Source organism: Pelecanus crispus, chromosome 7, assembly GCF_030463565.1.
Source record: "Pelecanus crispus isolate bPelCri1 chromosome 7, bPelCri1.pri, whole genome shotgun sequence".
NCBI classification, from domain to species: domain Eukaryota; kingdom Metazoa; phylum Chordata; class Aves; order Pelecaniformes; family Pelecanidae; genus Pelecanus; species Pelecanus crispus.
The window spans coordinates 28,591,382-28,735,082 of record NC_134649.1 but is presented as its reverse complement, the minus strand read 5'-3'; the positions used below and the strand labels follow the sequence as shown (position 1 = coordinate 28,735,082).

The window sequence follows — 143,701 nt, the reverse complement described above, 5'->3', positions numbered from 1 at the left end:
AGTATAAATTGTCCTTACTCCCAATGTAGACCTTGAAAAGCTAAGTTGGTGCAAATTGTGCAACGAAGAGGCTGACAGAGGCAAATATTAGAATAAATCCTTCAGCTCATGCCTTCTACACCTGAAAATGTTTCCTACTACTTATTTCAGATAACCTCTGGGCCTATGGTCAATAGTAAGCATTATGCCCACCAGGAAGTTTGGAGAATTGGATCATTCAGCCTCAAGGTTTAAAATCCACAGATGAAATTGCTCTGAGATGAAGTCAGTGTGAGGCTAAAGTGAATAGCTTTGATCTTCACTAAGTTCGCAATGAGATCATTTCAGGTAACTTAGAAATGATTGCCCTAAAGCAAATGGAATATTGCATGTTAATGCTCAAGATTGCATGTTTCCTGCATGTTTCAAGACAGGCACATTGTGCTAGCTGAGCATTGGATTCTGACAGGAATTACATGCACACTAATTTGTGGGTGTTACAATTCAAAAGAAAATATTCTCTCTCTTCTTGTTTTAAGTTGTTTTCCACTGGACACTAGCCATCTGAAATTTTGCCATCTGTCACTTAGTGAGAGAACCTCTATTTATTCGCAGAGTTTATCTCCTCCTGTAGGAGGACATATCAAAGATTAACTGGCACTGAGAAGGACCACAGCTCCAACACTGAATTCCTATGATAGTAACACACAGCAAAACCTATTAATCCGAGCCTGCATTTCTTATACAATCCAGTTTTACATTGGCTTCACTGGAAATGAGTTCAAAATTGGTTTTAAATAAAGAAGAATTCTAGGGCATGTACTTATGTAAGTAATATTAAAAATTATTTGAAAAGGACAGTGGAAGAGATGCTAACAATGAAATTAAGTTAATGACTTTGTTACAGGAAAATCTTCTGTGTAACCAAGGAGCACATTAACTCAAAGAGCTTAATTCTTCTCTATTACAAGTGGTAATATTTTTGCAAGTGGCAGTTTAGCAGTGATGATGTTTAAGCCATTCAGTCCAACACAAACGTATACAATCCATATATTTTGAGAGTGGTAGTGCAATGGTAGTCATAATGGTCTAAGGATAAGAGAGAAGACAGTTTTGCAGGAACAGGTGTTATCCTTTATTAGGATGAAGGGACTGAATGCCCAAAAGCCTATACTTTTCTTTCAACTGTATAAGCTGCTCTAATAAAATATATTGTTCTCCCTACATCCTGTCTTCTCCTACATTTTGATAGTTATTCATCATGTTTTCCTCAAACCATGGAAAATGTTAATTTTTATGTGAATTACTAATCACAGAAATGTCCCAATTCTAAACGGTTACATCATGGTTAGGAAGTTTTGCCTGAAATACTTTTCTACAAGAATAGGTCTTAAGGGAAAAATGTTCATTTAATGGACAATTGCTATGTACTAATTTAGAACAAATGACTGTTATGAGGATACGAAAACATTTTCTCAAAAAATAGCGTTTTCTCTTGTGAATTATATTCAGAATTTTGATCTAGTTGTAAATACTTTCTGTTTCTATGGGACTTTATTTATTAAAAACAAAAAAAAAAAACCTTGCTAATGGGAGTTTATAAGTAGGTTGTAGTATTTTCAGACTCTCTAGAGTTTTGGTTAGAATGGCCTATGCCATAAATGAACAATTTGGGTTTTGATCTTCAGTGCTACTAAAAACATTTAACAGCTCAAAAATAGAAACAGTCAACTGGTATATGCCTTCCTTCGAAGAACTTCATTTTGCTTGTGTTTTACTGTGCTTCCTTAGTCATCTCTTCACTACACCATAACATCTTCAGAGCTGATGTGCTGAGTGGGATACTGGCACATTCCCACGGGTTTTAAAACTTCTGAGCTGTTATTCTGTCTTGTATTTTACACTGATCTGCTTTTTCCATAAAAAAACACTGGAGGTAAATCACGTCCAGAGAAATACACCTGATATACCTACACATATCCAGCAACTGTCTGCCCAATTTCCCTCACCATGTCAAGCATCAAGTAGTCATCAAAACGTTTCTTGTAGAAGCTCAAACGTCTCTTTAACAGGAAAAATTACCTTCTTCAGACAAAGTTCATTGGTGAGCGTTTCTATAGTAAATATTGCTGTGAGTGGCCTCAAATGAAAATTTAGATGAGAGAAAAACATTTCCAGCATCACCATGATTATAGCAAAGGCAGCTGAGACCATTTTAATTACTGTTTCCATAACAGCAATGAAAAACTGCTTATCCTACTAATGCAGGTAACTAACTGCCTTTCAGCACTGCATGAAAGGAAGCAGTTGAGTTGTGTGTTCCTAACATAATCTTTTCCTAACATAGATAGCCCTTTGGTAGTCTAAAATACTGAAGCCTAGAAAATGGACTTCCTGATAATTGTTGTCATGACTTGTATTACAAAGCTTTAGAAGTGCTACAGGCCTGCCCTACCCTGCCTTGCCCTTTTACTTTAGCATACACACTCTGGGTTTCCATTCACCACTGGTACAGTTAAGCCCTGGGGGATCAGGATTTAATATTTGATTTGCAATTGTAAACTCTGTCTTGAAGTTGAGTACATTTTAATGGGACTTTTTGCTTTTAAATAAGAGGTAATATCTCTCCCTTGAACAGATGTAACATCAACTTTGTAAACATAAGCAATACAAAGCTGCAGCTAGAGATTTATAGACAGAGGAAAACAAAAATGGGGGGGAAAAACCCCCAACAAACTAGCCTCCTGAATCAGCAGCTCAATCTACACCTGTCAAATGCTTCAGGTTTTCATATAGGTGTTGGAAAAAATTACGTGCCTCATCTTAAATCCCATTCCGACTGCCTTGCTTACCGTGGTTAAAAATCAGCTGCATAGGTGTGTCTCCAACTACATGAATACAGCAATATACTTTCACGCTTACCAGCACTAACTAGCCCTGAAAATGTTGATAATTGTGGGAAAAACAATTTCTGAATTTCTGATTTTTCATTTTGATATGCAGGATATAGATATGAAATTAGAGTGGCGAAGCAGCATGTGTTAAATATTGCTCACTGGCTTTAAGAAAACAATCAGTAGCCCATGACTGACCCCACAACAAAAGGAAGTATGGAAAAAATTCCAGAACTTCAGATGCAACAAGGCTGGTGAAGGGTCTGGAGCACAGGCCTTATGAGGAGCAGCTGAAGGAACTGGGATTGTTTAGCTTAGAGAAGAGGAGGCTGAGGGGAGACCTTATCGCTCTCTACAACTACCTGAAAGGAGGTTGTAGTGAGGTGCGTGTTGGTCTCTTCTCCCAAGAAACTAGCGATAGGACAAGAGGAAATGGGGTCAAGCTGCGCCAGGGGAGGTTTAGGTTGGAAATTAGGAAAAATTTCTTTACGGAAGGGGTGGTCAAGCATTGGAACAGGCTGCCCAGAGAGGTGGTGGAGTCCCCATCCCTGGCAGTGTTCAAAAAACGGGTGGATGTGGCACTTTGGGACATGGTTTAGTCTAGTCTACCCTTGATTGGTTTAGAGTGGACTTGGTAGTGTAGGTTAATGGTTGGACTGGATGATCTTAAAGGTTTTTTCCAACCTAAACGATTCTATGATTCTATGATATATGCATGTGTGCACATAAGCAAGGACATACATAACATTCATTTATAGTATAGCTGCTAACCAGAAACCATTACTAGTGATCTGTGGGTGGAAGAACTCCAGATAGTAAAAAATAACTGCTACTTGTTACCTTTTTGCTCATACGTTCTGAGAGTTGCCTCAAAATATATACCACTCATTTTCCAGTATAAAAAGAATATTTAGATATAAGTATTTTTGTTTCTGATCAACCTGCATTACCATCTGGCCTGTCTTTCATCGGTCTTCTTTTGCCACCCCCCTACTTTCAAGACATATAAATTCAGCTGGATTTCTCCTCAGTATGTGAGCTGTTGTTTGATATACATTTCCTCAAGTTTCAGTGTTGAGTTGGAGACGGGTATGAGCAACTGCAACTCAGGATATGGAGATAGTGTAGTTTCACTATGTCTGCTCGTTCATCAGACCTGGCAAATACATACTCTGTTTCAAAGACTATACAGAGTATCCCTGTTTATGGTACCCTAGTCTCTGGACCTTTGTGTTCTGTATAAAAGCTGCACACTTGCAAAGATATCAAATCTTCTTCCCAACATGCACAGTATGTAATCTTGGAAATGTATCCTAATCATACTTATTTGTATGCAAGGCACCTAAAGTTCCTAAACGAGATTAGAGAGTCCTGCTACACTTGGCCTTATAGACACCAGCACTGTTCCAAGTAACTTAACCAAGACAAGGCAGAAAAAGGGAGGGAGCAGTAAGTGAATTTTAGGCTGTTGTATTCAGGGTCCACAGACAAAAAACAACACTCCGCTTAGTACCCAGCCCAATTGCTTAGGCTGCCTCTTACAGGTTTTTACATTTGTATTTTGCAACAGCCAATTACCTTATGAGACTTCATGTTTGCAAGAAGTTTTAGTGTAACAGCATCTATACATTGATATGCTCCCAAAGCATGAATGGTTATTCATAGTCTCTTTCATGACACAGGTCTTTGTTTTTTGAGGTATCAAATCCTGTGGTAACTTATTGCAAGAACATAGTCTATGCTGTAGCTTATCTAGATCATATAGCGGGAATTCTCTGGGCAAGCCTTACTCAAGGCAGTAACTCTTAGATCTTCAGGGTTAAATTCTTCGGGACTTCTTTTAAATGCAAAATTAATTTACTTCAATAGGTATTTGCAAGCAGCTAAAATCAGTGCTCAACTCTCAGATGGGACAAGTTTCTAATTATGATTTTGCTAACTGAATATAACTTTCAGCTCTGCTTTAGCAAAGGGCATGCATGGTAAAGCAGAAAAAGAGCTTCAGCTGCAAATGAAAATAGCTCTTCTATTGAGACACATACTGTTTAAGGACTTTCTTTTTAATTATTAAGCTTCCTTATTGTGCTGGAAATGGGCAGCATTTTCATAACAGCATTGGCCAAGAGGAATATCCATTGCTCATTATATTATATGCTGTTACCCAACAAGGTTTTTTTAGTTCAGTGGAAACAACAAGGGAAAACTGTACTCTCTAGAGGCAGGGGAGGGAAGGAGAAATACGCAGCACCATTGGTTCTCACACTGGGAAGAGCTGGCAATGCAGGAGAAGATCTTGTCCTGCTTGCTGCAATGATGATTAAAGCATTCTGTTGTGTCAGCATATCCTCAGTTTGTTAGTGCTAACTCTCAGCTGGCCATATCCTGCCAGATTTGCAAGCAAAGCCTGCCAAGCCATCTCAACAAAAATGTAGCTTTAAATATTATAAATGATGCTGCATTTTGCTGTGGAAATGTTTCCTGAAAAGGCTGTTCCAAAACATCCTTTATTGTTGGGGGAGGGGAGCAAAAGGGGCCTGGGAGAGGGAGGAGGGAGGAAAAAGAGCTACTTTTAATAGACTTTTTTTTTTCCTTTTGAGGCCAGAGATTCATTTCACATCATTCTGTAAGACCAAATGGATATTTTTTTCCCAGTGACTATAAAACATTACAGTAATAATTTTGTATGTAAGTTTTGGCAACTAAGCTTGGGGTGGGAGGAAGGACAGAGGGCATCTTATTTTATAAAGGATTGCAGTGAGGGATTTTGCAATTGATCAGTCAGTAAAATCTTTTTGGTGGACATCTGCTTGCTGGCAAAGGAGATCTGTCTTCTTCCTGTTATATTAAATAAAAATCACAGCAAAGCAAAGGAGGTGGCTCTCATAGCAAGGGCAAGGTTTGGGTTCTAGACCAAAAAAAAAAAGGATTTAGGTCTCTATTTGATAACAGGATAGTATCACATACTGTTCAATGAAATCTCTCCAAATCAGCTGTTCTTGTGAAACTTTGGTTGCTAGGTTTCCTTCTTTTTATGTATATGACCCAGAACTGAAACCACGGGGGCTAATCTACATGCAGAGTTCCAAACATTTGTGCAGACACACAGACATTCAAAGCTGTTCAAATTCAAAATTCCAGTTGTGGCCCATTTGTATGGGGAGGTCCTTTTAGAAAGAACATTGTCTCACAAAATTCCTTCACAGTTCAGCCTCAAAACAGAATAAATCAAAAAGAATGGAATGATTAGAGTCATGCAATCGGAGTCTTATTATTAAGCTTGCACTTGCAGTCCAGTGAAAAAGGATACCGCGAATAACTATCAGAAACAGGGTTTTTTAAAATTATTAAAAATAAAACATATTAAATGCTTAGTAAACTAATATCTTTTTTATTTTGCAGCTGTTACTGAGAAAAAGTAAAATGTGCAAAGATAATGGAAAATTAAGTCACTGGGAGTTCTTTACCTTCATTTCTGGGTGAACTCTATAAGAAGTGATCATTGCATTTACCATTGTAATGCAAAAGTCCAGAGTCTGCTTGCAAGTATAACTCAAATCTGGTAAAATGTTGTTAAAGGCAATGGCATTATACCAAAATGAAATCATAGTGGATGAATTCATACTAAAAAATGGATTTTGAAAACATGATAGAGTTGCAAAGGTGGTATGTAGGAGTTATTTGGATAGTCTAAGTTCTGAAGAGGGTACTTTTTGCACCCAGCAATAAAAATTCTTGTACTCATAAAGTGGGTATTTTCTGATGTAAGCTGTTTTTGGATCTGCATAAGCATAACCTTTAATTTGCTCTTTGTAAAAGATTGTGAGGTGCTTATCTGCAAGGTACAATACCAGTGCAGTATATTTCTACCTTGTGCTACCATAATAAATTGTCATTACTGGAGATTATACAACTTAATACATATATTATGAGGGAAAAAACAATGGGCTGTAAAGTATCCACTTACGACGTTTATAGGTAATCTTTTACAGATGTTCTCTCTTCACTGCACTTCTGTTTGTACATAGTAAAGCTATATACGTTAACTAATACCAAGCCTGGAATGTAATTAACCAAGTTATATAGAGTTTGGCTGAAAACCTTCTGAATCCAAGGAAAAATCTCCAAATCTGGGTCAAGCCTACAATGTAGTAGCTGTTCGTGTTTAGAGAAAAATCACGTTTGTATTGTATATGACATGACCTAAATGCTCATGGTTTGGATTCTGGCAGCTCTCAATCAGACACGATTTCAAGTTTAGTGGCATGGACATGGGCTGTTCTATGCCAGTTGGCTTCAAGGCTTAAGTGTTGGGCACACTCAGTTCTCTAGTATAGTCACATCTTCAGTCTCATTTGGATGTTTCCTTATCTCACATCCCATTTTGCATTTCCATCCAGATCAGCTCTCCTGAGTATTGAAAAGGGTCTGCTAGCAAAGGAGAAGAGACAATACAAAAGAGCTCCAGGTATAATGCTTTCTAAAATATTCCTGTGTCTACTCAGTTCTACTATGTTTCTGTTCACAAAAGTGCTTCTGCCAGTGCACAGTCCCAGTGAAATCCCCTTCAAACCAGGACTACTTGTAGAATTGGCCTACAGAGAATGAAATGTAATAATGAGTTTCAGGCCCTTGACCATTACCATTCACTCTCCAGTAATGTATAAAGAAATACTTACTGTGCAAGTAGGACAGAGTAGGTTTGGAGAGCGAATCTCAATGCAAGTTGTGTCAGAAGTGTTCCTTAATATCCATGTTTCTTTTTGGTATTGTGTGGAATGCCTCCCAAATTGCACCACAGCCCATTGCAGACAGTCAGACTGCTTACAAATGGTACTCCCCACTATACTGTTAGAGCAAGAAGTTTGGGTACTGTCTGGGTATTGTTCATACCCAAAGTGAACAGGTTTCGATCCTAAATGGAAGACTGGGGACGCCTGTCCCAAATATGCAGAAAAGACATTTGCAAAGAACAGTAAATGCCAAGTATTTTTAAAAGGAAATTAGACATTAAAAATAGTGAAAACGGGCTGTCAGTGCCATTATCGCCCTCTTAGAAGTAATACAACCATGCTCAATAATAATGTGAATCTCTTGCCAGCACTCTGCCATCTCTGGGTTAAGCTGAAGCCTGGCTGATTTTCAGTGGCTGAGAAAATTCCTTCTGTACCAGCAAAAATCCCCTAACTTCCACTTGCAGGAACAGTAATACTCAGTTGTGGGCATTATTCAAACAAGAGGAAGAGAGGAGACTTTGTTGTACAACAGAGTGTGTCTGACTGGTTTTCCTAGTTCATATCTTTCCATAAAGAAGTAGCTGCACAAGGAGCTGATTCTGAGTGCAAACTACAGGACAGCTTGTGGCTGCTGCTGCACCCCAGATTCTTCCCATTGTCCCCAGTTCCTGTTCCCTGCATCCGGCCTGTGCCCTTGCTGGGTGTGAGCGTCTATCTTGCTCAGAGTTATGATAGTTTGGTTAGCAGCCAAGGGGCTGAGGATACAAATTATAATAGCATTTCCTTCCCCAGAAACCATTGTGCCAGGGGATGGGAGCTATGCAGACCCAGCTGTTCCTGCCTTCTGCAGCTATCCTGAGGTCAATGGCAACCTTAAGGCAATCTCGGGAAGGAGCATCTTGCCAATTCCACACGGCAGCAAACCTTCTCCCCAACAGCTGTGATGTGAGAGAACTAAGTGAGAACTTACAGGCAGTTTTCCTGCTGAGCATGAATGCATGATCAATATTTTTTTTAATTATTGCAGTGGGAGTAAAACCAGGAGTGCACTTCTGCAAAAGCAAATACAAATGTAATCCACAAAATGAGCTTCTAGTCTGCACTGGGACAAAAAATGGCCTCAAATTCAAAACAATTCAAACTGAGACAATTCAAAACTTCCATGACTATATCAAGAAACCCCTTGTGAAAACCCAGGTTCAGATTTACTCTTCTTGAGCCACAGTACTGGAATCTAGTTTTCCTTAGGTCTGGCAGGTATCTTAGCCATTGCAGTCAGTTTCTCTTCCAGTTTTTTTCTGATGCACCTCTTCTACTTTGCATAAATAAATAGGCATGGAAAGTTACAGTAGTCATCTGGAGGGCAGTGCAAGGACTTGAAACCTTTGTCCCTCACATTACAGGTGAGTGCTTTAACTCATTGGCCTTTCCTTGTCCCTTGTTTGATCTTTCTCTGATCTGCATTTAGTCAAATGAATACAAGGTCTGGTATTCAGAAGTGCTGAGCAACAAGCAACTGGGCTCTGAATACTTAAATACAGATTTAAGAGCCTAACTTTAGGCACTGGTTTTGAAATTCTTGTGCAATTCACATTGTGAGATAGCATAGGGACAGTAGTGTGTCTAGGAGACACAACAAACATTCTCCTTTACATTATAAACAGTCCTTAAATAAGTAGTAAATGGAGCTATTACCCAATCTGTTGTGGTGTTTGTTTTTTTTAAAAAAAGACATTCCAAAGTACCCTACAGATTTTTGGAAAAATGTCTTGTGCATATTTTTTTTCTTTTCAGTAAAATGACAACAACAACAAAATGAATGAGTCCCATGTTACAGATCAGACAACATTTCTTAACAGGGTTTTAAAGCTTGTTGTTACACAAATGCAATTCCCACTGCCAAGAGTAAGCTAATATATTCTTGGCACGCCTGGTAAGTCTTAAATCATGGACAGTGGGTACATTCTGCTTGACATCCAGAGGAACAAAATTTCACTTTGATAGCTGCATGGTAAAGAACTTCTTATTCAAAATAAAGCCTATTCCACTATGCTTAGACACACACGGCCTCCTCAAGCTCAGTAGGCATTTTGCATATGTTAGGACTGCAGGGCACAAGAATGTTGTCATATGATTATATCTTCTGATTTTCTTAGAAATTACCCCAGCTGTGTTTTAATGCTGCTGCTATAATTTGAAATGAGTAATTGCTCAATGGATTAAGAATCCAACATGTTTTATTGGGCATTTTAATATGTCTTTCAAATGTGGTTTCAAAGATAAAATCTCAGCCTCCAAATTGCACCTTTACTGAAGAAAACATGTTGCTCTACTCAGACCATTCTCAGCTCTGTTTTTACAACACTATGCATGACCAATCCAATGGAGAAGGTTAGTTTAGGAGTGGTCTTTCAGCAAATAGCTCTAACTGCTTTATAACAATCAGTATCAGCTAAATTTGTTTTACTGATGGGGGAAGCTGGAGCATAGGGGTTGCAGGTAAGCAATTAGCCCGAGATCACCCAGAAAGCCAGCTGCATACTAAGGCTCATTCTTAATCCTCCTACTACAGTAGCTTCTGCAGTATTCCTAAAAATGTTTCTTTTTCAGAAGAAAAATCCACTGGCCATCTTAGAAAACACCACCAGAAAGATTTTAATTTAAGAACAAGAAAGCGAAGCAAGGACTGTTCCTTTAAAAATTGATTTCCCTAATCGTGTGTTTGCTTGCAAGTGAGCAACTCTTTTTTTTTTTTTTTTTTTTTCCCCCCCTCCTAGTGGTTTTGTGTGCTACTTCCTCATGTCTCACAGAAGAGCAGCGGTTCCTGGATAACATGTGAAGAAGCACTACTCTAAATCACCTCAGGTCAGTGTAGCTGTTTAATAAACAGTAAACCAAAATGAAACTATCTAATGATATATTCTCTAACCAATGTAATGCATCCAGTTAATGGGCTAGAGCATATCACTGGAGCTGACTTTGATAGGACAGCTTTTTCCCTACTATACACTGGCTCTAAAATCAAGTGTTTCTTTTCTGTTGGTGCAGACTTATTAAAGCCACCCATGATGGGAAATATGCATTGGTGTTATAATATTAAAGTAGAAAACTACAGTTTGCAAGAAGCATTAGAGATGATAAAAGATTAAATAAAATTTTTTTTACATTTACATACATTAAAATAAAAATAACAGAAAGATAGAAATCACAGGGATCCAGTACTACCAAGGGAAGATGAGGAAATAACAGAAGACAGCGTAAAGATTAATTGTTCAATGTCTTCTTTGCTTAAGTCTTCACAGTAAAAGGTTAATTCCTACCAGATGCTTAGAATAATTAAAAATAGCAACAAACTGGAGTATAGAGAGTAGGAAAAGAATAGGTTAAATATGTTCAGCTGGGTTAGATACATTCAAATTAGCAAGCTGTAAGGAAATTTACCCTGGAGTATTTAAGGAAATAGCTGAAACAATCTGAACCATTACATGATTATCTTTAAGAACTCATGGATCATGGAGAAGTGAGGTCTCAAAGGACTTAAGAAGGGCAATTTTTTTTTTCTTTCTTCTTCTTAAAAGAAAAAGAAAGGACCAGGAGAATTACAAATTAGTCTAGCTTCAAATACCCAGTTGGTTACTGATTTGTTCAAGTAACTATCCATCTTAGAATAACCAGCCAATAGCAAGATAATAGGCAGTCCACATACTTTTGTCAAGAGTAGAATTATACTATGTTAATTTAATTTCCTTTTTTTTTGACAGAGTAATTGGCCTTGTGAATAAGGCGGAAGCAGTAGATATGCTATGACATGACTTTGCACAATTGAATGTAACATTCACATAAACAAGCTAGTGAAGCACTGAAAGGTGAAGCTGTTACGGGTGCAAAAAATGGATTAAAAAGTATTTCTCAATAGTGTGCTGTCAAACTGAGAAATCATACCAGCTGGGATGCACAAGAATTTTTCTGGGTACTCTCTGCTTTGAGGTTTTGCTTAATGACCAGCATAATAAAACATACAGTACACTTAGAACATTTCTAAATCACATCACAGAGACTTAAGCATTCTGGACCAACAGATTTTAATTCAACCTGATCTTGAGATATTGGAATAAGTGTCTGGAATCAATACAGTAAGGTTCAGCAAACATAGATGTGAAGCTTTACCTGTACAAGAAAAAACTCTAACATGCCATTACAAACTGTGGAATAATTGGCAATGTAACATTGCTGCATGACATGAGTATCTGGATAAAGCAAATCATGATCCCAATACACAACAGTATTATGTTGCTGTTGCTAAAAAAGGCAGGCACTACTTGGTAGCCAAAACATCTGTTTGGCTGACAACCGACTCTTACCATCACTGTCCATGATTGTTATATCCTTGCCTTGAGTTTGATGGCACAGTCCTAGGATGCCTGAAAAGGAGACGGGGAAGGAGAACTGGGAAATACAAAAAAAAGCACCTTATTTCATTTTTCATGTAGGACATGAATTTCTTTCTATAGGAAGACCCAGTTTGTTGGTGAGGAAAGCCATCCTCCCAAGCTAGTAGTAAACCAGCCCTTAATACATTCACTACAGTCTTTTCTTGATGGCATTTCAAATATATTTATGTCAACACTGGCTGACAATGTGTGCTTCAAATCCAGGGTATACTTTAGAGACAGCAGCACTCTTTCGAAAGACATTTTGAAACCAGATGATTGTATTAATCTGTCTCTCCCTCTCTAATAGACTTGCACTAACCAGTCTCTCGTGCATAGTCTACTGTTCCCACGAATTGCTGGAGAGTGAGGACTTGATGTTCCCCAGTTCAAGAAAAAGCCTCAGGAAATTGCAAAAAGTCCTAAAAAGCCACAGTTTGTTTTCATAACATTCTTTTCCTTTTAGAGAAGAAATAGATCTTTTTCACATTCTCTCTGATATTTCAGGAGTTAATGGACAGTAATGATCTAGAAACTGCAGAAGAAACTATGGCACAAGACCCAGGAAAGATAGCTTGGCTAATTATCAGGGCTTCGTTTATGTAGGAAAAAGGGATGTGTAAGTTACACTAAAGAGTCTCAGATTTTTTTTTTTTGGTCAGCATCTGTTTCTGAACGGATTTCTAGGTTCCCTCTAGATCCTCTCCTTCAGCTATTTTACTGTTTACAAGGCAAAAATGTATATGTATACTATGGCCTGATTTCATATTACCTAATTTAAGACTCTCTAGAAGCCAAGCATCCAAGTAGTCTCATTCTACAAAAGAGGGAGTTCAGCATGGCATTAATCTCCTGCAAATATCAATGTTTCAGGCTGTGATATGGCTTGCACTCTGGAGGTGCTGCTCCTTCTACAGGCTATGGATGTGAATTTTAGATGACTAGATAAAAATGAGACAAATTATAGCCTATAATACACTTCACAATAATGTGACACCCTATATCTTCTTTCCAGTCATATAAAGAAGGCTTCTTTCTCTTACATAATATATGAAATTATAAAGGAGTCTGCTACTATAACTAAATAATATCATATGTCCATGGAACCTAGCAAAGCTGATGTCATTCGTTCAGTTTTCTCTTTCTCTTTCCTCTTCTTCCTCTGGTCTCCTCTTTTCCTTCTCACCTTCACATTCATGACACTTGCAAAATAACCAGGACACAATTATTTTGTGTCAAGCAAAGGAAACCTGAGGCACAAGAAATTTTGGGTCTGTCTGAAAAAATCTAAAATTTTACTCTATTATACATCCCCTCCGCTTGATGTGATTGTATATACTTCTCCCCATGTTGGGATGTGGTTGACAAGACTGTTTCCAAGTCTTCAGGGTGCCCAAGTGCTGTAATGATTTCACTTCACTGAAGACAGTTGTCACTGTCTTTTCCTAGGGACCTTGGCACAGCCTTGCTGAAAGAGTTGAGAGATGTGCTTTACCAAATATACACTCGGTCCTGCACAGTGCTGAGCTCCTTTGTGGGGTGTCTGTGTCATTCATTTGCACTATACGCACAAGAAGATGTTAAAGGGCATTCAGTATTTTCAGAAAAAAAAAAATTGATTGCAGGATAAAGTTCTCAAAGACCATCCTAAGTCTGAATTTAGAACTCTCATCATGAATCAATTCAACTGGAAATCATTGTAAGAGGATCAGATTCAGTTTGTAATACAGGTGTGATCTGAGGATAATATTTCTCTTATTATTCAAGAAAAAAGGTTCAAATTTGCATTTCCAAAAATATGGTCCAGTCTTGCCTGGGAGCCCATTTCAAAATGCACCATGCATGTTACTGGGCCCCCTCCGAAAATATTGGGTGCTTACAACTGGCTGTTGAGGGTGACAGTTCTCTTTGTTTTCAGCTGTTGCATTTTTTATTAGAGGACAAGCAACAATACATTAAAAGCTTTCTTAATGTTTGTTTCTATTGGGCAATTGTATTTGCCAAGGGGATAATACGCAATCAGGGCTGGAAGAAGCAGCAATGCTTGCAAACTATGGGTGGGTGAGGTGAAAATTTTTAGTGGGTGCATCCAAGAACAGGAGAAGGGTCCACAAGGCAGACTTTTCATTTAAGTCTAGTCCAAGTATTCAAATGTGGGGAACTGCTCTTTTAGTAGAAAGTATAAAATGCCTTTAGGAGGTTGAATGGAGCAACAGGTATCACATGATCAGCTGCTGCTGCTAATGTAACTAGTGCTACCATGCTTATCCCTATAAATGAGCTACTTATTTACTACTTTCAAAGAGAGAAATGCTTATTCTATACATTTGTCCATACTGTTCTCATTAGCAAAGGTTTAGCCACTGAAAGAAACATCTTACTATGTAAATGTCCTCACCAATATCCTGTGATAACAGGAGCTGCAAGGTAACTGTGTTTCATCAAAGTGTTTCCTTTATTTAGCTTAAACGCGATGGGGTTTTTCCATTTCACTGGTAAGAGCATTTTCAGATCTGGAGGTGCCAACGAAGCCTGCAAAACCCCACGTTTGAGACAACAGACAGACTAACTGTATGCTTAACTACCTGTGTGAATGTGCATTCACAGATTTTCTCATAGAAGCAAGAGATTTTGCAGGAGCACAGGCTACACCTGCTATTGTACAACAGCATCTTGTTACACAAAATTCTGTACATTTGACCTCAAATAAACCTAATTCAGAAAAAGGGAAACTATACAGAAATGCTCCTCTACAGCAGTCACTCTTTCAGATACCTCTACCACCAACTTCTATTTTTTTCCCTTCACTCTATCAGGAATAGTTCAAGACTCTCAGCTCCTGCCTGGGAACAGGAGAATGGATTAGAAGATCTCTCAGCCCCTTCTAGTGCTATTCTTCTATTTCTCTGTTTCAAACTGTGATCTTCAGGTCCTTCTCCAACCCCTCCACCCCAGTTTCCTAAATGGCAACATCTAACCTTGATATCCCAAGTGCTTTTTACTGCTTCTTTGAATTCCTGTTCTTCAGAGCTGAGAACAACTTGATTATTCATTTTATCTGGAGTAAAAGTGGTCACCACATAAAATACAGTCTTGCCTCAAATCCTTTGTTTTACTGAGTTTTCTAAGTCATTTTTGTTTTAAAGTAACAGAAAATACAACAAAACCACACACTGGACTAGTGTAGCAGAGGCGGAAGGTTTCAACCTACTAATCACCATAGATTTCTTTGATTTAGATGATGGATTTCAACACTTAAAAGAAGAAAGAAAATACAACTATAAGAAAGAAATTGTTTTTCTGACTCGATGCTCTTGGAAATCTGTTCCTGAAGCAAATCAAAGAAATCAGTGTTTATCTATTTTTCAACATAGCTATTTTCCCTGTTATCAGCTGTCTGAAAAATGTGTGCAGTAACCTATAGCTGAAGTGAGCCTCCAATCTTACCGTCAGCTTTTGCAGTTGCTCCCAGAAAATATAATGATGTTTCATTATTGCTCCCACATTGCCCTGAGGTCTGTTATGGAATGTACTAAGACTACACACCGTTGGCCAAGGTATAATAGAAAGAAGCAGGTGGAAAAATAAAATACGATTTTAATTTCCTGCCATATACTAACCTTTTACTATACCCAAAGCAAAGAAGGATTATAAATAAGATCTTACTTTTTGTTTGTCACTTGATTGATGAACTGTTTAAGTAATTCTCACTAAATGTATTTAAAACATATTTTTCCCTGCCACAACGTGCTCTTGGATTTCTTCTCTGGGAACTTGTGTTTACAGAGCTTTGCAAAGCATAAGTGCTGTAGCTGAGTTAGCAAAATTCCTTGGCTTGCTTGTGTAGGATTGGGCATATAGACAAAATACTGGAGTGACAATCTGTAAGCAGAATACCACTGCTTCAATTTCTGCCAAATTGATAGCAGTGGTTCAGTGCCAGATGATAAAGAAATGACGAAATTATCAGCAAGAGAACTTTGTGACTTACAGACTGTACTGATGTCTGATTATTACTCCAGTTGGGGTATACAGAACTGGGTAAATGTGTAACTATAGCAGAATCAAACCAAACCACTTGGCGCTAGCCTGGAGAAGCTGGCCATCTAGAAGGAGTCGGTGACTGATTAACTGAAGAGCAAATGCCATGCTAAAGCAGATAGCACAGAGTGAATAGAATGGCCTCTTTCTATGTTTTTGACTGCACTGTGCAGCTCTGTATTTACTAAGGTCAGTCATGGTCCCATGCCTATTCTGAAATGAGCAATGCAGGAATGGGCATTATATAAAAAAAAAACAAACCAACAACCACCACCAAACAACTCTGCCCAAAAAACCCAAGCAAAAAAACCCCAAAAATCCCAACATGATGGTTGTTTCCAATAGGTGATCTACTGTGTGCACACTCCTGTCACCTACATGGCAACATACCTTCCTTCATCAGTAGTTCTACAGAAAACAAGGTGAACACTCAGAGCAAAATACTGCTTGGACCTTGTATCCTCACATGAGCATTTCATCTCTGGTTAACTGACTGACAATTAACTCAAAGTAGATAATCCCCTTATAAAGCCTAGCTTGAACAGTCCCCAAACACTTGTTCCAGATGACAAATGTGTAAACTTTTCTCCTTGTTCTGGCCCTGTTTGGCAGTAGGATATCAATCCCACACATATCTACTGTAAAGAATCTCAATCCGATTGCTTTTTTTACTTTGTTCAGAAGCGCAAGGTGCAGGCAGCTTTTCACAGGCACAACATTCTCTCTTCCCAGTCTCAGACAGAACGTATATTGTACCATTTCACAGATTGCTTCCCTAAGCTAAACTCATGACAGAGAATTGTTCTCCATCAAAACATGAGTGTTCTTAGGTCGGAAAACACTAGTGAAACAGAAGCACTTTTAATAAAAACAAACGCTGCTTTTATTCCCCGTTAGAAAATGTTCTGCTCCTTGAAGGACAGAGTATTCTGTGACAAATATTCTCATTCCTCTTTTATTTTTAATCCAAATTCCCAGCTGTAATTGGCCTCAGGTCACATGCTATTTGTTCTGCCTGAACATCCTCAGATGATAGCAGAAGTCATTGTGAGTCATTTTCTCAGAAAGAGAGGCTACATTGCATATTCTGTCTGTAAGCCAGTCAGAGTGGGGGAAAAAGCTCTCAAACGCAGCAACACAAGAGAATTCCCTTGATGCTTTCTGTGTACAGAGAGGCAATTTGCACACCTCCTTTCCCCACACATTAGTCAGTGAAGATTAATGGGGCAGTGGCCTTGCCTGGTTGCTCACCATGAGAGCTGTCCTGTCATCAGAGGAAGGGATAGCAGAGCCTGAGCTGACGTACAGGAGAGGCAACGTGCCAGCCATCAGTGAGAGAGTTGCAAATCACTTGTACCGAAGTGGTTTACGACAGATCTGTAAGCAGAATCACAGCGTGAAGAATTATTGCCATCCTTCTAAAATCTCAGCAGTATTCAGATAAACTGACTTTAAAAATACTGATCGAATAAGGCTTTGCACTCACATTTCTGACCAGCTCCCTGCAGCTACATGTCTTGACTTTTGACTGTTCATTTTCAATCTCAGTTGTTTCAGCAAGCAGCTAGATGACATCGAAACATCTTAAATGGGCTAAGCTGCTCTGTTCCCTGGAATTCTATTCCTGCCTCCTTGTCTTGGAGGCCTACTAATTTTCAGTGGCTGATCATTAAGTCTCACTTTGTTTTATGGCTGCCTCCAGACAGGAAAAGCCTCTCCAGTTACTGGAAAGTGAGTACCATTGAATTTATGGCTACACATCAATGTTCCATTCATGAAGATGAGAACGGTATCATTTACTTCATGAAATATTTGCTATTTTTCCTAATTTGACAAAATTATGACTCATTTTAAACTTTTTGTATCGTCCATACTGCCTCTGAGCCAGCACCCTTTCCTGCGATCAGTGCTCCAAGGTAGGAGAGCATGGGGTCCTTCGTGTTAAAGAATTTGTCTTCTGGCCCTTAGTCTGAGCCAGCACTGATAAGCAAGCTTTCTGAAATGATAGGGGAGGCATGGAGTACGTTTTCAGCCTAGTGCTGGGAACGGCTACACATGTACCGCCACAGCATACACACAGAGTTCTCATTTTCCTTTTGTGACTGGAAGCTGCATCTCTGTCAGAGAGATTCCAGGTATCTAATATACCAGATTTAATACCCTGCCCCTGCCCCACAATCACCCAGTAGCTTGGGATATTACATAGAAAGCATTTTTATTTTATTTTCACAAGTAGGAGCTCTATGAAATGTAATAGGTAGGAACAACAGCCTGTATCATCTGCTGCTTCTGTCACATTCCTCCAAGGTAATATTTGAAAAGAATGGCTGGATTCATGGAATCCTACTAGGGTTTAGTTTTATGCATTTATTTCCTCCTCTGTTTATACATAGGAGATAAATCAAATGCCAATGAAATCATTACTCTCTAGAGAATTAAGTCTGTTTACCTACAGAACAGTTAAATTCAGGCACCAAGACTGTAAGTACCTGTTTGTGAAGTCACTCATGGCCTCAGACACTAGCCTGGAAAGCCACTTCTAGGGGTGCATGTTAATTTAGCATTTATAACCACTCATTCCTTACCTCTGCTGAGATAATCGACAACAGGGCTCACTAATTGATGGGGTTCCTTTCTATAGGAACAGGACTAAAATGAATTTGTTTCCTGTAAAGTGCTATGCAATACATGCAGCTTCTGTCCATATTTCATTACTTTTGCAGTATTCAATAGTTTTGCTGATATATATGGAAGTTCTTTTGGTTTGTGTTCAATACAAAATATTTTTCAAGGAACATAACATTTGTATAAAGCAAAAATAATGCCTGCTTCACGATGCAAGGTTCATAGCATATTTTCTAACATTAGAATTAAGTTCTGGAGTTATTGTAATTTTACACAGTACTATTTCTGAAATCTTTTTTGTAAAGGAACATAGCCAATATTACATTCACTGGCTTACCAGACTCTCATGGGAACCACAGACATTTGCACTAGCACTGAATTTGGACCCTGAAATTTTGTATACTAGAAGCTGCAGATAATACCATAGCTGAGCTTTTGATGATTATAGATAATTATATATTGGCCAGATAATTTCTATAGCAATTTTTAAGCTTTCACAGGAGAAGAAATGGAAAAATTTCTTGTCTGAGCAAATGATATCTATTTGTATGCAACTGTGTTAAGGGTAACTTTGCATCCAAATTAGTAATACAGCTTGAACTATGAGGCAATGTGTGGGGATAGCAGGATGCTAACTGAGGGAGCAAAATGACAAATCTCTTTCCTTTACATTTTACCCAGCAGTTTAAATACAGAGAATGTAAGTTGTCTTATTCTTCTAAACAATACAGGCAAAGAAATTGCTGTATTCTGACTAGCCATAGAAGGGGATTATCTTTTGCAACTGGTCCATGTCAAGTAGTGTACCTAGAAATTAAAATTAATCTTTCGCAACCACTCATGTAAGACAAACCTATTTATTAACAATATACTGTGTCTTGTCACCACGTGGGTGACTCAGCATGGCATCACCTCATAGCATCAGTACGTAAAAAAAGGAAGCGATGGAGGCAAAAAAGAGATAGATGTCAGATGACACACTTCTGTAGAAACTTTTGCTTTTGGTCACACAAAATGTGTGGGTCAGCATGTGCATAAACATTTATGACAAAAGAATGCTTCTGGTATGCTAAATTTTTTCAGTGCCATAATTTATTCTGAAATATGATACAGAGTCTGTATTAATACAGAATCATGATGGATGAAGCTGAAGAGTTCACACAGGAAAATTTTAAAATATCCAATACTGTTTTAAAAGATGACTGAGTTTCAGAAGAGATTGTGAAATAATGAAATAATACCCAGGTTGTATCTTTTCTGCCTATGACAAAGTGGAAAAAAAGTTGTGGCAGAATGGTTCGTCCCTTTCTTTCTGTGCTCCTTTGGGAGAATGGGGCAAATACTGACAGCAGAGCATTCTGGGAAGGAGCAGAGGTGAGCAGGGGATCGTGTGCTCCTGCTACATCTATTGTCAGAAGATCTGGAAGCCCCAGTCTGTGTCATCTAGCAAGCTCTGACTTCTGCTGCAGCCTTTAATTCAAATTATTGGCGAATCCCGATCTCAGTAGCCAAAAAACCTCCAGGGACACTCTTGGAATAATCATCAGGCTGTAGAAAACTAAAGGATAATTCTTGGCAGCATGCTAATGTATTTTAAGAGAGCCTTTCCAATATGTAAGGTTTATTAAAGACAGTGAAATTGCTATATATTCCTCTTCCTTTAAATAATACCTCCACATCTCTTTATAACAACTCCTTTATTCCCACAATGATGAGGCTGTCACATAAATCACACACACACAACAAGTAGGATTAATTATAGCTCCAGAAATATGCTTGCCCACATTCCCACCCCTTCACAGCCCACAAACCCCTGCGGCAATTAAAATATGCAGATTATGGGTTGCTTCCCTAGGGTCACTGGAAAGCTAAGGACAGATGCTTGGAATCTTCTTGCTGTCAGTAATGCTGCTACTCTCTTAGACATTAGTACCAAATAAATAAATAAATAACTAAATAATCAAGGGCCAAGTTGGTTTTACTATATTTTGAAATCTCATGTTGATGCAACAGGACCTCGCAGTGCCGTAATAGGCCTGTGTTTGAAAAGGCAACAAAAGTTTCACCTCATCTCAGGACCAGACAAAGCCAGATGAAGTTCATGAATAGCAGACATTTGGCACAACTCCGAAATGGGAAGACCTGCTTGTTGTATGTTTGCCCTAGGTGCCCTTCACATGCTTTCAAAGTGATGGGAATGAAGTACATTGACCAAATATTCTATTTTAAGATGTTAGCATTCATAGGGGGAGGGATACAAGGTGGTGTGTTTGCAAATGCAACTGGAAATAATGGAACACAATTAAGGAAAAGAACTTTGGTTAAAAAATTGAGGAAAACTGAAAGACCATAATGGAAGAACATTTTTTCCATGGTAAGTTCCATTTCTTGGGATCTTAAGAACAAATTTACCCTAGTATTTAGGGTCAACCTTGAAGCTACCTTAATCTTCCTGAGATGCCTCTTTCTCACTTACATAAGAGTTTCTCAAAACTAGGGAAGACCCTAGTGGAGGAATAAGGAGTGGAGGAGCACAAATGTGGCAAACTGCAGGGAAGTCCTGACTTTTGTCCCTCTTCTTTCCCCCTTTTTTCTCTACCCATTTCTCTTCCTACTGAAAATTCTCTCCTTTCTGGCAGCCATGTGAAGAGTGAATCAATGTCTCTGAGCCAGGACGGGTAAAGGAGACCAAAGGCTGCAAGCTTAGACAATACACAGCATAGCCGGGACTGTCTGCCTGGGTCACATTATTACAGGGAAGAAGGGAACAAATTCCAAAAAGCCTGAGAAACACTGAATTGTTGATTGTCTCTTTATGACGAGGAGCTCTGCTAGGATTTATTTTACAGGTTATCATTCTTGCTTTATGGGAAGTTCAGCAATTTGGATCACAGAAATATGCAGTTGCTGCTGTGGACTTGCTAGCCTTGAAAGAAGTTTTAAAACATTGTATGAAGGCAGACTGGTAGATGACACCAATAGGGCTGGCTTTCAAACCCAAAATTCTGTACGATTCTCTCAATTTTAATAGAATAGAGGAATTTACCTTAGGATCATCAGAAAGTTTAAGCTGAGGACATACTTAATGTTACTGACCAGTACAGATCTAAAGATAGATTAAATAAAATGCTAGCAATTTTACTATAGAAAACAATTCTATGTGGGCTAACAGTCCATTTTACCCCTTTCACTTCTTTTTAGGGTTGTGAACGTTGTAGTACTGGTTTCATAAAATGAAGGTTCTGGCCACTCATGAAAAAAACCTCACAGAATTAATTGTATTAGCATTGTTCCTAGCCAGTTTAAATACTCATGCTACTGTGTCTGCCTTTATTTGCCATTGCAGTTGGTGAAGTGAAGCTTCCCTTCTTCCTGGAAGACTTGCTTTGTTTTATTGCCAATATGAACTGACTGCTGCTGAAAATTCTTCTCCCAAAAGTGGCTGCAAGCAGGTAGTAAACTACGAACTCCCTTGGCTTCCATAGAGTTATATGTCCTGATAACTTCACCAAAATATTGTATGCCACAGTCAGACCCAAACGACATTGGATCCTTTTGTTCAATGGCACTAGACAGATAGCAGTGGAGTATCTCTGAAGAAAGCTAGTACTTTGGCACATCCTTTTTGTTTTGGCTGTACAATGATAAGATATAGCAGACTCCCGCTTTTCTTATGAAATAAGTTGATATCCACTTCTCCTTTCTTCTCCTTAGCATCTGCTAATTCTGAACACATATTGCCTTGCAGAAATGTAATATAGATCACACCTCTTAACTGTTCTTTTCAAATAGCAGTTAGCAGCCTGAATTTAGGTATCCTGTGGTGCAAATAGAAGTTAGTATATCGTAGGTAGTAAAGTACATATATTTAAGTTATTTGTGTACATTGACATTATTTAATTTTGCAGCAATGTGACAGAGACTAAACAGTTGAGTTTGCCTTGAAATTCTGATATGTGGAAGAAACACTGGTGAGATTATCTACACGGATATTCTATGCAGAAGTCTAAATTACAATGACGAACTCCAGATCACTCCTAATCCTAAACCTCTTATTTAATAAATGAGAGGTAGAAATAAGCTGAATAACATTTAGCCTTTCAGCGGTTGTCATGCATGTGGTTATTTTGCACGCCTCTGAAAAGATTGCACACGTGTAAGTAGCAGAGAAGCAGGGCTGGCACTGGGGGTCTCAGAGCACGGATCCAAACCCCATCTCACTTTGTGTCACACAGTCTGAATGGGAGCCATTGTACTGCTGCATCCATGGCTTCAGAGCTGGCATCAAGGGGAGGATTTCTTCCCTCTGAAGCCTAATCTAACCTGTGTATTTCAGTTGTGTGTTGAGAAAGGGATTACCTCTTGAGAATGAGTTCAAACCCATGAAGTTTAGGTCTTTACTCAGCGTGCCACACATTTTTTTCCACAACCATGGTTATCATTCCAGCAAAGACAGTAGCTTTTGCAGAAATGCAACATTTTAAATTCTTTTTTCACACCTTTCTTTGAAGCAGGAAGAAAGGTCACACCGGAATACACGCCACCAGATTAGAAAGACCTGGGGTCTGATACAGTTTAGCAATTCCTACCTGTTTTTCTGGCACATTAGGGGATACTTATACTTAAATTTGCTGTCCATAAAAATATGTATGGACTTACATGGGAAGATTTTGATTAACAGAGCATTGGTTTATTTAATCTCTGTGTTCTGATTCAATGTCACTTGACTATGTAAAATCAGAAACAATAGAAGGCAGAAGCAAGGAATCCATTTTGTGTGAATACCTGTCATATTTTAATTGTTACAATAATTCCTCAGTGATGTAAACAAATGATGGTCCTCAGACCCTCTAGAATTGACGTTACATGAACAAATACAAGACCCTCATTTTATTAGATGTCATGGAGTGGGCTTTTCTATGGCTCAGAATCTGAACTTCTGCCATTACTGCTGGTTCAGAGTTGTAGAGGTGAATGAACAGTTAAATTCTGTCCTTAAGAGCAGTTTGACTTTACATTTTCTGATTCTTTCCAATTTGCTGCAACCTGCATACGGACCACGAGTATGTATTAGAAAGCCTTTTCAAATTCCTGCTGCTTACCTATGAGACCAGAATATTCCTTATGGAGTAAGGAGGTTTATGGAAATTTTAAATATGCATTATAGATACTTAATAGGATGAAGGAGTAAATTTGCATTTAGATAGATACTATTATTCCTATGAATACATAATAATTTTTAAATGAATTTTTGTAAAAGAAATACTTTTAAGGGATTTTTAAAAGGAATTATAAGAAAAAATAAGTATTAAATAACAGTACCATTCTCTATTAATATCAAAGTAAATGGTATGTAAGTGGCTTCATTCCATTTTGCAAATAGGGATACTGAGTAACTGAGGTGTTATTTGCCAAGTGCACATCAGAGTGGGGAATAGGACCCAGTATTCATATTTGTAGTCTACCTTCCTGTCTGCCTAGACCATGGGGCCTCTAAATAGCCTGCTGGAAAGGTGTCAGAAATGTGGCATTTTTGTGAAAGACTGTGGGGAAAGTGTATAGACCTTGCATAACAGTCAGTTGCTGGTTTATTTTTTCCAAGTATTCAAATCCAACCACAAGTCATTTTTTAATCAGACAGTGTTCACTCAAGGGATTCATACACCCATTGCAAGAATTGTTGCAATCGTGCTACAGTCTTGCAATGAGTTGTGTTAATAGTTTGTAGACCCAAGATTTTCCATTAATATACATTACTGACATCAGACTGTCATTGGATAACCATGCCATTAATACATATATTATGCAGTACTCTCAAATCCTAAGATTTTTGCAAGAATCCATGGGTATTTACTTTGTATGATTTCTGTAGCAAGCAACAATGACTGATACATGAATATGACTTTATCATGTGTTTGAGGACAATAGGCATGTAGTTTATGTTTGTAAGAAGTTATACTGACTACAGACGTTGCAGAAACATTTTTTGCCAACTACAAGCCTGGCAAATTTAGCTTGGGTTCTGGTACACAAGATAAGAGTCTTTCAGGTTCCCTGCATGTGTCCAAAAGTATAAAGTTCTAGAGGTCAGATTAGGCCCTCAAATTAATCCATGCCATGCCCCGTATCAGCAAACTATGCCCTCAGTGACCCACCTGTCACTTACAATGACTTTGTATAGATGTAATTGATTGAAACTCAGTAAACAATTCTGTTTGAAGTTTCAGGACATGAACTGTAATCAGCAGTTCTCTGGCTTGGAGGTGTGTTAACTCAACAGTATGAAAAGGAGTGAAAAAACCAAGTTTTTAAACTGGTCAGCTGATACAAACAAACTACAGCTCTACTGAAGAAGCAGCACTGGATGCAGTCTAATTTTCAGAGTAGAGTTGCACTTAATTTAAACCAAGCAGCATATTTGCCAGAGATTATGTATGGATCTCAGGGAGCTTCTCAAGCATTAACCGATTTAGTCTTTCAACACTTCTGAAGGCTAGATGACATGATAGGAAATGTTTTGTTCTTTAATAAGGTAACGAACACTTTATGCTGACTATATCAGAATTACTTTCTCTGTTGATGTGTTGATTCAACAAGATGGGAACAGGAGAGAAAAGTAGTAGCTCAGCATAAACTATAGTTTGCTAAATAGCATTGGTGGACACAAATATCTTCAAGAGCAAAGGAAAATCATTCTTTTAAAAGCTGGGTCTCTTGGCTTCTGTCAATTAAGAATAAGGTGACAACCTGCTCGGAAAAGCTGCACAAACAGCCCAGCAGGCATTTAAAAAATTTAATTCTGTCTTTTACCAGCTGGTTACCAGGTTGTCATCTGGTGATGTTAGACTTTTGGTGAGAGACTCATTTTGAACTATTTTATCTATCACACATTGAGGCTGATATTTTTGTTTTAAAAGGGCAGTGTGATTACAGTGCCCACCACTCATCAGGCTTCCAAAGGGAATAATACTAGTTGCCAAGCAGTCCTGCTTTTAGATTGACAGGCAAGTTTAGAGACAAGAAGACAAAAATCCAGCTCCACTCTGAGTCTCAAAGTACTGCAAAATTCAACCCCAGTAAAACCAAAGCCATGAAGCTTAAAAACTGAAAGATGCTTTTAGAAAGATAAGAAAAGGGACTCAGATGTAAGGCAGCTTTATAGCCTTAGCAGATGGCTACTGAAAAGTTGTTTCTAACAGAAAGTTAAGCTGACCCACAGTGAAATGAATGAGTTGACACCAAGAGTTTGAGTGGTAGTTTATTTAGCATGCAGACGTCTTGATTTTCAGCCTGCTGTCTTAATCTATACTGTTCTTGTGACTAAAAATAAACTTCCACCCACAGTAAAGAAAGTCATTTACTGGCAGTTGAGCCTGATTTAAGAATTAAAAAAGAAGGAAACATTAGTTGCATTTCTGTAGAAAGCACTTAATCAGCAAACCAGAGTTCCTTTAAAACCTCAGTATGTTTAATTCTCCTTTCTTTTACTAAGCAATGTTCCCCTTCAAGCCTCAATAATTTGTTTCCCAACAAAAGACAGAAATAGTTTTAGAACAGCTTTTACTAATGTTTACTGTGGCATATCATGCTTATAAAATCTTTTTAATATGTAACCATTTAACTTCTCTTGGCAAGATAAATTCATGGTGATACAGATATTTTGTAAATACCATACTAACGTAGCATCTGAGTCAGAATAGATTATAAAAGAAAATGGCATTTGAAATAGGCTTGGGTTTGCAGTGCAGTAAGGTATATTAAGCAAAAATTTTAGGATGGACTAAAAAAAAAAATTAGGATGGACTAGAGTTGAGAGTTCAGTATGTTCTTTATGGTACAGATGGCAACTATGTGCCCTGAACTTCTGTGAGGGTATTTCTGAGGTCACCAGCTATCCCGTGGGGGAAATGAGTCAGCAAAAGCGTAAGTGATTTCAACACCTTTGTTATAAATTCCATAGATCAGTAATATGAACTTTACAAAAGTTTTGCTAATTTTGGACCTGTGAGACTTTCCACTGAGTAGCTTTAGCTTTAAAAGATTATACGCACTGCCACAATATTTGCATTAAAGCAGTGTTAAGGATTCAAGCAGGAACAAGATTTTACTTTGCTGCTCTATGGCTGCATTTGAAAACAGTCCCTGGCCTGGAAAAGGTTAAGGCAAGACACAAGTAGCTATTACAAGCTAAGTGAATGAAGAATATTAAGAATGAGAATCCTTACATTATTGAGACAGAAATATATAGTTATTTATACCACAATTCAAAAGTTACAGAAAAACATTTTTTTAGGAAGATATATACACCTAAAATGCTTGTATCAGTAAGCAATGCCAAATGGAAAAGTTATATCTCAAGGCGGAAAGAAAGCTAAAGAAGCAGTTTTCAGGAAAAAGGTATCTCAGACCTCTAGGACCTGGTAAAAGGGTAAGGAAAGCATGCATGGTTTAAACTGGTTTTCTGCATGGTTTTCTAGATTCTTTAGAAGTAAACACAGAAATATATATCTGAAGGCTAAAAAAGAATTATGTTTTCAGCCATCAGTAACATAGGTAGTGAAGTTCAGATGTCATTATATGACTGTGGTCTGCTAAATGTAATTAATGTCTCTTTATATGACTGCAGAATTAGGCTACAAAGTTGCAGCTACCCCCTGACAGCAACTTGCATGTAATATGAACATATGCAAAATGCAAATATGAAATACATGTGTCTTGGAGACTGTCCGTTCGCAATTTTATTCTATTATCATTCTCCAAATGATTAAGTTCTATGAATCAGCACACAATGATTCTCTGTTCACCCTGGGTGGACAATGATGTCACAAACCATGAATTTTTATCCCATTGTTCTAGGCAGCCTATATAAAAATAAAAATTTAAAAACCCCTTTATCTAGAACAAATTGAGTACGTGTAAGTTGTTCCAGACCTTAAACACTTTAAAAAGCATACATGTGAGCCTTCTCAGAGGTGTATTCATCAGGGTGCTCTCTGGTTACAAGTGATTTTCCCAATTCAAGATCCAAATACATAATCCAGTGCCCTAAAGGCATTTTGCAGAATTGCGATTCTCCTACGGGACTTTGTGGGTATAACACAATGAATGGAACATATTCATCTATAGATGGAGTTTTCCATCTGTGACATGTTGAAGGTGTGAAACAATTCAAATATCCCTCATTTTTCTCTAATGTTTCAGGACACAACAGAATGGAAATCATTTATACGAAATGTGATAAATGTTGAAAACCAATACATTTTAGATCAGTAAATTACATGTGTAATTTGTATCTGCTATTGTCAGGGAAAGGATATGAGAAATGGGGTGCTTATGTACAGTTTTGCTGGGACATTCAAGTGTATGTGTATGACTTGCATGTTTTTATGTGTATGATTTGCATGGTTTTATGTGTATGATTTGCTTGTTTGTATGAATTGTTTTACAAATCTAGAAACCAATATCTAGTAGTCATGTGACTGTTAATCAGCTTCTTCCCTTGTGATATGAAATACTATCATGTCATGAATTGCACTGTAGGTTTCATAACATGCTGCAATGTGATGACAAGATTGTTTGCGTTCAAATACAGCCACCCATACTGCTTGGCCACATGCCTCCGTTCTGGATTTATATAAGAAGCAAAAGAATTCTAGCTTGTTGTAAATTTTATCATGTGTGAAAATAACCTTGCAGAAACATATAGTAAGGGCTCAGCTTGGCTGCTAAAATGCTATGATTTTTATTTTGTGGCAATTAATGTGCAGAAGCAATCCTGAGGTAAAAGCACAGCAAAGACCAAGCACTTCAGTTTAGCCTTGAGTGAAACACACCAAGGTCAGCTTCAAGTGTGGGCTTGGATAATAGTACAGTTACATCATGGTGAAAATAAAGTGCTTAGTCTTCTCTTTTTACTTCAGAATAGTTCCAGCAGTTATTTATTCCAAGGTGTAAAAGCCTGCATTTTGAGCAATGAAAACAAAGCCTTCTGTCATATGGTATCTTCTGTATTAGTTCATCCATTTCCAAGTCAAGCGCCACATAAAATTCCACTCTTTCACAGGTTAACAGAGGTAATTTTCAGCCTACAACGCATCCTCTGAGATGTGAAGCAATGTTGACTGGTTGTACTGCTCAGAAAAGTCCTGACCAACCAGTTCTGTCCTGTGCCAACCTCTTTAATTTGCTCATGTTGTTAATATCTTATGAATCTGTTCATACTAACACAGTAACTTCTTTCAGTGACCATGCTCATGATCAGGGTTAATATGCTTGTTTTTTCAGTTCTTAGCATAATGTAGAAAGTCTTTCTGGGCTATCTCTTTCTTTTTTGCCCCCAGATTTCCAAATTATGTCTTGCTTACAGAGCCCTCACTACTGAATAATGTTTAAATTCCATTTGACAGAGTTAGTATCTTCCTATGAAGACTACTTTAGCTGAAGTAGCATGCCCATATTAGCATGCAGTTTTAAAAGGCCATGCTTGACCTACCCATTCTAGCCATAACTGGTCACAGTTGTCTGAGTTCTGAAAGGTGTTTCCTAGATAAACTAACTATTGGTAAACTATCTCAGAACAACAGCATTGTTTTTTTCGTTCAATGGATGCGAGACCAGTCATTCTTAAAGGAGTGGTAATGATCCTGGTTTTCTGCTCAATCTCATTTTAATGGCAATAATCAGGAGAGAGATGTGATCGGTGAAGCCTGGGTCTCTGAGCCTGATGTTTACCTCTAAAACTTTGGTGTCTGTGTCAGAGATCTGTTGTGTAGCTAAGTTAGTGAAGATGCAGAGCAATTGGATGAAGATCACACATCCTCCCCCAACTACTTCAAGTATGTAAGATGTCCTCAAAGCCCCAGTAGCCTCCATAAAGCTAACCATTCTTTCCAGTATGACTGTCCTTTACACAGCTTTACAAGATTTTCCTACTGTTTGCACTCCCTTTTATGAGTGAGTTACTTTTTTTATGTGAAGCCTGGATTTCAAACACTACTGTGCCCACAGTTATAATCCTAGGGAATCCAGTTGCTAGCTGTTTGTACCTTACTCATTGTTTAAACAAGCCCACATCACGTTATAAGTATGTGAAGAGAACTAGCCTATTTGATACAGTTTGGTCTATCCTACAGTGGCAGAATTATCCTACTTTTTTAACATGACTAGGCCAAAGTTTGCTGTAGTTACTGCAATTGCGACAATAGAACAGGCAAGGCCAAAATAGGTTAAAGTACTTCTGTAAGAAGTCTAACGATCTTCGAAAGCTATTTGTCATACTTCCTTTCAGAGTCTAGTCTAAGGGCTATGTACTTAAAAAGCAGCCCTTCAGTTTTAGGATTCACTTTTTCATGCTAGTGACAATCCTTGTCCTATGGATCCAGCAAGAGATGTATGACAAACCTTTAGCCCAATGTTCATTATGGCTGAGACACCAAAAGAAACAGAGCCCAGCAGGTAATGGGGAAGTGAAAAAAAGGATTTAATCTACACTCGAGTTCAAAAGGTACTGAGAGAGGTAATGAACAGAACACAGGAAGGGCAGGGACAAATGAGCCAAGGAACTATATAAAGAAGTACAAATGAGACACCAAGCCATTATAAGTTGCTCCCTTCGTTTGTGATAGGTAATTGTTTGCCTTTGTGTCCTCATAAATGCATTTAAAATAAACAGAACACTTCCTAGTATAGGCCACGGCACTGTTTTTTTTCCTGGTAAAAGTTTTAAGAATGCCATAGGAATATTAAGATGCTGACATGTAAAACTCAACAAAAGAGCTACAAACCTTTTCCTGTTATTAAACAAACGGAAAGTAAATATTCAAGATTGGGATATATTCCATAAGAGGATGTTCGGGGGGGGGGGGGGGGTGTATTTAAAAATGTATATACTTTTGGCAACAAATTGATTTATTTGGTTTATTTCAGTTCTTGGAATGTGATGATTTAGGGATTTATCTTGATTTGCTTGTTATTTTGTCCTTTTGTCAGTTAGGACACATGAGCCTACACAGCATTTAGGATGAGCTTTGAGACACATTTCAGTTAATGTCTGAATCCAGTAGGATTGTTTATGTGCTTAAAGGCAGACAACCATGTTAAAGCACATTCCTGGATTAGGCATGGTCTAGATTACATGGAGTGACACCAAATTTTCATTTTATTATATAATAAAAATAACCTATTCTGTTTCCTTAGTATTGTAAATGAGGTAAAAGTGAGACAAATTCAGTATTAGATTTTATACTCACATCTATGGGAATTATAAATCACTACTGCCTACTTTGCATCTGGTCCTGGAAGCTACCTTAAAATGCTTAAAATACATAGCATTTTATAAAATCTATCCTATCCTTACATTTAACAAAATTGGAAATGCCTGGGAAACCAGAAGAAAAATAATGAAAAAAGTGTTTCTTATGGTTTATTCCTAGAACGGAATTCAGTAACCTTAAATAAGGCCTTCATTTCAGCTCCTTGGAATTCCCTAGTATTTGAACTAAATCACTGGTCTCTGACCTATTACTAATGAATGGGTATGCAAATCACAAAAACATCACAGAGGACATAAACTGGTATCTCTGTTTGCAGTATTACAGGTAATCAAGGAAGTAGGAATGTCACCGGTGTGGCAAGATAAAGATGACTCTCTAGATTTGCTGAGGCAAATGAGCAGAGTGATGACAGAGATCGTCTTCTGCCAGCGTATACAAATAGATGTTTGGAGTCGTAGCCTGGCACTTTCCATGCCACAACACTCACCATGCTGGCAGAAGATGAGCACGTGCTTAAAATGGAGTGCACACCTTGCTCTTCACAGCTGCCATACAGTTCCCTTGCCCAGCCAGAGCAGTGAAAAGCATCTTCAGTAAATGAACACCAAGGCCAAAAGGCTGTCTACATACAGTTTGTTTACAATTGTGAGCATAAAAAAGAGCATGTGCTCAGTTACTGTACTTACGTGCATGCGAGCTTAACTGTGCTTTCCGACACCCGTTAAATACCCAGAAAAAGTAGGTAAATATGAGACATGGGTATTTGAAGACAAATGTAATGAGCAAAGCAATTATTTTACAATCATGCAAGCATATCTAAAAATCTGAGCCAGTGGTTTTGGAATCTGCGCACATCTGAATGCAAAAAAGAACTGTGCGTAGAAAAACTAGAAGCCAAACTGAAAAAAAACCCACTAAAAATCTTGAAAGCTTTTTCCAAATATTTATTCCTACAAGTTAACACAAAGCACATAGTAATTTGAAAAATAATAAGAAATGCAACGTTGTAAACAACCAGAGAGAAAATATTCAATATCTGAAAAGTCTGACAGGCTTAAAGGACCTTTTTCTGAGAGTACAAGATGTACAAAGCAAAAGGTGGTTTTTTAGTGTTTTGCACTATTCAGAGCCTTTTTAGACAAAGAGCCAGGTGCACAACTTCACTAATATGAAAATCTATCTTGTATTTGCATCTTTCAATGGAGCATAGCATTTTTATGCATTTTGCACAGGGCAGCTACCTTCATTGAATTTATAATTGAAAATTGCTGAAATATGGACATCTAGTGGAGACATCTGTTTATTACAGTTTTCTTTCCAATGGAAACACAAAAAAATGAAATGGACCTTTACCGATTATCTTGCTGGAGCCTGGAGTTTTGTCCTTGCTTTTCACTGCCTGGCCCATTGCTTAGTTGCATGAGGTGAAGGTGACAGAGTCAGAATTTGGCAAAACAGAAGCTGTGCGTCATTTAACAACTTACCTACATGATTGATGAAGCAGAAAAACTAATGACCCATGAAGGAACAAATGTTTCTTCAACAAAAAGTAAATAAATCTGGTATGGGAGCTTAAGGGATGGGCAAAAACGAGAGGCTGCATGTGCCCTTAATTTCCCCTGAAATTGCAAGCTCAGTCATTTTGCATTGGTTTCCAGGGGGAGAAGGAACACAGTAATTTCGGGGGTGTTGAAAGCCTTAATGCAGCAAAAATTAATGTTTAGATTTTCAAACGCATATAGTTTGTAATACAAATTGAGAGCTAGCTATGAGGACAAAAAAGTGACACTGTACACTGCGATGTCTGCAGAGAGACACTGATGTGATGGGATGTCAGCTGGATCAAATGGTTCTATAAGAATTCCTCATCAAAGTGTGTTTAATCTGCAAGAACACAAAATAATTTTCTATGTCTGAAGCAAGTATGCTAATTACATACTCATTTTTAATGTTCTCTTTTCTCATGCTATTCACTTTATTGCCGTCCACCTCGGGATTTCTGCTATTATGGGATTTCTTACTGGGTTGATGCTTGGCCAATATTTGTCTGACTTTTTTTCTCCTGTGAAAACCATCTGAAACTAAGCAGAAACTAACCTTGATTTATTTCTTTAATAAACAAAATGAAGATACTGCATATTAATAAAAATGAAAACTATTCCCTAGTTGTTTTTTTTAAAGTTTCCAAAAACAGTCCCATATCTCTGTCAAAGTTAATGTAACCAGAATTTCCATGGGAATTTCTGTCAGTCTGGGGAAACTGGAACTGGCTAATGTAAATAACTACAGCCCATCCTCCAACTACTGTTCAAATCACCTTGTGAGAAAGGAATGAGCTTTATTGAAAAGAAAGTGTCATAAAGTTTCTTTTGCAGACTACAACTAGTATGGGATACGAAAACTTTACATGAACGTTCTGTGGAAACCAGAGACAGAAATAAACCTAATGATGAATCGTGAGTTGAATTTCACGGGATTCTATGCAAACCTTTTTTTTCTTTTTGGTATGCAATCCAGAATTACCTAAAGACACTACAAGAATAGGTCATTCTTTTATGATTTTATGACTAACTTCCTTGAGAGTGCTACATAGGCAAATAGTTTTACAGGCTGACATTTCTGTTTAATAGGCCTAAGAATGTAAAATATGTATTTAAAGAGTACCTGGCCCATATGTTTTGGCTGAGATAGGACTGGGAATTAACTTCCCAAGTCCCTATAAAAGTCCTCAAACATCCAGAAAACAACCACCTTGGATAACAAAACTCCCTAGCGTTTTCCTGCATATGGCAACTTAATTTTACTGGCAGTAGAATCTTCATAGCATGAAAATTAGTTAATATTAGCTGTTAAATTTTACTTAATATTAAATGAGCTCTTATAAATGGAATGTTTTGTCTAAATGATTCCAGACAAACTTTGTAATATGACTGTTACTGTGGAAGGACACAATAAACCACAGAAAGGCTGAGAGTACATGATTACAAGTGCTTATGTAGATTTTAAAGGATATTACCACATACATGGTCACAGAAAGGGTTTAATAAGCCTGACGGTGAGAGCATATCTTTCCATTGTAAACTAAATTTCAGTTCTACTCCTCTACCACTGACTGAGAAATCCTGTAACAACATGGAGCAGAAGCCAGCAACTTCCCCCTGGAAAGACATATTGCTAGTTCAGAGCGACTACTATGCATGCATCAGTGTCCCCAAATGGGACCATGCTGTAGGAAGTTCTGGGTATGGCAATGTAAACATCAGGACATTGAGTCAGGCAACAAACAACTGAAAATTATGCAGCAAAGGCAACTGTGTCAAAGTTTAAGGCGATGCATTTCTAGAGCTGAAGGGTTACAACCAAGTTGTTCTCGTCGTGATTTGGAAAAGAGGGTCATATTAGTCTTTTCAGAAAGCTGACATTGGTTTGGACCTTAATTTAGTAAAGACCAATGGAATAATTCAGCTGAGTATCAAGAAATAGTAAGCAATTGAGTACTCTGCATTAGAAGCGATGAATCAGCTAGAGACAACATGAAATAGTCTGTTCTCATAATGACATTTCTGGGCTGAATGACTGTAAAACAGAAATGGAAATCTGAAGGATGATTTAACAAAAGCTGCAGGCCTTCCACCTCTGTAGGGCAGTATAGAGTATTGCATTTTCTGCCGCACTGCAGAGATCAGAAAGCTCCTGGAAGGATAAACCCTGAAAACTCCCATGAAAGGGATCTTCGGTGCTTTTAGCGCAGTCCCTTGTCTCAAGGCAGGATTAACTTTACCTGAACTGTTCCTGAAAGACATTCATCTAAGCTGCTCTTAAAATTTCCAGTGATGGACATAATACAATCCTCCCAGGTAATGACAGTGTTGTCCTCACCTCACAGGTACAATATTATTTTGCAATATAATCTCCTTGCTCCTCCTGTTATTTTCCAGTGGTCATGCAGAACAGTGTACGTCTCCCTCTTCGCAATGGTCTGTTTTGCCCATTTTACCTTTTCCAGACTAAGTTATTTCAGTCTTTCCTCATAGGTCACTCTTGTCACTCTCTTCTTGACTCTTGACAGCAGTATGACATTTCTGACTCATTCCCAGTTTGTGATTCACTATAATCTCGAGGGCTTGCTTTTCAGAGCTACGGCCTAGTCATTTAGCTGCCACCTTGTCATTTGCTGTCTCATCATAAAAAGGGAGATCCGGGTATGGAGCATCATAACAATGATCAGTATTCTAAAAAAAATATTGGCATGACTGATCTTAAAAGTGAGCTTGTCCTTCAGATAGCAAAATTTCTGGTTGAACCACACTCTGGGCTTATAATCAGAAATGAGAGCAGATACTTGGTTGAAGAAATATGAGTATGATTCAGTTAATGACTGAATGGCATATGCTGCAGTTTCCCTCTCAAGGCTATATGAAGATAATGAGATGTGAAGGAAAGCAACTGACCTATAGCTTTTTAATGTTTTGTCTACTTCTCACTGTACTGTAAGTCTCATAGTAATGTGTCTGCACAATGAGAAAATATAGATACAACTAGCATAGATAAACTCCACTTCCATTTAAATGAGATTTGATTTGACAAATTTAGAAGTAATTCTGAAACAGTGACGTCTGATATTGGCTTACTTTCATGTTGTTACCTAGAATACTTTAACTCACGGATATTTTCATGGTAGAGCTCAAGAATGAAGCTAAAGTTATCAGAGCATTGCTGTGTACTTTGGTGACAGGAATACAACAGGGTCCTTTGTGGTTTAGCTTCAAGACTCTTGTATGTGAATCAACGTTCAAAATAAATTAACATTCATGAGCTGGCATAAAGTGGACCTCTGCAGGAAATAACTGTAAGGACACTAGCTTAGTATTCTCATGTTTTGTGCTACGTTTCCTGCGTGGCCTTGTAACCATTACTGGCCCGCCCGATGCCTCACAAGCCTGTTTGTAAAATGGGAATAAAATTCCTCATAAGAATGATATATTTTTACAACTTTTCATCAGTGAATTCACTGATGTCTGTGTTGAGAATCAGACAGAATTCTCTACTGAGTCTGTCTCCCTGAAGCCAAAATGTCTTGATCTGCTTTCTTTGATAGTGGTACCTCACAATATAACCTCAAAATAGGAAAGAGTAGTTGCATCGTAGTTGCATGTATAATTATGAATTTGATGAGCAAGGCTCAAACTGGTAACAAGTTCACTGTGTTATCACAACAGAAAAAGGGATGTTTGCTCCTCACTAACTAGTGGAAGTGCTTTGCATTTTATTCGGGTACTTTTTTTTTTTTTAAATTGCACCACATGTCCTCCTGAATTCAGCTCTGGTAATAAGCTGCACGATCACAATTACCTCTGCTGACAAGTTGTGTAAGTAGCATTGCATTATCCCAGGCAGTTATATGAGTCACGGCCATGTCAAGGGTTTGGTACAGGGCCAAAACCAACTGCTTCAAGCTGAAAATTGTCTCCCTGCCTCACCTCCCACAGCTATAAAATTTCATCCACCCATGTATCTCAAATGCCCCTCATTATGAAGCTCATAATGCATTTCAGGATGGGTGTTCCACACAAAATGTCATTTGTCTCTCACTTTATTAAATCGCCGGCACCGGTTGGTTTGCGGTCTGGGGACATTACTGCACTACCAAGGTTGGCAGCACCTAGAAACGCAGAGCTGTAGTGCAGAGGTCCCCGGGGAGGCCTGTCTTTCTCGCGTGGAAAGAAAGACCACTCTTTCTCGCGTGGAAGCGATGTCCGCGTCCCTCACCTGAAGCTCGCCCCGGCGCCCAGGGCCGGCCCACCTCCCCACGCACCGCCCGCCTGCCTCCGCTCACGCCTCGGGGCTAGGCCGCCGCGTCCTGCCACACCTGAAAGCGAGCTACACCAGAGCCAGCCGCCGCCGCCTCCGCCTCCGCCTCCACCGCCGCCGCCGCCGCCGCGGCCCGCGGGGCAGGACCCTCACGGCGACGAGGAAGCGCGACGGACTGACCCCCCCACCCCGTTCCCGGCCGCGCACCGCCCTCCCGCCGCCGCCAGCGGGGCGGGGCCACCCGCGAGACGCCCCCGCGCGCCGCTTCCGTGCGCACGCGCGGCCGCCCGCGGGGCGGGGCCTCGTGGCGCTGCCTGCCGGCGCCCGCCAGCGCGCGGCCTCCTCGTGCGGCGGTGACGGGTGCGTGGGGCGTGCGGTTACTATGGCGACGGGCGGCGCGCGGCCTGCGGCTGGCAGGCTGGTCGGTCGGTCGGTCGGTAGCCGCGGTGCCGGGCCGGGGTGCCCCGCTCCAGGCCCGGCTCCCCCTCACCCCGCGCCGGGCGGGGCTGCCGGGGCGGGTTGGGTGCTGCGTGGGTGCTGCCCCGGCCCCGGCCCCGGCCCCGGCGGCGGGCCTCCTTCCGCGGCTGCCGGGGTGCCGGCGGGTGAGCGGGCGGAGCTTGTGGGTTTCGACTGTCCTGCCGGGGACAGGCCCGGCCCTGCGCTAGGGCCCTTCCTGCGCCTGGACATCCGCAGGGCTTATCCCCGCTGCTGGTCGCCGGTCCGCGGCAGGGCTGTAGCGATGACGCTGCGGCCACGACGTGCCGTCACGGTTGTGTCTGACGGCGAAGGTTACCCGTCCCCTGGGCTCCCAGAGAGCCTCGTGCTCTGTCCGCCTTCCCTCCTGAAAGGGCTTCCCTGTTTAAAGACGGCAGACCTGCCAAGCCACTGCTCTTTCTTCAAAATTTATTCCCGTAATTATTCAAAACGGGCTATATTTAGGCACTTGTGTGCTGTGGTTTCTGCCATTCTACTCATTCGTCTGTTTGATTCTTGAAATGTTTTCAGCAGTTTATGTACTCGCCTTTCATCTTAATTTTGCTTTAGAAACTCTTGGCTGAGAACTATCCCTACCTGGTCTTCAGGGGATACTGCAATGCCCGAGAGAAAAGATTTAACAGATAACACTAGCAAGTCACTGCTTATGTTTGTCTGGCATGCCAGTTACAGAGTTCAGCTTGGATTGCACTGCAGGATTTATTGCTAATTTGCTGTTGGGAAGGGCATATTTCTGAAACCTATAAAAATGGGTGAATTTTAACTCCTGAACATGGCATGTTTTGTTTCCACTTTTCAGAAGGAAACGTTAATATTAGGAAATGGCAGAAGCGGTTTTTCATCCCCCAAGAAGGAAAAGAAGAGTTTTTGAGTCATATGAGTCTCCCTTTCCTGTGGATGTAGGTGGCAAGGATTTCAGAATATGCCAGGCTGAAATCATTAACAACAATGTTATTGTGAGGAACCCTGAAGATATTGAACAGCTTTATAACAAGGTGCTGTAGCCTGTTTGCACAGTATTTTTAGTGTTTTAAATGTAGGTCAAGCATAATACTTGTTAAAATCTGCCTGCCTTTATGCTTTCCTTCCCCTTCAGCTTCCAGTAATCCTCCATATCTCTCTCCTCTCCTGAAATCAGCACAAAACGTATATTCTGTATCAAATGTGAAAAGTATGTTGTTCTTATCCCAGCAAATAAATTTTGGAATGAAGTGACATTGTGAGCTAAAAAACAGCTACAAAGACTTCATGTTTGTTATGTTTATTTCTCCTTTCAACATTTTATGCAACTTTGCAAAAGCATTTTCTTGTTTTTAAAGCTCAGGAAGTTGGAATATTAATGTTTTATAAATGCTTTTATAATTCTTTTAACTTGAGTGATTTCCAGAGTAAAATCAGCTACGTTAAGCCTTTTATGTCTGGGTACCATTTCACCACCATTCTTGTGCAGTAGCTTTATCCATCTCTTTGTTTTCTGTTATGCATTGTGGCAGAGTTGATGCATAGGTGTTTTCTTCTGTATCTGCTTTCAAAAGTCTACTTGCAGATGTCAACTGACAAATATTTAGAATTGAGGAAAAAGACCAAACACCCTCCACTGGTTAAATCTTTGAGTGCAGGTGTTTAACATTGATCTAGCTATCAGAAGCTAAGCAGCAAGCTTTAGGCAAAGCTTAAATGCTGCACAGTTTCAGTTTATTTTTTTCAGCTGATCTTGGCAGTCAACCTTTTGTAATTTGGAAAGAAGGTAATTTTTGTGTCATGACATAATAAGGATTTTTTCCTTTTCTGTGAAGGGCTATTTTGGAAAAGGTATCCTTTCAAGAAGTCGACCAGTGTACAGCATTTCAGATCCTTTACTGGTTACTAAGTGGCAAGGTAAACGGTGCCCATTCGTACTTCCATCACTATTCTAATAGTACTTTTCACTTTTCTTCGCTCATTGAAGATATATGTTTATAAATTACACACAGAAAAATAATCTCTCTACTGGGTCAGATCATGGATCCCTCTCTCCCCATACCTCATGATGTACAAGATGCCTAGGAAAATACAAGAACAGGAAACGTAATGTCGATAGCTCCTTAGTGCTTTCTTCTAGCCTTCACTGATTTGTTGCTTAGGAAGTCTGTAAGTAAAGGTATCGTCCTTGGACTTTTCTTTGTATAACTATCCAGTTTTTCTTGGTTATAATCTGTAGGTTTTAGTGTCCATGAAATCATTAGGCAAGGATATGTGAAATTTTTAATCTGCTTATAGCCAGTTGCATGTAGTCTGCTCTTGGTTGTTTATAGAACAACTGTCATTCTTTATTCATCTTTTCCATGACAGTTAAGTCTCAATAGACATCACTGGGTTTTATCATATCCCTCCATAATTGTCTTTTTATGGGCTGGAGAAAAATAATGTATTTAGCAGTTCCTCTTGTGCAGGCTGTTACCTCTGTACCTTTTCTAGTTCTGTTGTGCCCTTCTTGAATACAAGTGGGACCAAAATGGCATAGAGGATTAAAAATGGGGGTAACTACTAGGCTGTAATTACCTCAGTGATCAAAATCACATGAAAACATTTTTATATTGATGAAACAATTTATGATTTTTCTTTATACAGGTGCTAACATAAACATGCCTATAATTGCATCTAAAAAGTAAGTTAATTTACATTAATTTGTTCTTGTTGTTTTTAGGAAACATTTTATTTACTATTTTTCAGATTGTTTGCTGTATAGATGATGATGATGACTTGCTTCTATTTATTTTTATTTCATTTATAAATCACAGTAGAAAAACTAGAAATAGAGTAGGTGATATTCAGCATGGTTTTTGGTCTCAGCTTGCAGGTATTAATTGCTTAATAGAAGCCAAGATTGAGTGCATGCATAGTAGTATGTGTAATTAATTCATAACAATATAAAGCATAATAAACTTGTTCCTCATCTGAGGAGGAAAAAGAAGTTTCTAGGGCAGGCTATTTAAAGTAACTCCCATTTCCTTATTGAATTATTATAGTGTGGGCTGAAGCACCTCTTGAACTTCTATAATACATAAATGTTTTACTTTTTTTTTTTTTTTAACTCTCTATTAACACTGCTAGTTTGTACATTTAGCAAAACAGAGTGCTGGACCACATACTTATTTTGTTCCGCTTAAATAGTGTATGAACTAACTGTTAAGAGTGTGCAGGTTAGTTACTCTGTTTGCTTTAAGTTTATGGTACCTCTAAAACTTTTGCTTTATCTAAATGTAAAAGTTATGCTCCTTCAGTCCTCAACTTTAGGTAAGACAAACAGGAGCAATATTACTACTACTGCTACTACAGTTGTTATTGCTTGCAAAACCACTTGTCATTCTTAATTAGTTTGTGACTGCTTTATGTGTCAGCAAATACAGCTGAGCATCAATGAAAGTGTCACTGCATTGGTGCAGAAAGTGCATCATGATCTGTCTCAGTAGATCTGTAAGTGCAAATTATATGGTAATTAAATCAGAGGACAAAGAGGAGTCTATTTTTTTTATAACAAAAAGTACAACACTGAATTATATAGCTTTATTATGAGACTTCAGAGGGACTTATATTTTGTGTTGACACATGCAGTTTGCATTTAATTGTCTTTGCAGTTCTTCATTACCTGGTCTGTAATTGCTGTGTTAGCATTTTGTTTGGGGAAATAGAGAATATTGTACTAGAGTTGTCCAGGTTTGAATAAGGACAGCTGCACTCAGCTACCTGTAACTTTCACAGAATGAAGATTAATGTCTTTAACTGGATATCAATGTTCTCTTCCAAGGAGAAATAATTAAAGGGGCACTAAAAACTCTATCATAGTTGAAAAATATTAGAAACATTTACAGCTTTCAGCTACTATCTCACTGATAGGATTATTGTTATTTCTCAGGGATGTGAGGGTTTTGTTTAAAACTGAAGGTAGTTTCTGGTTAAGATTTTTATGCTGGTGTTTTTGCTATGTCATTGCTGTTTCAAAGGTAGTTAAAACAGAGTTTGAAGATACTGTTCTCAGCAGTTAGCTGTATAATAGATGAAGTATGTGAGAGATCTATATGCAAAGTCCTGTTGCATGTTTTTATCATGCAAGCTCCGATACCAAGATGTTTTTGCAGGGAATTCAGGGTTCTTGTGTGGTTCTTGTGCAATGTTTGGTAACAGTGTTTGTTGCCGCAGAAATTTAAAAGGCAAAACAAAGCCAAAGAAGGTTAGCAGACTCTTGATGTTCGGTAATGTCTGCAGCTTCCTGAAGACTGGAGTCCTATTACATTGTGCATGTATTTTGCATAGCAGTTATTGGGGTGTGTGTTCAGATTTGTTTTGTGAACTGTGCTGAATCGTCTTTTTTTTTTTTTTTTAAGATGCTTGTTTTTAAGATGTTAATTAAAAGATGTAATGCCCTAGAACTTCTCATTTATTTTACTTGTTTACTAGGTACCAATGTCATCTTCAGTGGGCTAAAAGTATTTTGCAAGAGCAAGGATTTGATGACTGCTCGGTTACCAAAATTCTTGAAAATTACACTAAGCCAATTGAGCTGCCATTTTTGGAAGAGGAGGGAGCTGAACAAACTGGTAATAGTTGCAACAGAATGGGCCCAAATACAGAAAATACCAAACTTTCCAGAGAATCATCTACAGATACTGGAAATGTAGTAGCCCTAAGTCCTGAGAATCAGAATGAAGGCTACAAGAAAGCCTGTTTGGAAGGAGATCCAGCGTTTGATCCTGTGGCCATATGTGGCTCTAAAGAACAGGAACAAGGTGACTTGAAAGAGATAGCTGAAGTGTCTTGCCAGAAGCATGGTTTTCTTGTGCATTGCAGCTGCAAGACTAAGGAGAGCACTGAGCAAAGATCTTCTGAGATGATCAAGTCAAAAGAATGTGCCCCAGAATATGTATTGGTGCAAGAGGAAGAAGAAGGTAGCTTATGTCCTGAAGGTGGCTCTGCTCATGCGCAAGAAAATGTAAGGATAAAGAGTATCCTAATCTTTTAGAAAAATTATATCAGTGCTATTTTCAGAATTCAGTATTTTTTCTAGTTTAAAGTTTTAGTAATACAGTAAATTTTTCTTGTAGCTTGTCAAGAAGGAAAAACTAGTATGCAGACGAAATCCATTTAGGATTTTTGAATATTTACAACTCAGCTTGGAAGAGGTATGTTTCAAGTACAGTACAAGTTGTTTTACTTTTAATCTGAAAAGTAAATGTTAATCTATGTTACAATGTAATTTAATACCTGTTTCTAAAGTACAGGGTTCTCCTGTGTCTCTTAAGTATGTGGATTGCCTTAGTCACTAAACTTATTTTTGATAACCTGTGATAATTACACGAGATGGTTAAAAAAAATATACATAGGGTCCAATCCCATTCGCTTTAGATGAATAATCCCAGTGACAAAAGAGGTCAGTGGTAGGACTTAAGTATAGAAATACCAGGAATATAACATTTATATAAATCCTGCTTTGATTGTGCTGCTTCTAAATGTGTTTGCGTGTGTTAGTTTTAACACCATGCCTTCAGGAGTCTACAGCACATGCATAGATTTTTTTGTAGTGCTGTGTCTCTTGAAATGTAAAGGTCATGAAGACAAATCTCAAAGGAAACTTTCTGGCAACTTGTTTGTCTTGATGACATTAGGATTCTTCTATAAAATTAATTTGAACCTTTGTTCTTGCATGGAATATAAACTACAGGAAGAGTTTAGCTATCCATTAAACTTATTCTGTTTATTTTTTCAGGCTTTTTTCTTGGTGTATGCTCTGGGATGTTTAAGTATTTATTATGGTGAGGTAAGAGATTGTATTAATTTTGGATTACTGGGGATACCATTAGTCTGGATATGTTTTGGGCTGAATTTTTTACCTACTATGGCAGTATTTTATGCTGTTAATTCTGAAGGAGGAAATACCAGAGTAATTAGGGAGTTTTTCTTATAAGTAATGATATTTCTGTTTATGAAATACTAGTCTGAAAGTTTTATGTTTACCAAGGCAAACACAGTTAAGCACAGTCTTTCTGTAGAGAAAGTTTTTTGTTGTAACTCAGGCAGGAAATATGGGGAAAGCAAGTATGGGAGGAATAATATGGTGAGTAGTCTCTCTTTCCTGAAACAGGAAAATTCCTTGGAGTTTTAAGCATTTATCTATAAGTGTATCAAGCTACTGTTAATGTAATGACAAAATAATTGAAACCTATGGTTCTAGTTTAAGATTTATCGGATTCTCCATTAAACAAGGGCATTATGGGACTGACTGTGAAATTCTTAAAAAAAAGAATCACTAAATGGAGCAAGAGGTTTCTGTCTTGTATTTAGGGATTCCACATTTTATTGCCTGAAGTTCATGCTCTTTGTAGTAGACTGTGATATTTGATATTTGGCTGTTACACTCTACTACACGCAGTATTATATCTGCTTAATATTAATATAGTCACATTAATGCCGTTGTTTGTGATTTGTAGGAGCCCTTAACTATTTTGAAGCTATGGGAAGTTTTCAGCGAAGTGAAGCCCAATTTTAAAACTACCTACATGGCGTATCACTACTTCCGCAGTAGGGGTTGGGTCCCCAAAGTTGGTCTGAAGTATGGAACTGATCTCTGTGAGTAACTTGCTTAAAAAATGGGACATTTTCAAGTGACTTCTCTACAGGCAGTGCAAGACTCCAGTGCCAAAGATTAATTCAACAATGAGGAGCTGCATGACTGGAGCAGGCTTTGCTACTTGCAGTTGGCAAAAGACATTTTTGGCTAGACTGTGGGTTAGCAATAAAGTTAGGATGTGAGTGGAAGATAACATCATATATCCAGTAGCTGAAGAGATAGCTTGAAAGGCCTGTTGTTTTGCTTCGTGAGTTTAATAATACAGGATTGCACTGAAATTCCCAAGTTTCTCTATCCCCTTCTAAACACATCTTCTGCAATATTAACAGGACAGTCTCTGGAAAAGCAGGTTTGCATCTAGATCCCAATTCACCTCAAAGTCGATGCATCTCATTATTCATCCTGTTTAATGGAAGCTGGACTTCTGCTGAACTGCTAAGACTGTTTCTCTGTATGGTGGGGTTTTTTTGGGGGAGAGGAAGGAGCAGGGACTTGCTTGTTTGTTAACAGTAGGGTTTTTAATCTTACAGAAATAATTAGTAGCGTCCATAATCCCTTGCTAAGTAATTCAAGAACTACATTCAGCTCACGTCAACATAAACAATACAGTAATGCCTGTCATTACAGGAAAATGTGCATGAAGGGAGATATTTCTTAATGTATGCATGCAAACCAGCAGGTGTTTCAATACTGCTGAAGCAGTTTTACTGTTTTGGGGTTTGTGAATTTGAGTATGTTGAGGTTGTGCTGAGCCTAGTCCTTTAGATCAGTACATAGGTTTGGCTGAATTCATCATCAGTGTTCTTAGTACCCTGGGCTGAAGGTGGGGTTTTGATATTGATCACCTGATGTATATGTGAAATTGATACCAGTTTGTTCACCATTCATTTGTATTCTGGCCTGAATTTGCTGTTTAGCATCACTACCTTTGGATTTGTGCCAGACAAAGGAAGTGGATTAGTTTAAGGCTAGTGGGAGTTCTGCCTTAGTCCTGAGCTCCTCTAGCTTCTTGTTCTTTGGCAGTACCTTCTTAGAGTTGGTATTACTACAGTTGCTTATAATGGATAATTTGCAAATCATGGTTGTCACTGGAATGAAGTCCTGCTCATCCTTTTCCTGACAGGGTCTGTGCTAGCCAGCTGTATACGAAAACCTGCACTAGTTAAAGAAAGTCCCCTCTTAGAAGCTCATGACAAAGGGAAGACAGGACATGTAACCATTTAGCTCACAGCTGTAATGAGCCTTGTGTACCCTTGGATAGAGAAGGAACTTTTAGTGGGTCTGGTGGGCAGTATGTAAGAACTTGTGCCCTGTGCCTCTCCTAAAAGTTGTGGAAAATGCTTGCTTGGAACAGAAACTCAATGGCTTATTGTGATCTTTTACTTGTACTCCAGTGGCTCAAATTCTGTTGTGAATACAGTGTTAAAAGCATGAGTCTGTTACAGAAAAATTCCATCTCAAACTTCTTCCCATGGCAATTGCCAACTGTCCTTTGGCTCTTCTACTTTAACTTTTACCTGCCACTCCACTGCCCTGAGTCACCCTGCTGCTCCCATGTTTTTTTTGTCTCTTCCCTCTCTCTCTCCATTTGCTGGACAACTTAATTCTGAGCAGAATTCAAGTGTGTTGAAGTTCCGTCTTGTGTAATTAAACCTTACAAAACATTTGAAAATATTTATGGACCCAGATATTAAACTCAGAAGGAAACTCTGTGATTATCTAACTAAGGTGTTTCTCTTTCGTTTCAGTGCTGTATCAAAAAGGCCCCCCCTTCTATCATGCAAGGTTTGAAGCTCATGTTTCTGTCTAATTTCTTATTTTCAAATTAGTAAACTTCTCCCACACAAATTTAGTGTCTTCACTGGTTAAGCACTTATTCTTCACTCAAAACACTTTGCCAGATGCATTCATACTGGGAAAGCAAAAGTCCTTTTAGCAGAGGTACTAAATAACACAGTTTCATTGAATTCATATAATGGTAGTAAGACGTTAAAAATTAAAGGTTGCAGTGAGCATATTTAGCACTTATATGATGAATGCACTCAAGAAAGTAATTTGATTTAATAATACTGACTTAAAAATATATGGTATGGATAGTTTATGTAATTTGGGAGAAAAATCGTTTAAGGGATGATAATTATCTTTATTCATTAGCTAGTCAGGTTGAACTCCTAGGTAATAAATTGATTATAAATGTCAGATTTGCATTCATAAGAGAATGCTACAAACATCAGCAGAAGGGTGGGGAGGGAAGCTGTCAGTAAGCATATTCACAACTTCATCTTTTCTCCTCTTTTCCTAGTAGAAAGAGACAGGTTTCACAACTTGCTTACTGCATGCTGGCGTATTGCTTAACACCAGCTTTTAGGCTCTAATTCTTAAGTTTCATGATCTTCCTAAAATGGTAACTTTATTTCTGTGTGTTGTCCTGTCTGCTTTGTTTTCCAGTTACTCTGTCATTGCTGAATTAGTTGATGATAATTTTGAAGGTTCTCTTCGCAGACCACTCAGCTGGAAATCCTTGTCTGGGTTGAACAGAACAACTGTCAATGCTTCTAAGGTAAGTGTGAGTTTAAAAATAGCTAGTTTTAAAATAGCTTTAAAATGATAAATATACAGCTTAGTTCCAAAGAACAGGGAGTTGGAGTGAGACTGGAAAGAGAATCCTGTTTCTAGTCAGCTGAAGAACGTGTTGAGTTGCCAGTAGGCAAACAAGAGTTTCCTTTGTCAATATCCAGATGAGTTCTGGAAGAAGCTTACTAAAGTTCTGTCACCTGTAGGAATGTTAAAAGTTGCGTGAAGAATAGAAGAAAGACCCGAAGTACATTTCTTTTCTGTGTGCCACTTGTTTTTTTTTAAAGCCCTCTCCATCTACCATGATTTTCTTTTGGACAGTGAAACTGAAAGTTTCCAAAAGATTTTCTCTGTGATAGAGCCTCATACATAGTGCTTCCATACTCACAGTCATGCTGCTCAGGTGTTGTTATAGTTCTAGCTTATCTTGTAGCAGTATTATGCTTTGATAAGGAAAATGATATGCATATTATACAGCTCTCCCCAACTTGTTTTGCAGAAGACATCTTGTAGAAAACTTGGTATCTGCATTTCTAACTTACCAAAAACTTGTATAGAAAGAAGTCAGTTGAAATTCATGTATTCATGTTTTCTGTTTACCAACAGGAACTTATGTTATGCTATTTGATTAGACCGTCTGACATGACTGAGAGAGAGATGTTGACACCAGAATGTATGAAAAGAATTAAGGTTCAGGTGAGTAATTACTTCTCTCCTTTGCTTGTGTAGCTTTGCCTTGGGGCAGCTGGACAGCTAACTGTAAGAGCCTCCTTGAACTGTTGCTTGCTCTTTAGCGTGCTTTGTTTTTGCACGCATAGCTGCGATAAAATAACTAGATTTCTTTGTGCCCCAAGGCATGAGAAGTGCATTGCAGGCTCTTTAAAGACTGAAGATCTTCTGATCTAAATTTTAATGTTGCTGCTACTGTGAATGTAAGCGTTTGCATGGGAAAACGGGGATACCTGTGGACACTGTAAGTTAATGTATGTTTAAAAATTAAGGGAGAAAAATGTGTCAGAGACCAGCTCACTTCAGGAACAAATGTAGTAACCTACTAAAATTTCTCAGTGGTCACATAATGTACGTCAATTTGCTAAAGGCTTAATCCCCATCCCTCACTGATTATCTGTAGCTTCCCCCCCACCCCCCATAATAATTGCTGGTTTTTATTTCAGGAGCTGATTGTAACTCGTTGGGTTTCTTCCCGTGAACGCAGTGAGCAAGATGAACTTTGACTGACTGTATAGGAAAAACTCTTTTTCTTTTGTCTTTTTTTTTTTTAAACCACTTCTTGCTGTTTTTTCCTGATCTTCTCATGATGAATCATTGCCTCAGAACAGTTTCTATTACCATATTCAGTTGGTATGTATAAATGCTATTTAAAATATGGTATATCCTCTTTACTGGAGAGAGAAAAACAACACTGAACTGTAATAATGCATATGAAGAGGAAAAAATTAAAGCTGTGTCCCAACTCAAAATACTTGTTTGTTTCCTTAAAACTTACAAACATGTATGTTTGAATGGTGGCTAGACTGCAGTGATTAGTAATGGTATTTTTAATATTATGACAGATCCAGGCATTCGTGCTGAATAGGCACTACAGCCTGCAAAACCACTGAAGTCCAAAACCTGAATGTCTTCCTGAAAGCCTAAGCAATGAGGGATCAAACAGTTTTCTGGGAATACCTCACATATTCTTCAGAGTTGAACTTGGGAATTGTAAGGCTAACTTTGTTTTGTGGCTCATCACGGGGTCATACATTTTTTCAGAAATGAGGACTTAAACTTGATAGTCCTCAAGTTTAATGCTGTTTTTTAACTAGTTAAAACAGCAGTAATTACAGTGAGCCAAATAAACTTTTGGGATACTTGTGGTACCATTCTTCTTCAACCAAAACCAAGTCAGGTTCATCATAGCCTTGATGAAGTTGCACAAACTTAGATTTGGGGAGAGGTTTGGCTGTTGCAAAATTGAGCATTGTAGCACGTTGCTATTAGGTGCCTAGACCCTGGAACTTGGTGGTTTATTTTCACAAGTGCTGCTCAGAATTGAGGAACTCTTCCCAGAATGTGCAAGGATTTAAATTAATTCTGGGGTCTAAGCACCCAGCAGCGAAGTTACGTGTTAGGTACCTTTCCCCATTTGGGTAAGATGTTTGTCTTCCCTTGGGATTTGCAGCATAAGATTCCTTCTTGAAAGTAAGAGCCTAATCTTGCCCCATGACAGCAAGAAGCCCTGACCACAAGCTGATGCCCTTTACTTTTCTTGAGGACAGGTTACTGTGCTGAAAATAATGAAGATTTGCTGAGCTAGTAAGAGGAAGTCAGTCTCTCTAGCTTGGCAAGTGTACGTCTCAGTTTCATCACTGCTTTTTTCTCCTTTATCCAGCAACTACAACAGTCTATACACTTTTTTTTAATAGTGCACTTGTAGCTCTCTTTGCCCTGGCCTATCATATGTTGTAAAAGAGACTGGGAGACACCACTGCATTTTGTGTAGAGTGAGGTATGGGAATGTGCTGAGCAGTTCTGCCTTGCTACACTAGGTGCCTGCTATTTTCTACCTTTTTTGTAAGATCTAATCATCTAGATTGCAGGTTGTTAAATATGTTTACTATTGTTAAGCCACATTTGGAAAACAAACCCACCCAGCAGGTATTCAGCTGTCTTTCAAGTAGAGCCAGGAAGTTTAAGTATCAACTACACTGCATTTTAAGTATTGCTGCTTTAGATTCAGGCATTTGAATTCCATCTTAGTCTGTGAACAGTAAGCTGCTTTGCTTCACCATGCTGTTAAGATCGCCCGCCCCGCCCTGCCGTGGTTGTGAGAGAACACATTTGGTGTAGCAGTAAAGGATGCATTATAGCTGGTGATCATGACACTGTTTGGGATTTTCTTTGTGCTGTTTTCATTCGCTATAAAAGGAGGTTTGCCTCCTGGTCGCAGGAAATTTTCCAGGGCTGGTAAAAATTCTGTCAACTCAGACTGCTCCCACCAAACACAAAACCACAATCTTGTTTACTTAGGCAGTTTAGATTGTAAAGCCATGTCATGAATGCAGGAAACTGTACAACTCAAAGTGGAAGATCTGCTAGTCTTTGCTTTCATTTAATATGACTTCTACTGGAAAGATGTAAAATGAAAATGTTAATTGTATAATAGCTTTTTCAAGCTGAACAGGTAGGTACGTGTTGACTGTACGTGGCAAAGTGTTTTATGTCTAGCTGCAGATGACAGTGCTTCATGTTTCAGTACTGTTGTATCAAATAACTTACATTAGATGGTTGTACCATAGCACTGATACTTGCCATTGTACTTATATTTTGCCAATTAAAATACAGTACTTAAATGAAGTACGGACTCTGATTCACTCAGAAATAGCATACCATAACTACTTTTTGTAAGCCAAATCCTAGCTGAAGAATTCTGACTTCACTAGGAGCGGGTGGATAGGAGGTCTCTAGCAGCAGCCGAATTGCGCATTTCAAGCTGGTCATCTCTATTGTGTTGTGGTTTTTGAATATGCTTTTAAAGGAGCTATAATTTAGAATTCAGCAAGAAGTGGAAGAACATGGAGGGGGGGAAGTGTGTAAAGTGTGGTGTATGCAGCTAGAGAGTATTGGGGGGGCAGGGGTAATGCAGTTTGTGTATACAAAAGTATAAACTAGATGTGGGCAAAACCCTGATCATTTATGATTACTTCTCCATCTTTGAGAAAACAGGACTTAGATCTAGACTAAAACCAGCTTCTTTTGCAGAAATTAGTAGAAGGAAAAAAAGCTGAAATTATTTTCTTAAAGTAGAATGTAAGTAAATAAAGTGAAATTGCACAAAATTATGGACTGCACAATTTTGACCTCAGCATACACTTCTGTGTAATGTACAATAGGTAAAAGTGCTGTTGGAGGATCTTTTTAATTTTTTTTAAGTTAAATTTCTTTTTGTTAAGTTCTAAAGTTTTAACTCGGAGATAAATCCTGAGGGGTCTGTTGCTTGTTACAGATACTAACAGATACAGGCACTAAATCATTATCGTCTAATAGTAAGCATCTGCCTTGCTTTGAGGAATAAATGTGCAAAATGTAAAGAAAAATTGGAAAAGAACTATATCTGGCAAAGAGGCTGGATTTATTTGTTGTTATATTTATTAGTAATTAAAGGAAGATAACTTTGCATGTAGTAAATCTGCATTAAGTCATGGACTTTGGATTTCAGCAGCACGCAAGCACAAATTCCTTTTTTTCACTCATCAGTAAACAAATGTGACAGGAAAAAAACATTTGGGTTTGCTACAGCTTAAGTCACCACAGTTCATTTGTTAAAACCTTTAATTACACAGCAGTTACAATTTCTGGTATTAAGTGTCTCAGCAGAACAGAGCATATAGTGAATGTAAATAGGAAAACATTTTTCCATATGAATAGTTCCCACAGAAATTTTCTGTAGTGTGTACACTGTATGTACGTTATTTCATTCAAATGCACAAGTTTAGTTTCCCGATGCTTCCATGATGTGCAGGTTAATGTGTACAGTTAATTGTGGTTTTAAATACATTAAGTAGATCATGCATCTCAAACCATGAGATTTGGAGTCTTAAGACTGCAGATGTTTTAATACAGCTACTTGTCATTTTCAGCACTGTTTTTCTTGATCAGGAAGAAGGGGTACAATGTAGAAATCATTAGCTGTTAGCTCCTGATGCAGAGTAATGTATTTGGAAGCTTTCTTTGTCTGTGGGATCACAAATTTCTCTGTAAATTCACTTTTACTCATTTGCTGTTTTCCTTGTGCAGTCAGTACACTGTTAATGAATGCCAGTGCGTACGTGTAGCAGTTGTGGTCATGTTCGTCATACCTAGGAAAAACATCTCGTTAGTAAAAGTTAGCACTAATCCATTAATTACTGTGCATGGAGGAATATTTTACTGAGTGAAATAAAGCAGTGCACGCTCTCCAAGAACTATTGCCACTTTCCTTTAATGCTGGCACTTAAATATATTCTATTCATAGCAAGTTGTACTTTCCAGCCAGGGATACTAGAAACTGTGAGCATTTGAAAACAAACAAACAAACAAAAAAACCTGCAGACTTTACAATAATGAGTTTACTTTTTATACTTATTTGGCTTTTACTTTGTTAACCTTTGCTCTTCCATGTAGTGTTACTCTGTTATCTTGAAAACTTCTTCCTGCAGCAGTAATATTGTGTGCCACCATGTGCGCTTCTTCCAGTGTGGCATTAACTTGGAAGCTTACTTAAAATCAAGTAAATTCCATCACTAATATGTTGATACAGGTGCTATACGGTATGTGAGTCAAACTCCCGTTGGCAATAATTTGTGCCAATTGCACAAGGACAATAATACTAGCTGAATAGGAGGAGTAACCATTGAAAATGTTCTTGCCTTTTTTTCCTCCCCCCTACCCTACCCTAGGAGCATATGGCACTTACCTGTTCCTTTCACTGTCAAGAGTGTTTCTCAGATTCTCCCAAATGTTTCATGTTGGCCACTAACTTCAGTAATTTATTCCATTCCCTCACCACATAGTGCTGCTTTTTCCACTGGCCCTGTGTAACTGCATTTGATACAGACCTGCTCCCCTTGCTCTTCCTAGCCCTGTGACTCCTTCCTTGCCTTGTACCGTCAGTAGCTCCACGGTCTGTGTTGCCACAGGGAATCTTCTGCCAGGCTTGCCTGTCAGCCCTGGGAATTTACAAGGTGTTTTTGCAAGATCTGAGGACTATGGGTATCAAAGCAACCCTGTGACCCTGAGCCCAGGTCAGGACAGCTCACTGTTTTCTTCAAAGCTCTTCTGGTTTGTTAAGAGTATCTGAAGTGACCTACAAGCTGCCATTTAGTAAGCAAGTGATTTGCTACAGTGTACTTACCAAAATAACTGTTAAGGAAAAGTAATTATGAGTAACTTCAAAGAGTGGCCATCATCACTGTGCAGTACCAAACATCTGGAAGTTACACTGAAAAAAATGTTGGGTTCGCCAGCTCAGGGCTGAGTCTGCAGAGTGCCGCAGCATGTCTGGGTAACTTATGTGTACACAAGTGCTCTACTGAGTTAGTTCCACGATTTAGCAGAGCATGTAACTTTTCATTTTTGTTTTTATAATGCAAAAGCTTCTGTAATACACTTCTTATTACCATCTGTGTCTTCCAGTTAGCATCTCATTTTTGGGAAGCATGTCTTTATATCCTGACAAGCAAACCCAGTATCTCCCAGTAATTTAAGATATTCTCAGTCATGGCTGTGGCTGCTGTTCTTTGCTGCTGTTATATACCATCCTTCCAGTAAATGAAAAGCAATCAAGAAAATTAGAATCCAGCTTGGCCTGAACCCAAAGGAGTTACAGGATTAGTTTAGTGCAGTTCCTGTCCACTGAAAAAATAAACAGAGGAGTTAACTGAACTTTTTATAAGATGTTAAATTTTCAGCAGTTTAGCGGTCACGGGTCTGTGTGTGGAAAAAGTAGGTCACTTTGTCAGGAGGTGGCAAATGGAGGAAAACCAAAGAAAAGCTTGTAGAAGAGATGCACACATCTATCTACCTTCTACCAATGCTTTTTTTGACACCAAGTTAATTTTAGTAATAATGTTAAGGCACTGGGAACTGTAAAAATACTGGAGACACATCCTGTTGGCTTTACAAGTTCCATAGACATTGAAAAATTCTATTCTAGGTCAAATTCTTTCATCTCCTGGTACTAGGGAGATAATACATTATCTCTGAAATTTTATAGTCAAGCACATACAGAATTGCTAAAACCTGCTTTTGATTTGTTGGGTGTATTTTTTTTCTTTTATACAAGCCTACGTTCATTAACTTAAATGCCTCACAGAACTGTGCTCAGACAGGCTGTTTATTGAATGTACTGTTACTGATGAACAGTTCAAGGACTGGTGTTTTCTTGGAGAGCAGGCTGCTTTGTCATCAGCAGGCTTGGTGATGTGGCAATGCATGTTTTAGCTGGGCTGCGTAACTTTTAACACTGTCATCAGGCATTAACTTCAAGGAAAGCTACAAAGAACTGAACGTTCTTGTTGGAACATACTGGTTTAATTCAAAATTTGTGGAAGTCTTTTTGTATTCAACTATCCAAAGCAATGTTACGAACCAGCTGGAAGAGCTGGAAATGAGCCTGTTTCCCATTTCTGATCGTTGACAACAAAGAGGTCATCTGGATGTATAATCTGGGCAAGAATCCCATCTGTGTGGTCAGCCTGTAAATGCAAATACACCTAAAACTGTTGAAACCTAGGAGAAATAATTATAGAATTGCACCTGGGTTTTTCTACTTCTGTACTCAGCAGCATACTCTTAATTAAAGGTAATGTTTGATTGAACTGTTTTTTTCATGCAAGATTCTTTTGTTGCTGAAATCTTCCCAAAAATGATGTCTTATTGTAGAGTTTTTACATTCCAGCAGATGAGCTTGTTACTTATGACTTTAAAACACTCTTTTTCTGTTTAGCAAGGCTACTAAGTTTCAAGACAGCCTGACAGTGTTGTTTAGACTGGTTTGTTAGAAGTGTGCGTTCTAAAGGAGCAAGGCTCTGAATGACCCACAAGCCTCACAGGATCCAAAATGGAATAGCCCAGTTTGTCATCCCAGACTAAAAACTCCTATTGCATCCAGGTTTTTAACTACATACCTGTGAGGAAGCCAGGCATCTCCCACAGAAAATTCCTCTAGGAGCTTATCCCACTGCTGAAGAAGCCCAAACATGTCTGGCTGTACTAGTGGGATACTAATGCACTGTTCCCAACCAGTTTCAGCTCTGTGAATGCCCTCTTCATTGTAATTATACACCACGCCTGAAAACAAAGAGCAACAGATTGTCAGGTGGCACTGGAGAATCAATCAGATCCATATCCTTTTTTTTGTTTTTAAGTGATGAAAGCTACTATTAGTTTTCTATACTGCCATTCTTTCTGAGACTAGCTATACCCTAGCTTCCCATCAGTGGCCTTCTGTGGCTGCAGAGTAGAAAATGCAGTGCTTATCAAAAACCTGTTCTTATTTTTACAATGTAATTTCAGATGCCTTTTGATAACGAAAGCAACTTAAGGACAACCAGTCTTCTTTTTTAAACCCACAAATTAAGACCGCTTTTATATTAAACATCTCAAGTGAGATTTTGCAGGGCGGGCCTACTCTGGAACCTGATGTGATTTTTTTAATGTGGGGACTTTTTAAATTTAATTTAATTAGGGGTATTTTTAGAATTAGCAAAAACTGTCTTTAAGTCAAAATTTCCTGAAACTTTTTAAAAGTGGGCCGCCTAGCTTCTTATTTCCCTCCATCAGGAACAGAAGTCACCTGTCAACTCCATTCTGTGCAGCTCCTCAGGCACGAGAGGAGAGGTGTATGGCTTTGATTTGAAGCTCTGTGTGCTCACTGCTGCAAGGCAAGATAAATTCTTGGACTCAAGATTTTTTTTTTTTTTTTTTTTTTATCTTTACACAAGCCTCTTTTGTAGTGAACAGCTAAGCTCCGGTTCTGCTACCTGCAGCACGCTGAGGAAGTACGCATTCTTCAACAGCAAAGCATCGGATATTTGGATCATAGAATCATAGAATGCTTTGGGTTGGAAGGGACCTTGAGAGATGTTGCAGTCTGCATTTGTAACAGGTACCAGCTATTGCTGCAACAGCAGAGGTGGCTCTGAAATAACTGTCGGGCAATTCAGATCACGGTAGGCAGAGGGGGCAGACCTAAACTGGGCACACAGTCTAAATACCCTTGTATTTAGGGGGACGGGCACTAGTTTGTAAGGCAACTACAAAGTACTTTTTACCATTACTGTTGGTTATTCCAACATGAAGATCAGCCTTCCCGTCGTATCCTCTGAAAGAAAAACAGGGGTGTTGGCGATGGATGCGAGCATTGCTGGTTCCCGTCAGGAGCGCCCTGACACTGTCTCCTCCTGGGAACTCGGCACTTTTCATGCCGCCTGGACCCAAGCTGTGGATGGGGAGGCAAAGCACCACTGAAAACCCGGGGAAGGCATCTTCATTTCCCGAAGGGGCTCTGATCGGCATCCGCGCAGCGGCCGGGCAGGTGCCACCTCCCCGGCGCAGGGTTGGGTGAAGGCCCGCGGGCAGCGGTGCTGCCGGGCCTGCGGCCGCCACTCCGGCAACGCGAGGGCCTGGTGCCCGCCGCCTTTCTCCCCGCGCCTCCGCCCCGCAGCCGGCGCCGTGCGGCGGCAGGCCTGGCTCCCCGGGAGCCGCCTGTCCTGCCCCGGGCAGCGCCGGGGCTCAGCGCCGGGGCAGCCGCTGGCTCCCCCCGCCCTCGGCGGGCCCCTACCCGAGGAAGGTGCCGGCGGTGGGCCGGAGGAGGAAGGCGCGGGGCTGGCGGTGGCCCTGGCGGAAGGGGCTGGGGAGGCGGACGGGGGCGGCGGGCAGCCCGGCGCCGCGCAGGGGGCGGCCGCAGGCGGGGCAGCGCGGCGGCGGCCGGCGGCAGAAGATGTCGGCGCCGCAGTGCCGCACCCGCAGGATGGCGGCCTCCGCCATGGCGGCGCTCTGCCCCGCCGCCCGCCTGTCTATGGTCGCGGCGAGCGGCGCTCTAGCCCGCCCCGACGCGCCTCTGTGGCGCGGCGCGTCGGTGAATAGCGTCCGTGCGGGCCGCCGGCGGGGGGTGGTGTCGCGGCCCCGCCTGGCTCCGCCCGGCTCCGCCCTTCCTCCCCGCGGCGGAGCGGAACCCCGGTGCGGGGGGCCGGCGGGCCGGCGCGGGGCGAGGATGAGCACGAAGCAGGTGACCTGCAGGTGAGCGCCGCCGCCGCGGCCCGGCCCGGCCCGCGGCCTGCCCTCCCTCGGCCCGGCCCGCGCCTCGCCGTACGGCCCCGCCGAGCCGCCCGGGGCCTGCTCACGGCCAGGGCTAGGTCGCGGAGGCCTCCCCCGCCCCGGCCCCCGTGCCGCCCCTGGCGCGGTCCCGTCCGCCGGCACACGCCGCGGGAGCGCGTTTCCCTCCGCCTGGGGAAGCCCGGGCCCGGCAGCGCCAGCCGCTGCGGCGGTAACCGGCCGGGTGCTCTCACAGGAGGCGGCGGCGGGTGCTACCCGGTGCCCGCTGCTGCCTGCGGGCGGGGAAGCGGTCCCCAGCGGGGCCGCGGGTGCAGGCAGCTGGCGCACGCCCTTGTGTGCAGCCTCCTGAGAGGGGATCTTTACTCTGAGAAGGAAGCGAGGTCAGGGTTGGATGGAAAAGCTTGTCGAAAGTTTTCTCTGGGAAGTAAAACCGTTCTTACGCTCATCTTTACAAACCAGACTTCTCTGACCAGAACCACTTCTCCCCCAGGTACTATATGCAAGGAGTGTGTCGGGAGGGAAACAAGTGTCTGTTCTCGCACGATTTATCTACGAGCAAATCCTCTACCATCTGCAAGTATTACCAGAAGGGACAGTGTGCCTATGGAGCTCGGTGCAGGTAAAGACCTTAGTCTTTTTGGAATAGTGAGTTCAGAAGAACTGGGCATGATAATCGCATGCAGTCAGCCTTAAGGTTTAAACCCCAGGGAATCAAAGACTGAAAATAAGATGACGAAGGGAAGGAAATAATATATTAAATATGAGCTTTTTCTCCCAGTACCAAACCCGGCTTACAGATCCAATATTATAGTTTTCCTCTGTCTCAGCTTCAGCAATTATTTTACTCTGTAGAAATTAAACTTCAGGTTTCACATATGTTTTTCATCCGGTTCTTACTATTTAAGTAAGACGGATTAAATGCAAAAAACAGACCCCGCAACTTCACATGAAATAGCATTTGGTGGCATGGTTTGCTTTCCACATGACTGAAGTGGCTGGAAGTGGGCACTGTTTTGGCAGTGCTTTGCTCAGTTCTGATGTAGCTCGTAGCCTCCTTCATGCAGATTGGAATGCACAATTTCAAGGACTTTTAGTTCTGTCTTAGAGCAAAGTGTCTTGAACTCCCCAAGGTTTGGTGGGAAAGCTGAACAGTATCACACCTTGTCCTGAAGTCTTCTGGTTAAAACTTCTTGAGAAGTGCTCTAGTAAATACTATGCATTAGTTAATGTTGTTACAATCCATCAGGGCAGCCCATGGCTCCTTTGTGGAAAAATTCTGGTCACAGGCGAGAAGCCTGTGTTTGTACCTTCACCTGACAACAGGGGATCTCATGGCCTTGCTGTGATTGCAACGGCTTAGCTATATTTCCTTTCCTTTGCTTAGTTCATGGTACCAAACTTGGATCAGGAGATTGAACATTAGTGATTTCTGTAGCTTCCATTAGCTGCTCACATTGAAGTAGTAACGTGTAATGTTGCTGACGGCCGTGTTATTCACGGGGACCACGTCAAACGGTGATGGGACCGTAATGATGGCTGCAAAGTGCGTTGCAGTTATACTCCAGCTGTTTTGCTGGAGCTTGGAGTACTCAATGCACATAAGCGATTCATGCGTGTGGCAAGTACGGGACCAGAACCAGATATGGAGGATATTTTTGTTCCTATCAAAAATATTCTAGTGTTCGGGTGTGTCCATGGCTTTACTGGGCCAGCCTCTTTACTGTGCTGATTGCTTCTGCTCTGCTTTCGGAGGCATCCATTTTCTGAGGCTGAGCAACCCTTTAGTCTGGCTTTGAAAGAGACTGAGCAGTTCAGTCAACTTGTCAGAACAATCCTTTAAAAAAAAAAAAAAAGTAGCTATTCAGTTTTATTTTGTTTAAATATTCATCAGGGGAGCTGTCCTGCCACTGTGCCAAGTTTAGCCTTGTAACACTTGTTTTGTCTTTTTCCTTTCACAGGTATGATCACACCAGACTTCCTGCGTCAGGGGGTGCAGCGGCCCCTGCGCCACCTCCCCTGTCATCGGCAGCGCTGCACAACCCTCGCCATCCTCCTGAGCACAGCGCGCCGATAATCAGGAGCAAACTGCATGAGACTGGCAAACGGGAGAAGAAAACGCTAGTGCTCAGGGACAGAAGTGAGTGGGAGTGGTGCTGTGCTCGTCCTCCTTGATCCTTGATAGGAATTAGTAGTTTTTCTCCTTTTATTATGTGAGTTTTGTGGACAGCTGGAGAGGTGCAGTTGGACTTCCTACCCGATGAGGCCTCTTTCCTGGAAACGCTTGTGCCTCTCAGTACGTTTTAATGACCATGTCTAGCTGACTGGCTTTTAGCCTGGTGTTCCCTGAAGGATGGTTTTTGTTTTGGGAGATTTTTTGGGGCGTTCTTTTGTTTTGACTTGGTTTTTTTGGTTAAAATATCTCTGCCCCTCAGATCTTTTTGTGCATTTTGTTCTCAACATGAGGGCATTTGAAATGGTGAGAAACCTGGCTGCTTTGTGCCAGGGTAACTGGCACATGCGCTCTGGAGGATTGTGCTAGCCCTTAGGAACACAAGCACGGAGACATCCGTCCATGCTTGACAGGCGGGGCTGAGCCCCCCTGCACGCTCGTCCGGCCTGTTCTCACTGTCGCACCAAATGGGCCAGTTGCCCTAATGTGACATGAAAGGATTTTTTAGCCTATTTGTAGACAGAAAACAGCTGAAGAAATCTTGAAATCAAACTTTTTAATAGGTAGTTTGTGAAAATTCTTGTGATTTGTGAGCAAAAGGGGCTTAGAGATGAGATTTCATTGAGAAGAAAACATTTTTCAAAAAAACCCCAGGTAATCATTGGAAAGTATATGGAGCTTCTTGTGTAGGTTTTGTGCAGTGTTGTATGGTTCATGTTACATTTATGTTTCTTAAGATCTGTGTGGATTGAATGAAGAAAAGCAGAAGCCCAGTGCCACAAGCGATGCGGTGTGTTGCAGTGACCAAAATGATAATCTGGAAATGAAGCCCCATTCATATTTGGAAGCTATTTGCAGCGGACTGGAAGATCCAGTAGCTGGAAGCTCCTGTGCTGATGGAGAGCAGCTGTGTCCTTACGCTGCAGCAGGAGCATGCCACTTCGGAGATCGCTGCCTTTATCTCCATGGAGACGTGTGCGAGATATGTGGATTGCAAGTACTTCACCCTTTTGACCAAGAACAGAGGAAGGCTCATGAGATGGTAATACTAACGTGAAATCAGCGTGCGATTTGCTTTGCTCAGTGCAAGGTTTGGTTTGCTTGCTCTAAAATCCAAAGATGTGTTTTGTGGAAGAGCCTGTTGTTCCAAAGAGCTTTTGTTTTATTGTAGCTATCAAATGATTCTAAGAGTGGTCTGTTCAGGCATCTAGGACTTCATTGGTAACGGTGACGCAGATAGCCTTTTACAGCAACTTCTTTTTTTCCCATTTCATCCTTATGGGAAACTTGCCTGCAGCCTTCTCCCAGAACACCCTAAAATTCTGGCAGGAGAATATCTTTTGTAGCTTGCATGACATCTCAATGGTACGTTATGTACAGTGGGGGAGAGGAACTGTGGCTGCTGGTGTGTTGTGAGGGATCGCCCTGCCGGTCTGCTGAGTCACCTCTTCAGGTGTCTCTTCTTGGTTGTGGCTGATTTCAGGGCAGGGTCAAGTAGGGACAGACTGAGTGGAGTACAAAGATTTTGGAGCTGAACTTGAAGTAGGATGGCTGGGGGGACTGGATGAGGAATTGGATGGGTAAAGATGGACTTAAGGGGCTGCTCTTTTCTCAGCTTGGCTACCAGATTTAGGTCAGGGCTGCTCAGGAACAGGAGTTCTCAAGGCTGAGGAGGAGAAAGACCAGCAGTGGTTACTGAATCACAAGTGTCTCCAGAATCTGGAGTAGAATCCAAGGGGTTAAAAATCTCAGGTTTTGCGCAGTCAGCATATACTTGCAAAACGTGCTGGTGTAGGAGTTCTCACTTCTCCCAGGAGCTCGTTGATGTCTGGCAGGGTATCCTGTCACCACTGCTGTCAGGTGCTCAGCTCTGGAACCAGAGGTGTGTGTTGGATGAGAATGTGCAGTAGTCAGAATGCTGCTATTAGCGTGGAATTATTTTGTGTCCTTTTTTTTATTATTATGATTTAAAGTCTTTTAAATTTATTTTACTTGTCAAGTCCTGAGAACTTTGAAAAGAGGTAAAACTATGCAGGTATAACCACCAGCTCACTGAGTGGTGCTGTGAAAGTGTAAATTGGTTGTTGATTGTCGCTACAGGGGTACTGTGCTGAGGCATGAGGAAAGCCTAACTGAGAGACTAATTCCTTAGCTGGGGTAAAGCTTAATATCCAGTGAATGAGCATGGCCTTAATGCTAAGCAGTGTAACATCTTGTGTGTGGCACCCATTCTGGACCCTGAGTTAGATGGGTTTAGGGGTATTTGAAGTATTTCCTTGTGCAATACCTATTCCATGACAGAGATTTAGAAAGGTGTAAATGAAGAGTGTTTGGGCAGTTTTATTTCTGATACTCCTGAAGCTACAGACAACAAGGGCTGAAATATGTGATTGAATTTAATGTTCTTAGATTATGACAATGAAGGGTAGGAATGATGCTCCTAATCAGCGTACCTTATTTTTCCTGATATAGATCCCTGTCATAGATGCTTTTGTTTTACAAGGAACAGGCTGATATATGGACTGCAATAACCAATGATGTCTTTCCTGTGACAGATGTGCATGGCAACATTTGAGCATGACATGGAGAAGGCCTTTGCCTTCCAGGCAAGCCAGGACAAAGTGTGCAGTATCTGCATGGAAGTGGTGTACGAGAAACCATCAGCCTCCGAGAGGAGGTTTGGGATCCTTTCCAACTGCAATCACACGTACTGCTTGTCTTGCATCCGGCAGTGGAGATGTGCCAAGCAGTTCGAGAATCCAATCATAAAGTAAGCTGATGTTAACCAGAGTCTCTTCTCTGTGGCTCTGTCAGTGAGATGGGCTCTCTGGTGTGCTTTGACTTGATACAGAAATAAAACCGGTGATCAGGGATTCTGTAGCTGTAAATATTAAGATAGCCATTAATAAGATCTGAGCTCAGAAAATCCTGGTCCAAGTGCTGCCAAGTTTGAGGACGTTGGAGTACGGCTATGAGAAGAACTACCTTCAAGACGAGTAGGACGCATCGGGTATCCTTTGGTCACAGTTTACTTACATGCTGTGGTCCTGTGTGGGAAGAGCTTGGCCCTTTGTAACTTAGCCCTCTCTCATTGTGTTGATAGTGGGGCAGAGTACACGCCTGTGGACCCTGGAACAGCCAAGGCCTTATTAATCTGTGCCCTTCACAGTACCCTATGGGGAAAAAAGTAACTCCTTTTTTTTCTAGGTATATGCTTAATTACTGGATTTTTCTCTAAGTGATAGCTTACTCAAGCTAAATGTCCCATTAATCACACATTTATCTTTATCTAAGTAAGTGCCTTCATCTTCTAGCTCTATAAAAAATGCATTCCAAACATGCTTCTCCTTAGATGAGAGAATTTAAAACATCCAATTAGGGCACTTTCCTTTTTTGAGCATCTCTTTGAAAACTCTCTGACGTTACAAGCATACTGAGGAAAAAGTGGGAAGTATTTTCAGTCATGTGCCAAAATAGACTTTTCTGCACAACTTTCATTATAAATTTCATTGAAGTGAACGTTAGCTCATTAGAATGTAACCTGTATTGGAGTCGAGCTTCTGGTGGACAGGTACCAAAATATTCTGCCAGCAGGAGGGACTGAGAGTTGCTTTTCCTTCAGAAACAGCACCCTGGAAACTGGTTTGAGTATGGATTAAATACTAACACAAAATCTTCAAACATGTTTTTTACCTTTCTCCATAATGTTGAAACAAAAACCGGTATGGTTGTTGCAAAGTTAATCTAAAGGAGGGACTTGGCTTTGTTCTAAAAGCACTGCCTGATGGGAGACATGGTGTTTTATGGGACTTATGGGGAGGGGGTAATAAAGCCTTTCCTAGGCTTGTTGAGGTACCTGAAGTTGGATATTTGATTCTTGATTTTAGTTCCTCATGTAGAAATCCATCTTGTAAAACCACTAAGCGAACAACTCACCACTGCTAGTAGAAGTCAGATCACGTTTCAAAAGGCTGAGAGACCTTCCTTTTTCTTTTTTCAGGTTTGGCTTTCGGCTGCATGGGAGCTGCGGTACTCGCGTAATAGTTACAGTTTATTTCTGCATATTGGGATTAGCAGATGCAGTTTATTTCTGCATATTGAGGAAATACCTGTTACTTTTATTCGAGTCTAGAAACAAACGCAAGGTAGCGCAAGCCCTGACTGCACTGAATTGGATTATTTCAGTTGAAACTGATAACAATTGTGCACGTGTGCTGTACTTACGTGTGAGGGAGGAGGCGTCTGCCACTTCGGTGTGACAAACCGTCTCCCTTTCACTTGGGAGACTGCTGTTCCTGGCTAATTTATTGAGGAGTATCACTCTCAGAAAGTAACAGAGCATTGCTGTTTTGTCTCGATCCATTAAGGTCTTGCCCGGAGTGCCGCGTGATATCCGAATTTGTCATTCCCAGTGCGTACTGGGTAGAAGACCAGGAGAAGAAAAATGAGCTGATTGAAGCATTTAAGCAGGGAGTGGGGTAAGTTCAGTAGCCACAAACACTGTTTACGTTGTCCTTAAGATAGATACACAAAGACTTAATCAAAGTGCCTGTATTTTTAAACTTTATGTAATTACAAACCATTCTACAGAGAACTCTTAATCTCTGGTAACACTTTAACTTTGTGACTGCTACAAAAGGGTCTGTTGCATAATTACAGATCAGAAATTATTCAAACTCACTGTGCTCTGAAATGTTGAAGCTATTTCAGTTCACTTGCCAACATTGGCCTCATGCATTTTCTGTTGATCCCTTAGACGTAATTGCCTGGAAGGTTGTCAGTTACTGAGGAAAACAAATAGGGAAGGTAAATGTAATAGTCTCTTGAGGTATGGGATAAAAATTCACAGGGCTTTTGCAATGTCTACTGGAAATGGAAAATACTATGTGACTGCATTCCTTTTATTGTCTAATAACGATTTGCCCGGTGCTTGGAGCACTGGGAGAGGTCTGCTGACGGGTAGTTTTAGAGCAGCTTTGCAAAGCTGTGGTTGCCTGGAACGTGTATTGGGTTATGTAGTTTGCAGAACAGTAAGGTATCATTACTCACCTCCTTGCTTACTCTTTTTAAGGGCAAACAAGCAGATCTGTGCTTGACCCGAGTGAGCGATGACTATTTTGCTGAAGGTTGTGCAGCTTTATTCTGTGATGTGCACCAACCTTTAAATGTGTCCTTTGGAGAACAGAAAAAAATAGGCCTAACTTAAATTTGTGTGTAGCTGTTGCTAGTAGCTTTTCAGCTGCTTGGGAAGCTTTAAGTCGCTGGAGTCCTGTTATAACACAGCAGCAGAATTGTTGAAAGCAGTACTGCTCCATTAAATGAATCCAGCATGTTGTCTTGTTTCATGTTATAGTCAAGCAAAATATTTGAATAAAATCAATCACTTTAAACTGAGGTTCTTCAGATAGGGTTTGTTTTCAGTACCCTATTGCTGTCAAGATTTTTCATTTTAATTCATAAGGACACTGAATTGAGGGTAGTGAGTTGCGCTCAAAAGCCTCAGCTTAGTGCAGTTTTTAAATGGCCGTGTTCTCAGTAAGGTGAGGTTTTGTGTTACTGGAATAGAGGTGTCGGGTGGTGTTGGAAGTTGGGTTTTGGCTCTTGTCAACCTGTTGTATAGAAGGGGATACAAAAAGGGGTTTTGCTGAAGTGCTCAGCTAAGACTAACAGATCGTGTTGCAGGCAGACAGAATTTCTTTACCAAAGAGTGTTTTATGGATAGAACTCTTGGCAGTCAGTTTAACTTGAGAATTTAGTATTTCATGGAATGGAAAAAATGCTAATAAAGCAGAGTCTAAGCTAAGAGCAGGGGTCATGCCAGCACAGGGGTCATGCCAGCACAAATCCATTCCGATTTATATGCCAGCACAGGAGGGAAAAAGTCAGACCTACAAACCTAGAAGTCACAGACCACTTAAGTTCTAAACCAAGCCAAATTCATTCCGCTTTTAATGCGCTGCCTGGTTGGGGGGGCAGCGGGGTCGGGGGGGGGGGGGTGTTGGTTGTTTGGGGTTTGTGGTTTTTTTGTTATCGGTGTGCTTTCTTCATTTAGATGCTATTTGGTAGACTGTATCTATGCCTTAGGAACCAGTTTCATTACTATATGCATATTAAGTTTACAAGTTCAATTGCATTTTCTCTGTAGTTTCCTTTTCAGATGTTTTTCATTGCAGAACAATCCATCAACCCCCTCCCCACCACTCCAAGTACTGTTGTTATGACCTTTGTAAGGAACACCTTTATAAAAAATTTGCTACAGAGCTAGAATGGCTTAGTTGAACAAAAAAGCTGATGGCAACTTAAATTAACAAAGTATTGTCATAGAACTTCCAAAGGAGATGATGAGAGGAACAGGTTCATAAAAATGTAGTGGTAGAAAAAACAGGAGAGGAATGTTGCTAGAGAAATAGCAACAGATTTGTTCATTATGATGAAAATGCATGTGTAGGATTGTCCTGGTTTCGGCTGGAATAGAGATAATTTTCTTCCTAGTAGCAGGCACAGTGCTGTGTTTTGGATTTAGTAGGAGAAGAATGCTGATAACACACTGGTGTTTTAGTTGTTGCTAAGTACTGCTTATGCTAGTCAAGGACTTTTCAGCTTCCCATGCTCTGCCAGGTGCACAAGAATCTGGGAGGGGGCACAGCCAGAATAGTTGATCCAAACTGACCAAAGGGCTATTCCATACCATATGATGTCATGCTCAGTATATAAACTGGGGGGGGGGGGGGTGGGGGGGGGTTGACTGGGGAGCAGTGATCACTGCTTGGGAACTGTCTGGGCATCGGTCGGCAGGTAGTGAGCAACTGCATTGTGCATCACTTGCTTTGTATATTATTATTATTATCATTATTGTATTATTATTATTATCATTATCATTTTACTTTATTTCAATTATTAAACTGTTCTTATCTCAACCCAGGAGTGTTTCTCACTCTTACTCCTCCGATTCTCTCCCCCATCCCATCGGGGCAGGGGGAGTGAGCAAGCGGCTGCGTGGTGCTTAGTTGCTGGCTGGGGCTAAGCCACAATAAGGATGGATGACGTTCTTTGAACATCCCTCACTTTCCGGCTCTTAAGATAGTTTAATTCTTTTGATGCTGTTCTTGTATGTATTTCTTTGTTCACTTCTAATAATCTTTCCCATCTATTTTGACCACTATCAGTTAGGGAATGGGAGACCAGAACTCCTGGTGTGTTAACAGGAATAGTACTTTGCATCAGTGACTAAGAATGAGATAAGCAGGCATGGAGAGTGACCTGTATCTATTTCCTACTAGCTGAAGGCAGTAACTCTCTCTCTTCTAATTATATCAGGAAAAAACCCTGCAAGTACTTTGAACAAGGGAAAGGAACTTGCCCGTTTGGAGGAAAGTGTCTTTACCTTCATGCTTATCCAGATGGGACACGAGCTGAACCTGAAAAACCACGGAAACAGCTCAGCTCTGAGGGGACTGTGCGGGTAAGGGAATACTCCAGTCAAGTGTAATTAAAAACACATTTTGAATGTAAAGTGTACTACTTAAATGTTTGATACAATGCATGGCCTTGGAGAAGTGAAGAAAGCATGCCTCCATTTTCCTTGAGGCACAGGTTTGTTGTTAGGGAAAGGAGAAGGCACTTTTCATTTAATAGCAAAAACTTATTATCATTTATTTTTTCAACCAAGCCTTCTCATGGCAAACCTTTCTTCAAAGGAATTCTGCCGTTAAAGCTTTCACCTGCAGTATTAAAAACTCATCTCACTTGCCTGCATATAGCTGGCAATAAGACCAGCTAGAGTGGGTAAAGCTTTATCAAAAATGCATTATGGCTTGGCCACCACCCTGAATGGTCAAGGCAGGCCTACTGCTTTAATGTAGATACAGGTTGTCAACACTGGGCAGTTTGACCTCACTATATTCATACTGTAACACTTATATTCATACTGTAACACTAAAGGGAGAAGTTGTCACTTTGAATTTAACAAGTGTTGCTGAGAGTGGTAGTAAATGCTAGCACAAACCCAGCTTTTGAATCTCAACTTCTGACTTTTTGTTTAATGAAGAAATAAGACTGATAATGGAAAATATTTTCATGGAACTGTGACAAGTACTGGTTCAATCTCAGTCAGATTTTCTTCTATTCCAGTTCTTCAATTCTGTTCGTCTGTGGGACTTTATTGAAGACAGAGAAAGTAGGACTGTGGCCAGCACAGACGATGAAGTAACAGAACTTGGAGAACTTTTCATGCACCTTTCCGGGGCTGATGAGGATTCTGCTACTTCTCAATAAAGAGAATTAAAGGTGCTGTCTTCTATAGCAATCTAGCTATTTATTTAGCGATGCTTTAACTTTCTACAGCACTGTTAGAATGAATGTGCCCTGTGGTTTACTTGTGCAGTCCTGGTAAAGTTTTCAGATAGTTTTTGTATGGCAACAAAAATACTAAAATATATTTAAAAAGTTAAATTGATTGCATGGAAAAAAAATCCCTTAATCCCAAGAGGATTTTCTCCCTCTTTGGCCTAATATATGCTGTCTTGTGAGCTGAGTCGTAGTGTAAATACAGCTCCTCTCCTACACTTTAAAGCTTAAGCTGTTAAAAACTTCCGAAATCTATTTTGGGTGCTCCCCCCCCCCCCCCGCTAAATCAACTAAATGCAAATAATGGTCAGTGTAGCTTTTTCTTCCTTGAAAAGGAGGTTTAAGAACTAATACGCTATACCTCAGAGTAGTACCTAGAGTTCAGAATCAAGTTTACTGTATTCTTACAGTGAGTGTCTCAGTAGTGGGGCCTGGACACTGCCTGGCTCTCAAAGGCTGTGCAAGTCAAGTTCCTAGCATTGTTTTAAAATCATTAAAGCATATAGCAGCAGGAGGTGTCCCTTAGAGCACCTGTTGTAAAGCAAATACAACTGTACTGATTAATATATTCAGGCAGAGCAATACTAGAGTCACAACATACAGCTAAATTAAACTTACAACACAAAGTGGATTTTGGAAACTGTATAATGAGAGTACGTAGTTACTTTCAATAGTCAGTGCAACAGGAATAGTTACATTTTTCTTCAGCTGAATTAGTTCAAATTATCTAATGGGAAGAGACACCTTGATTCAGGATAAATGAAGTAGCCAAAATTCAGTGCAGTAACTAAGTAATTTTCTGATCTCCTTATGTCAGTGATCTTACAGTTTGCAACTCTACAACATAAATAATTTCAGTGACAAAAGAAACAATTAGTTTTAACTGCTGCTTTTCTTAACTGTGTGGCTGATCCTTAAGGCTCTTCCATCTCCATGTACCTCCAGCATAGTGAGAGATACCTTCCTGAAGCTGTAATACAGTCTTAGCTCAGCTCCATTTCCAGGCACCTCCCACCCCAGTTGCAGCTGGCAGATAGTGTTACTGAAAGCACAGGCAGGAGTTCAAACACCGTCCGGTAAGTGAGGTTGAAGGTGGCCACGCTGCAGCCTTTGGCCAAGGCAGGCTCCAGAGTACTCCCTGACAGCTGGCTCCTTCACCTGTAGCCTTCTTTGGGAGGGCTCTGCCTCCAGCAGCCCATTTGCCTTTTAAGGCAGATTTAGGACAGCAATGTTAAAGGCCCAGGAGGTGTGAGGTATTAAGGCACATCTCTTCTGAGTTAACAGACTTGTTACTGAATTTTATTTTTGTTAAAAATTTAATTGATGTTGCCAAAGCTTTGAGCAAAAGCAATTTGATTGTGAAATTTGATACAAGAAGTGAATTCTGCTAAGCTGTTTGTATTAACTTTGCAGTTAAACCAAAAATTCAGTCTGCATACAACTGAAATGGCTACTGAGTAATACAGCATTAAAACACTGGAGTACAAGCAGAGTTTTCTCAAGCACATTCCACATACAATCTTAAAATAAGCAGAGGGCCAATCTAACCGATAGCTTGAGGTTAAGACTGCATACCATTGAAAGGTTGCTTATCTGCTTAAGGGTTCAAGCATTTCAGAAAGCGTGATTGTTGAGATGACCAAAATTATTTGTATTGTGAAGCAAAGTATATTCAGAGACACGTGCAAAAAACCTTACGTCAGCATGGCAAATAGGGCACTGCTTTGATGGTTAAAAAGTAGGATCTGGGTCACTGTCATGAAGGAAACAGCAGGAACCTTAATCTGGGATTCAAACATTTTTAACCAGCACCAAAGTAGTGACTCCAGGATTATCTGCGTCATCTGTTGGTTGGCATTTCTGGGTCAAAACTGAAGGTAAGAAACGTCCTGGATGAAAATACTGCATTTCTATAAGGGTTCCGACAGAACAAGGAGAATTCCCCCATCTCTGCTGACCTGTAACAGTTCCTCAAATTGAACATGCAAATTTTGCGCTCTGTTCTGACCTAGAAAATGTAACTTTTCCACAATTATTTCTACTCTAAAGTTAATTTTTAACAATGCTTACTGCAAAGTCAGGCCTTAGCTTGTCGGTATCTATAACCACTTACTCGTCAGCTTTGTTTTAAAACTGGCATATGAAGGCACCAGTGAATGTCTTACTCTAGTTAAGTCACATCAGTGTCATATTCATCACTATTTACAAAGGTGAAAGAAAATAAAGTATCACTAAGAGAGATGTAGTACTGTAAGATGAATGTTCAAGAGCACTTGCCCAGACATAGTTTCTAACCCAAAATACTTACACCCCTTAGCCTCCCTGCTGAAGCTTGTTTCTAGCGCATCTTGCACATATTTTTTTGCCCAGAGAGAAATATTTTCAGTAATAAAATATACAAAAAAAAAAAGTCAATGGAGAGAATGATCTTTACCTTAAGACATTCCCGATTTACTTTGCCCCAAGATGACATAAACCACGTAACAGTAGTCTGAAATTAAAAAGATAACTTGTTTTTCAAAGCTACCTAGGGACAACATAAAAAGAAGTTTTAATGTAAGAGCAGTAAGAGTTAGAAACTCAGACATTTTCAATTTTTCACTTAGCAGCTTTCATCTCATTTGACATCAAGTGCTCATCAAAATAAACCTATTTATAAAAAAATATTTTAATTTTTCAAGAGACACAACCTGTTTTAAAAATTAGGAGTTAATGGTTTCTTTTTGGAAATTAGAGCTAAAGTAAGACCAGCTTACCATTTCCCCGGTTTTCTTCCCCCTTCTTAAATTCTTTTGTATTAAAATGAAGATAAATCATGTTTAGAGAGGGCTGCGGTTAAAATACCAAGTATTATTAAAAATCATGCAGAACTTATATGGAACAGTTTCCATCAACCCTCAATTTACTTTTTAGCAAGCAGATTTTAGGGTCATGCTCAATTATCACCTAAGGACTAATATTCCACCCTTCTTGTACTGTTAATCATATTCTGAGGACAAACAGTCTAGATACTATTTTTTTAAGTATGTGTCTGGCTTATGTATTTCAAGTTCCTCTCTGCCCTTTCATAAGCACTTTGTGGGTTTTTTGCTTGCTGCAAATAAGAAGCCAAAATAGCTATTTGGACATTGCAGGCAGTTAAGAGTTGCACATGTAAGCTGTCAAAATTCACAGCAAAAGTATTTTGCCTAACTAATTTTAGGCAGCAGTTTAGATTGAGATAACAGTGGTTACAGACATCTTGTCTCTTCACTCACTAGACCTCAGCAATGTGTTCATATAGGAGCCCCATACTTACCTGGATGCACAGAGAAACACACAAAATCCCAAGCTTCCATTCCAAGAATGGAAACTTGGCTTCCATTATTTCCCTAATGAACATATTTAAACAGTATGCTCTTTAAAAAATAAATTCTTAGATTAAACCGCCTATTTTTTGTCATCTGTGGAGTTTAGCCAAGACAACACTCACTTCTATTTAAGTAGAAACAGGTTCACAGAAAATAAAATGCAGAGGAAAAATGGTGCAGTTAAATAGCTTGATAGTACCTCAGTGTAGGTATCTTAATAAGTAGACGTTGCTGAAAGATTACAGTAGAATAAAAAACACCTACTAAAGAATGTGATTGGACTATAGGTTGTCATATCAACTGTGTTTTTACTTGAACTGCTACTACCTATACTTTTAAAAAATTATTCAGAATGTCATTTTCTTGAGTTTTTCAATTCTAGATGTATATGTCAGAACTATGGATTACTACATTAAATGATGACATTGAATCTTAAACCTAAAATTTAATTTATTTTATTAAAATAAGATAATCAGAGGAACCTTGGCTTACAATAAATGCATTTTCTCAGGAGCAATAAAAACAAAATTAAAACCCAAATCAGCAAGAAAAACTGTATATGCTCAGTTTCCTCTTGATAGTGCATCTCTTGGACGACAGCTTCAGATGGGATGAAGACTATGCTCATTTTGCAGAAGTATACGGATACTGTTAATTAGCCTTTTCTCAGCCACAAAAGCCTGTCTTTCCACACTTACCACCTCACTGGGCTGCAAGAAACAAGTCAATAGTACCAAAGTAAGCTGCTTAAGTTACTGAAGATGACCATAGCAAGACTGGCTAGCTTCCTTCTCTGAGCAGTACAGTTCAGAATATATTCCATTCTTTTGCAAGAGTTTTTCTTCTATGTGCAAAACTATTGCAAAACTATTTTGTGTTGAATTAGCATTTTCACTTATTTCATTGGCTTGATGAAAGCTCTTAGGCAGGAGCTGATTTCCAGAAAGTTTCTTCCTTTTCCCTCAGTCTTGTTTGCAGATACCCATTTCAGGCAAAACTCCCCCAACTTGAAGTGGCGTATGGCATGGGGCAATCAAGGAGCACCATAATGCATCATCTTTCCTCAAACGCCGAGGCAAGCCACCCTGGCTGTAAAAAATACCGATTTATCAACAGATTCAAATCAATCCAGAAACACTGCCAAAGAAACATCCATCGCTTCTGTGTATGGGAAAAATAAGGCTCAAGTGCATCTATTAAAAAAATAGTAATAGATCTCTTGATTTACAGTCTGTTAACTATCCCAGTAAAAGAAACTGTAGAAAAAGGCAATGTGGAGCTGTGTCCCTGCAGGATAAGAACTGCAGAAATCCTTAGCAGCTTGTTCTTAAAACTGGGATGCAGATAATCCTGCTGGCACTGATGCTGTACACTGAGGCATTAAAAGCACAATTTCTATTACTTCTGTTCCTTTCCTATCACTGGAGAGAACCAGGGAAGGGGAGCACGATCCTAAAATACGGGTAGTCTTGTGGATGTTAATGTGCATGAATTTATGTCCTCTGTGTGGGCGGCACGATGCAGAGATGGTTCAGAAGCACTCCGGTTGATTTTGGGTAGAGAATGTTGCAACAATTCAATGGATGACAGTATCTGAGGGAAACACACATAAAATGAAAAGAAGGCTTGTTAGAGCTGCTTGTCTTTTTAAGTCTTAAACATTTATTATGGCTTTAAGCATATCCTTAAGAGGAACAATACAGTATGTGGAGACACTGAAAACAACACTCTAGGAATATGCCACACAGTTTCATTGCTATGAGGAGTCTGAGTTTCAGAGGATGGGAGGGTACTTTTCATTAGTTCACAGAAATTATGATCAATTAACAAGCATCTAGGCAATTCTCCAACAGAGTAACATCATCTGCCTAACAGTCTGTTTAGAAAACAACATTTAGAAAGAACTTTTTAAACAACAGAAGTTAAACTTGATTGTAACAGCAGGAAGTTATTTTTCCAAAAACTGCTGATACTTAATTCCAGCTATTTAATGAGTATAAGAAAGTACCTTTATCATCCTCATAGTGACAGGAAAAGGTAAAGTATTCTTTGTAAAAATACCAAAAATTGCTGGTATGAATTTAAATCCCCAGTGGATTTTGTTTGCTTGTTCATAGTTGTGTGGAAAGAAAGGAGGAACGGTCTCTCATTTCCCTCAAACCTACGCTAAAATAAAATGTAAATACAAAGACAGACTGGATTTTTATTGGGTTAGGGTGGTGTGGGTTTTGGGGTTTTTTTTGCTTCTCTCAAAAATGGGTCAGCTGTTGAAAAGCAAACTGCTGTAGTGTTAGCCTAACACTGCTTCAGTCTGCATGCGTAGTATTTTTAATGACCTTTACAGGAACTATGTACAATCAGGATTACGAACTGCCTAAGGGAGCTGGGTTATGAAAGATGCACATATGAATAAAGACAAAAATAGGAAGCAGGCTGCACTTTATTCCTATGTCTACCTTCAGTTTCTCAACCAAAGCTTGTATGCCTGTAGAATGTTTTGTGTGCTAATGGCTATTTATAAAATACTTTGAAACTGTTATATGCAGAAAACACACTTACTTGTGGAAACAGAGGTCGTTCTTCCCTAACTTTCTTCAAACAGTCTGCTACAAGCCTCTTCATTGCTTTGGGGCAGTTCTTGTACAATTTACTGAGGTCTGGAGAAGCATACCCTCGGCCAACCATGAAAATAATCTGAAAAGGAAGCAGCAAGTAGCAGAAAACCAAAGTTGTAGAAGTTGTTTCACTAGTTGATAGCTTTAGTGTCCCACAGTGATTAAACATGAGTACCAAAGGCACACACACCAGCACATACTTGTAGATTTGTCCAAACTAGTTAACTGAAACAACAGTCCTGCTTTTGTTTAATGGAGGACATGATTAAATCAGAGTGACACTGTGGTTTGTAATGCTCAACAAGTGAAGGCACTATTGCATTCAGAATGGAACAGGAGATACTATGTGACATGGACATGACATGGCAATTTCCTTCAATTGAAGGCTGCAATGACAAATCATCCTCAATTTGAGCAGTTATAAGCAGCCAGCCAATTTAGCACAACCACTTAATACAGTAGGTATCTCTGTAAAACACGTTGCAAAAGGAGATGTACAGCTAGCATGTTGAAAGAGATCATCATAACTAATGCAGTAAAAAAGGAAAAGGGGTTTGTTTTGGTTTGTTTCAAGACAAACAGTAAAAGACGTAATTAGTGTTGGAAAATACATTTTCTGTTTTAGTCCAAGTTAGTATGGTCATTCTTCAGGATTTTTTAAGAGACTTCAAGTAGCCATTAGAGTTGACTATTTAGTATTGATAGGATTATTATCTGCTAAAATGCTGGTAGGCTTGGTTGCTTGAGGGGAGTGAGTTTGTTTGAAGGTTTTACTAGGGGGGAAGAGGGGTAAACAGAACTAACTGTGCTATTGTTTCTTTTTCAACTAATGCTGTCTGGGGGGGGGTGGGGTGGTGGAAAGGTCAATATAACGTTGCTAAAATAAGGTCTCGGTGGTGTTCTCCAGGAATCCAGGAAATATTCTATCCCTCCTCTGAAAACTTACTTGAGGGGCAAGTGTCACATGTTTTATGACAGTAATCATTATTAAGCTTGCATATAATTTCAATATTATGAATTAAAACAGATTCCAATATCCAAATTTGTAGACAACCTTAAAAATAAGAAAAAACTTAACAGAACTGGCCTCTTCTACTTGGAATACTTACTATGTAACATAATAGGGGCTAAAATGTAACAGTTTGTCCCCATACACACACACACTGCTCATTATTAGATCTTAATTTAAAAAAAACAACAAAACCCACAAACCACAACTGAGGATCAGCAAAACAGAGATCAAAGGGATCTAACAGTCTTAAGTTCATGCCCTACAGAATGAGTTAGCTCTACACTTTCTAAGCCAGAAAAAGCATTCATGGAAAGAGAACAGTGGAGGTTTCTGTCCTTGATGTGCTGCTTTGTAATTATTGGTTAACTGACTTGGTAAGGTTACAACTTAGTAAAGACTAAATCACACAAACTAACATTCAATACTAAAAGGTTTGACAATAACCGCTATTTTTTTTCACTTAGTAAGAAGCACAGAATCCAATCTTGCTGATACAAGAATAGAACATTTAACATCAAAAGGGAAATTTCACATAACCGCAAATACATAAACCAAGATTTTACTGATGTAGCAAAAGCTTTAACTAACCCATGAATGAATTAACAGGGCACTTAAAATATTTTATTAAAAAGGATTTTTTTTTCCTTTGAGTAACTGTCACTGTCAGTATTTAAGTAAACATTCAATTACACATACATACTGCTGAAACAAATTATGTTGTAAACAACATTTCAATTCTTGTTTTGCATTTGTCTTTACCTTACATTTCTTGAGGACAACAAAATGTACTATGCCCAGAAATAAAATGCAGTATTCTAAAGAATGTTTCATACCTGATCTCGGTTGTTTATGTGGGAGTATGGCAACTCTCCTGTCATTAGTTCATATAATACTATTCCATAGGAGTAGACATCTGACTGAAAACTGAATGGGTTACTGTCCTGCATCCGTATCACTTCTGGTGCCTGTCGAAGAAGGAAAAAAGAAACAAATTATGAGCAATATTAATAGAACTTAGAAACGGAAAGGACAAGAAATGGGGAAGATGTTTGGAAAGCAGAGAGTGAGCTCAACTAAAAACTGGTGAACAAAGGATACCTCAAAACCTTTGATGAGTTTTACCTAATGCTCTGGAAAAGTTCAGGCAGTGCTACTCTACATCTTATTAAAAAAATAAATAAAATCATGAGTAAACAAAAAAAGCAATGCTTTAATTCAACAAGCATTTTACCACTACAGAAATTATCATTATTCCAATTTGCAATGTATATTGACTTTTGTTACATCTTACATACAACTGAGTCGGAGTCTCTCACCACGAGTTCTTAAACAGGTATCGATGTTAAAAATGGAAAAATATAAAATTCTAATACAGACTTACTCTCTTGTAAAATTGATACCAAAGTATTTACATGAAATGTGAAAGCTAAATATGAAATAGCATATATTGAAGACTGGGGAAGAAATAATACAAGAGCATTCTTGAATCTTTGCAAAACAAAACAAAATTATGAAGCTGAAGAACTTAAAAGAAACAACGTTAAATTATTTAATAAAACAAGATATAAACCATCAAAGTATCTTTCCTGTTGACTAAGATTTTTTTCCCCTAAAAAAAGTCCCTCAGGATTACTGAACAAAGTACTAGTTAAAGTACAGCAGTACAACAACAAAAATTCAGTAAGAGATTATATCAGCTTTCAAGAAAACAGAATCAACCTCCCCTTCTACATAATGACAACTCAGCAAAGATGGTCTATAAATTTTTAAAATGAAAAAAACTGCAAAAAGCAAAAATGCAGGGTTTTTTTCTAAGATCTGTTTCATGTATATAGGCATACTATTAGGTAAGTTAGTTTTAAAACCTTTTATGGAAAGCTGTAAAAAGCTTTGGGTTTTTGTATTTTTTTTTTAAAGAAGAAACTGTTTCTGGTTTTATAACTTTGTTTCAAGTGATTTGTGTATTTTGTATGTCGCAAACAAATGTTGGCCAAGTATCCTGATATTTCTTAATGAACACTTCCCAACTTTTCTCAAAATACAAATACTTAAGTAACAATGAAGACCGCAAGCCTAGTAATAAAGAGTAATTTTCTAAAAGGAAAACCTGTTTCAAGTAATATATGCAGCTCATTCAGTACTAAGTATCAAAAGATTTAAAATGTACTAATATGTAGCATTCAGCAACTCATTTTTATTTCATTACGCTTCCCTGAAGTACATGCCATAAATGTTGCTGCGTGCCCTACCCTGGGAGATGGAAAATACTGGTGATCAGTCTACGTGCTGAATTTAAGTAAACTGCATAGTATTAACAAAAATGGGCTAAGTGAAACTTTAATAAAATATTTTATTTGAGTGCTGAATAAGATATTCTTGCATAATTTTAACGATGCTTTTTAACCTGGTAACAGGTTAACAGGTAACAGGCACGGTTCCACTTTTCTATTTACTCTATTGAAGTTGCACGTTTGAAAAATTACTAAATAGATTTTCTCCAAGTGATTTTTTGGAAGGAAAATTGTGGAACTGCCTTTTTAAGTTCCGGCAGAAGTTAAACATAAAGGCAATTGTTGGGAATGTCCTGTCAGACAAGGACTGCACTACCACTTCCAAAAGAAGCTCCGTAAACTTTCCAGTAGAACTTAAGAACGCCTGTACCTAAACTGACATTCATCTGCTACGATTTAACTGCCTCAAAACCTCCTGCAACTATCTGGTGCGGGGCGAGGAGCAGTAGTGGGCCTAACAGCAGTATCTTGGTGTGTATCAAATGGCCTACCACAGTACCAAAGATGAACCTGCGCTCATTCCCATACTTCAAGAAGCACTCCCTATCCTTTCCCTAATCCCCTGCCAAAGCTGCTCAATGTGCCATCAGCAAGTGTGCGTGAAAAGGGATGTTGCCAAGTCCCAAGCAAGGAGCAGGGGAAGAAGAGGCTGCAATGAAGGGCATAGAGAAAGACAGGGTCTCACTGATCCCACAAAGCCACAACTAGAGCAGATCAAAGCCTGCTCTCCGGTGGGACAAGCCCATTTGGGGAAAGGCAGGATTACAGCAGGAGAAAGGCTCTCCTCTTCGCTTGGAACAGCTCCTTGTAGTTCCACTGACAGACCTGTCTCTGCCCTAAATATTTAAAATAACTCCAAAAAATAACAGGAGAATCCTTAGGCGAATGGTGTCTACTTTGGACAGGTAAGCACTGCAGCACTTCATTCTTCAATTTTAACTTGTCCTACAAGTGGAATAAAAGTCTACACAGTACTAACAGCATATGCTGATTCATTTAGATTTAAAGCTTTAAAATACTGTTCAACTGGCAAAACATATATTAACAGAATGAAAGCCAGCTATTTAAAAACAGTGAAATGTTTTGCTCACCATCCACAAGATCGAACCAGTGGGCTGTTCCACCTGCTGAGATCCACTCCACCTGGATTTTACAGTTGCCAGACCAAAGTCTCCGATTTTCACTGTGAGGCCTTCATGAAGAAATATGTCTAAACATTTGTTAAAGAAATTCTGTAGAAAACTTGAGTAAACAATTCTGAATTTTCTGACATGATTATAAAGTGCCTGGTTAGGCTACACAAATGCAAGCCAACTATCCAAGAATATTGCTGATTTTTTTTCTAAACATGCTATGAGTTGTATCTTAAACAGAGGAAAAGTAATTTTATGGCATCCATATTTGCAGAGTTAACATTTAAGACTAAACAAGACCAGATGTTCCAGCATTATTTGTACATTTATCTTTATGATGAGTTAGGATAGAAATCGACTGTCTTAATTAACGTCAATGACTGCAGGTTCTTAAATAGCTGGTGTCAAGAGACACATTGGGAAAGGATATAGAAGTCATAGAATCATAGAATCGTTTAGGTTGGAAAAGACCTTTAAGATCATCCAGTCCAACCATTAACCTACACTACCAAGTCCACACTAAACCAATCAAGGGTAGACTAGACTAAACCATGTCCTGAAGTGCCACATCCACCCGTTTTCTGAACACTGCCAGGGATGGTGACTCCACCACCTCTCTGGGCAGCCTGTTCCAATGCTTGACTACCCTTTCCGTGAAGAAATTTTTCCTAATATCCAACCTAAATCTCCCCTGGCGCAGCTTGAGCCCATTTCCTCTCGTCCTATCGCTAACCACATGGGAGAAGTCACAACTCAAAAAAGAAAACTAAGAAAAAACAATTGCAAATAGAAACAACTATCAAAATAAAATCCATTTACATAAAGCTCTGGCAGATCTCCCAAGATTTAACTATGATTTAACTACTTCAACTGGAAATAGGCACATCTGTACTATTTGTAATCTATCTACTTAATAGATTTGTCTGTTAAGATTGATAGCTAGTACTTTCTTTGTTGGGGTTATTTTAAGAAAATATCATTTTATAATTTCATTTAAGAATGTTTTAAGTTCAAAAAGATGATTCAGAAATATAAACATGACAGACTCCTAGTTCTCATTTCCATGTCGGGAGAAGAATTAATTTATTTCACAAAAATGGTCATCATTACGACGAATCACAAACTCCTGACCTCCTATATACTAAAATGATTATTTTTTTAGCTCAACTGAAAATGGGAATCCCCTTAGACTATGGAACTACTGAATTTGCTGTATTTTTTAATGATATTTGCAAAACATTTTGTTCACATTTTATGAAAGGAAGTTACAATTTATGCAGCTAGCTCAATGGATGCTCTTCTTGGCAATTTCAAAAGCAAGCATTTTCAAAGGCAAAAGACATCAGTTCACAACGTTTTTACTCCATATGCATTACTAAACTTACATTTTTGCAAGAAATATAGTGGGAAAAGGTTGCCTTTTCTTGAGTTTAAAGTAAGATTTTTGGCTTCATTTCTGCCAGTCATGTGATGGTGTTTTAAATTTATTAAAAATACATGGGAAACAGTTAACAAAACCCACATGTGCACACATACATCAGCGTGCACACGCACACGTATCTCCTTGTCAAGTAAAGGGCGCAACTTCTATCCAGTACAGCATGTGGATAACAGAGAAGTGCATAAACATCATTTATGTAAAATAAAGACACTTTTGGAGCACATCTGTTGCACAACTTTTTTTCATCTTTATCACAACAGTTTGGTAAGGAAGCGTGTATGTTCTATGAATTTACTAGGAATTACCTATTAGTAGTTATATACATTTGAAACAGCTATTTCAACCCCCCAAAAAGCTCCATATTAACAACAAATCACTCTCACATGAAAGGAAATATGATTAAGTTAGGAAAGGATACTGTTGGATTTCATGTCTCTGTGGATGATATTCTTTGCATGTAAATAGCTGTGAAAGTAAAAGCAGAAAAGTGCCATTATGAAGGCTATTCACATAAACTTAGCCTTTCAATTTACTGATAGACACTGTGACAGTTTATTACATACTCAACCATTTCACAGACCTCTTGCTTTAGTCAATTTACAGGATGCGTCTTCTTTGGGAAAAGAAACCTAGCAAGCACTAGCTGATGACTACTGCCTTATGCGTTACAGAAGGTGGAAGCAATGCAGTAACTAAATCTCAGGAAGAGAAAGAGTGTCATCATTGTTATGTAATACCCTAGAAAACTTCGTGCTGTCCTCATATGCACAAAATTTGTATGCTATGCTAAGGTTTACTTTTTACAAACTGCTTTAATTTGCAGTCATAGTACATGTCCTGGTTTTCTCGGTGTCTGATTGGAAACCTGGGTCCTGACCTACAAAATGGATGAGCACTGACAGCATCAGCCAATGTCAGCATCTTCTATGCTACGAACACTATAACGTTCTGAAAGAGAAGTGAGATGGTTACTATATCAACTCAAACATCTGGAGAATGCTTCCAAAACACATCTGTGTGTGTGAGTCCTGTAGCTGTAGAATAGGAACAGCTATCCCCTCATCTCACAGGAGTACCACGAGTATAAATGAGTCTTTGCCAAACACTGCAATGCTATAGTAAGTAACACAGGGAAGGGGAAAAAAAAGTTAATTCTATGTTTAGAATAGGATCTCATCTAGTGCACTACAGTAAGACCTCAAGCTACAAAAGAAGATAAAATACAGAAAAGCTGACTGCCAAGTGACTAGTGGTCTAACATGAACTAAGGCAAGAATCTATGGGAAAACAAATACTAAATGAAAGTAAGAATGCATACAACAGTGCTGAATTAAGGCTGCACAAAATCTTTACTTGTTATACTATTTTGACCCGTTACTATTTTAGCACAATAAGTCCATATATTAGGGTTTGGGGAAGAGAAGGGAAACACCATTCCAAGAACGAAAATAGCCAGCATTGTTTATCCTACTCACTCCATTCCCTGTGCTGTCTGCCGAGCAATATCAATGAGCTGGAACATTTGGAACTTGGTCTCTTGAACATGCAGGTGTTTATACAGACTGCTTCCTTCACACCACTGTGTAACAATGGCCAGATTATCTTTAGTCATGTAGCCCATAAAGAGCAAAATATTAACATGCCGAGTCTTCCTAATAGAAAGTAGCAGAGAGAGAAATTAGTATCTTTATGAAAAATGTTTTCAAGTTCTTTTAAAAATGCATTCCTGGCTGAAGGAACATATTTCAGCTTTTGAGTCCAAAAACATGAGTTTCCTGCACAATTTTTGCTAAGTGGATGTGTGTGTAAAGTTTGTTTTTAAAAATAATAAAAATATGCCACAGTTGCTAATTTATGATTTTTAAATAAAATCAGCTGATTTCCTGCTTTTTAGTTAAAATAATTCTTTTTAGTTCCAAGGAAGTTATATAAGATCAACCTTTAAGAAAAAGGTGTCATAAAAATTCATAGGTTTTGAAATTAGTAACCAACATTCACGTTTGCAAGTGGTATTGGAAAAAGTTATTCTAGTAACAAAAATCACCCTGAAAGCTGTGAATAAGTGACAACTCAGACAGAAGACTGAATCCCAATAGGAAACTAAAGGGTCATTATAAACTGTGAAGGAATTCACAGATGAGAAGATAGTTCTTATGTAATCTAACTGGTTCAGTTCCAGGATTAACATTACAGAAAGCTAAGTTACCTGGACACTACAAAAACAGTATTTGAAAGCAGATAAAGTTATGTAGATCAGAGCACACATTTAAAAAAAAAAAAAAAAAAAAAGGGGGGGGGGGGGTGGGGGGGAGAATTATGCTGCAATTCTAAAAGGTACAGTTCAAGTATTCTGTCCGGTGATGAGAATTATGGCAGAATTCATTAATCCTCACCTTTTACTGCATGCAAAATGTGACCTGAACAATTATGGATGTTAGTATTATTTATCTGAAAAGACGATTTTCAGAAACAGTAAAGAACACTGAAATACTCTGAGTTATGATTGCTGTCTCACAGCTCCACAATATTCAGAAGTATCACTATACGATCTCTCTTTTATTATTCTTCTCTGGAGATCTGCCTTTTGTGCGTATCAAACACAGAATATTGGGCAAGAGGGCTTAAAGAATGGGTAGTACTCAAATACACTGCCTTGGAATAACAGAATTTAGCAATGAAACTACCAACTCACCTTAATACAGCCACTTCATTTCTGAAAGCCTGAAACTGTTCTGGGGTTGGATCTACAACCTTTAGTATCTTCACTGCTACATCCCCTGAAAATACATTTACCATAAAAGTTACTAAAAATGCAGCTTCCCCCCCGCCCCCCAAAAAATTATTAACATACAGTATACTTAAAATTCCTAATTTGTGCACAGTACACCTCTACAAATTTGTACATAGGTCAAAATTTTCCTGCAGACACATAAACTTCCGTAGTATCAAGCAATTCATTTACCTGAGTTTCAGTCTAATGGGAAAAGTCATTAATTGTTCACGTGATTCCCTTCTCTTTTTTAACAGCTATGGCTGGCTAGAACTACACGTATGCTTTTTGCAGGATATGAAGCTACTGAAATCTCAAACAGCTGTTGAAAATGAAGTTATTCTAGTGTAGCTGCATTCTCAGCACATTATTTCAAGCACCGTCACATCAGAGTCTCTAAGCTTCCAAACAGTATCCAAAGTTTCATCACTTTCCCTTTCTATGCAGCTTTAGCACACATATACATATACACCTTTGTATTTTTATGTAATTAAGTTTATATATTAAAGTGGGTTTATATATATAAACTATATATATGTATATACACACACACATATACTTTTTTAATATAAACTTTATTTAAAAAACAAACTTTCTAGATTTAAATACTGCTACATTTCAGAAATGGGAGGGATAAAATTTCTATCCAGGAATTACAGAAAAATCATGAACAATGTAACTGATTTTAATATTTCAATAACAAATTTGGGGACTACGGAAAGCAGAATATCTCACTGTACTTTAAGCTGATACATTATAAAAAGCTTCACTTGAATTGCTTTTTAGTGTCAGTGCTTGTTTTAAATTTCACTATCCATTAAAGGGTAATACAGAGAGGAGCATATAATGATCCAGTGCTATCTGTTTAGAGACTGTTTCCAGAGAATAAAGTTGTAAAATCCTTTGCAGTGTACATCCAGAAAACAGTAGAATTGAACTGATTCAAAAAAGGTACAATAGTGGAATGAAGCCGACTGTTCTACCAAAAGTAAAAGCACTAATGGTAAGACCCACCAATTCCTCAGTGAAAGAAGTAAACCATATTCATTTTAACTACAGATGGACAGCATTTTAGAATTCAAGAGGGGGATAAACTTGCCTTGACATGTCACAGGAAGGTAAAAGCAGCTTAGGAAAACTGAAACTTCAATCTTAGTCCACATGCAGTAAAAAGATTTGAGAGATGCTATACTCCAACACAGGCTTATTCCATAATACTGCCACTTAGCATTACAGAATCATCACCTACATTAAAAAAAAAATCCCTAGAGTGACAGATTTCTCTGCTACCACAAGCACTAATTATTTTCTTCTTAATATGGTCTCTTTTCCAAGATATTTTTGAAAAATATGTTAGCATGTCTCTGGAATATAATGATCAACTGAATACATTAGGAATACTAACCGCTCAATTAAAAAAAGTTGCCAACAAAGTATGAGAAGGATATGCAAACTGGTACTTCAAAGTTTCAGAGTACCTTGACTGAACTGCAGTATCTTTCACTGTAGTTCCCATTTGCTTAATTTACTGTATAATTTGAAGTCACAAAGATGCACAAATATCGAACACATTATTATACATTTATATCGTCTTCCTTCAACTTCAGTAAACGCAATATACTTCCTATTTCATCCTCTATCATCTTCATAAAGAGAACCATCTCACATTTGTAGCATGCATAATGTTGTATAACTTACAGATCTCTCTGCTTCCAGACCAGAACAGGAGAAAATAACTGGTAGAAAGACTACACTTCCATGTGACTACCAAAATCACAACCTTTGAAGTAGCCAGTTCCTACTGCAACTCCTGTTGATGTACAAAGCAAGACCAATAGGTGGTCTCCCAATACTTGAAGTATATTGCTATGAGCTATGCCAAGACAAGGCAAGGATGAAGCATCCACTGATTACAAGCCAAATGTTTTCAAATTATTTTTCAATATATTCTCCATTATGATCCTTGCTCCACGGATGAAAAGATGTTTTAAACCTTACACTGTTCTTACTGAATCAGGTGCCACACTTTTTTTAGGCTTGATGGCATTTCCCAAGCAGTCTTCTCTACAGAAACAAATATACAATAGCACTTGTTTTGTTTAGCAGCAATCTGAAGACAAATCAGCTTCCACCACCCCCCAACCACCAAAACCCTAGAACTGATTACCAGGGTCAAAGGGGAAATGTGAGTGTTTATGATAGGTAGTCTTCCAACCCATTTAAACTGCCTTGGTTCTTTTTCCGCCTTTTAAATTTAGAAGCATGCTACAGGACACTACAGGATCCAAATGGGGTCTGTAACAGAAGTGGTGCAAATACGAAAATTAGTACTTAACCATCAGAACAATCTGGAAAAATATGGAACTGCAAGATACCTGTTCAATGAGACATGGTCTCCTCAGAGCAAGACTGTCCTTGACACTTCATTTTTATTTTGGAAGACTAAATCAGGGAAGCTCATTGGAAACCTAATACGGTTTGCATATAAGATGTACACAATCTTCCACAGGCTCTCCAAAGATTCATTGCAAACAGCCCTTCATAGTTTCACACGTTAGGAAACCCAACACCTCTAACTTAATATAGAATTTTTGCTTAAGTTTGCAGCAATCTGCCCACTTCAATTAATTTCATTTAGCTTCACCAAGATATTTTTATTGCTGCATTTGTGCTATTAGTATAGGTTACTACAAAGTAGTCTGCAGTTTCACTAATTTGTGCACTGTGAACTCCCAGTTTCTTCAATTCTAAGCAGAAAAGAACTTGCAAGAAATATAAACCCTTTAAATTCTTTAAGACCACACCGAAAAAAAAAAAAGAAAAAAACCTAGTACTTTAACTTCTACTTTCCTGAGAAATCAGGAGAACTATAAACAGTTACCACAAATAAGACATTAAATCTTATCAAGGTAGGTGACAGCTATACAGCCACCTTGTGCACACAACTGAAGGTTCTTTGTAAATATGTAGCTCAATGTATTTCCTGTTTAACATATGAAGAACCAAAGTTCTTGATACACGAAGAGTATTTATTAACATGAAATTCAAGTATAGTAACAAGAAATTCACATTTATTACCTTGTTTAGCAAAATCTTACTTAACCTATCTTTCCTCTTGATTTCTGTGTTCCATTTCACTTATAGAACGAAAATCAGTTTAACTGTTCATGAGTATTACTTTTGGCATAAGAATAGTCCTTCCGTTGATGTTGACATTTGGGCTTAAAGATATATAAGTATTTATGCTTTAAAAATAGAGGGTGAAAGATAAGTTTCCAGATTTTTTTTTTTTTGTCAGCTTATTTTATGACAATAATGCTATTTAAATTAGGGCTTGGAGGGGTTTGTATGTTTTTTTTTTTTTTTTTTAAATCACAAACCCTGAATCTGGAACCTAATTCTGTAGTTCTGCAGTGTGCCTCTTTTCAAAGTATTCCAGCTAACTTTATATCATAAACTCTCACATCAACCATTTTTTCCTTAGAAAAACTCCACAGTAAAAGCAATCATCCTTATTTCCTTTCCCTGCCACCTTGAATATAACTATGCTAATGAAGCCACAGAGGTATTAAAAAAAAAAGGTAAATTTAACTTAACATAAAACTGTGAAATTTCCCAGGTAATTCTGCTATTTCAATGTTGCTAATGGAAAGTGAAATCTTTTCCGTAAACAAGCTGTTGTAGAACATGGTAATAAAGAAAACAATGTTGGCTCCAATACAGTGAACAAGTAGATGGCAGTTGCGAAATTCATATTTTGATGTCTGTTCTTTCCCTTCATTTCCCCACTATTAATATTAGGAAATTAATATTTTTCACCTAGTACCTTTAGTGGTAGGTAATGGCACCATTAAAACAATTTTACCTTTTTTCTGGATTGCTGTCCTACAGCATCAACATTTTAAGAAGATGGTAACACTTGTCATGAACTTACCATGCCATTTGCCTTTGTAAACAGTTCCAAAAGAACCTGACCCTATTCTGGTAGAAAGCATGACTTCACTTGCTTCTATTTCCCAATAATAACTGGAATCTCTCTGTCCACGAGGCCTCTGGAACAAAAAATTGACATGGCTTTAAGTATTTAATCAAATATATTACATATACACACCAAGAATGAAATAACTTCTTCATACAAGTTTAAGATGCACCGAAACCTTGAGGGTTTTGTCCTCCATTTTGGACTTTTGTTTTTCTCCTCAATTTGTGAGGGGTGGTGGATTTTTTTACCAAAAGAAAGAAAAAAAGAAAAAGACAAAACATTTTCTTGGATGGCTTTAACTGCTTAAGAAACTATCATTAAGTTCTGCACTAGAAACTTAAACTCTGATCTTAGAACTTAAGGGGAATAAATATTTTATAATCAACTATTTAAAGACATCTGAAATACTTTAGAAACTTACTGATTTTTTCAAAATTACAGTACTAAAGTTCAGGAACTCATTTACATATTTAAAGGGAATAAACCAAAATGATGAGAGCAGAATTCTCAATTGTTTAAGTGATTAACATCTGTGAGTCCCACTAAGCAACTGTACTTTCATTTTTAAATCTTATAAGCCTTCAGAAAATTTGAGCTATTATTCATTATTATTCTAACTTTTCCACTAACACACCACTACTCCCAGCCTAGTTTAATATGCTTTTTTAAAAAATTAAAATATCATATACTACCATACTTACAATTTTGTTTTTTTCTTGTGTATTGGATCCAGGGGCTCTCTCTCTCTGGGCTGGAACTGGGGTTTTGGGCTGAGACCAGCCAGTGGGGCTCATATTGTTAGGACTTCCAGACAGAGCAGAGGGTGAAGCTTAAATACAAAAACACACACATAAAAAATTATGAACCAGAAAATAAACACAAAATAATATTATATATTAATTTGGTTTTGGAAACCATACCTGATTCACTATGGCTTCGAATTGCATCCTAAAACAGAGGAGATAAAGTTAATAAATATATGAGAACATATAAGGGAACAAGCAGAAATAGCGTTGAAATCGTTCCTGACAGTTTTGGTCAAGTGTGATATGGTATTGACCAACATCCTCCAAAAGATGACAGCTTGGTTATTTTCTAGTTACCAGAATCCTATATGCTAAAAACCACGCAATTTGTGAATTCTTACAAAACATTAAAAATATTCACAGTGTTATTAAAAGGTATTACTACCAAAAAAAAGTGGCAGGGGAAGACATGGAACAAGAAGAAACACCAGTAATACTGTCTGCATTCCCACCACTGGATTTTTGTACGTGCTTGTATTTCAGCTCTGAACATAGCTCCTGTGATAGTCCTGTATCTCTAGAGGACAAGTTCTCAAAAAGGTTTGGGTTACAAGTAGGAAAACCTTTAAAAGCCCCTAAAGTATTCCAAGTCAACATACATTTTGAAATATCTCTACCATACTATCTCAACCCAAAAAAGGCTACATCTAGTGCCCTAATACGAAAACATCTGATTTTCAAAACACTTTTCCACAGATTAAAGTTTGATGATATTTGAAAAGCATGTTCACTAGTTGATACAGCGCGACAACTCTCACCTCATGCCACAGGCACTTTACAACACAATTCTACAGCCATGCACAAGATAAACTAAGCTCTGACAAACATGACTTTACAACTTTTCTCACCTGCTATGTATTATCCCAAAGTACATACAGGAAAGGTAAAATATCCAGGTACTGTATAAGTATAAAGCAAGAACATGCACTACAGAAATGTTAAACACTGTCAAAGTTAATAGAAGTCAATTCAAATTTTCTAACTAATTAGTAGAATAATAAATGTAAGATTTCATAGGAGGACAGAACAAGCCTACATTCCACCATACAGTTTTCAAATTAGCTCAGATTACCCTTAGTAAAGATTCATTTAGGAAATACTTCATTTGAGCTAGTTAGCTGCATTCTCCCAGGCTTGACTCTATACACAGTATTCTTGCACAGTAACTCTACTCTATGCCTGAGTGGATTAAAATCTGCATGACTACCAATGAAGAACTCTTGCAAGTCACTACTTTTGTCCATTTTGAGGACAATAAAAATCTTTAAGAACCTGAATTAATAACAAGTGATGGGTTTTGTACATCAGCCTGAGATTGTAACTGCTTTCAAGTAAGCTGGCAAAGGATAACTAATTTAAAATTGTTCTCATACTTATATATACATAATTCTTATTTAAGAAAAAAAGTATTTTTTAACTTCAGTCCTAATGTGAGTATTTTCTATTTTGCTTATGAATCCTACAGCAAATGAACTAAAACCAGTGTTCTTTAGAGTTGTTCTTACAACAAGTAATACCATACACAGTGCTGTAGTCCATCACCTTTGCTTTTGATGATGTACTATTTTTATTTCACGTGTTCTTAATCTAAGGGTTTTGTACAGTTATATTCAACAAAATAGTTTCCAGAGGAAAAAAGCCACACAATAGATGTGTTTGAGAAGGTTTTGCTTTAAAAACCTGTGTGACCAAATGCATCTCTAATCCAAGCCTATTCAAATTCCCACCACATTTCATAGTAGCATGGATTCCAGCTAAACTAAAAATTAGGCTCTTCTATCAATTTGCCTCTTCCAATTAGCATCCTCAATATTTAAGTATAAACATGCTATAAAGATTTTCATCAAATCAACTCCCAATTAAACATTTCATGTGGACACTGCCATGGCTTACAAGTTATAGCAATCCTGTTAATCACAAGAAAACAAAAGGCACCAAGAAAATACCTACTCTTCCCCTCAAACAAAATCGTCTGCACCAGGAACTGGGAGAAGCATTCAGGCTGTTATTCTAGGTCAACACGGTAAGAGATAAAAGAAAAGAACAGAGGAAGTATAAAAAAAAAAAAATTTAAAATTAAATGTTAGAATAAATGAAAGAAAATGTAACCTAATTTGTATGATATATGATAATTAAGTGCAGTAAAACTTTTAAGTAAGTATTCCTGTTCAAACCCAGAAGTTTACTAGTAGCCATCCTTTGGTAAACCACTTCATTGAGGTGGTCTTTCTCATGTCATACTAGGTCTCTACTACCTTTTTTTGTGGTGTTTTTTTTTTCTTTTAAGTTTTTTTTTAAAGCCTTTTGGAAAAGCAGCTATTGCTTTTAAGGCATGACAGCTGTTTTTATTCAGTCTCTATGATATTATGAAGAGCCACAATAGAAAGCATTTCTGTCTTTACTGCTATGCATAAAGGATAAAGAAAGCAATGTCTCCTTAAAGGCTCATCACACTACAAAGTTCGATAATTCATGTTCTCTTTCTTGAGTGCTTCATTATTTTTCATGCCATAAAAGATCGCAGCCAGGCTTCTGAAGCAGTAAAAAAGGCTGTAAGCCTAAGAAAACCAAAGAGAAAGGGAGAATACCTTTACATAAAGCCCAGCTGACACAAAATTTCTAAACAAAAAAGCTTCATGGGGCTGCAGTGCACTTTTCTTCAGCTCCATCAAAGGTCCAGAGGACATCTCTGGCCCACTTCAGAGAGTCTTCACGTTTCATAGAAGCCTGTAAACTACCAGCTGAAGATGCAACTAAACTCAACAGTCAAAGGCTTTTTCCTTGGCCTAAGGAGTTTTTTAAACTATTCCAGGGGGGAAAAAAACAACCCCAAAACAAAAAAAAAGTGTTCTCTCTGAAGTCCTGCAGTTCAGCACTTTCTTTTTGCAACTCCTTCCTGCACACCACTCCCTTATTTTGTTAAGGTTATCACAAAACAAAACAAAACAAACACTTTAGGCCTGACTTCAAAGAATTGTCTCTCACTACTGCCAGTCTAAGGTAGGGAGAAAAAATAAAAGAAAAAGGTGCTTGAAAGCAAGTAACAGCAGAAATATTCTCAGATAGAGATACCGTTAGCACGTAAGCCCAGAATCGCTGTTAATTCCATACAGTTGTAACACAAAACATAATGCCAGTAAGCTTTGACTTGAGTATTCCAACTCTTGAGAACTACATCCAGACTTACAGTACCTGTAGTCTGATTTAAAATAAACACCAGCCCCCCAACAAATCCAGATTTGTAGATTTGAAAGAACATTTTTAAACGTGCCTAATAAGTATTTCTTCAGCAAAACTGAGCTTATTTTCTTTTCAGATTTGCGGAACTTTATTGTTAAGCTCCCCCACTTCTTTACAGACACCAAAAATCTACCTAGAACTTCAGCAGAGTTGATAAAGATTGCAAGAATGAACCATTAACTTTCTATACAAACGTGTCACCTATATTCTTCAGCACTCAGCCAACTAAGGCAAACAGTAAGCAAATGACAGAAAGCAAAGAAGAAAAACCAACCAGCAACTATTAGATGGCCAGTCACAATCTTAGTTTAACTTTATGCTATTCCCTCCCTACCAATATTACCTCAATTATCCGGCTGTCTACAGGCATTGTAGTGCTAACCATATGGACATTTGGTGTGGATGTAGATCGCTGTCTTTGGGAAAGGGAGCCCTCAGAGGAAGGATTCGATGTGTTGAATGTAAAGGCATGAGGTGTAGAATACCTGTGCTGGGAACTGAGAAGACAAGACAGAGAAAGGGAAAGTTGTGGTTATTTTTTCCCCTCTAGCAACTGAAAAATACTGTTGAATGCAACCTGTCCAAAAGCAATATACACAGAGTTCCAAAGAGAGAAAAAGTTGGGACTTACACATTAACTAAACTATTTGCTGAATCATTCCCAGTTTAGCTTAGGAAATAAATTAAAAAACTTGAAGATCTTGTTAGCTTACATACTTATCTAGTGTTTTTAACATAAGTCTGTTTCTGTGGTTATAGATTTTGCCACAGTTCACCTCAATCCCCATCAAATCACATTTAATATACTGATAAAATATTGGCCCTGCTGGATTAATTCAGGTCTGTGAAATTTAAACAAACTGCTCATTTCAAGCCTGTTAAATGCATAGCTTAAGAGCTACTTTTACTGCTAAGCCCTGAATTTGTAAAGGTTTGCAAGACTGTTCAATGGTTCGCACAGAACAGCCAGCAAGGAAGTCATGAAACGCAATACCAGTTAAAAGGAGGCCAACACTAAAATCCAGTTCAACAAAGAGTTATAAATCACAGCTAAGGTCACTCAAACCTTATTTATCGCAAATCACACAAGTATCTCAACTGAAATCAGCCAGCCTTCACAAAAAGCTTAGAAAACTATAATTGTTCAACAACACTGGAAATAGAATAAGATGGCAAAGAGAATACAAGATCAATTCCTGATGCAGTTCCCACTAAAGTAAGTAAATAAATACATAGAACCATTTGCAAGTCAGCTACATGCTCTGTGCCTCATTCCTGAATAGGCCAAGATTTTTCAAAGGGATGTAGAAAAAACAAAAGATGGCCTGCCCTCTTCAGCCTCTAGAATTTCAAGGAAAAGAATACAGGCACCAATTACGATCAGAAGACAGGCCCCTTTGAAAGGAAAGCAATTTTTATTCTAGCATTTACAACTACAGGAACATTCTCTTTAGGTCTCAAAATTTTCTTTAAGAGGAACATAGTTTCAGTTTCCACTGTTCTCCCTTTAAACTCTTATCTGTCATCATAACATTAGAATGCTATTTTAGTTTATGTATGCGAGTCATGCAAAACGAGTCACGCAAAACGAGTCACAAACCCTTACATGTATGCTACCTGATCAGGTAAAATAAAATTAATTCACAAAAATACCAAAGGGAGCCTTGCATTTTCTTAGGTACGAAAACAAAGGTCTCCAGAAAACTTTTAATACCCTCCCTTAAAGTCTTCAGACTAAAAATTAAAAATATAAAATCCCAAATCAATGTTTTGCTTGAATCTAACAACAAGAAAGGACACTACATATTATCTGTGATGAAGTGGTGTTGCCTTCTTGCACATTTATCCCAACCTTCTATAAGATTGTTCTGGTTTTGAGGAGTTGGGGGTGTTTTGGATTTTTGTTTTTAAACAAGTGTATTTCCCAAAACAGAAATGACAGGAAATACTAGCTTACCTAACAGGTATCCGGGAGACAGACTCCCGCATCCGTCTCATTGTCAAGGGAGGTAGTGCAGGGACACCACTGTCACTGATATTTGAATTTGGGAACAATCTGAAATATCAACAAAAACAATTACAATTTCAACTGCTACACTACCTCCTGTACAATGCTCTTTAAAGCTTAAAATTTAACGGGCTGGTTTTTTCCAGCACAATTAACTTTACGAACACATTCCTATCTTTACATAATATTTTTCCTCTGTGTATGGTATGACTAAAAACTATGTCTTCAGACTCCCAAAGAAAATTTCCATGTGTTCTTTCTAAACTTAAGATACAAATCTTTTTACATCAGACTTCAGGTTTCCCTGAAAGGGTATTTGACAACAATTTTTTTTAAACCCAGGTAGCACCAAGTGGCACAAGTCATCCTACACTCTGATGACTAGTCAGTATAAGAAAATGCGTAACTATATGACCAAGTTTAGTTATAAAAAAATACAATCACTCAGTAAGGCACATAAAATCAATTACAGGTTTTAACACTTTTGCATAAAAGGACTCCTTCTAACATAATCATTTTCAACTTTTTCTAACCAATATTGGGAAAGTATTATTCTTCATCAGTTTTCTCACCATTCCATGCATTTTCAACAGGGTGTCAAAAGTTGTGATAGTTCTGAACACTCATGCTTCCAACAGGTAAAAAACAACTGAATCATGACCTTTTTTTTCTTATAACAAAAGTGTTATGCAAGAGGAATTACTATGACTCTGTTGAAACAGAGGGCATTATAGCAACTGCCTAGTCATTCAAGATCTTCGTTTGCTTGTCCCAGAATATTAAAATTTACAGCAAGAACAAAATGCATTTAATGTAAATGGCCTTCTTCACCTGGGAATAGACAATCATTGCTGGCTGTTTTATGAAATCAATACACAAGTTCTGTATGTTGACGAAGGTGCCTACACTTCCCAACAATCCAAATTTATCTCTATGGTAAGAGATTAAAAAACCCAATGCTTGTCTGTCACAGAGAATTACTGTTGCTATTAAAAAGGAACAGTCCTTACAAGAGTTGCCTGATATTGCTCCAGTCGACACACATGGTTGGAACTTTAGTGCTGCAGTGTTCGTGGAATTTATAACCACATGTCTGACACCGAAACCCATTTAGCAGGAACTTCTGGCAGATGTCACAGAAAGCAAGCTTTAGAAATGTCTTCCGAGCCTAGAAAACACATTAAATGTTTAATCCAAGCTACTAGCTTCTCTTCATTAGCTGAGATGAACATCTTCAGCGCTTGACATAAATAAATACCATGTTAAAATGTTATCAGTGTCCCCAAAGTGCTACTGAACTTAAAACCACACTTGAGTATTCTTGCATGTATCTCCAATTTCATTGGAAACATGGAAAGCTTACAAACATTTAGGGCTTTGTTTACCTGATTATTTTTAAAAAAAGAAAGGCGGGGGGGGGGCGGGAGGAAAAGTGTTCTGTCACATCCAAAAGCACTATTTTGTGCTCAATAAGATGACAGAGTTGGGTGGGCCAAGAGTTGGTTTTTTTGCTTGTTTTTAGTATCATGAAGAAGGTGAAGGAGGATCAGATCGTAAGAACCACCTTGTAATTTTTTTATTAGTTAAAATGCTTCTTGTGTGTTTATGACTAATACCCCTTGCATGAGAAATAAATTCCTTAGTAAACAAAATAGTTTAAGGAAATCCTACTTTTTTAAATGGCATCTAACTTTTTTTTAAAAGCTTCTGAAATACAAAAAATACTAAAATGAACCGAAGGGTTTCTTCCTCCAGAGTATACTGTAGAGGAAGGCTCAAAGTTTAAGCTTCTTCCAGATCTGAAGAAAAATACAGTTTTCTGGTAACCAACTGCAGATGATTTTATTTGTAGTTTTCTAAAACTGTAAAGTAGAAGGAAAGCTACTTTCAGTTTTCGTAAATCAATCCTAACCTTTTTAATCGATGTAAATGATAATCTTTTAGTTTTGCCACTTGGCACAGTATCTTTCTGGGACAAAACAACAAAAATGCTAGAATACAGGAAAAGAGTTCCTTCCCAGGGAGAACAAACTAACGCAAGGTAAACAAGGTAAAACTGTTAGAGTCAGGCATTATCCATTTGTTTTATAAGAAAAAAAAAAAAAAAAAAAAAGCAAGCTATATTTATTTGCTCTATACTGAGCAAATAATCAATTTTTGAGAAGGAACTACAAATCTAAAGTCTTTCATCCCCCCAAAAAACACTCTGTCAAATTACAAGGCAGCATTAGCTCACAAAACATCATGATCTTGCAGAATTAACAGCACCCCTGTACATCCAGTACAATTACCAACAGGCCAATAAAGCTGATGAATTTATCCAACCTTTTTTGACTGATGAGCCAGAGATTGAAAATGCAAGTTATCTCCCAGTTCTGGACCTTGAGGACATGATATCTTAATACGACAGTTACAGAAATATGTATTTATACAAAATAAAAATGGCAATCATCAGACCTTTGAAGAATATATTTAGCCAATCTAATTTGTGGGGAGTGGGGGTGAAGGAATCAAATCATTACTTCTGAAATCCTGCCCTGTGTTTAGAAAGCCAAAAGGTATCTAATGCCTAGAACATTTTTTGACTGAATATGTGGTTCAACTGACACAATTCACATCAAAATACAAAAGAGGAAAAGCTTACAAAATTGTGTGTAGTGAGTGGAACATGATCAAGAAAGTCCACTTGTAGTTCCTCTCCAATCAAGGAGGCAGCATCTGTATTCCAATCCAAACGCACTTTTTTCCTGAAAGAGAGAAAAAATGGGGACAACAAAATTACTTAGAAGATAAGAAGTCTGGCCTAATTAATGATCTATGTTTTGTGAGTTTTCTTGAGTAAACTGAAAACAAATACAAAAAAGTGTGGCTAACCTCTCATAGTAAGCTATATTTCAGTGTCTTTCACTTAAAAAATTAGAAGCAACTTTGAAAACATAGCGATTCATGTCTTTTTCTGTTTATTTTTTAACGTGTAAGTCATTTAGAAATATAGATTATTTGAAATAAGACACCTAGAAGCTGTAATGGAGTCACAGCAATACCCTTATAAACAAAATATAAGAAATTATGAATGGCAGACTTAGTGACATGAAAGCCGTATTATGTGCTTCAGCACTGAAGTTACTGGTGACCCCAGAATGGACTCAGTTACATAGAGATGTAAACCCACAAATGACTGCCTCATGATTGAGGCTTAAAAGAGCATTAAGCCCAAGCTTTACGAGGTGTGAAGTTAAATGTATTAACTCCATGAGATACCTTCACTCCCTCAGCTTGTAAAAGAATCATTTGGTATTAATAGCAGCATCCCCGGTCCTACAAAAAATAAGGAATATCTGAAGTGAGATGTAAATCCAAACATTGAAAAGTTGTAGAGGAACATAGAGCCTTAAAACTGAGCACACAGAGGAGATGCTCATTTAAGTTGCCTTAGAATCACTAGCACTGAAATTTACCAACTACAAATGCAGAGGAGAAATGCACCACAAATATGAAGGCATATCACATCACTTCATCTAGAGTATGACAAAAGCCTCTGTCACATGCTACAAGCATTTGAGTGTACCTCTCAATTTTGAGTATTTTTAATATTTAGCTTTAAAACAAAGATAACATTTTTAATATCCAGGAAGCTGAAGGAGTTTCCCTAGAGGATGGTAAACAAAGCAACATGAAAGTGTTCAGAAACAAACTGTGCTTTTAAAAGAAACTAGCAAGAGAGAGGAAGAAAGCATTATTACTGCTATTCTAAACCCAAGATTTTTACATTCTCTAGTTGAAAGTTTCACATATAACATTCCAGACTCTTACCCTTTTGGTTCAGTAAGAAGTCGAAAAACTGCACAGCATTCTGGCTGCAGACCTCTTACTTTAAGTGCCTTCATAAGACAGTCATGTAAGGTCATCCCATTTCGCACATTTACCTGTGACCAAAGGAAAAAAAACCCCAACTCAGCGATTGCTTTTTTTTTGGGGGGGGGGGGGGGGGGGGGTGGGGGTGGGTGGGTGGGGGGGGGTGTGTGTGTAATTTTTTCTCCTCCTCTTTAGAAGTTCCAGTAAAACTGCACAGCTGTTCACTTTTGAAGTTAATAAATAGATAAATAAAAATTACTTGTATGATGTAACAACAGACTGCTGTGCCTTCCGATTTAAATCGCCATATGTTAAGCCAACCTGTCAGGCAGGCACATTTTCTGCCATATACATAACTATTGTGTACTTATGCAAAGGAAGTTTTGAAGCCATTTTATAACTTTTCAATTTCTTGCAATTACTAAGATTCTGTGAAACAGGATTTTATACAGCACACAAACAAGCAGGTAGCCTATAAAAGTAACAGAAATGCAGGCAAATGGAGTTACCTTAAGTATAGAAAAGGCTTAATTTAGATTTCAGGGAGCTTTGCGTAAGACTATTTATTATTAGTACACTCAGCTCCAAGAAATCTAATAGAAGTGTTCCCTCAAGAAATTTAATTTCAGCTTTAACTACCATACTTCACTGTGGGCATCCAAGTGAAGAAAATGGTGACAGAAATGGCTACATGTTTTACTTCATACAGGCATCATTGTTTAGGTCAGCCAACTACTGTCTTCTAATGTTAAATATGTAAGCAAAGTTATCTTGCTCATGTATTTTGGAAAAATACAGCACTGAGGTAGAGAAATACAGGTTCTCAAAATACAGATACACTGCTTTCAAAGTATGTCCTTTGGAATTAAGAAACTGATGACAACACCCTTAATCACAATGAGAACTTTTGTGAAGCTTGGCCTTTCTCTTGCCAGATACACATCATAGCACTACCAATGGGAACAGTACGACATTTCTTAGATAGAGGTAATGCAGACTTACCACTGTGCGCTGCTTGTTGGGCAAGAAAACACGAATAGTATTACTAGTTTTGGAAGTATCTGATATTTTGCCATCATCAGATGCTCGGCGTTGATAACCAAACTGCTGGACAATAGTGGGTGAAATACAGTTTGGGCCATCAAAGACAGAATCCTTGAGTCCAAAACCATTACTGATAGTCTTCCAAGCTCCCTGAATGTGCTCCATTGATGTGGTCTAAGAAACAAAAATTGAGAGAGTCAGGGAAAATTATAATATCCTTTGCTATAAAGTGGTACTCTCTCTTCCCGAGACAACAGACCTCACAGCTTCTTTTGAAATCATCTGAAAAGTGCACTGCCTTCTCCCTTGTGACATATCAGCCTACACATACATGGTACAGTCCACCCACATCTGCAAAATTAGCCTGAGTCTTGAAAGCATTTGACTTGCTGCACACAAACAGATCATCACTAACATATGTGTAATTCCTCTCACTGCATCTCTGATGTCACAGGAGCAGTTTACCATCATGTTAATTTAGATACTCAATGCCTGAGGGGCCTTCAGAAAGGTGGCTAGATGCTAGCTGCAAGCCAAACGAATAATCCTGTAAGCCAGATATGGCATGCAAGCATTAGCATAGACTGTACTGTTAAGAAAAAGAGGCCCAACAGGAATTATAATAAAAAGCATTCATTGAAGAAATTCCATTTTTATCAGTGATTTGGGGAGGGGTTGGTTGTTGGTTTGTTCTTTTTTGGAGTTTTTTTTGGTTGGTTTTGTTTTGTTTTGTTTTTAAAGGGTAGCAAGTTTAATACTGTTAGTATACAACGAAACACATGACATTTTAACAGTATCACAATTTACATAGTATGAAACAGAAAAAAAAAAAATTCTAAAATGCCACACACACTATGCTCGGTTACATTTCAGCATAAACCTCTCCCAGTGCAGGGACATGAACAACCTCCTGCATACTTCCAAATCAGCACACAGTACTATTTTCACACACTCAGGGACAAAGATAAAGGTATCAGCATATTTTTTTCCCCAGCTATCACAACTTCAATGCATCTTATTCAAAACTCAACAAAGTCTGAAACAGTTTTGAACAGTGAAATGTACTCCTTGCTAAATTTCCAAGTAGCCAGATTCATTACCAAGCTTTCAAAAAGGAAAAAAAAAAAAAAAGTGAAAGTAAGCACAGTAATTTATTTCCTCCATAAAACTGCATCCTTCTATAAACATCTGAGAAACTGATGTTAAGAACTAGAGTGCAAGTGCACATCTTTTACCATGTTAGTAGATTGTTTCCAAATTAATCTTCAGTGGTTGTACACACCACCTGTATTCCTGATCACCTCTACCAAAGGTAAAGAAAGTCATATTAAAGCTGCAAAGTCAAAAAGCAAATCAGTCAGAAAATGCCAAAATAAAGGTCTTCCAAGCAATTCTAATTCCATGACCTTATGGTACAGGAAAGATTCATACTAGAAGACCTACATTGTTCCCCTGAAATCACTAACAACTTAATTCAGCACATAATACCAAATACTCCTTTACTGAACACCTATCGGTATCTATTAAAGTCTCATTTCACGTGTGGTCCTGTACCTCCTTTGTTGCAAATTATTTGAACCCTATAATTCATTTCCTCACGCCCTTTTGTGTAGCACCCATGCCAAAGGAAAAAAAAAGCTCCTCTTACCCCAAACATTCACATACTTATGTCAGAGAAAATAAGATGGTGTTTGTTACAGTTGAAGAGCTGAAGTAATGGAATTCATGGAAAAAAAGATCTCCACTAGTGTTAGGTGTCCATTTTGGGATGCCCAGAAGGATAAACTTTGAATTTCAGAGTGTTTTCACTCACAGCATACTCCAAAAAGCCTTAGCTAGATTTGTAAGTACTTAATATTGCTACAGACCTAAACCCAGACCTGACTAGTGGCTAGAAAGGAAACACGTAACAACAAACTTAAAGAAAAAGGTTTGGTTTATATGAAGCACCTACCATCACACGCAAACTCTGCGCAGCAGAACTCCAGGCCTCCTACACTCGCTACAAAGGGATCTTTCGGTCAGTTCATGAACATTTCTTTCACTGACAACATATACAACGACAACATTCCTCTCCCTCCCTCCTGTCAATCGCTGTCATTCCTGCATCAGTGCCATCAGTTGTGCAGGTCCAGTTGTTCAAAGGTTCAAAATATTTAAACATCAGTAAGATTTAAAACCCAATACCCAATCGAAATCTAATAGGATTTAGATACATGGAATTTTTTTTTTAAAAAAGTCTATAGCGCATAAATGACAACAGTCTTACAATTTGATGTGAAAAGGGAACAAGGAATGGGAAGGCACAGAGACATTCTGGAAAAAGGAGGGAGGAGGGGAGATAAAACTGAGGAATACAACTGAGTTCAGCATGCAAAAGCAACTACAACAATCTTGCAATTCGTATGCATTGCCCTACTGTCAAGAATCAGAAAGGTGAAAAAGAAGTTATGCACAGTTCCAACAACCATATTATGCATACAAACAGGTAGAAGAGTAACTAGTTAGATGGTAACAATAAAAACACAGTGGAGACAAACTGTTAGGTAAGAGGGGGTAATATGAAATGCAGACAGCTTGTTCTCTTTCCTCCTCTTAACTTACCCACTATGGGGAACCCTACTTTATTTCACCCTTCTGGGTAATACATGAGACAAAACAAGAAGAGGAGCTCAACTGTATTTCCTTACTGAGTAAGGAAATAGCAGGGCAACCGTCAAAAACCTCCTTGTTGTCACTGCTGACGTAAGCTGACAACACCCTAACATTACTGCCTTTATATTTAATATTTTGACATGTTGCCAACATTTCCTGAAAAATTCAAGAGAAAAAAGGAAATGACAAAAAAATTCAAACTTGCACCTTGAGAAAAGCTAAGTTTCATACCAAAAAAGGTACTTCCCTGCTCTAAAGGTGTTCTCTTGTCTGAATATGAAAGGCCTACTGCGTACTGTAGAATAGCCTACTAGAGAAGATCACAGAAACACATTTTGAGGTTGTTGTACACACAGTGAGAAAAAATATAAAGACAGCAACCACTATCAGCCTTCTGTACAATACAAACGTCAGTTGTATCTTTGATTATGCATTTGCATCCTTCTCTTTCCTAGGATCTTTGCCTCAAGTAAGTGCTGGATATTCCCAGGACTGTGTATGTTTGGCATAATCCTCTCTTCCAGCAATGGCCTGCTCTCTCTTGCCACCATGCTTCATCAGTGCATTTTTGCCATCTTTTTGGCTGCAGCTGATGACTGCGTCCCTTGGGTTGACTCACAGACGTCAAGAGTTCTTTTTCTAGAAAATGAAAGTACTTCCTCACCTCAGCAGGCAAATTTAAAACATGCCATCCTCAGCTCTCCTTCCTGCCTAAACTGAAGGCTACGGGTTCTACTCACACACTTCAAGAAGGAGCCACCACTGAAGGGAGAAGATGAGAACTTGGCTCACATCTGGCCTGGAGTGGACAAAGACCTGCAAGTGGCCTGAGGGTAGAGGGGTAAGGGAGAAGAAAGGGAAGTTTAAAAGATATTCACAGTCTCCTGGGGAGAGACAGGGAATCGGTGATAAAAAGTTGCTAAACCTGCTCTGGGTATCCATGGTACAAGGGCATACAGTCGGTAAGGTGCAGATTGTTGAAGAAATAGCAGTAATCAATTGTCCTGCTGCTGACTCTTGCAGCTGTTCAGAGGCAACCCTCATGTGGGATGATAGGAGGCTCCAGCTCCTCAGATCCTCACCCAGGCCAGGAAGAGTCTAGCCATGAATACCTGAATTCTGATACTGCATGGGCAGCCACCGGACATGTTCACCTCTCAAACCTAGTCACTACCCTTATTTCAAATTATTATCATGGAAGGATAGAGACAGTCATAAAAGCTACTTCTTAAGAAGTAATTTATGAATGATTTACACCTTTCCCCTGCCCTCTAGTGTAAAGAAAGCTAGCTTAAAAAAATTGTATGAGTATATGCAAAAACATCCACTTTGAACTCAAACAGCTCACTGCATACGTAGGTACGACGTAAGAGAATTAGCATGGCAACTACTTGATCAGCTTTGAACTGACAAAAAAAAAAATATATATATATGTGTAATCACACAACATAATATTGCACATACACACATGATTTCTGGTTGCACAAGACAACAGACACGCTATTTCACAGGACACAGGCTAGTTGCATTTCTGGCCACCTTAACAGATGAGATGTGCGCAGCATAGCTTACCTTTCAGTGTCCTGTAACCTGTGCCCTAGCATTGATTTGTTTATTCATTTTAGATCTTTTGCTCCAACCAATATTTGATGAAAGCCATTTTTACTGAAACTAAAATCATTTTCTCCAACTCTCCCAAGATCAACACCAATTCACTCCAGTAAAAAGATGTCTAATGGTTGGACTGGATGATCTTAAAGGTCTTTTCCAACTGAAACGATTCCATGATTCTATGATATGCTCTAAAGAGAAATTTAATTTAAAATAAAGGAGGAAAGAGTTTACAATGATGGCTTCATAAATTCTTAGTTTGTCTATTCCAGAAAAACTAGTTTTTCTTCCTTTAAATGAGTTACAAGTATGTTTCCAAAACATAATCATTACCAGATATTAGATTTATGTTTACACCATGCTAAAATAATCCATTGCCAGCTGAATGTTTTTATGCATCTTTCTCAAATTTTTCTTTCTGCAACTCTTCACTTTCATGACCATTACTTCAAACAGCCTGTCTACAACTGAAAAACTGAAACAGCAGCATTCAATGAATATTTTAAGATGCTAAAGTATGAGCATATCAGTCCTCTTGTAGATCCAGTACTGCTAGGAAACCAATACTGACTTGTTTCACATTAAACATTCAATTTGAGCAGAAAAAAAGAAAATCTCATCCTATTCCTCCACCTCCCACAGGTATACCGCACACTATGACCAAGATTGCGCTTTTAATTAGTACTTTTTGCATAGATCACAGATTTTGATAGTCATTTGATCAAGCATTAAAACCAAATGCACAAAATACCTATGCAATGTGCACACCTGACAGTTACAAATTCCTAGAGATCATTCACTCATATCCACTCAGATCACACACTCGTATCATTCACTGGTACCTAAAAGATACTTTAAGTTACTTTAACTTTTTCCACAGTCTGAACTGTTAAAAATTTCAGTCTATCTCCCTAAGGAATGCTGAAACTGGTAATGATGAAGCATGAAAGTTCGCAGGATACAAAGCTAAATTCGTCTCAGTACAGACTTTAGGTGCCTTGCCCTTTCCTTTATTTCTGAAACAAACACCAAAAGCTTTTAAAGAAAATGTAAATACACTTCCCCCTCCCAACACACACATGCTGCCATTTTTTTTTCTACATGAACAATTAACAGTCACACTCATGCTTAATGAAATACATATACAAAGGCTAAACACCATAGAACAAAACCCAGAATCCATTTCAAAATGAACACTTTTGTTAGAAAATATAGGCTTTAAAAGTTGCTTATAAGAAAAGTTTTCCCCTCTGACACAAAAAGATCAATAATACATTTAACTGTGGTCTTCCCTCTGTTCCCCTCCTGCACAGTAATTCTCAATTGATTTAATATTGCATGGGTGACCAGTTGTCAGGGGAAAAAATAGAAACCCACACCAAACAAGAATCTATTGTGATATACAGATATATAGCAGTATTTTTTAAAAGTAGCTTTTCATAGCAGTAGAAGGTAAATATGGACCCATTCCTATATTAATAAATAAAGCTGTGATCAATGTAAACATAAGTGCAGGACATGACTTAGGATCAGTCTAACAACCCAAGTGGATTTCTCATGCATCTACAAGGTTGGGGTTTTTCCTTCGAATGTCCTTCATTTTAAGAGATCGATGCCAAAAAGCAAGCTCCCCCCTAATAGAACTGAGAAAAAAAACCCGCTAAAAATTAACAGGAGGAAATGTTATTGTTCAGGGAGGGGGGGGAAGCAGGGGCAGTGACTACGATGGGGGACACGACACCAACCACAAAAACCAACACTGAAAGATTACATAAGATTTCTGCTTCAGTTGTTCTGATCTTGGAAGTATCTTTTCTCACCTTTTTCTCTATTTCTCTGAACCATTCATTTCTTAGTTACTACTTCAGCCATTATGCTGCTGATGCAACCTTAAAGTATGTAAAGAAAAAAGTAACATTAGTTTTCCAACTGGGCTCTACAGTAAGGAGGGCACAAGGAATACAACTCTCAGTCTGACACACCTTCAGACTGATCGATCCTTTGCAAGATTAATACCTTTCTATATTTAAGAGTAATTTTCAGAGTAAAACTTTGGTTTGTAAGCATAAACCAAGCCATACTACTTGGCTGTACTTTGGGCTCTGGTTAGTAGGTATTTGTCACCAAAACTATCTGTACCTTTGGCTGCTCTGTGCCTGCTCTCCTCTGTTGATTAGAACGGCTCCAATTTTTCCTAACCAATTTTTAGGAGTTCATTCCTGTGTTAGTCACTCATTTCTTTTCACATTAAATTTCTATCAAGTTCAAACGTGGAGCTCTGTAAGTTTCCCTACAAAACCTGAGTTCTTTCATTAGAGAAACAGAAGCACTGAACACTCTGCTTGTATCTAAAAGAGCACAAAGGCATATAAAATCCAAATCCTTCCCTTTCCCAAAGCAAAAAAAACAACCCCAGGTAAAAAGAAAAATTCAGCAGGTGTTTCCAAGCACTCAATCAGAACTTTTTTAAATTTTAGTTAAGTACTGCTGCTGGATTTATACAGATTCACAAAAAAGTTTATAAAATGGCTACTAAAACATCTCTGAAAGCAAAAGGCAAGCAAGGAAAGTACACAAATTTTGCACATACATTTTGTATGAGTTTTGCTAACAAAGCACCAGAACACAGTGTCATGGAATAAAACCTTTTTTTTTTTTTTCTTTTTAGTGTAATAATGTATAGTTTTTATCTTACAATCAAAAATGATAAATATTGAGAGGTGGTCACTCAATGTTTTAAATATGTTCTCTTAACATTATGAAGACTATTAAAGCTGAAGTGATATTTAAGGCATACCCATTTTTCAATTTGGTAAATTCAAATGCATTTCTAGAAATAAAAAGCATACTGAACGCTGTTTTCTTGCATTTGATTGTATCAGAATCACATTATATGGCACTCTTGTCACGCTTAGACTTCTTGTTTCTTCACCATAATGTTAAATTTTTCACAGCAGAATCCTCCAAAGAAAGATTTAGAAAGATAGATCTTTAAAGCAGACCTTGCATCGCAGAAGTGGGGCTATGAGTTTACATGTGTATTGACATTACACAGGAAAGCCATTTTGGACAAGCATTTTTTTTCCCCAAGTCTTTCTATCAACTGTACATACATTCTCAGACACGTGCCTATTTGCATTCTGAACTTGATCATGCTTGAATTGTTTCAAGCACGGATGAAAGCCCCAAACTGTGTTTACAGTTGCCTGGAACTCATCCACTTTACAGCAAGGATAAAAAAGTTAGTGAAATGTCAGCAATCCACTAAATGCCCTTCCCACACAAGTTTTCAAGGATTAAACAAAAGTGACTGAGAACCTCAGCACAAAGAATTACTTACTGGCTCTGTCCTCCCTCAGTTGCACGTAGTAAATGAAGTAACACTGAGGACACCACCACTGAGAACATACCAGTCTTTAAACCAACCTCAGTTTTGCTGAAAAGGAACACAGCCTGAGATTAGCCCGAGTTATTCAAGTAACTCTTGGGAGCTGCTAGTTACGCAGGCTAACTGTACAGTTCAGACATACCACAGTTACTGTTAAAATACCATTGCAAAATACCAGACAATGCTAGATTATCTATACAGTTAGACAGAATACAATGCAGTGATGGACCTAATTCAAGAGTTAGGTGTTCTCTGCATTCACTCAGGGCAGCTTTAAACTAGTAATTTTAGTTTATTAAATGTGGGCTCTGTGCCAGAACCAGCAGTGCCATTGGGAGGCCAATTCTGCAATTCTAAGAGCCTGGACATGGAAACAATGTACACAGATCAGGGCAGGCAGGGCAGCAGGGAATAGGGGCAATAGCACCAAGAAAGGTCTGGAAGAGGCCTTGAGATATTTTTCTGTGAGAAGACAGAAGAAGTGATTCTCCCCTATATTTTATAATAAAGTGCACCTGGGAATAGCTGAACATATGTTTCTGCAATACGAACTAAATCTAACATGATACTACTTGAGTATTTTAGTTACAAACTGCCTGGACAGCTCTACTAACGTTATTTTATTGTTTCCTATGCACTGGTACTTGTAAAGAAGCCTGCATAAAATGGCAAATAAAAACGGAATGTATTAGAAATTACACATTGTATACAAGCAAAATTACTTAGACTACGTCAAACACTTACTGTCTTGAGTGCCTCCAAAAATAAATCACGCTCCGTCTTAACTCTATCTCACATTATCTTACAAAATACATCCATGAAATTACAGTTCTGTTAAATAAATAAACCCACCCAAGCCAAAGTGCCATAACAGACTTTTTGTTTCAGAGGTACAATCTCAGAAAAGAGAAAAAAAAAAAAAACACCCAACCATTAGTTGTAAGAAAACCCCCAACCATTAGTTGTAAGATAATGTCACAGACATGATTTACATTAGGTCTTCATTATTCACAACAGATCTGTAGTTGTGTGGGAAGGCAAATGCTATTTGGAGAAGACAGGCAAATATCAAGATCTTAAGTTCTAAACCAAGGAAGGGTTTTCCCACTGCAAAGTAAATATCCATGCAGACTGACTAAAGTAGGAGCTGAAGTTAAACATACACTTCTGATAAAGCAAACACTGAAACAACTGCAGGCCTCGTATCAATTTTGTGGAATTTCTCAAAAAAACAAAAAGCAAATTTTAGTAGCAGTGAAGGAATACAAACACAGAGCTCAGTTGTGGTAAGTCTCCCTTCCCCCAGGAAAGACCCAGCAGGGACCATGGAAGAAAGAATGGGGCAGGGTAAAGAGGAAAGGAAAGATAACCCGAGAAAGTTATTTATACCCTTAGTTTTCCTTTAAGCGAATGAAGTCCTATGACAAAAGGATGAAGTACATCATCTGTGGAAGGTAACACAAAACCAGAAGATATTTACTATTTTAATAGACAAACTTATACACATGCACAACATAGCAAATTAATAAAAAAAATTATTTTGTGAATTACGCCAATAGTAGAGTTAACATGTCATCCTTCTACTGATAGAGTTTTCAGGGCCTTCTAGCCTTTCATTATTTTATGCAACATTTCAGTGTAATGAGATGCACTGTGTAAGGCCAGGCTGCATGACAACCAAATGCTATCCCAGCTTAACATAATCTCATTCTTATTCAAGAACATAATGAAGACCTCTTACAACTAAAAACTCACTAAAGTAAAAATTAACGATGAGTTGAATACTTTCTTCTCAGACATCAGTCCCCTTACTTACACACAAAAGCACCTTGCTGACTCACAAATGTTATGACAAATCTTGGCTCCAAAACAAACAAAAAAAGAAAGTAGTAAGAATCTAAGCCTCTGAAGACTATCTGTATCTGGCATATAAGCACTAACTGTAAGAGCAAGAATTCCTAGGGAAGCTGAAAAAGTATTGATTAAAAGATTGGAAGCTCAGATTAGTTAAAGAAAGAAGCATAAGTCAAATATACAAAAATACTCACTAGATAGTAAATGGTAAAATGCTTTCTTACCCAAAGTTTCCATCCTAATTAGCAATTCCTAGAACAAACCCATGCAGAGATTATTAGAGAAGGCAAAGATGCAACACAGAGTCATTGAGGCTGGAAGCAACCTCTTAAGATCATTTAGTTCAAACCCTTGCTCAAGCAGGGTCAGCCACAGCATGCTGCCCAGGACCACATCAGCTGGGTTTTGAGCATCTCCACAAATACACACTCCACAGCCTCTCTGTGCAACCTGTTCCAGTGTTTGACCACCCTCACAGTAAAAAAAGTGTTTTCTCGTGTTCAGTTGGAGATTCACGTGTTTTAATTTGTGCTCACCTCCCCTTGTGCTGTCACTGGGCACTAGTGAGAAGTCTGGTGTACTCCTCTTCATTCCCCTCCCATCAGTGTATTTATACACATCAAGATTCCCTGCAAAACTTTCTCTTCATCAGGCTGAACAGTCCCAGCTTCCTCAAGTCTTTCTTTATATGCAATACAAGAAAGTACACATAAAAAAAATTCAAGAAGAGATCTTATATTGCTAGCTCACTTTTGGTTAGAAGTAGTCTCTCTCCTGGATAGAACAGGTAGGAAGGGAAAAAAAAGCAAGCTGCAATGATTTTACCGAAGACCGCAAACTCCCAAAGACTAAAAAGAAACCAGAAGAATGCTTTGGAATCTCCACCTTGAGCTGCTTAGTAATTTTAAAACTAAAACCTACTTACAGTCTGAACTATACATTTACCCTGCTTACTAATTTGCATACCCCTCTACAACAAACATTTAGGAGTGTGACACACAAAGTACTGTGAATACGGTTTCCACCACGGAAAAAGATAAGCAGGGAGACTGGAGAGAAGGGAGGAAGGAATGCTGTCTTTTGCGCATCAGAGGAAAAGCTGAGACCTTTAGTTCTAACAGAAGACAACCTGCCAGCAGTAACGACATATTTAGGAAATAATCCACACTGAATCAAGGTGGAGGAGGTATTGTTTGTTTATTTTTAACAGATTACATTACTGAGGAATAAGGTGTGGAAAGTGATGTGACCACAAAGTATGGGAGGGGGGGCAGAAGCAGAGAAAAACAGGGAAGATCAAAAACACGGCAAGAACCATAAGAGTAAGCAGAGGACCAGAGAAAGACATCCTCATAGGAACCAATATAGGTATGAGAAGTGTTGGGTTTTTGTTTTTTAAAAGTAGCTAGGTTGACAATTAGCAAACTGATAAAAACAAGGATACAGTTATGATCCTCACATTTAGGTAAGAGGTCAAGAGATTTGTAAAGGCCAGTTCCTGAGGAAAACAAGAGCTAAAAACTGAGCTGAAAAGAGTCTGGGACAAATTTTGAGAAAATGAATCCAGTCAGTATGATGGATAATGTTAGATGAAAAAGGGGAGAAAACCAATGGGAAGGGAAAGAGGTTTTATAGACTGAAAACCTAAAGCATTTTTATTGTAATATCAGCTGGAAAAAAAAAGTAATCTCATACACAAATCACAAAGAGAAGGCATAGCATAAAACAAGTGTGATGGGTTAAAGAAGCAGCAGGTACAATATTTCTACCTGCAACTAAAGTAAGAGCTGCAAAGGAGTGAAAATCATGTACTTTTCTTGACAGGCAAGAGAGACATGAAAAACAAAAATCAGTAAGAACATTTGCTAACAGAACTGGGAAGGTTTAAGAAGCAAGTTGACAAAAATACCAGCTGTTATTGCAGATGTGGGATTCAATTAAACCTGAGAAGTAGAATTGTTCACCTAAGACAATGGCAAAGCCAAAGGAGAAGAAAATGACTCTATACTGGAGGAAGTTTGCCTACTTGCAGGATTTCCACCTGAGACGCTCCACAGTGCAAGAGAAGGAGCAAGGGAAGCAGATGTTCTGTAAGCGCAACGCTGAACTCGCACAAGTTGATCACTGATCATACTTCAGTGTCAAACCATTGCTTTTGAGAAATTAGAAATTCTGGTACAAATATACACCTAATTGCACAAATAGCCAGAACAAGAGTTTGAAACAAACAGACTTTTGAAATGATAGGTTTGTGTTTCAGTGTTGTCAAGTCACTTTTGAACTAGATGCTGATGGTTTTAGGAAATATACCTGGACAATACTGTAATTAAGGTTAGGTAATCACAAACATTAGACATCTCAGCACTGTGATTCAGACAGTCATACATCTGCATATGTGATATCCTATATGTGATACTTCTACAACTGAACCCCAGTGTTATAGTGTTATGGCATTCTTGCTGTTTCCTCCAGTTTTCATTACAATCAGTTTGGCAGATACAGTACTCTGTCACTGGCAGTCCTGAAAATCTATTCCCAGAAAAAAATATTTTAATTCATTTTCTATTGTGTGAAGAAACCGTCAACTTAAACTTTAATCAAAACCAGCTAGGCTTTTTAGAAGTTATGACAAAAACTTCCTACTATACTTATTCTTGGGCTACACTGTTAATTCCCGGTGTTTAAAAATCACATTGCCTATTTAAAGTCTCCACATGAGAAACTCAGAAAGACAAAACACTCAATATACAAAGGAAACCAAAATTAAAAAAACCCTCTGCCAGACATAAAATATGCAAGCAAAAGTGAAAGAGTATCTTACAGTTACAGTGGCAGTATTATTTGTGGTGACAGAAGAAAAAAATATTTACAAGTGTAAGCCACTTTTAGTCTCAATCTGCTAATAATTTTATTGAAAATTTTCTTCAGAGCATACAGCACTTCTGTAAAACAAAATAATTCCAGGTACTGTCCTGTAATTTAACATCACAAGGGCAGATCTTACTGGAATAGGTAAAAATAGCACTAGTGAACATGCCAAAGGAGAGTCTTTCCACTATATGGCCAGTGCTTAGATTGCAACATCAGCTGGCTCTCTTTTTATAACCTCTTGATTGCCAGTGAACAAGTTACACAGTCAACTTAAAAGGTTTGAGAAATCTACGAGTAAGCTCTGGAACTCACTTTCAGCTGAAATCAATCCACTGTATCACTCTGACATGAACACTTTGTTTCAGCATGCTATTATTGCCTGCGTAAGCTTTATACTTGCTTCTAAAGCATTTAACATAGATGAATGATGTAATTCAGAATACGGTTTATTTTTTGTTAAATGTCAGCATAAAATTAGAGGCTTGCACACTTTGTTGTTTCTTTTGGCTGCAACACACTCTTGGAAGCTACTTAACTTACTACATTCTCTCACAGCCGCACATGTGCCATCCTCCACGAACCCATTTTGGCCCGTTTCTGCAAATGCACCCACTCAATTCCAACCACCCTGGAACAAACACTCCCCAGCACCTGAACTCTAGATAGGTTTTCTTCCATGCTTCCACATAAAGATAACAACTGTCACAACACGAACATTTAAAACTGCTAGATCAGTGATCGAATGGAGACAGAAATGTTGTTTTGCTAGAAGAAATCCATGCTCCTTAGCCAGCAGCTTGACTTACAGATGACTGAAATTGCTTAGCTTTCTAATTAGGTACAAGGGAAACCAGTATCCTCCCATCTTCAACACCACAAACAGGTTTCTGCCTGCTCATGCCTACAGACTGGTATTGATTGGACATGGCTTTCAAAAGTTATTGGAGAGGGAGATAGGGAGGGAAAAGCAAGCTATAAAAAAAGCAGGATGTCACTTGGCTTGCAGAGTTACATTTCTTCCCTCAGTCTAAGAAAAACTGAATGATCATCAACATATTTAACTCTCCGTAAGTTTGAAAGTGCTGCCATAATCAAAAATATGTTTTTTATTTGCACACAGTGGCACCAGTACTGTGTGCCTATATGAAGAAATATACATAGGTCTCATGCAAATTCAAAAGCAGACGGAGTTTAGACACATTTGCCATTCTTAACGCATAAGTTTTACAAGACAGGTTTTACAAAAAAACCTCATAAAATTACAACAAAGATGTGCCTAAATAAAGAACTGATTTTTAAAAAAGCTATTTTAATGGGATTATGAAATAGATTAAACCTGAAGGAATTAAAATTCTATCAGAAATTATTCAAAATAAGGAAAATATTTACCTGACATTAATCTTGGCATTAATAATTGCTAGGTAAATTCTGAACTTCTGGAAATCTAAAAAAACGTTTTATAGGATATGACTCCAACTTCAGATTCTATGTCATAAATATGATAAACTTTCAGTGAAACTTAGAACAAAGTTTCTAAAACAAAGTTTAAAAAAAAAGTAATTAGTATATATCAAATACACCTTTTCAGCTGGAAGCTAGGGAAGTAACTGCAGGCTCTTCCATCTCCACATCAAGTGGAATTAAAATCTACCTTGCTTTTTCTTCTACAACAAATTTATAAAAATACTTTATTTTCTATGATAATCATTTGGGAATAATGTAACTAGCATTTTTGGGGGTAGAAATAAATTAGGAATTTTTAAAAATTGTTAGAATATTATTAACTAGTATTTTTCCTTCCCAGCAACATTGCCACCATTGAAGCTTCCAGTCTAATGGTCCTCCCTACATTTGCTCTATTACTTTGCAGGACTACCCCTCTGTGCTCCCACATTTCTGTAACAATTCCATGCAAATGAAAGGGAGTACACATAACTTTATCAGTTTCACTATGCTTCCTTCAGTTTCACCAGGAAATGCTCATGTAAAATCTCACATGTAGTTTCATCTACACAGGGAAAATTATAGAATAAAGCAAAAAGGGTGATAATTTACTTGTTTGTCCAACAAGCAGTCACAGTGGGGGAGACACACTTCATCTCCTCCACAGCTAGTAAGACAGTAGAGAGCAGTGCCTTTTGTGGTACGCTAATAGACCGAAAAGACCACTCTAGAAAATATTGAAAGCATGACCAGACTTTGAGCAAGCACTGTTAAATGATTGAGAATAGAACAAGAAAGTGGAATATGCAAAAACTAGCTCAAATTACCAACAGAGTTGACCAGGACATATACTTGAAGCAGATGACCAGCAAAATAAAAGACATCACAGAAAAATAAAAAGGAAGATTAGTCATATATTAAAGTTTCTCAATATATACCTAAATGTTAGCCCTACAAAGGTACAAAGGCATTAAAGACATCTTTCTTCTATTTGCGCGCTACCTTGCATCTCTCTCTTGCTAGTCTCTCCTCCAGCTAGGTGTTCCTAAAACGCTCATTTTCAAAACCCTAGCTTGTTCTATAGCAAAAAAAAAATTTATGTAACAGAAGACTATAATGGGGGCTCTGAGCCATTTTTCAAAGTCTAAACCTCTGAGCCAGCTCAAATTAATATGGTTAACCCCATGCCACACCCAGCTGCAAGTTAGTGAAGCAACCTCTCTCTAGCTTGTGAACTAAAAATATACAAGATGTCTCAACTGCTCTTAACCGATACTACGTATTTCAATTGGAATGCAATATTAATTAACACCCTTTTGTCAGCTGTTTGTCAGAAATGAAGTATTTTAGGGTCAAACCAATAGCAAGCATGCAACGTAAGCTGAAATCTGAAATGAAGCAATGTAATGCAGTAGTAAGAGAAAACAGGCAGCACTACCATAATCAACTCAACATCTGCAGAGAGCCACAACACAGCAAGTGAAATGATTCCACAGAGCAATGAAACCGAGAACAATAACAACATAAAAAGGGGCCTATATCAGAAGAGCTGGAGATACAGGTCCCATTTGCAGATTTTCAGATAGTGCAAAGAAAACAAGATAGAGTCACTTACACACTCACCACATGCACAGATGATTTGCAAGGCAATTCTAAAACTCTTTTGCTTGAAGTTAAAACGAAATCAGCTTTGATGTAACTGTGCTACTGCTCTGCTTCATTTATGCAAGCGTGCAGGATACGCTTGGAACATGCATAGGAGAAATGGCAGAACACAGACACACCTGCAACTGCAAACAAATCCAGTGACCTGCATTTGCCACCGTATTGTTCTACACGAATCCAGAGTTTTTCTACATTAAAATCTTAGCTCTAAAAAGCTTGTCATTGCCCATAAGCAAGCAAAAACCTCTGGAAAAATATGTGTGTGACACAGTCAATGTGATTGAATTAAAACGCTGAAAAAAGAATACTCACTTATGTAAACATTCTATTTGTTAATTATCAGTTATAATTCTTAGCTCTGAAGTCTACCAAGAAAATGCTTTACTCATTTACAAATGACTCAAGAACAGCACTCTGTTTATCCTCGTCTACTGCATGCATTACAGCATTTCAGTACACAAGATGACCATATTCTATTAAACTGTAAAAGGTCAGTCAGTATACACTGCTGCAATAAAATCAACTTTGTGTGAAACAGATGACATTTATAGTACAAACACAATATTCAAGTCACTAAAGGAATAAACGTGCACCAGCTGCTTTTCAAAGCAAAATCATTGTTTACAAAAAAATAGTGTAAGCAGCAAGAGCCAACAGAGCACTGAGACTTGTTCACAGAACTTTGTCCAAACAAGACTTTCTGTTCAGAAAAACCAGGAACATCACTAAATACGTATCTGGATTACCCATGCAAAATAAGTTGTATCTACTTCATGCTGTCTCAAAACTCATGAGCTAACGCATGCACATTGCTAAAATACCTTGTTAATTTGTCATAAAGCTAGCGTTTTTACCCGATTTCTTAGTGTTATATCAACTCCTCTTTCAATTGATTTCTAGAGTTGACAAAATGCTTCCACAACCTTATTCAATACACAATGGATATATTTCATATCAGAAAATACTGAAGGGTTTTGCATAAGCAATTACACAAAATCATTCAAAACTGGTACAATGTAACCATATCTGCTCATTTACAAATTAAACTTGTGTGAAACTTACTGAAATCATGCTTAAATTACCATGCTTGAAATTTTAGTTAAATTACAAGTTTTAATCTTGCTTTGACTCTTTTTGTTACTTCCCCAAATAAAGATGATTTTGACTTATGCAATTTGATGTTTTTACGAGAAATAGAATGCTGACTTCTATTTCTCTTTACACAGTTACACAGCCTTTAGATTTCTGCATTTTTAAGTTAGAAGATGGTCCAGGAACTTCTTACAAAACAATCATCGTTTTCAACTATTCATTTGTTTCAAGCTGCATTTGCAGGCCAGTTTTGGAAATTCAACTGCACAAAAACATGTTATCCTTGTTTCTTAGGCAACTGGTCTTACATGATCATGCCACCCAGCTGTCATTCTGCCTCTCCTCCAGCAGATCTTGGACATATTAGCTTATATCAACTAAACAGTTAGGTAGAGGCATCAAGAATACGAAATTGAAATTCCCATGGAAATAGGAAGCCAAAGTGGCAAAGAATCCTTCGCTCTCCTGGCCTCTTCATCAGCCTGGGCACCACAGCACAAACCTTTGGTGTGCCAGCTGCAGCAGCACATCACCACGTGACAAAACCAAACCAAGAGAAAACCCTCCCTCTTGCCTAGCTGGCAGGCCAAGAAGGTAGACAGGCAACATAAGAATAGAGGGAGAAGAGGAGGAGAAAAAATCTGGAGGGTGTTTAAGTAAGGCAATATCGAAGATGGGGAAGCAAGGGGTGCTAGAGGTATTACAAAAGTGTGGCAAAGGGAACGACTGAAGGTGCCATGGAAAAGACACTATGTTTGCAGCAGAGATGGCCAGAGACCCAAATACAAACCTGTACTGAACTAGACTTTGTTAGTTCATTTGCTCTCGTAACTTTATTAGGAATGTAAAAATAATTTAAACATTCTGTATCCATAACACAAAAGTGAATTTATCAGCACAACTCCTGCATTTGAAACTAACTGATTTTTAGACTTATTTATACATAGTAATTTGAACTAACAGCTGCTGGTTCCCATCTCCTACAAAAGTTTTAGAACCAACAGCTCTCATCATCTCAACTTAATTTGTTTTCAATGACAGAAAACATGGGAAACTTGTTTTTTTTCCTCAAGTCCTGGTTTCCCAACAGTGAAGGAGCCAAATAAACAAACTGGGGGGAGGAGGGGAGTATATGTCCCACAAGAAACTAGTGCTGATTTAGCATACCAAGAAATGCTGACCAATGATTTCCGTGGGTCATGTTTGTGGTTTATAAAATAAGAGTTATTTTAATAAGCTGTAGTAAGTTCAGGCCCTGAGACAGCAGTAACTTCATATGTAATTTGAATAGACTTTGTTGTTGTTAAAGAATAAAACATGGAAAATTTTATGTCCACAACAAAGGCATTCAACTGAAAAAAATAAAGTTTTATATCTTCTTTGGAAAAAAATAGGTATTTTCTCTGCTACTTGCAGATTTTCTTTCAAAGCAGGTTAGTCAGCAGTGTTGCACAATAAGTTGTCCAGTCCTGAAGATATTAAGTATGGCAAACCATATGAAAAACACATTCCAGATTTCTGAAAGCACCACTGCTCCAACCCAAGTAAGCTACTTCACATCTGATTTAATAATCTAAGATTTAATTGCTTACCATATTAATCAGTCATCCATTTCACAAACATATATACAGATCCATACCTTTTTTATGATTAATTGTAGCCTTAGGGTTTACCTACAGAAAATATTCATTAAGACAAACTAAATTAAAGCCACTTCCATTCTGAATGGGTGTCCACAGAACAGATTTAACTGAACTGCCTGAAATTAACTCTCACATTCACCAACTCAGTCTTCTCTCCTGCACCAACACTGTAGACATGTCCTAAAGGATAAGCATATCCATTCAAATTATATCCTAGTTTTACCCAATGTAGTGATCCTTTAGGCAATATTTAGAGCCGAGTTTTTTCAGAAGCATTAAAACAAAAGACACTTTTAAAGCCTTTTGTACAAAACTGTTTTCAGGTATTTTAAGTTGGCTTCAGTTTTTGAAGAATCTTAGTTTTACTCCATTACAGACCCGTCTTGTTTTGTGTACAATTGCATCTGGAATGCACACTGTGCTGTAGCAATTCCACTACAACTGGTTTTGAGGTCTCATTGTCCCAGGTAAGGTCTCTGTATTTATGGATGTCACTTAAAGGCTAAGAAGGAAAAAAGATCTACACGAATTATTTAGCCTGACGTAGGCAAGACAAACAATGGACAAGAGACATGCTGCTGTTAGCACGGGCAGGTTATTTGCGTGTACATTTAGACTGTAGATAAAAAGAGTCCCGAAGCAGCACAATCTTCAAGCCCTAGCTCTAGAGTAACACCATTTATACAAGTTGTAACAGTTCAAAAGAAATTGGGAAACTAAAGAGTCTTACTCCAGTTTTCAAATGCCTTTTTTTAAACTGAATCTAAGTCGAAAAATAAGCAAGCAAGCAGCTCAAACTAGAGAACGCCTAGGCAAGAATGCATTCAGTTATGCTAACGCATTTTCCGTTCTCGGTTCAGAAGACAGTAGATCAAAGTAACAGAAAGTTTAGGGAGTCCCCGCTGGAAGCACAGGAGGGACAAAGCTGCCAGCAGCGCAGCGGAGACCCGAGGACGCCGGGCAAGCGGAGCCACCGCTGGCCATATCACCCCCTCCCCCCCCGCCCCCGATCAGGGCACCATTCCAGGTGCTCGCTTCTGATGCCCGTTGCTCATCGCGCCCGCTGGCCGCCACAGCACCGGGCCGGGCCGGGCGGTGCGGGGCCCCAGCCTCGGGGCACACCCGCCTCGGCCGCGCATCCCCCCCGCCAGCCTCCCGGGGGGCGGCTCCGGCCCCGGGGCTTCGTGCTGGCACTGACAGGCGGTGGCCACGACACCCCTCCCCTCCCACCTGACCGGCCGCAGCCGCGACGGGCCTCAGACACCCCCCCCCAGCCCCCACCCCGCCCCGGGCTTTTTGGCACCTTCCCCGCTCCCGGGTTCGGGCCGCCGCGCAACCTCTCCTCTCGAGGCGGGAGCCCCCGCCCGGGCCCCGCGGCGGACACAGGGCGGCCCCGCGGCAGGGACGCTGGCCCCGGCGGCGGAGAGGAGGCGGCGCTCGCTAGGCGATTCGACCGCAAAACGCTTCGCGATGAGCCGCGACCCGCAGGTACGGAGACGGCCGATTCCGCCCCGCTTCCTCCCCGGGCCCCGGCGAGCGGCCGCCCTCCCCCGCGCTTGTTTCCCTCACGGCCGAGGCCGTGGCCGGGTCAGCGCGCCCAGGGCTGAGCCGCCGCTGGGAGCAGCCGGCGCCGCTCCAGACGCCAGCACCGAGGAAGGGAGAGCCGAGGAGAAAGGGGAGGAGGGGGAGCCCTTCTCCCCCCCGTTCCCTGCCTTGTCGTCTACCCCTCACCAGCCCAGCGCCGCTCCTACCTCTGTCACTCCCTCCCGGCGGATCCTTTCAGGCTCTTGTCCCACTCGGCGCCGTTCGTTTCGTTCCTCATCTAAAATGGCGGCCTCACACTCAGCGAGACATTTATCCTCCGCCCATCGACCTGTCGGCACTCGGCTCCTTCCCTTTCTCCTGTCTCTCCTTCTTTTCCCGTCCTCCTCCTCCTCCTCCCCGCCTCTCGGCCTGACCGCGGAGCGCCGAGCTGTAGATAGAGCCCGCTCCTCCCCGCGCCCCCGCCCCCTCTACGGGCCGCCATTTGGGAGCGGCGGCAGCTGAGGCGCCGCGGGCTGCCCCTGCCCGGCCGCGGAGGGAGATGAGGCGCTCCCGCCGTCCCTCTCCTTCCCCCCCGCTTCTCGGGAACCGATCAGGGGGTGGGAGATGAGCTGCGCCGCGGGAGCTGGAGCGGGCCCTGCCGGGGCGACCGAGCCGCCTCCTCGCAGTCCTTTAGAGGCGCCCGCAGCGCTGTCGCCAGCCTGGCGTTACAGTCGCCTCCCTGGAGCCCCCGCGTCCCCCGCTCAGCCCTGCCTAAGTTAAATCTCCTGGTTATTTGACAATTAAACGGGGCGCATCGGCAGTTAGCCCACGAGTGCGTGCGCAGCGGCGGGGCCCCGCGGGCAGGGCCGCCCCCTCCCCGGGCCGCCACCTGCCTCAGCCGCGCTTCCAGAGTAGAGCCCGTAAGTCTTACCTGTTCAAAAGCAAACCCTGTTTCTGCAGGGAAAAGGCAGAAATTCCCAAGGGGCGGTACGTGCTGAGAGGGGTGGGGTGTGAACTGCTGGGAAAGGTATCTGGGGAGAAGGGGAAAAAAAAAAATAGCGTGCAGCCTCTTCTCCTGGAGGAGACAGGGAACAGCTGTCAGACAGCAATCCACTGTATGTAACTCAGCACAGCCTCCATGTAAGAGTAAAGATACTGAAGGACTCTGCTGTCTGTTAAGGTACTGCCAGTGTGCCACAAACTAACCTATTTTAGGTCAGGCTTTGAAAATGTACAGCGCTGCACGCTAAATGGTAAACAGGTAATTTATCATCCCAAAACAAAACTTCTAAGGGTAGCCATTGCAAAGTAAAACACTTCTACTAGAACTGTTTTTAAAGAGGGTACGCGTTTGCATTTACAGTCATATAAGTTACATTAATTGTTAATTAAACAAGCACTTGTCTAAAAAGAGCCTCCAGCAAAATTCTCTCAGCCTTATTTCGGATTTCTGTACAGAAGAAGGTTTATTCTGATAAAAACCAAGGCTTGAGTTCAGCTAAAGTCACATTAACCTCATAGAGGCATAGCAAGGGCAAGAAAAAAGCAGCACTGTTGGGCTTGCCTCTCCCAAGTACTAAATAAGAAAAAAAACCCATACAAAGTCGTTAGCTACTGGTGCCCTCCAGGAAGAGGTGTGGTTGCCAAGTAATAGGAGATTGAAATGGGGATGGCAACCAGGAGCTCTAGAAGGCTAAAACAGAAATTTCCATGTCTCTGGAATACTGTGATTCAGTACTTTATTCCTGTATGTTCTAGAAGTTATCTACTTATTCCCGTGTAATAATGCCTTCAATTTAGAGGATACTGCTAAAAGAAAGATTTAACTAAACTTTTGTAGCACTTATAAGACAAACCACATGGATATTTCAACCCTTCTCTTAGGAAAAGCGCTTATTCTCTTTCTCTTCCCCATTTCCATGGGCTCAGACCTACCAAAAAACCCCAGAAAAACAAATCCAGACCAAGATGGTATCTACCAAGGACAAAATTTATGAATGTGAATCATTCTTTTCAAATTCTTATAGAGTAGCTTTTCTCTTAAGTGTCACATTTAAACTGAAGGAGTCCTCTGATGCTCATACACAGTTTACATAACTAACAGGAGTCATATCCATGTATCTGACCGGGAGAGTTGGCCCCTGGGGAGAAACAAATAAACTCAAAGCAGTGTGTACAATAAATATTCACACGGCTTAAGACTAGGCATATCCATGTAATACAGTAGACAGTAGTACAGCTTGTGGCAAAATATGCAAAAGGAGCTTAAGATATTGTAATGTAAAATATGAATCAGAACATGCCATGAGAAGCTTAAAAAGAAAAAGGGAAAGAAAAGAGGGATAACCACCTCCAGAAGAGGTGGTTTTGACAGAACACCATTCATAAAGTTTTAAACTTCTTTTGAAAGAGTAGAAGGATCAAGGATTGTAGTCATGGAACAAATGAACACAGATATGGAGGAAAGTGAGCCAAATTTCAGAAGGTTAAACAATGTAGCACATGCAAAGGAATACAATAATTACAAGAAAGAAAAAGAAAAACAAACAAGGAAAGGAAGCAAAGAAACTCAAACATTACAGCACTAAAGTAGAAGGGAAACAAAAATTGAACAAGCTTTCCAAAAGAAACTGAAAATTATTAGCATTCTTCCTGAGGTTGATCTGGTTTATGTTTGTGTTTAGTGGTTGGGTTTACAATATGTTTAACATGTGAATATCCAGGTATTAGTCTTTCATTTGTCCAGGCATATAATCAAATTTTATATTTTCACCATCTGAAGTGTTTTCTACCTCTATAAAAAGCGGCCTGAGGAATGATTAGAAAAAGAATGAGAACAAGTGCCAGTAGGGTTTACAGTGGGCTAGTGACAGTAACTATTATCTTGAGATATTAGGCAAATATGTCTAGTGTTTATAGACTTGGGAACTCCCTTTCATCCAGTGAGTATGTCACACAGGCAAAGCCATCTCAGCTTCACAGACTTCAGTTTCCTCATAGTTAAAAATGGGATGGATGATAGTGACCATCTTTAAGAAGAGTTTTAATATTGACTATTGAAAAGAAGCATGTGAAAGTTAAACCTATTCTTTATTTGTTGTGGTTCAGTTTGCTCTGTGCAATATTCATGTATTCCCAGTCTGCTTAACTGTATAAAAAGTGTAAAGTGTTTCAAGTGGCATCATATAACCTTAATTGCATCTTTAGTACATAGAATACCTATAAGCCTCAGAAGAACAAGTAGCAAGAATTAGGAATGTAATGCTGACTAGGAAGAAGAAGAAATGTATATACACACTTTATTATGGAATTTTGGGTATCAAATCTTACTCCCTTACTTCTCAAGCCAAGGATTGCTATAAACAAAACTTTGCCATTTTCTCCAGCATTATTCAACCTGAGCCACATTCGAAGCATTGTGCTTCTGCATGTTATTTTGATGTACGCTATGAATTATTTTCTTATTCCCCCATAAGAATTTTTTTTTGAGTAAGAGAACAGTACTTAGGAAAAATTTAAGTCAAGTTAGATTGAAAAGAAGTCCGATGTACAGAGGCCATGAAGAAAGCAGCCTTGAACAAATCAAGCAATAGCAACTTAAGAGAAGTATTCCACATAAAAAAATACCTTATTTGTATGATGGTGCATAAACTATTTATAGTTCAGCTGAAAGACTTTATTATTTCCCCAGGTCACTGAAGTGATCAAAGAAGAGGGGTGGGAATGTAATTTATAGTTCGTTTGGGATTTTTCCATGCATTGTCGAATTTAAATTGCATATATTACAACAATAGCACATCTTATATATGAAGCTGTTAACAAAGCAGTAAACTTGTTTTGCTGGAATGGGAACCATAGCACAGTCTGTTCACATTAATTATTTTTGTTGTTTTATCCTGAACAAACTTTTAACTTATATTTTATCTATATCCCACTAAATGTGGTTGCTATTGGGCTGACTACAGTGTATACCTTTCTCTAGTCTGTTCAGCATCTCTTCAGCCAAATCATGAAGCTAAATCTCAGGAGTTTTTCTTTTCCTTATGAAAATAACACCCGACTTCCCATAAGCACAACACAAAAGATACCTCCTTCTGAAAGCTTCAGTCTTTATCAATCAATCATAGATTAAGCACATAGCAGCTTCATTACTTCCCTGGAAAGGCTGGGTTCTGGAAGCAGATACATCTAACTAATTCCTGCACTCAGAGAACTCAGGGGAAGTCAGTCAGGCTCTGAAACAGGGTTGTGTAGGCTTGTGTATCTGCAGATTCTGACCCCCAAGGATTTTCTTCAGTAAATCTTCATCTTGGTGTAAAGTCAAGTCATGTACTTTATGATACAGAATGGACTGTCTGATACAAACATCATATATGCTGTTATTACTTCATGCTTCAGTATCTATTTTTAAATTCACTTCAGTTTATTTACTTGCAGGGTCAAGCCAATTTAAGTGCTTTAAGACAGTTACCAAGAGCTGTCATGCAAAGTTTCTTTTGTTATGTTTTACACACACATACACACATGCGTGCACACACCATGAGACATACTGCCTGAGGTAAATATGTTGTGCTGTAGCTGCCTCCACAATATTGCAAACAAGTTTTGCCTTACTGTTGACAACTTCATTCTGTATATGAATTTATTGTCTTTTTTCCCCCCTTTTACTGCTTTAACGCTTTCATTTAAGAAATATGTTTATCTAAAAAACATATGCAATTCCTTGTAATATCAAGGAATATAATAATTAATATAATCCTCTACAGATTTGTATATTCTTCCAGAATCAATTCCATCTCTAATCCATCTATTAGGTATTCATACTTATATGGTTCTTGCATTGTCCCTATATAAACTTAACAATAAAAATATTTGATGAAAACATCAGTTGCAATAGATTTTCAATACAAGTTTGTGTGGGAACACTTCAGACTAGAATTGAAACAGATTTTCATTAAGCCTTACAGTAGTTAAGTTATTCTGAGAGAGCAGCTCCATAAACAGTAAGCAATAATCTCTTACTGAAAAAAAAAAAAAAAATTAGCCTTTCTTCACTGATAATCTTACATGAAACATTCTTAAAATTTTCAAACAACTCTCCACCAGTTTTCAGTCCTCCATATGCTCCTGCTGTAATTTATGGTATTATAGATATCCAGTGTCTCTGGGCTTGTTATATGCAGTGCAGCAGAGAATTTCTGCTTCTCCAGTTTCAGTGCAATGCAATTTGCTTCTAGGAAAATTCAGAGGCACTGCACTACCCCATCCAGTTCTCTCAGACTCTTCTCCAGACAGGAGGAGTTAAGTTGCTTTCCTGAATTTTAGATACTCATTTGCAATACTTATTACCAAGATTTAATTTTCTTCTAGTATGAAAAGAAGTAGTGACATGTAAGAATGGTGGTCATAACTTTGAAACCTGAGATTTAAAGCACAGGTCCTACTTACAGACAATTGTCCCTGCTGCATGACTCAGCCCATGTCCATTGACTTATTTGCTGTTATGGACCTTGGCTACCCATTTGTTTGCAAATGCAGTACAAGCTGACTGAAAAAAAAAAAAAAAAAAAAACCAACACATCACTAAAGCCATGTGGTTTCAAAGTGATCTCTGTTAAACTGTGTCTGACAGGTATGATTGTATTTTATTAGGTAATCATAGCTGTGGGGTTTTTTTCCCCTGTGGTTGGAAATGTATTGGAGGGATAGCAGTTAAATTCCCAATAGAAGGATCAAGAATCTGGGTAACATTCCTTTCATTACAGGCAGAACTTGGGAAGCTTCAAAGAGGAGCATAAGACAAATGTACTAAGTCAATTGGTATACCACCATATACCGAGAATATCAAAGCATGAAAATCATTGTAGAATAATGTTTTATAAATTTAATGTGGAGATGCTGAACTGATGGGTGCCACCTGCACAGTGAATAAATACTCAGTCTGAATAAGCATTATTGGAGCTCCAACAGGGGAAAAAAAATAATCTAGGCTTTAATTTGTTGCTATTTGAACAGTCATTCCTACTTCATAGACAATAAATACAGCACTTTGATTTATACGTGTATTCTATTTTTGAAACCTAACCAAACTGGTTTATTGGGTTTATTTTGACTTTCTGAAAAAGTCTAACCACAATAAAATCTATTCAGAGCTAGGTACTACAGTTTAAAAATAACAAAGCATAAATAACTCTTTCCTGACAAAGATTTTTAGAACCTAGCCTGAATATATAATTGCTCAGCTGCAGAAGATTTTTTTATTATACCTGATACAGAGCTACATAAAGAGACTGATCATCTGATCTGGCATGACCTCAAGCTATGCATTATTTTTCCTGTGCATGGACAATTTCTAGTGTGTGGTAACTGAACTGCATTTAGTACTTAGTTTCTCTAGAAGTTATTCATTGTAATAAAGTACATTAGGACGACAGCAACATTTTAGTTTTCTATGAAGAATCACAAGTATCAAATCAGTAGCAATAGGGTAAAATAGGAAGATGTGTGTACATGCACATTTGTGTCTGACTGTGTATATATGTTCAAAACATATGGAGGGATGATAGGCAGCAAAAGAAAAAAGTTATTAACTTCCCTTTATCTTTTCATAAATCCTGTTTGTTGTGATTCTTCGTAAAAAAGCCAAACCTTTTTTTAGTAGTTTTGATGAGGAACCTGTTCTTGTCATATGTTTGTATTGTGTACAGAAACACATTCTTTTTGATGTCACACTTGGCTGTTATCAAAGGTAGATTCTAAAAGACAAGTGAATCGGCCCAGCCAGCGTATCTATCCAAGCTGCTCTCCAGCACTGCTATTCCCAGATAGAGCCAGACTAATTAGAATATAGGTATAAGGTTATAAATACCTGGCATCATTCAAAGGTTCAATGTATCCAGCAAGAAGACAAATTGAAAGTCCATTTTAGCCATGTGCACACATTCATGGGCTAAGAGAAATCGATCTGTCATTTACTGGATTCTGCTACAAGAAGCTATGCAAAGTAAGGAAAAAAAAAAAAAGTAGTATTTGGCTTTCAGCACGAGTCTATTTATCCATCGTCTTTCAAGTTCATCTCAAACATTCAGATAAACAAAGATACGTGATCAAAGGCATACATTACCTTTGGCAATATACCCATGTTTTAACTAGCCTTTGATACTTTGTACCTCAATGTCATATATAGCAAATCATGCTTAGAAGGGTATGACAATTAAAAATCATGTTGTAAGCACATAACTTCAGAAACAGTATATTAATGAGAATATGACAACAGTGACAGATTTTTGGTATTAAAGCTGATTAAGCTTGGTAGCCATACAAGTTCATAACAAATCCGTGTAAAGCATGCTGGTACACAGTATTTCAGAGACAGACTGAGGTGCATTGGTGAAAATTTCAGTATATGCTAACGGACCACATCTCTATTACAGGTATCAGCATTATTCTTGTCAGCAGCAGAATGCATCAGTAGATTTCACCATGGGAAGCTCTGTAGGATGATACACCAGTGTAGGTATGCTATTTAAAAAAAAAAAAGTATATTTATATGGCTAATTTAGTCTCCGATTAAAAAGGTGGGGCATGTTTTTGTCAGATGCTTGTAATTTGTTAAGGCTTTTTTGTTGTTGTTACAAATCCATTTCTCTTAGACTGGACAGTGGTAATCAAATTGATCATACACATCAGGATATGCTTTTCCTCCAATGGAAAAGTCAATTTAATTATGTTTAAGGCTTCTAATATAAGATGATGTTCATTTTGGTCTTATTTTTGTAAGAACTTCTTTTTAATTGCTTTTTGCAAGATAATAAAAACCCAAAACAATGCTATGAGCAAAACAACTAAATTACTTGAACAGTAATTAGCAAAGACATCAGGTCAAAGGAATGCAAACATACAAGTCTATTGCTAAGCCTCACTGCAAAACTCTAGTATGCTGCGTTAGTAGATTTGTTAAATCTTTCAGCAATTGCAGAGAAATGAGTATCTACATGTCTGGCTGTACCTGAGTATTTTTAATACTTTCAAGATTTATATCTAATACTCAGATGAATCCTGATTAATTTATTCAGACATTCTTTAACTTCAAGCTCGTTTCTGGTAGAGACAGAAGCTTTCTATTAGCCACAAATTATATAAGCCTTTCTTCTGCATTTCACCTAAACAGAACAGTGACATAAGAACTTAAGTAACTGCTAAAACATTATTGCTGAGACATCAGTTTACTTGGCAGTAAGGCCAAATAAAAAAAAAAAAAAAAAGGAAAAATCTTTTTGGGGGACTAAAGCCCTGTTTTTCATAAAGTAAATGTTGCTAACATCTTTGTGAATTGGAGTAACCTGATTCTATGTTCACACACTAACTTTCAGACAGGAAATGAAAAAAAAGGGTATTTTTTTCTCCTAATATAGATAAAGTTGACAGAGGGAAAGGAATAGCAAATTCTTGTTGCCAGTATATAATATGTATTTACTTATAATTCCAACTTGGGGTTTGATGACTTCAACATACCACAATTTTAACTCTTATATATATGTGCCATATATAAATGGCATCTATAAAATTAATTCTAGATGGATTATTACTCGCAGTATTAGAGGGTCAGTGGTGCTTTATGATGGCTCTGTAATTGACGTAAAGTTAAATCTTCCCTGAAGTAAGTAGGGTGAAACTCAAAAGCATTATTGCTATCTGAGGACGATCAATTGCTGACACATCTCCCCAGGATATACTTGACAGATACACCTCTTTTAAGACTGTCTTTTGAAAATAAACTAAGGTGGATTTTTTCCTCCTCTTGTGAAGGCCACACAGTGAATAAGAAACAGTATGACCAAAGATATCTTCTGTTGGTGCATGCAGTCTTCAGATGCTTTGACCCAGCACTCTCTGGGTAAATTATCTGACTTTTTGTAGCTTTCAGGATCAGACTTCAAAATTAGCTATTTTAACTAAATGTTTGGGTGAAACATTCAGTACAAAGCAACAAAGTTATTTCCCCAAGTAATGGATTTTGATTTACCAAGTTTTCAAGTAGGGTCATGCTCTTAGCTGACATGAATACAAGCAAAATGATTTGCCTTTTTTTTTTTCCCCACCTAGGCTTCATTTAGCATTTGATAACATAGGCAACTATGCTTATTCTTAAATATGTATTGGTGATTTTAGACACAGTTTTGTTCAAAATAATTATTGCATATTTTTATAGGCAAGTTTCCAGAATATTTGAAATATAGGATACCTTATATATTATTATAAATAAAATATATTATAAATTAATATTTCACATCTGCTTTGTTTATATCTAGGAGAGTTCAGGATATTTCCATTGAAACCAAAGGTCTAACCTCAGATTTTTAGTGCTATCGTAGTAAAGCATATTATTAAGATTGTTTACTTTTAGAACTTTATGTATAATTACTACACTTCACCCTTTAACTTCTGCAGTTGTGCTTTCCTACCCATCTTCATAGAGCTCAGAGATGTAGGAAGGCAAAATTTAGCATAGAATTTTGAGATAGGGGTTAAAAAACCCAAAACACAAACCACACAACAAAAAACCAAAAGCAAACCAAACACCACCTTAGAACACATAAGGATTAAAAAAAAAAAAAAAAAATCATTACCTGTCAGTATCAGGTGACAGGATTTACTAAATTTAGTAAAATCCCTATTAGTAAATTACCTTCAAGAAAGAAAAAATATCTCTTCCAGATTACCTGGCATTCCACTTTGCTTCCGAACTCTCTCCCAGGTGGGCCATTACTTTTAAATGCACAAATATGTAACAGTATGTGCCAAGCCTTAGTGCAATTATGTTTTCATCTGAACACACCTTAGAGCAGTCTAGAGTATTTAAAACTTATCAATGCAGAGCTTTAGCATCATGCACTATCATAAGTGTAACAACTTGTCCTTGCCATATTTGAAGTGGTGAAATTTGATATTACAATATATCCCAATTCCTCTGGTGTCTGGGGGAGATCAGTGAGTGTTACCACAGTAAACTAAGCTAAAGACATTGAGTTATTGTACACATGTGTTAGCTAGTATTTTATATTTAAAACATGGGATTTAAGAAGCTTCCATTTGTCAAACAGAGTGAGAGATGGCAGCTAGTTCATACATTTGAAAAACACAATGAAATCTCACATCTAAGTGACCAAAAGATAAAACAGGCCTATTCAAGAAGGATTTCCATTTCTGTAGCAATCTTGGGAAGTCTTTAAGTATGGGTATGAAATAGGATCTGTTCTCATATTTGACACCGTATAGTTCATATAAAATAATAGATCATAGATTTATTTAGTTTAATGCAGGCCATGTAATTCACTTGAGTATTTAGCTTAAATGTGGAAAATCATAGTGTCTCATAGGGATAGGAAATAGACATAAGTGATTAAAAATATTCTGGTTACTTTTCCTGGTAGCTTTTTGTTGCTTGTTTTTGTAGGAAGTTAAGAATTCTCTGAAGAAAGCTCAAAGATGCTTGTGTGGCTTCGTGAGCAATGGAAAGAATTTACAACAAAATATGCTACTGCTGCATAGTGATATGGAACAATAAATAATAAAATAGTCAAGAAGTAAGGATCGCTAAGACTCCCTTTCTATAAAATAGCTTTTCCTAGAGGAAAATGGAACCATTGTAGAACAACTTATATGAAACATTTGAGATGATGCTTGCCCAGGAAGCCTACCTTGGAATTTTGCAAAAAAGCCAGTATTTTTTAATTACCTTTACTTTGCAGTTCAAGTTCTTGGTAAGAAAGTGCAACTTATAAGTAGCGAGTACTGTAGAATTTGATAATCGTGAGTAAATTCAATTGTTCTGCTGGGCTGGAAACATAAGTAGTCTTCTAAAAAAATTAAGAACTTACTGAAAATAATGTTATATAAAAGAAGACTTGACAAGGATATAAAATGCTAGGTAGCCAAAGTTGAGCTGTATTATAAATAATCATTTATGTAGGTTATCAAAAATAACAATTATTTTCTTCTAAAAATAGGTAGTTTTCACATTGAATACTGCGTTCCTATTCAAGGAAGAGAAAGAACAGCAGTTTCAAGAAAACTTTTATCATAGAAGGAGAGAATATAGAATTATTCTTTCACGATAACTTAATGCAGTAGAAAACTTTCAAAGCAATAAGCCATATAAATACTGTTCTTACCACACCTATTTACTACAAGGCATAACACCCTTGGTCGCCATTAGCATTTTAAAATAAACAAATGTAATTATGAATGTCAGTATGTCATACTGAAGCAGCTGTTGATATGCTATACAGTTGCTTTCAGTTACATTAGCATCTATCTTCAAACAGCCTAAACTGCTTTATTTTTAAGCTTAACCTGAACTTGTTATTCTGATTTCCCATTGATATTACAAGAGTAAACAAATACAAAAAGGCTACTGTTATCAGGCAGCCTTAATCACTATCTGCCTTCATACCTTTCTCTCTTCTCCCACCTTCACTACTGCCATCAGTTCCAAAGTTGTTGCATCACCTGCACTGCATTAGATGTATGCCACCCAGTGTGCTTTCCCACTGAGAATGCCAGCTGCATTTATCTATTTATAATTAAGAGGTTGCAGGGGGCTTTTCAATTCATAGACATTATAGAATTAGGCTAAAAAAGTTCTACAAGTTATTCTTATTAGAATTAGACACTATCAGACAGATTTAACGTAGTCAGTCTTTATATTTCATTAGAGAACTTTTCATTTTTTGGCTTAATTTCCTGACGCGAGCTTTCACTTTCAGCATAAACAGTATGAATACTAGCCTGCATAACAGTCACAAATTATGTGCTCCAAGCAAGTCACAGGTCTGATAATGCAGACATGCAGTTCATTATTTTTGTCTAGGTTAAATCTTCACACTGCATCAGAGCATTTGGGCTGCATTCCTGACTGTTACATGGAGAAAAAGTGTGGATTTGGTTAAGTTCTCTGTGCCTCATGTTTCTATGTAAAGAAAAACTAGGAGCACTGCTATGCATTAGGGCTTATGTACAGTTTCACAATATTCACAGTCTGAATAAATACTGCTGCTAAAGGCACAGTCCCTTTTTCCCCTTTCAGCGCCAGCTGCACATTTCTGCCCCGTCTCTCACACTGGACCTAGCAGTCATGACACTGCATGGTGGGTCAGATTTTTATGTTTTCATGACTAATCTCACAGTCCCAGCACTTCTTGATCAATGCAAGGGAAGGCGCACGAAGGCTCAACTAGTGGATAAGGTGTGCAGAGACTGGAATCTGCCCATTTAGCAACAGCCTACAGATCCAATTATTTGGTTTGTGAAACTGCAGCCTGAGTCGTTAGAAACTCTGTGATCCCAGGAGTATCTTTTTGCATATGCAAAGTATATCTCAAAGGCTATACCTTCTCACTTATCTGTTCATCACACTGACATAAGCAGCAATATTATTACATACAGTCAGAGCTGAAGTTGCTAAAATAGTTTTTTTTCCTATTGTTCATAAATTCCACATGTTATAATTAATTTACCTCTTACACTATAGGTATTGTCTGGTTTGAGAAAATCCCATATGACTTCTTCAAAAGGTTATAAAAAAAAAAGAACAATAGGAGTAAGAAAGTTTGCTGATAAACACTTTTTCAAGATAGTTGAGACTAAAACACATACATTGAAAAAGCACAATATTAGATTATGAAATAGTAGATTAAATCTTATGCAAGTGAATGCAAAGCAACAGTCTAGGAAAGGACAGCCTACATCATACGTAAACAGTAAGGGGTTCTGGTTTAGCTCTTGTCAACCAGATTAAGAGATGTGGGATTTACTGTGAATAGCTCCCTAAAAATGCCAGCTCAGTGCTCAGCAATGTTTTAAGACAAGAAACAATGTTAGGAATTTAGGATGAGAGCTGAGAACAAACCAGAAGAGAGTACTTACTGCATTGTATAAATCAAGGATGTACCCACTTTTTGAATACAACATGCAGATATGTTCCTGTGCCAGAATATATGTTTAATAAAATTAAATGAGGAACAGAAAAGGGCGGCATGGATTTTTAGAGATACAAAACAGCTTCTATATGATAAGCAACTAACTAGATTAGGAGTCTTCAGCTGGGAAAATAAGAAGATGATAGAGAAAAATAAAGTTATTTTTATAAGACAAGTACCTCTCATGCCTATATAGTCATCTCATAGGCACTAAGAAGATAGATTTGATGAGAATTAGGCAAACTCAGGAGGTAGGTACTCTGGTGTGTGTTTGTAAGTATTTCCTATCCTAGGTTCTCACAGCACTTCACAAACCACAACAGTCATAGATGATTAGGAAGACTGCTGTAAACAAACAAAAAAGTGTTCTTCCCCTCCTATGACCTCCCATGTTACAGCAATCAATGTAAGGTTTTCCTGAATTAGAGGCCAGTTTTCTCTTTCTGTGCATTTGAAAGTCTTTTATAATTTTATGCTTTCTTAAGTTGCCTTTTGGGTTTTGTGTTCACCTTACTATGATTTTAAATAAAAAAATACCAGAGCCAAGGGCTTTTAAATTCTCACTTAGAAACAACTTCTGCAGTTTATCCTTCTTAGGTTTGGAGGGAAACATCCTTTCAGCTTTTTTTTTTTTCTTAAATTATTATTAATGTCAGTAGATTATGTTGAGTCTCTACAATAGCATCTTTAAACTCTAAGCCACCTGCAAGCATTTTATCCTTTTAGCTGTTACTTCAAAATGAAAACAGAGATTGATTTGCCTGAGGGCACATGGTGAATTAATGAGGGAGATCAGGAACAAAGTTGAGAGGCAAAGGCAATCTCTTGTTTCAATATCCAACTATACAACTTCCCCTCCCCCCCGCCAATTCTTATTGTATAACAAAAATAATCTTCACTTCTTGGCAACAGTTACCCTGCAGTTTCACTATACTGCCAGACACGGCTACATGAGATATGCCAGAGTTGAACAATATTGAAATACTCTTACACATCAAGATTTTGGTTTTGTATTGTCTCAGTACAGACCACAATTAAAGCAGAACTTGTACCCTATTGTCAGGGTACAACTGGACAGTTCTAGAACTAATTTACAAAACAAGTGCCTTCCATTTGTGTAATGGGACTTCTCACAATTTGACTACCACATTTAGAGATGACATCTGTGAACTGAATTACCAGATTTTCAACTTGCATGTATCTCTGAAATATTAAAACACAGATCTTAATATTTTACTATATGTAGCAAGTACATGAAGTGTGATAGAATTACACAGCAAATTCCCCCCAAAAAGGTGTATATACAGTTGTTTTGAAATTAATTTCTACTTTTACAAAATGCAGCCAACATTACAGAAATATTATCACAGTTTGTCACTTTTAAGTGACAGCATCTCAGTTAAGTAATTTCAAGACATTTTTTCATCCCTTTCCTATTTCTGATCTGTGCTGATCTGATTTTGCTTGATTTCCATCCTGAATGGCTGGTTGATTACTTGCCTCTTAGTCCAATTACTGAAATACCAAATAGGCAGATTTTCTGTCTCCAAAGTGTGAATAAAGTACAGGGTTCTGACTGATCCCAGTTTGACCAAGAAAAGTAAGTAATCTATCTATTGATATACATTGTCATGCATATCTCCTAATTTGAAAAGGATTTAGGACACAAGATTTAGATCCAGATCTATTCTCCAAATGCTCCATAGTTGTGCGAATCTTGATCTGCTAATCTGGACTGCCTGGGCTTTTTAGACAAATTATGGCTCAGATTTAGTGATGCTCTTGTTCCTTCACAAAATCCTCGAGAATGCATGTTTTGCCTTGCCTGACTTTTGCTTAATTAAGTAGGATAAACATGCAGATGTTTTTCCAACACCCAGACACTGGAGGAAAAAATAGCAATATGACATAAAAATACTTAGAAAAGTTTTTACAGTGAAGCAGAAATACCATCTGGTTTAATTTGAAGGGTTAAAAAGCTTTTCTGTATTTACAAAAATTTTGCAAATAACCTGAAAATCTTTGACAGGTGTATCCTAAAGAAATATCTGGGGTGTTAACTTCTGGAATAAACATACACAGAGTATGGTGGACTCAGAGCTTTTGTTTATACATAGCACTTGGCAACACGAAACAGCATTAAAGTGTGCGGCATGTTTTAAAAATGTAAGTTTAAAGCACACAGGATTGTCATCCCAGACTTCTCACATCCCCCCCCCCCCCCCCCCCCCAACAAAAACACCAAAAAAAGGGGGCGGGGGGGGGAAGAAGAAAGAGAAGTAACACTTTCCCCATGCAGGTATTCTGGAAAGTATAGCAGACTCCACGCAACATAGTAAACAGACAGTTTACAGACAAACCAGGCTCAAAAGAGAAGTGAAGTGAGGAACTCTGCAGTCAGAAAATACAGAAGCTTACTTACTAAATAGATGTTCAGTGTTAAAATTTATCATCCTGATTCTAGGAACTGAGCAATATGACCACAGGCTACAAAAATAGCCACAGGAGTAGTCACATGGAGTGATGTAATGTGAACGTGGAATAAATCCTTGCTTTTTTTAAACCGAAAAATTTCTATTCAGTGAAACTCTAAGAAAAACACAAAACAACAAAAAGGTTGGCCCTAGTGTGCTAATCAAGTCAAGGGCAGCATTCATCTGTATGCAATTTGATGCTTACATCAGTATCCCATGGTAGAAAAATCTTATACTAATCTTGGCATAAGAGTGCCAAGCACTGCACAGAAGTAATGGATAAGACCTTCATTTCTGGAAAAGTTACTCTGCATTAAATGCATCATCATATAGCTAGCTAATTTCTGTTCAAGGACAGAAATAGATATAGGAATGTTAAGCAGCCCCATTGTGAGGTTCTGTCCTCATGAAGGAGGTTCATGATTTCTCAGATATGAAGGATTTTTGGTCTGTTGCTTTTCTACCATATGTCCATGTAAATGAAAGTACCCAGGAAATCCGAGACACAGCAGAGGGCAGTGGATTGCATTTCAGTTTTCCTAGCCTGCACTCCCACTCCTATAGCAATATACTCCAGGAAAAGGTTTTCCAAAGTCTGAAGTGTTTTGAAGAGATCTTATTAAACATGTAATCCTAAAACATTTCTAAGGAAGCCAGAAAGAAAAAAATAAAACAACTTTCAAGATTTCCATTAGAACATAGTGGAAAACACACACCACAGTGCTGAGCTGCGAATGGTTAAAGAAAATTAATAGCTGTATGCAGTGTGCTAATACACTAATGCAAGCAAAGAGCGTCATTCCATATGCCCTGGTGCATGAGATCATTGGCCAAGTGGCTGGATATTTCAAACGACACGAGAGAAGCATTGCTCCTTCCAGCATGGAATATGGCCAGAAAAGAAAAAAAAAAGTTTTAGAATCTCCTTTAAGAAAAAACAAAACAAAAGGGTGGCCCTGGTATGAGCTGCACGTGACTTCCCAGGTCCATCTTTTAGAACTGGTCTTGAATTTAAATTAGCCCATAAACAGATTCTGTATTATCTTCTCTTTCTACCACATCATAACACCATTGAGGTGTTCAGCAGCAGATTCATTTGGCTTTGGAGCCTGCCATAGCTGCTGGTTGTTGAAATTACTCTTACCCAGCTCCCTTAATTCCAGTTTTCTTTTCTTCTAGAGTACTTGAATATTCAAGTGTGATGCTTTATGCCATTTAGTTCTCTTCATAGAACTAGGTGTTAGTAAGGAAATAATGTGGTTTTAAGATAAAATGCATGATAAAAATATATACAACAATATTATAGCAAATTTTAGATTATAATGAGCAACAACTACAAAGGCATTGGATTTAAAGCAGTGAAGGGCTCAGACTGTGGCTCTACCAGAAACTACTTTGTCAAGTCACTTAGGTGAGTAATTGAAATATGCTTAAGCAGATGTTAAATGCTTTACTGTCTCTGAGACTAAATTAAATACAGGAGAGAGATTTTCAAGAATGTCAAAATTACTTTTTTAGTGACAGTGCATCAGTTGGGACCTTGAATTCCAGAGCTCTTTCACACCCCCACGTTTCACTCTTCCCTCTAACAGGGGGTTAGTTCTGCTTCCTGTCCTAGCCTTACTGTTGCTGCTGCTTCTAGCAGTACAGAAAGGAGGAGACCAGCTTTTCAGAAGAGTTCTGTCCTGTGGTGGGCTGACATCCACAGGAGGGCTGGAACTTCTCATACCTTCACAAGACTGATACCAGTCCTCACCAGACTAGCATGATTCAAGGAAGTCACAGGCCTTGGTAACACTGAACTAGAAAGACTAAGGTGAAATAGTCAGCTCTGCTGTGAGCTTTGCACATGTCCACATATCTGGACTATGTCTAAGGGCTCTGAAAGAGTCACCTCCGGAGCAGCTATAAGCACAACTTACCTGAGCACCCATACCTACTGCCCTTCTGCAGGCTGTTAACCCACCGCATGTTTACCAGAATATGCTCCAGCTATACCCAAAGCAGTACCATGACATTTGAAGCCTCTGGAAGGTAGGTCATGCTGCAAAGGCAATCTCAGAGATTGTCTCTGTGAGACATTAGAGACAGTTTTCCTCTCCAATTTTCAGTCTTGCTCTTTGTTCTTACTTTACACTTCCATACCTCAGTGAGGAAGGATGAAACAAAGATAAGCTAAACTTCAAAAGACTCCTGGGTATTACTGTAATGAGGACTGACTTTACTACATAAAGTTCCCACTTCAGCCATGAATCAGCTATATAAATATTATTCCACTTCTGGTGGATGAGAGGCAAATTGTACCATGGAAGTCAGGCAGGAGTAAACCTCACTGATGTTCCTGGGCCAAGAAGATGTAAGTGTCCAAGCACAGTAAACTTCACACCTGTAAGAGAAAGTCCCACCTGCAAATAACATGCTCCTTCTTCCATCTGAGGCATCTGCCTCCCTTCTTTGCTATGGGGCATGGGGAATGAAGAAGGAAAAAGACTCTCAGTAACCAGTAGAGAAACTCATCATGGAAGGGCATGCTCTCCAAAAGCATATACATGCATATCCTTTTCCACTAGGAAAAACTGGTTCCAATTGAAGTTTAATTTTTTTTTTTTTATTTTGCATTCTTACCACTCATAGCATTTGTACATTTGTTCCAGACATCTGTAAAAATCTCATATGTCTACCCAGGAAGAGTTTCACTAGCATGCTTGCAGCATAAACAGTCTGCTTTTGCTGTCCAAAACATAAACAGAATCAAAATTAAGAGTTATTCACTTCTCAGCATACTGAGATGACATTGTAATATTATGAACATTGCACTTTTCTGGCTAGCAGCCCTGTTTTCCCCATGGCCTGTAAAAGAAGGAAGAAAATTAACACTCAGCTCGTTGCAGTAGTTACAAAGATCCTCAGTTGCCCCTCAGACATTATTTTATAGAAGCTATTTGGTCCAGAAATTGTAAGTGTCTGAGAAGTATCAAATGCGAATGCCGCCACATATCAGCAAGTTCCCTAAAGAATAAAGGTGATGACCCCTTTGTTTCCAAGCTGTCCTGTGACATGCAGTTTTTCTCTTACTTTGACTCATCTAGTCTTTAACAGGGAGGACAATTAAATGCTGTTGAGACATAACATTCCAGGAGTTCCGGAGAATAGCAAGTAGTATTGCTTAAAAATCTTTTTTGAAAGTGTATGAAGATGTCCAGTGGAAAATTTAAAACAAAAAGTTACGTGGTAACAACTTATCTTGAATTCTCTGGGCACATACAAGTTTTTGTTTGCATTAAGCTCTGATCTCCTGAAGCCAGTTGTATAACAACAACTCAGTGTTTAATCCTGCAAAGGGTAATTCTTCCACATATCATTAGTGGTATGGCTCATCCATGATATAATCTTGGTCTGGCTTGAGGAACAGACTATAGTCCCTGACCAATTCCTTTGAACTTTGACAGTACAGTGTTGTTAATTCTCATGATTCTACCAAGAGTAGAATGATTCTGTCCTGTGATCCAGCCAGTCTTTTGCAAATCCAGCAGCTCCAGCTCTCACGTAATTTTCAGCCATGTCTGGAAATCTCCTTTGACTATCTGCTACTCCCATCTCCTGGGGTAGAGCATCTAGGTCATTACTTCACAAGGCAGATGGACCTTCCTTTCTCTCCTTCAGTACCTAGGGGTTTTTTTCAGCTGAGGTTAAATGGGAAGCAGAATCATTAATGCAGCCCTGATAGGAAGAGGAGAAGCAGAAAGTGGTCCAGAAGTTCAGGCCAGCCCTCGTCCCTTCTCCCTACCGTTCCTGCAAACAATGGGTCAGTTGGGCTTTGCTCTCCCTCTCAGTGTGGGGATGGACTGAAGAACACTTGGGGTTTCCTCTATTTGACTGGAGGACTCCAGTCTAGAAGGCGTCTCAAGCCTGTGGTAAAAGCAGGTGCACACTGCAAGCCACAAGCAACACAGATTTAAATAAGGGCATCGAAACCGTGTTTAAATGAAAGCTGACTACCATAAGTATTGATGAGGGATGTTGTCATCCAGTGGATCATTAACTGATGTAAGCAGATAGGATGGTGGAACAGAGTGTGAGGCATTACTGGAAGCCTTTGTTATCAGGCAGTTTCAAAAGTTCCTGCACCCAAAGGCAAATTGCGTTCTATACATTTAGAAGAACTGGCAACATTACAGACTCAAGTTCAGAGTGCTCAGGATAATCAAATAAATAGATATACACACACACTCCCTATGTTTTTCTTGTTACTGTTGTGGAAGTTTTCTTCCTTGGGATATTTTGGGATCCAGCCTGTGCTTTTTGAGGTTAATTCTGCAACACCAGCACCAAATTTATAGTTGAAGATATTCTCCAGCTATTCAACACTGAGAGCCTATGCATAGCTAGTATAAAACTGCTAGCTGAAGATTGAGTAATCAAAGTACAGAAAGTAGCACAGAGTCATAGACATAGAACTCAGTCATTAAGATACAGAAAAAGAATTCAGGAAACAATATACATGTTGGTTTTGATTTTTCTTCATTCACTATCCCCCTGCAAAAAAGAAAGGTTTAATCTCTCCTTTTTAGTGATGTCTCCAAGACTAGACCATGAGGGGAGAAGAGAAAATTAATTACTATCCATTTGTTTTCCCATCACAAAGCATACAAGAGAGGGCGGAATGTGGTCTTTTAGATTCTACTTGGTATGAAAGGGGATGGTGCTAGGGGAGAAAGAGCTAGCTGAAAATGCTTGGAAAATGAGGATTGCTGTGGTGCTGTGTACAAAAAGCTCAAGTAGGATGCTTCTGCTTTAAACAAAGTTAGTTTTACTTCTTTTACTACTTTTGTCTTAAGGGGGGAATCCAGGCTTATTTAAGCTGTAATGATTGCACATCTCCTATTTCCTAGCTTGAGCCAACAGTGCAACTGTATTTGGAATCTGCAAAACAGTTCTTCCTGGATTAGAAGTTACTTAATCACGGGGTGGAAATGTTTTGGGAAGAGCCCCCTAAGAAGTTTTAGAGGATAAAGCCAAGACCATTTTTGAAACTTGTCAGTAAAACAAAATAAACATTAGGGGTAAAGTCCCTACATGCTAGGTCCTCAGGTTCTGCCATAACCAAGTGGGATACCCAAACCCAGCTCTGGTAGCTAGTTTTCAATAGGTCTTTCATTCTCTCCTGATGGAACTGGTTTACTTTGTATAACTACACATGAATAGTAGCAAAATCCTGGAATTTATTTTGTCCCAAGCAATTGGCCTACATTATTTGATAATTTGGAATGAAGGGATGTCTCATCTAAACCAGAAACTTTGTCTTGGAACACTGAAACCTTTCCTGACAAAAGCTTCACCAAAATAAATTCATTTCCATGGAAAACTTGGCTTTGAATCTCATTTTCCAATGAAAAAGCATTTTGTTGAAAGATTCTTGATGAGTTCTCTTTCTGAACAGATACATTTTGAGTAATCACTGTGTAGGGCAAGGAAATATTTGAAAATCAGGAGCTTCATCAGTGTCATCCAACAGATGCATTTTTGCATAAGTAATTAACTTGAAAGAAATATACATAAGCATTCTAGTAGAGAGTAACTACTGCAGTTTGCAGTTATTTTCAGGGTATAGTGAGTAATCTAACACTGCATCTGAAAGCAGCTGCAATTTATAGATGAGTCATCTTTGCATATGAATAGATTTTGATCTGTGAATGACTGATTTCTGCTTCTTCTGAAGGAGATTAAACATCTTTTGCTTCCTGTTAGAAAGCAATTACAATTTATGTGGACAATTCAGTATTGAACACTACAGTTAGATTGGAAGCTGTATTTCATTCTTAACTTGTTCAGTCGCTTTTGATATTACCCAACAAATTCCACTGAAGCAGAATCTTAAGGCCCATCAAGTGATAATTTATGGGATTCTAAGCAGTTAAATTATATGAACACAAGAGAATCTGAACGTTTTGAATTATCTTTGTGCTTACTTCAAACCAGATACATAAGTCTTTTTTCACTTGATTACTTAAAATATATGCTACATTGCAAGAGAAGATGTGATCACAATATATCCATGCCAGTTTTAGTATAGGTAGAACAAGTAAAAACAACAGTTAAGATAAGTTATTATGGATGTCAACCTAGAAAGCAGCTTTAATATATACATATTCCCTGGAGGCTACTATAATTATTTATCCTTAAGATGACTCCAGTCAGTTTTATTGACCTTTAGACATGTAACAACATTAAAAAAAGATATGCCTACCAATCCTCTAACACAACCTTCACTGGGAGTGTTGATACACCCTCTGTAGGTAACTCAAGTGCAACATTTGAAGAGGCTCGATGCTTGTGATACAAGAGCTGTTCAAGAAGTTACTGCTAACAGAATTTATTGGGTATTTCAATCTCTGGGCATAGTTACTGGCACTAAGGTTTCTGAAATACATTTTTCTTGGATAGTCTCTGGTCACCATTTGCACAAAAGTTACTGTAAACAAGACAAGCATCGCTCAATACCCAGTTTCTCAATAATTTTTCCCTCCTCTAGTGGAAGGCTGACTTAAATATTCTATGTCTTATTACTACAGTATAGAAGAGGGACCACCAAAGCTCTGTTAACATGGCCAGTATGTTTTTGTTTCCCATCTGGCCTTTTTTAAAAGCAGCACAATGTGGATGTAAAAACTGCTAATACTGGATTATGATTTCCACAACTGTGCTGAAAAGAGCTATGAAATACTGCATTTTACTTGTTGAGTAAGAAAAAGAATTTTAATCCACTGGTAGTTGGAGACACTTAAGTAATGAGATCATATCTTTTTATAATCTCAGAATTTAGTGTGTAATCAAAACCAGGCAAATAAAACACTGTCTTTTGAAGACAAAATGTTTCTCAAGTATGCATCAACTCACATTTGGAGACACAGGATACAGAAAGGTGGGACTTGGTGCAGCTTGTCATAATCAAAGGGGCAGGGTGCAATAGCCTAAGTGACATTTTTCATATAAATTGATAGTTAATAATATAAAGGTGTAGTGCATGTGGAAAATAGGAAGAGAGGCAAACACTGGATAATAAGTATTAGTGTGAAGGTTACACTGGTACTTCAAGCACAAAGCATTCATTTCACCAGACTCTGTATCAAAGAATGATGGTCCTACTGACTCCATGGTTCATCTCTAGTATCTTTGTCCATAAATACACACTTTAGTCAGTAATCTCTTTCATTTAAAGTGATCCTGATCAGAATATGAGTGCTTATTATGTATCATGGCATCTATTTCAACTTAAGTGGTATAACAACCAAATTTGAATCTGGACAATTATATAAACAAAGTTGCACAAGTTTCTGATTAAGACCTAAATGCGTAAAACTTGGCTCTGGTTTACGTAACAGTTCTTCTTCGTTAGCCCATACTCAAGAATTTGAGTAATTCTTCAGTGAAAATAATAATTTTTCTGCAAGCCCTTGTTAGCAAATAAACTTTGAATACAAGTAGCATATGCTCATGTGAGTTAGAAATTCACAGATTCATCATCTTTTTAAACAATATTAATTGCTTGCATACTCCTGAAGGAGATTAGGCTGTCATGGCATTCTTTCAGCTTTGTGTCTGTAAGGAAAACTGGGTCAAAGCAAGAACCAGAAAAAGGTAGGCAAAGCATTTGTTTTGGGTTTTGAGACTTTGAGGAAAGGACTGTGAGCTTTTGGCAGGATGTGAAGGAATCCAAATGCAAAGCCTGTGAAAGAAACCAGGTTCAGAAAGGTGCTGGAAAACACTTTGTGGGAGGCACTCAACTTGCAAGATCGGAGAGAGCAATTAAATCCAGGAAGCTGGCGGGGAGACTGAGGTGGGTGGTTTAGGTAGAATTGAATCAGGTTTTGGTTTGTTTTTCCCAGCACTACACTAAGCTAATTCTTACAGCTTCATTCTGGCAAATAGATATGTCCTTAATCAACAAGACAGGATACTATAAACTTGATTTTGAAATTGAGGGCTGCCTATCTGCAAAGGTAGCTATTATCATCCTTCACTTTTGTAGCCAGAGGAAACGGTTCCTTTACATTGCAGCCACTTTCTACAATAGATGCTCAAGTCGCATCTGGTTCAGTTGTTCTCTTACATCCCTTGGCTACTATTTCCTTCTGTACAGTAGAAAATAGCAGCAATATGAAAAACAACATAGGATACTTTTAACTATCCTAATGTGATCTGGGAGATCTGTGTATTTGAATGTGCTCAGAGAAAGATTTTTATTGACAGATTAGAGAAGTGATAGGGGAGTGATTTCCCTTGCATTCACAAAACTACACTAACCTGGGAGATTTGAACTCCTCTTAAAGAATTGAATCTTGCATTAAAAAAAAAAATTAATAATAAAGTAGCATATCATTAATTCGAGCAGTCTTACTAGTCTTTCAGATATGGGTCCCTTTGATTACATTAGGAGAAAGGAATGATTATCAAATCTGGGTTTTTTTCAGTCTCAGTACACAGGATCATTGACTTCTGTAATGAAATCTAGTAGTATTTTCTCAGGAATAAAATTGCTGCAAGAATCCCCTCTTCTACATGCCCATACACTTCCAAAGCATCACCTACTATTCACAGTATAGGGGTGGAAACTTTGATGGGAAAGAGTTAATCTGAGCAGAGGAAGATAAAATAGCCAGTTAGGCTGCACATCCACTAGTTTGTAAACAAACTGCGGGGACCGTGTAAATTCCTGAATTCTGGTTGTTCAAGTCAGTGTTGCCACATAGGCTTCAAGATCTGCATACTTATAAAGTATTTCTAAACAGTATTTATTTAATGTATGAGCTGAATACATTTGAATGAGACACAAAACTGTTACAAGGGTCTCTTATGTACCTTCTGGAAACAAAGAATTAGAGCTGTCTCCAGTCCATATGTAAAATTAGCAATGGTATTTAAATGCTTTTTACAACTAACATTGTACCAATTTATCATACATTAAATGTTTAGCTCTCTCAGGATAGTAACCATATACTTTTGTACTTAATGAGCAATATATGATATACTGTTCAAAGTAAAACCATATCCACGATTTGAAACCCTTGCTCATGACAAGATTTATAAAAGTATAGCCAACTTTAATATATAATCTGAAGAAGACCAGAGCTGCTTCTGCACCTTGAAAACATCTTTGCTTAAATAGTGATTACAATCTTCCCTCAGATTTAAAAATATATATGTGTATATATATTTATGTATATAATTTCAAAATCAAAGCCTTGTACTTACTGCATCTTCTTCTGCATGTCATCTGATGGCATTGGGAACAGATCCCAACATCCCAGAATGCAGCTTGGCAGGTATTAGTCTCCTGCTTATAATAGGCTCTCTAATTGCAATGCATTTTTTTCCCTTTTGAACTAGCTAACTAACCTGTAATTTTTCTTGGTATCTGCCCAAAGGTAAATGAAGCATCTGATACACCCAAGGAATTCCTCATCTGCTACAGGTGACTTCAGACTGGGAGTTGCCATCACCAAATAAGAATGAATCTACATGTAACCAGGTTTCAATAATATCCCCAGGCAAGAGAGATCGCTCATGCTTCCATTTTTATACCGTTTATTAGTTCTTATAAGAAGAACAGTGAAGCCTGCATGCAAGTCTCCTCCCCTGAGCTCCAACGCAAGATTGAAGCTGAGAGAGATTCTGATCATTGAGCAAGTATTGACTTGATTTAATAAGGCAAGAAGAACCTCAACAAGCAATTGCAATTGCTGCTGCTACCCACTAGCTTCAGGTGCTTAGCAATTCAGCAGATCAGCAATGAGTACACTTAAGCTTGACCCACTTTTTCTTCCCCATTTTGCAAAATCAGGATTATTCTTGTTATTTTGCATTTAGCACTTTGCACTTAGACAAATGCCTAACAATAAAGTATCTTCTACTGTCACAATTTGAAAAGATTCTGCTATTAATATGTCTAGCTGTTAAAAGCCAATGTGTATGTAAAACTTGGGAGGAGGCTGCAATATTAAATGCAAATTAGCATGCAGTGCTTATGGGTTTACGGCAGGGGAAAAAAAAAAGGCTTGCACTAAAATACTAGCTCTTCTTCCCTTTTCCTCATTTTGAGAAACACTGAATTTTTCCTGCCTTCTGTTCCTTCAGCTGTTCCTATAGCCTCTTCTTCCTGCTGGCATCCTGACTAGCAGATAAGAGACTTACTGTCCTTACCAGCTGTCTCTTCAGATTAAGATAGTGGTTGCTGGGTGGCCTACTTGTCTGTCAGTGGACAAAAGTCTGCCCACTTAGAGGGTAAACATGCAGCTTCTCAAAGAGTGGAACCACTGTAACCAGTATAGTACTTTTTCTTCAGCTGTTTCCCCTGTTGAAGTTCTATGTTCTGCAGTGGAGCAACTTCATGGACTTCTCCTTTCTGCAAGAGCATAGAGGGGAGGCAAAGAGGTTGCTATCTTTCTTTCTTTTTTTTACTATCATGCCCTTTCTTTCATTGTGGCCTCTGCCTTGTTCCACATGTGGGAAAGTAGACAAGAATCCTGAGAATAGTATAGGTCAAAGACAAACCAGGCTTTTCACTCAATGTACGTGACCTTTGGGTAGAAAGTAAGTCAGTTCTCTTGTGGGTAGTTGAAATGTTTCCCTAAAATGTTACCCATCAGGTCTACGGGGCAAGGTAATATTGCACTAGAAATACACAGCCTTCCCCCAGTAAACCATTTCCTTTCATTTGTAGTCACTCATTAGATAGGCTCTGTGTATGCCACGATATAGTATTGTTCTGCTTCTAGACAATCCTTTTTCTGTGCTACTAGCAAGTCTCCACTTACCACTGCAGGTGTATATCCAACGCAGATTCAAATTAAAAATAACACATTGCATGTAAGACAAATGCAAAATCCTGTAGTGAAGAAACTAGATTCAGAAATCAGGCGCACAACCTAAACAATGCAGAATGAATGTTGCAAAACATGCTAACACAATGTCTGCCAATATCATTGCCTTTCTCTGAAGCACAAAGCCATTTCAGCACACAGGTAACCTTAATAAAATTTTTCTTTTATATTTCTGGTAAAACATTCACCTTCCTAACTATGATTCTCATCAAGAGATCAACGACTTTTACTTACATATTTAAGTACATTTTTAAAAAAAAAGTCTGAGCTAGACACCAGAAAAATAACCAATCTCAAGTACTTTAAGTTTGGCTTTTGGAAGGCACAGAAAGTACAGGATTTATAACAGAAAGTCTGGGACAGCCTTTACTCTAGATAGCAGCACTGCTTTCTCTGCATGAAGTTTCAAGCTTCTGTATCCAGAACTGTTTCATGTTATTTAGTTCTCATAGCTACAAGGTTTGTTTCAAATCCACTACAGATTTCCTAACAAAAAAGGCTGAATAATTTTCCATATGAAAGTTGGGGAAAGATACTCAGTTTTAACCAGCTTTTTTAGGTACCAGTGAATTGGTAGACAGATTAAATTCTAGTTTCCTAGTAAAAATAGTAAAATTGTTCCCACGTATGTGATAAGAAGTAAAGTAACTCAAGCAAAAGTCAGCGAAAATAAGCTGCTGGTTGGAAAGACTTAATTTCAGTTCAGCTTAAGAAAATATTGTGCTGGTATCCATAAATTCATTATTTTAGTTCAAGCAATTTTTCTCCATTTCAGTTCACACTTGGATTAGAAATGATACACCATGTGTGAACAGTGGTAAGCAGGCTGTGGTTCAGTAACAGTCTCTGACGTAACATGCCAGGCTTGGAATAGCTTTCAACACTAGTTGACATGTTTGGGACCTCTGCTTAGGAACGGCTTAAGTTCTGCATTGTCCACCTGCAGGCTCCCCATTTTTAGAAAGAGAAAAGGACATTGTAAATCTTGTGGATATTACAAAGCAGAATCATCTGTTTCAGATAGCTTGTTGGCAAGGATCTCTATGAGATGAATCTTTATGTGTATGGTGCTGCTTTGATCAGCACATGGATACAGTGGGAAAGTTTAAAAGATGGTAGGTATGCGTGTAGACATTTTACAAAAGCAAAACCAACCTACAGGTGCAGTTAAAAATACCTCTGCATAAAATTCAGTCAACTAGTTAAAAACACTAGTAAAGTCCCAGTGTCAGAGAGTGTGAATCTGTCATCATTTAGCAAAAATATTTATTCTATTTTTTCCTT

At 38.6% G+C, this 143,701-nt stretch overlaps 4 protein-coding genes and 1 long non-coding RNA gene across 10 annotated transcripts; 3 read left to right on the top strand and 2 right to left on the bottom strand.

The window, feature by feature from the left end:
• The first annotated feature begins 38,101 nt into the window (after positions 1 to 38,101).
• TSEN2 (tRNA splicing endonuclease subunit 2) lies at positions 38,102 to 47,918 on the top strand. The gene is made up of 11 exons (XM_009484133.2): positions 38,102 to 38,275; positions 39,077 to 39,158; positions 39,891 to 39,927; positions 41,718 to 42,249; positions 42,362 to 42,439; positions 43,024 to 43,074; positions 43,745 to 43,883; positions 45,633 to 45,669; positions 46,333 to 46,444; positions 47,065 to 47,154; positions 47,634 to 47,918. The coding sequence occupies exons 1-11, from the start codon at positions 38,102 to 38,104 to the stop codon at positions 47,691 to 47,693; spliced, it is 1,392 nt and encodes a 463-aa protein (XP_009482408.1). The 3' UTR covers positions 47,694 to 47,918.
• A 2,709-nt stretch (positions 47,919 to 50,627) lies between these two features.
• MKRN2OS (MKRN2 opposite strand) lies at positions 50,628 to 55,986 on the bottom strand. The gene is made up of 4 exons (XM_075713972.1): positions 55,781 to 55,986; positions 55,272 to 55,321; positions 54,126 to 54,288; positions 50,628 to 51,317 (listed from the first exon to the last, which is right to left on the bottom strand). Exons 1-4 carry the CDS (start codon positions 55,984 to 55,986, stop codon positions 51,095 to 51,097), a joined length of 642 nt encoding a protein of 213 aa, XP_075570087.1. The 3' UTR covers positions 50,628 to 51,094.
• A 212-nt stretch (positions 55,987 to 56,198) lies between these two features.
• On the top strand, positions 56,199 to 79,435 carry MKRN2 (makorin ring finger protein 2). Of its 4 annotated transcripts, none has more exons than XR_012831213.1 (10): positions 56,199 to 56,238; positions 56,765 to 56,893; positions 58,233 to 58,411; positions 59,182 to 59,486; positions 61,000 to 61,214; positions 62,812 to 62,922; positions 65,762 to 65,906; positions 66,575 to 66,730; positions 68,600 to 69,673; positions 79,424 to 79,435. XR_012831213.1 is itself a non-coding variant. In XM_075714531.1 (8 exons), exons 1-8 carry the CDS (start codon positions 56,213 to 56,215, stop codon positions 66,716 to 66,718), a joined length of 1,254 nt encoding a protein of 417 aa, XP_075570646.1. In that variant the 5' UTR covers positions 56,199 to 56,212; the 3' UTR covers positions 66,719 to 67,057. The 4 variants fall into 4 exon arrangements, 2 of the variants coding, with proteins under 2 accessions (XP_075570646.1, XP_075570647.1); XR_012831214.1 differs by lacking the exon at positions 79,424 to 79,435 and adding an exon at positions 71,107 to 71,129 and having other exon boundaries at positions 68,600 to 68,667; XM_075714531.1 differs by lacking the exons at positions 68,600 to 69,673; positions 79,424 to 79,435 and having other exon boundaries at positions 66,575 to 67,057.
• RAF1 (Raf-1 proto-oncogene, serine/threonine kinase) lies at positions 70,573 to 116,466 on the bottom strand. Of its 3 annotated transcripts, XM_075714528.1 has the most exons (18): positions 116,311 to 116,466; positions 96,296 to 96,511; positions 95,252 to 95,364; positions 94,083 to 94,185; positions 92,449 to 92,606; positions 91,388 to 91,486; positions 89,774 to 89,927; positions 88,141 to 88,200; positions 86,305 to 86,332; positions 86,086 to 86,213; positions 85,337 to 85,454; positions 81,325 to 81,409; positions 80,108 to 80,284; positions 79,051 to 79,097; positions 77,150 to 77,268; positions 74,601 to 74,732; positions 72,700 to 72,834; positions 70,573 to 71,733 (listed from the first exon to the last, which is right to left on the bottom strand). In XM_075714528.1, the coding sequence occupies exons 2-18, from the start codon at positions 96,500 to 96,502 to the stop codon at positions 71,593 to 71,595; spliced, it is 2,004 nt and encodes a 667-aa protein (XP_075570643.1). In that variant the 5' UTR covers positions 96,503 to 96,511; positions 116,311 to 116,466; the 3' UTR covers positions 70,573 to 71,592. The 3 variants fall into 3 exon arrangements, with proteins under 3 accessions (XP_075570643.1, XP_075570644.1, XP_075570645.1); XM_075714529.1 differs by lacking the exon at positions 88,141 to 88,200; XM_075714530.1 differs by lacking the exons at positions 88,141 to 88,200; positions 91,388 to 91,486.
• On the top strand, positions 116,006 to 141,358 carry LOC142593986 (uncharacterized). The gene is made up of 3 exons (XR_012831215.1): positions 116,006 to 116,047; positions 123,517 to 123,599; positions 140,963 to 141,358. It is a non-coding gene; the product is annotated as an uncharacterized LOC142593986 (long non-coding RNA).
• The last annotated feature ends 2,343 nt before the right edge of the window (positions 141,359 to 143,701 follow it).

Excerpts from the sequence above, each read along its gene's own strand:
- TSEN2 (XM_009484133.2), top strand. The coding sequence starts at position 38,102 with ATGGCAGAAGCGGTTTTTCATCCCCCAAGAAGGAAAAGAAGAGTTTTT. Across the intron at positions 42,250-42,361 it reads CTGCTCATGCGCAAGAAAAT|CTTGTCAAGAAGGAAAAACT; the intron begins GTAAGGATAAAG and ends TTTTTCTTGTAG. Across the intron at positions 45,670-46,332 it reads CCCCCCTTCTATCATGCAAG|TTACTCTGTCATTGCTGAAT; the intron begins GTTTGAAGCTCA and ends TTTGTTTTCCAG.
- MKRN2OS (XM_075713972.1), bottom strand. The coding sequence starts at position 55,986 with ATGGCGGAGGCCGCCATCCTGCGGGTGCGGCACTGCGGCGCCGACATC. Across the intron at positions 55,322-55,780 it reads ACCGCCGGCACCTTCCTCGG|AGGATACGACGGGAAGGCTG; the intron begins GTAGGGGCCCGC and ends TTTTTCTTTCAG. Across the intron at positions 54,289-55,271 it reads TGGAATAACCAACAGTAATG|GCGTGGTGTATAATTACAAT; the intron begins GTAAAAAGTACT and ends CTTTGTTTTCAG.
- MKRN2 (XM_075714531.1), top strand. The coding sequence starts at position 56,213 with ATGAGCACGAAGCAGGTGACCTGCAG. Across the intron at positions 56,894-58,232 it reads GCCTATGGAGCTCGGTGCAG|GTATGATCACACCAGACTTC; the intron begins GTAAAGACCTTA and ends TTCCTTTCACAG. Across the intron at positions 59,487-60,999 it reads AGAGGAAGGCTCATGAGATG|ATGTGCATGGCAACATTTGA; the intron begins GTAATACTAACG and ends TTCCTGTGACAG.
- RAF1 (XM_075714528.1), bottom strand. The coding sequence starts at position 96,502 with ATGGAGCACATTCAGGGAGCTTGGAAGACTATCAGTAATGGTTTTGGA. Across the intron at positions 88,201-89,773 it reads TAGACAGCCGGATAATTGAG|AATAACAGCCTGAATGCTTC; the intron begins GTAATATTGGTA and ends GTGTTGACCTAG. Across the intron at positions 79,098-80,107 it reads CAGACAGCACAGGGAATGGA|CTATTTACATGCAAAGAATA; the intron begins GTGAGTAGGATA and ends TTACTTTCACAG.